The sequence below is a fragment of the Loxodonta africana genome, chromosome 2, assembly GCF_030014295.1.
Source record: "Loxodonta africana isolate mLoxAfr1 chromosome 2, mLoxAfr1.hap2, whole genome shotgun sequence".
In the NCBI taxonomy this organism is placed as follows: domain Eukaryota; kingdom Metazoa; phylum Chordata; class Mammalia; order Proboscidea; family Elephantidae; genus Loxodonta; species Loxodonta africana.
In genome coordinates, this window is record NC_087343.1 from 81,427,047 (window position 1) to 81,563,928 (window position 136,882).

General features: G+C 40.2%; 2 protein-coding genes and 1 non-coding gene across 4 annotated transcripts; 1 reads left to right on the forward strand and 2 right to left on the reverse strand.

The window, feature by feature from the left end:
* The first annotated feature begins 46,714 nt into the window (after nucleotides 1-46,714).
* Nucleotides 46,715-92,401, forward strand: AGGF1 (angiogenic factor with G-patch and FHA domains 1). 2 transcript variants are annotated; one of them, XM_064273387.1, is made up of 15 exons: nucleotides 46,715-47,297; nucleotides 50,178-50,280; nucleotides 51,448-51,650; nucleotides 53,053-53,217; nucleotides 64,063-64,248; nucleotides 71,279-71,606; nucleotides 72,736-72,847; nucleotides 75,528-75,579; nucleotides 79,712-79,765; nucleotides 82,244-82,345; nucleotides 83,160-83,325; nucleotides 85,053-85,135; nucleotides 86,632-86,759; nucleotides 88,398-88,497; nucleotides 90,260-92,401. In XM_064273387.1, the coding sequence occupies exons 1-15, from the start codon at nucleotides 47,082-47,084 to the stop codon at nucleotides 90,458-90,460; spliced, it is 2,199 nt and encodes a 732-aa protein (XP_064129457.1). In that variant the 5' UTR covers nucleotides 46,715-47,081; the 3' UTR covers nucleotides 90,461-92,401. The 2 variants fall into 2 exon arrangements, with proteins under 2 accessions (XP_064129457.1, XP_064129461.1); XM_064273391.1 differs by lacking the exon at nucleotides 79,712-79,765.
* Nucleotides 92,402-98,270: 5,869 nt separating this feature from the next.
* On the reverse strand, nucleotides 98,271-120,159 carry ZBED3 (zinc finger BED-type containing 3). Its single transcript, XM_010588228.3, has 3 exons — nucleotides 120,088-120,159; nucleotides 107,481-107,615; nucleotides 98,271-106,501 (listed from the first exon to the last, which is right to left on the reverse strand). Exon 3 carries the CDS (start codon nucleotides 106,485-106,487, stop codon nucleotides 105,807-105,809), a length of 681 nt encoding a protein of 226 aa, XP_010586530.2. The 5' UTR covers nucleotides 106,488-106,501; nucleotides 107,481-107,615; nucleotides 120,088-120,159; the 3' UTR covers nucleotides 98,271-105,806.
* Nucleotides 113,745-113,881, reverse strand: LOC111750027 (small nucleolar RNA SNORA47). Its single transcript, XR_002785174.1, has one exon. It is a non-coding gene; the product is annotated as a small nucleolar RNA SNORA47 (small nucleolar RNA).
* Nucleotides 120,160-136,882: the final 16,723 nt, after the last annotated feature.

Here is a 136,882-nt window from a genome sequence, read left to right on the forward strand (position 1 = left end):
AGGCAGATCCTGATTCAGTAGGTCTGGAGATTTTGCATTTCTAACAAGCTCTAAGGGGATGCTGAAGCTCTGGTCCATGATTCACAAGGATATACAGACCTGTACAGAGAAAGGAGAGTCCCTGGGTAGTGTAAATGGTTAACGCCCTCAGCTGTTAATTGAACAGTCGAAAGTTCGAGTCCACCCATGGGCTCCTCAGAAGAAAGACCTGGTGATCTCCTTCGGAATAATCAGCCACTGAAAACCCCACGGAACACAGGTCTACTCTGACACACACATGAGGTCTCCGTGAGCTGGGACTAAGTCAAGGGCAGCTGACAACATGCAGGAAGGAGACTGCTTTTCTGTGTAGCCAGCTGCTGGCTGGTTTGTTTGTTTTGCTTTTCCTAAGACCTTGAAGGCTTGCACTGAATAATAAAATCTACCTCACTTACTTTCCACCTTGTCACTCGTGTTTGGAGCAACACAGCAGAAGGAGCAAGCTGCGACTCGTGAACAGAACACGCATTAATAAAAGAAAGCTCCTCAGGGAGAGCCTGAGCCCAGCCTGTTGCCATGACGCCGGGTTAAAGACGTGGCGCTGCAAGAGTTATTCTCCTGACAGTAGTTATCAAGTGACACCATCTTAATTACACACTGAAAAGACTGCCCCGTTTCCAGCAAACGATTATTTTCTGATCAATACCCCTGTCTTGTTAAATGCGATTTCTGGCCATTTATAACCAAACATCTGACGTACTTCTCCTCGGAAGGAGAATCACCTTCTCAGCTATCTCTACTCATCAGCAGCCCAACCCACACCTCACACAAAAGCTTCTACGTTTAGCTGTTCTGAATGGTTTGAAACTTCTCGTCATTTGTTATGCTTCAGTTACTTTTACTAAAGGTAGACAAATAAGAAAGGCACACAATCTCCCTTCCAGCAACTGGTGTTATGCTTGTGGCTATGGTCTTAACTTTGGAGAAGGGAAGAGGGCTGCCCTTGTTTAGGCATCTCCTTGACCTCTGCTTCCTGCCACCCTCCCCGCCCCCTTCACTTTGAGTTGTGGCCTGGAGGACTCATGGTCTGCTGTCCCATTTGACAAGATATAGGTTGGGAGGGCAGTGCAGCTCTCATTTCATTCAAGGTCCTTTCTTTCACTTCCATCCATAGCACCACTATGTTGTTTTTGTTGGGTACCATGGAGTTGATTCCAACTCAACTCCACGTGACAGAATAGAACTGTCCCATAGGGTTTTCTAGGCTGTAATCTTTACAGGAGCAAATCGCCAAATCTTTCTCCCACAGAGCCCCTGGGTGGGTTCGAACTGCCAAACTTTCAGTTAGTATTGAAGCGCTTAATTGTTGTGCTACTAGGGCTCCTTAGCACCATGGTACCAGGTTGAAAATTTTATTGATGAAGAAGGGAAATTAAAGGGAATCAAAAGATATGTCTTTCTCCCTAGTTTGTCTTAGTCTGGAAACTCTGCTGAAACTGGTTCATCGTGAGTGATCCTGCTGGTATTTGAAATACTGGTGGCATAGCTTCCAACATCACAACAACATGAAATCCACCATAGGATAACAAACTGACAAGAGGTAGGAAGGCCTGGTGATCTACTTCTAAAAATTTGCCAATGAAAACCCAGTGGATCACAATAGAATATTGTTGGATATAGTGCTGGAAGATGAGCCTCCTAGATGGAAGGCAACCATGGACTCAAGCATGCCAGTGATCATGAGATTGGCAACGGACTGGGCAGCATTTCATTCTGTTGTATGTGGGCTCACCAAGAAGCAGAGCTGACTCCATGACAACTGACAACAACAAAACGTATGCATGGAAGAATTTAGAACTGTGTGAAAAATAAGACTTCTCCCAGTCTAAAGAAAAAATATCTAAGAATTAAGCCTTTGACAGGACCACACCAGTTCCTACCCTTGTTCAAAGCTCAAGTCAAAGTTTCTATGGGAGGATGTTCTTTAAATTGGTACAGTTCAAATTTCCATTCACCTCTTGGGAAATCCAACACTTACGAGCCTAGGTGGCACAAATGGTTTGCTGCTAACTTAAAAGTTGGTAGTTTAAACCCACCCAGCTGCCCTGTGAAAGAAAGTCCTGGTGAACTACTTCCATAAAGGTTACAGTCAAGAAAGCCCTATAGAGAAGTTCTACTCTGTAACATATGGAGTTGCCATGAGTTGGAATCAGCTAGAAGACCATGTGTTTACTCAACATGTTGGTGGCTTAAAACAACAACCATCATTTCATCAACTGTCATGGTTACTGTGGGTTGAGTATTTGGAAGTACTCATTGGGTGGTTCTGGCTTGGGGTTTCACATGAGCTTGCAATTAAGTGGTGGCTGGAGCTGGTAAGTCTCTTGAAGGCTTTTAAACTTCTGCTAACAGTTTCCTCAAGGCCCTTCCAGTTCTGCCCACCATCTACTCCCAAAACCAATACCCTTTGCTTTAGGTTTTTGTCATGGCAGCACCCTGCTTCCAGGCACCAAGTCGTCTTCTGATTATCTATTGCTGGTTAATAAATCACCTAAAGGCAACAATCATTTTATTATCTTTTACAGTTTCTGTGGATGAGGGATTTGAGAAGGACTCAACCAGTAGATCTGGCCCAGGGTCTCTCATGCAGTTGTTGTTAAATAGTGGCTGGAGCTGGAACAGCAGAGGATGGAGCAGCTAGAAGCTGTCCCCAAATCTCTCTCCATGTGGTCTCTCTGCATGGGCTAGTTTGGGCTTCCTCACAGCATGGTGGCCCCAGGGCAGTCAGACTGTTTACATGGTGGCTGAAGGCTTTAACAGTGTGGGAGACCTGGATTTGATACCTGGCCAATGTACCTCAGGCACCACCACCACTCATCTGTCAGTGGAGGCTTGCATGTTTCTGTGATGCTAAGCAGGCTCTGAGGGAGCTTCCAGACAAAGACAGACTAGGAAGAAAGGCCTGGTGATGTACTTCAAAAATCAGCAAATGAAAACCCTACAGATCACAATCATCCTATCTCGTTGTGCATGGGGCCGCCATGAGTCAGGAGGCACTCCGGGCAGCTAACAACAGTATTCCAGTGAACAAGGCAGCACCTGTAATGACTTAGCCTATTCTTGTTCTAAGAATGTACTGTCTTCTCTTTCATCTCTAAGTGTATTGATACTTTTTTTTCTTTTTAGTTTCCACCTCCTTAAATAGTTTCTGTTTTCTCCAATCTTTTTGTTTGCTCTCTATCTTTCATGGTAGAGGCTTTCATGAAGATGGCTTTTAGGGTGAGGCAACAAAAACATGGAATAGTAACTCTGTGTGTATAGAGAAGGGGTTATTGAGTTAGGACTTTAGTATAGGGTAATCTGGCTGCATTGTTCTGTTGAGGAACTCAGAATGTCCATATCCTTAAGACCTTTGGATTAGGCTGGTTAGATTTTTATGTTCTTCTACCTGGAGAACGTAAGCCTGGCTGCTGACGCTCTCTAAACTGAGTAGGGGGAGAGGCGCTGGGAGTTCCAACATGTAGTACGTAAGATTTCATTTAATCTCCTCATTTCAGTTGAGGATTCCCATCCTTGGAAGAGGTACAGCCAGAATGCTTCTTGGAAGCGAGGATGGCAAGACTTAGTCTCGCCTACTTTGGACATGATATCAGGAGGGACCAGTCCCGTGAGAAGGACATCATACTTGGTAAAGTAGAGGGTCTGTGAAAAAGAGGAAGACCTTCAACAAGACGGATTGACACAGTGACTGCAGCAATGGGCTCAAGCATAATGATTGTGAGGGTGGCGCAGGACCGGTTTCTGTTGTACGTAGGGTCACTATGAGTCAGAATGGACTTGATGACACCTAAGAACAACAACTGTGTCCTCAATTCAATGAATTTCTCTTAAAAATAAATCTCCAGTCTTCTGTTGGGGCAAGGAAGGAGGATTTTGCCTGATGGAGTTGGAGAGGGTGGTTTGAGGTGTCCGAGGGCTTTTTTTTTTTTTTAATGACAGCTTTATTGAGCTGTAACTCACATACCATACAATTCACCCATTTAAAGTGTGCAATTTACTAGCTCTCAGTATATTCACAGAGTTGTGCAACCATCACCAATTAATTTTAGAATATTTTTGTCACCTCAAAAATAAGCCCTGTCCCCTTTAGCTGTCACTCTCCCTACCTCTTTATCCCTCCCCACCCACTCATCCCCAACCCTAAGCATTCACTAATCTACTTTCTGTCTCTATCGATGTGTCTGCTATGAACATTTCAAATAAATGGAATCCTATGTTACATAGTCTTTTGTGACTGGCTTCTTTCACTCAGCATAATGCTTTGAAGGTTCTTCCATGTTGCAGCAGGTATCAGTACTTCATTCTTCCTTATAGCCAAATAATATATGGATATATTCCAAGGGCCTTTTAAACAACTTTTTAATCAGTCCTTCTGCTTTCTGTCCTACCTTCAACACCACTTCCAAAGGGCACCTGGTACTTCCAACTCTTGAACCTTTTGTAGATTTTGAATATAAAACAGATGGCTTATTTATATTCCTTGCTATGGCCTAGGATTCCATTTTCATGGGTCTGCTTGAGTGCAGTTACCATTTATACTATTTTCTAGCTGCCAAACTTATATTGCTATCATCTCTTCCCCTATTCACTTAATCTTTGTGGGCTTACGGCTTAAAAAAAAAAAAAAATCCATCCAGAGTTACTTATAGGGGTTTCAGAAAAAAGTAGTTGTCTTAGTCATCTAGTGCTCCTGTAATAGAATACCACAAGTGGATGGTCTTAACAAAGAGAAATTTATTTTCTCACAGTGTAGTAGGCTAGAAGTCCAAATTTAGGGCATCAGCTCCAAGGAAAACTCCTCTGCTGGCTCTGGAGGAAGGTCCTCCTCCTCAATTTTCTCCTGGAATGGGAGTTTCTCAGGCTCAGGGACCCTGGGTCCAAAGGATGCTCTCTGCTCCTGATGCTTCTTTCTTTCTTTCTTTTTTTAAATAATTTTTATTGTGCTTTAAGTGAAAGTTTACAAATCAAGTCAGTCTCTCACACAAAAACCCAGATACACCTTGCTACACACTCCCAATTACTCTCCCCCTAATGAGACAGCCCGCTCTCTCCCTCCACTCTCTCTTTTCGTGTCCATTTCACCAGCTTCTAACCCCCTCTACCCTCTCATCTACCCTCCAGGCAGGAGATGCCAACATAGTCTCAAGTGTCCACCTGATCCAAGAAGCTCACTTCTCCCCAGCCTCCCTCTCCAACCCATTGTCCAGTCCAATCCCTGTCTGAAGAGTTGGCTTTGGGAATAGTTCCTGTCCTGGGCCAAAAGAAGGTCTGGGGGCCGTGACCACTGGGGTCCTTCTAGTCTCAGTCAGACCATTAAGTCTGGTCTTTTTATGAGAATTTGGGGTCTGCAGCCCACTGCTCTCCTGCTCCCTCAGGGGTTCTCTGTTGTGTTCCCTGTCAGGGCAGTCATCGGTTATAGCCGGGCACCATCTAGTCTTCTGGTGTCAGGATGATGTAGTTTCTGGTTCATGTGGCCCTTTCTGTCTCTTGGGCTTGTAATTACCTTGTGTCCTTGGTGTTCTTCACTCTCCTTTGACCCAGGTGGGTTGAGACCAATTGATGCATCTTAGATGGCTGCTTGCCAGCGGTTAAGACCCCAGACACCACTCTTCAAAGTGGGATGCAGAATGTTTTCTTAACAGATTTTATTATGCCAATTGACTTAGATGTCCCCTGAAACCATGGTCCCCAAACCCCTGCCCCTGCTACACTGGCCTTAGAAACATTCAGTTTATTCAGGAAACTTCTTTGCTTTTGGTCTAGTCCAGTTGTGCTGACCTCCCCTGTATTGTGTGCTGTCTTTCCCTTCACCTAAAGTAGTTCTTATCTACTATCTAATCAGTGTATACCCCTCTCCCACCCCCCTCCCTCCCCCCCTCATAACCGCAAAGGAATGTTTTCTTCTCAGTTTAAACTATTTCTCAAGTTCTTATAATAGTGGTCTTATACAATATTTGTCATTTTGCAACTGACTGATTTCACTCAGCTTAATGGCTTCCCGTTTCCTCTGTGTTATGAAATGTTTCACAGATTCATCACTGCTCTTTATCGATGCGTAGTATTCCATTCTGTGATTATACCATAATTTATTTATCCATTCATTTGTCGATGGGCATCTTGGTTGCGTCCTTCTTTTTGCTATTGTAAACAATGCTGCAATAAGCATGGGTGTGCATATATCTGTTCGTGTAAAGGCTCTTATTTCTCTAGGATATATTCCAAGGAGTGGGGTTGCTGGATCATATGGTAGTTCTATTTCTAGCTTTTTAAGGAAGCACCAAATCAATTTCCAAAGTGGTTGTCCCATTGGACATTCCCACCAGCAGTGTATAAGTGTTCCAATTCCTCCACAGCCTCTCCAACATTTACTATTTTGTGTTTTGGGGATTAATGCCAGCCTTGTTGGAGTGAGATGAAATCTCATCGTAGTTTTGATCTGCATTTCTCTAATGGCTGATGATCGTGGACATTTGCTCATGTATCTGTCAGCTACCTGAATGTCTTCTTCAGTGAAGTGTTTATTCATATCTTTTGCCCATTTTTTAATGGGGTTATTTGTCTTTTTGTAGTTGAGTTTTTGCGGTATCATGTAGATTTTAAAGATCAGGAGCTGATTGGAAATGTCATAGCTAAAAACTTTTTCCCAGTCTGTAGGTAGTCTTTGTGCTCTTTTGGTGAAGTCCTTGGATGAGCATAGGTGTTCGATTTTTAGGAACTCCCAGTTTCCCAGTTTTTCTTCTGCATTCTTAATGTTTTGTATTCTGTTTATGCCATGTATTAGGGCTCCTAACATTGTCCCTATTTTTTCTTACATGATCTTTATCGTTTTTGATTTTATGTTTAGGTCTTTGATCCATTTTGAGCTCTTTTTTGTGCATGGAGAGAGGTATGGGTCTTGTTTCATTTTTTTGCAGATGGATCTCCAGTTATGCCAGCACCATTTGTTAAAATGACTGTCTTTTCCCCCATTTAACTGTTTTGCGGCCTTTGTCAAATATCAACTGCTTGTATGTGGACTGATTTATGTCTGGATTCTCAATTCTGTTCCATTGGTCCATGTATCTGTTGTTGTACCAGTACCAGGCTGTTTTGACTACTGTGGCAGTATAATAGGTTCTAAAATCAGGTGGAGTTAGGCCTCCCACTTTGTTCTTTTTCAGTAATGCCTTATTTATCTGGGGCCTCTTTCCCTTCCATATGAAGTTGGTGATTTGTTTCTCCATCTCATTAAAGAATGTCGTTGGGATTTGGATCAGAATTGCATTAAATGTATAGATCGCTTTTGGTAGAGTAGACATTTTTATAAGGTTAAGTCTTCCTATCCATGAGCAAGGTATGTTTTTCCACTTAGGTAAGTCTCTTTTGGTTTCTTGCAGAAGTGTACTGTAGTTTTCTTTGTATAAGTCTTTTACATCTCTGGTAAAATTTTTTCCTAAGTATTTTATCTTCTTGGGGGCTAACATAAATGGCATTGATTTGGTGATTTCCTCTTTGATGTTCTTTTCTTGGTGTAGTCAAACCCAACTGATTTTTGTACGTTTATCTCTTCTCCTGATACTCTGCTGAACTCTTCTATTAGTTTCAATAGTTTTCTGGTGGATTGTTTAGGGTTTTCTGTGTATCTGATCATGTCATCTGCAAATAGAGATACTTTTACTTTTCCCTTGCCAATCTGGATGCCCTTTATTTCTTTATCTAGCCTAATTGCTCTGGCTAGGACCTCCAACACAATGTTGAATAAGAGTGGTGATAAAGGGCATCCTTGTCTGGCTTCCGGTCTCAATGGGAATGCTTTCAGGCTCTCTCCATTTAGGATGATGTTGGCTCTTGGCTTTGTATAAATGCCCTTTACTATGTTGAGGAATTTTCCTTCTATTCCTATTTTGCTGGGAGTTTTTATCATGAATGGGTGTTGAACTTTGTCAAATGCCTTTTCGGTATCAGTTGATAAGATCATGTGGTTCTTGTCTTTTGTTTTATTTATATGATGGATTACATTAATTGTTTTTCTAATGTTGAACCATCTCTGCATACCTGGTATGAATCCCATTTGGTCATGGTGAATTTTTTTTTTTTTTTTTGATATGTTGTTGAATTCTATTGGCTAGAATTTTGTTGAGGATTTTTGCATCTAAGTTCATGAGGGATATAGGTCTCTAATTTTCTTTTTTGTGGTGTCTTTACCTGGTTTTGGTATCAGGGATATGCTGGCTTCATAGAATGAGTTTGGGAGTATTTCGTCCTTTCCTGTGCTCTGAAATACCTTTAGTAGTAATGGTGTTAACTCTTCTCTGAAAGTTTGGTAGAACTCTGCAGTGAGGCCGTCCGGGCCAGGGTTTTTTTGTGTGGGAGTTTTTAAATTTCCTTTTCAATTCTTTCTTTTGTTATCAGTTTTTTTTAATCATCCTACTTGTTGGGTTTTTTTTTAACCTCTGTTTGTGTTAGCTTAGATAGGCAGCGTGTTTCTAGAAATTCATCCATTTCTTCTAGGTTTTCAAATTTGTTAGAGTACAATTTTTCATAGTAATCTGGTATGATTCTTTTAATTTCAGTTGGGTCTGTTGTGATATTGCCCATCTCATTTATTAATTGGGTTATTTGCTTCCTCTCCTGTTTTTCTTTTTTCAGTTTTGCTAATGGTCTATCAATTTTGTTAATTTTTTCAAAGAACCAGCTTTTGGTCTTGTTAACTCTTTCAATTGTTTTTCTGTTCTGCATTTTATTTAATTCTGCTCTAATTTTTATTATCTGCTTTTTCTGGTGCCTATGGGTTTCTTTTGTTGCTCTCTTTCTATTTGTTCAAGTTGTAGGGATAATTCTTTGATTTTGCCCTTTCTTCTTTTTGGATGTGTGCATTTATTGATATAAATTGACCTCTGAGCACCACTTTTGCTGTGTTCCAAAGGTTCTGATAGGAAGTGTTTTCATTCTCATTGGATTCTCTGAATTTCTTTATTCCATCCTTAATGTCTTCTATAATCCAGTCTTTTTTGAGCAGTTCAGTTTCCAAGTGTTTGATTTCTTTTCCCTGCTTTTCCAGTTATTGGTTTCCACTTTTATGGTCTTATGGTAAGAGAAGATGCTTTGTAATATTTCAGTGTTTTGGATTCTGCTAAGGCTTACTTTATGACCTAATATGTGGTCTATTCCAGAGAATGTTCCATGTGCACTAGAAAAGAAAGTATACTTGGTTGCTGTTGGGTGGAGTGTTCTGTGTATATCTATGAGGTCAGTTTGGTTAATTGTGGCATTTAGATCTCCTGTTTCTTTACTGAGGTTCTTTCTAGATGTTCTGTCTTTTACCGAAGTGGTATGTTAAAGTCTCCTACTATTATTGTGGAGCTGTCTATCTCACTTTTCAATGCTGATAGAGTTTGTTTTATGTATCTTACAGCCCTGTCATTGGGTGCATAAATATTTAATATGGTGTATTGTCTTCTTTGTGTATTGTCCCTTTAATCATTATGTAGTGTCCTTCCTTATCCTTTCTGACGGATTTAACTTTAAAGTCTATTTTGTCAGAAATTAATATTGCCACTCCTGCTCTTTTTTGATTGTTGTTTGCTTGATATATTTTTTTACATCCTTTGAGTTCTAGTTTGTTTGTGTCTCTGAGTCTAAGGTGTATCTCTTGTAGGCAGCATATAGACGGATCTTGTTTTTTAATCCATTCTGCCACTCTCTGTCTCTTTATTGGTTCATTTAGTCCACTTACATTCAGGGTAACTGCGGATAGGTATGAATTTAGTGCTATCACTTTGATGTCTTTTTTTGTGTGTGGTTGACAGTTTCTTTTTCCCTCTTGATTTTATGTGCTGAGTAGATTATCTTTATATATTGTCCTTTCCTCATATTTGTAGTTGTTGATTTTGTTTCTGCTGAGTCTCTATTTTTTTCCTTGTATTTTATTTTGATGAATAGGATAGTTTGTCTCCTTTGTGGTTATCTTATTATTTACCCCTATTTTTCTAAATTTAAACCTAACTTTTATTTCTTCATATCACAGTATCTACCTCTCCATATGGAAGGTGTATGATTACGTTTCTTAGTCCCTCTTTATTATTTTAATGTTGTCTTCTTTCATATAATAATATACTCGTTTCACTTGTTTTTTCGGGTCTTTGTTGTAAAGAGGGCTCACTAGAAGCGTCTGTCTATTCTGCCATCTTGGCTCCGCCTCTCGTGCTTCTTTCTTGGTGGCATGAAGTCACCCCCTCTCTGCTCACTTCCCTTCCCTTTTATCTCTTAATAGAGATAAAAGGTGGTTCAGGGAAACTCCGTTTACGTTGGATCTGAAACATGACATTAGTAAGGGTATTACAATCTCACCCTAATTCTCTGTAACAAAATTACAGTCACAAAACAGAAGGCAACCAGACAATACTGGGAATCATGGCCTAATCAAGTTGACACACATTTTGGGGGGACACAATTCAATCCATGACAGTAGTTTAATCCCCCAACTTTAATTATAAATCCCAGGCAACCTTAATGATAATTTTTGGATAAGTTCTTAGTTATGGAATTGCTAATAAACAGATGTACTTTTAAAGGTGTTTCATTCATCCACTGAATAAAACTCCATAAGGGTAAAAAACCCCAGTGCTGAACTATATTAACTTTGCTCTTCATATCTAATTATGATGACTGTCACCTAGGAGGTCTTTTATTTGATTTTTTTTTAAACTGTATTGTATATTTTATAGTTGCTAAAATATACAATTCATACTTCGTAAATTCCACGTTCCAATTATTAGTGAATGTTTCCAGCTGTTTCTTCTCATTTTGAGTCGTGCCACATCAGTAAATGAAGGTCCCGGAGGCTTTACTCCATCCGCATCAGTAAGGTTGATTCTACTTTGAGGAGGCAGCTCTTCCCCAGTCATCTTTTAAGTGCCTTCCAACCTGGAGGACTCATCTTCCAGCACTATATCGGACAGTGTTCTGCTGCTATTCATAAGGTTTTCACTAGCTAATGCTTTTCAGAAGTAGACTGCCTGGTCCTTCTTCCTAGTCTGTCTTAGTCTGGAAGCTCAGCTGAAACCTGTCCACCATGGGTGACCCTGCTGGTATCTGAATATCAGTGGCATTGCTTCCAGCATCACAGCAACATGCAAGCCCCCACAGTATGACAAACTGACAGGCACATGGGGTTCTTGCTGATGAAGATCAAAGACCACAGCCTTCAGTATGGATTACACCTCAACATAAAGAAAACAAAAACCCTCACAACTGGACCAATAAGCAACATCATGATAAACAAAGAAATGATTGAAGTTGTCAAGGGTTTCATTTTACTTGGATCCACAATCAACACCCATGGAAGCAGCAGTCAAGAGGTCAAAAGACGTGTTGCATGGGGCAATTCTGCTGCAAAGGATCTCTTCAAAGTGTTGAAAAGCAAGGATGTCACCTTGAAGACTAAGGTGCGCCTGACCCAAGCCATAGTATTTTCAATCATGTCATATGCGCAAGAAAGTTGGAAAATGAATAAGGAAGACAGAAAGATTGGCACCTTTGAATAGTGGTATTGGCAAAGAATATTGAATAAGCCATGGACTGCCAAAAGAAGGAACAAATCTGTCTTGGAAGAGGTACAACCAGAACGCTCCATAGAAGCAAGGATGGCGAGACAGCATCTTACATACTTTTGACAGTCCCTGGAGAAGGACATCATTCTTGGTAGAGAAGAGGGTTATCGAAAAAGAGGAAGACCCTCAATGAGATGGATTGACACAGTGGCTGCAACAATGGGCTCAAGCATAACAACAATTCTGAGCATGGCGCAGGACTGGGCAGTGTTTCGTTCTGTTGGGCATGGGGTCACTATAAGTCAGAACCAACTGGACAGCTCCTAACAGCAGCAACAACAAAGTATACAAAAAGTATAAAGAAAAACGCAATGAAGATCCACATACCAATCACCCAACCTAAGAAATAAAGCATTACTAATACAGTTTTTTTTTTTTAATACAGTTGGAGTTCTCTCTGGATAGGAATTAATATTTATCGAGTACAAGAATAAATGAATGTCTTCTAAAAAGTCGGGGTCAATTTACATGCCCATCAGCACAATGGGAAGCCTATTTCTCCTCAAATTGGCCAACACTAGATTTTGTCTTTTGAAAATGTTGTCAACTTAATAGGCAAAAAGAGATGCCTCATTTTAAACAGTTCAGCACTGGACTGCTAGCCAAAATCTTGGCAGTGTGAATCCACCCAGAGGTGCCTTGGAAGTCAGGCCTACAGATCTGCTTCTGACAGTTTACGGCTTTGAACACCCTTAAGGAACAGTTCTACTCTGAACAGCTGGGGTTGCCCTGAGTCAGAATCGACTTGTTGGCAAGTAACGACAACAGCACAAAATTATTAATGAAGTTAAACCTTTAAAAGCGGCTTATTGGTCATTTGGATTTCTCCTTTTTGAGTTGCCTGTTTATTTCTTTTGTCCATTTTTGGATTGCAGCATTTGTCTTTTTCTTAAAGGTTTTTAAGAACAATTCATACGTTAATGATGATAGCAAGCGAAAGCGGCTCAGCCACTTTATCAAGCAAGACCTGCTGCTCCTGTCCGTAATCAAGATCTTGAGCACTGCCTGTAACTCAGCTTCTGCCTTAAATTAGCCAAAATCAGTTTACTGGTCTCAAAAGTGTCCTAAAATACCCTAAGCCTCATTAAGACCTAATTGAATATTAAAAACCTCTGCCCAGGGCAGGACTTACCCTCCATTTTCTGTACATACTAAGGGGGAAAAACGCAATTTGTCTTATTGCAGCTGTCCACCGTGATAACCTATGTAGTCCACAATGTTTGTATGTACTTCTTTATGAAGGAAGGTATAAAAGGTTCTGCCTCCGTTTGTTCAGGGAGCTTGATTCGAGGTATATATCTCTTTCCTCCTTGTCTGCACGCTTGCAATAGACACTCTTCCTCTTTATTGATGAGAAGCCACACTGGGCAGGACCTCTTCAAGTAACAATGACATTAAATGTTCTGCCATATATGTTACAGATATTATTCCCTTGTATAGTTGTCATATTATCCAAACTAAAAATTAGAATAAATGCTATGTAAAAGGGTATTTTCCATTTATAAATGAATATATATGAAAAGATTTACAAACATTTATAAAAAAAAAAACAAAAAACAAATTATGATTAGTATCTAACAAATTGTCTTGAAAGAAAATAACAAAAATTCTTGAAATAAGAACTCTTCCAGTTGTGCCATCAGGGCTGCCACCTATAGGGTATTGGTTCTCAATCCTGGCTGCACATCAGTTGCATGAACTTTCAGAAAGTATCCATGCCTGGAGCCCACCCCCCAAAGATTGGTCTAGGGATTCTAATGTACAACCAGGGTTGAAAACCCCTGCTGTATTTAATCAGTCCTGTTGATCAAAATGTGCTTACTACAGGAGAAGATCCCCTCCTGGAAAACTTGGGACAGAGTATTGCAGGTGGGTTTTGCCTTTCCCAGGCTCCTCTGCTCATATTTATTATGAGCCAGGCTTCACGTTGAGAGGTCACAAAAAGTCCATTTGCTCATAAGCCTCTCCTCTTCCACTTCTACCTGCCTGCAATTCCCAACATCATTATCAACCCTTAAAGGCCCTTTTCTTAAGAAGTCAGGTATTTTCATTTAGCTAAGGCATCATGAGAAGGCCTGGTGGCACAACAGTTAAGTGCTGGGCTGCAAATCAAAAGGCTGGAAGTTCAAATTCACCCAGTGGCTCCATGAGAGAAATGCCTGGCAAACAATAACACACCGGCTTCTTGGTTCAATCAAGTATACCAAATAGACAGCACCTGCCCAAAAGCAAAGACAAGAAGACAGGAAGGGACAGGAAAACTGGATGAATGGACACAAGGAACAGGAGGTGTAAAGAGAAAGGAGGAGAGTGCTGACACATTGCGAGGATTGCAACCAGTGTCACAAAACAATGTGTGTATGAATTTTTGAATGAGAACCTAATTTGGGTGTAAACTTTCACCTAAAGCACAGTAAAATTAAAAAAAAAAAAAAGAAATTGAACGACTTATTGCATTGGACAAAACCACTGGAAAAGGCCTCTTTAAACTGTTAAAAAGCAAAGATGTTACTTTGAGGACTAAGGTGTGCCTGACCCAAACCATGGTATTTTTAACTGTCTCATATGCACGTGAAAGCTGGACAATGAGTAAGGAAGGCTGAAGAAGAACTGAAGCCTTTGAATTACGGTGTTGTCGAAGAATATTGAATATACCACGGACTGCCAAGGAACAAATAAACCTGTCTTGGAAGAAGTACAGCCAGAATGCTCCTCAGAAGCAAGGATAGTGAGACTTTGTCTCATGTACTTTGGACATGTTATTATCAGAAGGGACCAGTCCCTGGAAAAGGACATCATACTTGGTAAAGTAGAGGAAAAAAAAAAAAAGTAGAGAGTCAGAGAAAAAGAGGAAGACCTTCAATGAGATGGATTGACACAGCGGCTGCAACAAGGAGTTCAAACATAGCAACAATTGTAAGGATGGTACAGAACTGGGCAGTGTTTCATTCGGTTGTACATAGGGTTGCTATGAGTCGGGGTGACTTGACAGTACCTAACAACAACAACATTTCATTTTATCTCTTCAGTGTGTGGACTAAACTCCGCGAACTAGATAAACATGGGTATCTTCACTTAATATGTGGGGAAATGTGGGATTGAAAAATTTGTGGAAGGATATAGTGAGTTAATGCCAAGCTAGAATTTGCACTCAAGACTCCTGAGTTTCTAGACTGCTGACTAAACACCACTGAAAGTTCATATATAGAACTCAGCATTTTATAATGTTAATGATGTTTAGAAAATTGCAGGAAGTACATAAAAAAATGATGACAATAGTTAATAAAACTTTTCATTTAAAGGTACTTTCCCTAGTTTTATATATGGCTACTTTTGGTTTTGAGTAACTAATTCATGCATTCAATAAAATTCCCCAATGAATATTGACTGTATAGACCTGTAAAGATTTCTTAAAATAAAATTTAAAATGAACTCTTACTGGGTGTTCATTAGAGATCTAACATGAAATTTTTCTTCCTTTTACAGCTCTACATCCTTGTGAGCTGGGAAAAAGAACACATTCCATCTTACGGAGCTGTCACTTTATGTTTTTGCATCAGAAAATAACCTTCTTTTCTCTCTGATGACACCCAGAATAATCTCTGATCATGTAATTTATTTCTCCGTTCACAGTGGATATTTGTAGCGAAGTGAACCTCAGAGATGAATGTTTAGGATAATCTTATGACATTAGAAGCAAAGTAGATAAGACGTATTTGGAAGGAACTCATGACAATGTGATAATCTTTTATAAATGATTCCTTCCTCATTAGAGGCTTTCAGCTGTCTTGTTTAATAAACCTTATTACTTAAACCAAAGAGTGAGAACTGTTTCTTAGTTGCCTTCATGTCCCTCAGAGCTTTGTATGTGACATTGCCTTACACTTGATATGAGTTCACCAAATATTCGTTGAATAGAATTAATCGTATTGTGAGATCTCATGTTTACATTCTCTAGATGAAGATGCCCCCCCCTCAAAAAACTAAAGTAATAATACTAGACACCAAACTGAATCCAAGAGCCCTAGTGGTGCAGTGGTTAAGAGCTTGGCTGCTAACCAAAGGGTCAGCACTTTAAACCCCCAGTCACTCTGGGGGAGAAAGGTGTGGTTGTCTGCCTCCGTAAAGACTTACAGCCTTGGAAACCCTATGGGGCAGTTCCACCCTGTCCTATCAGAATCGACTCGACGGCAGTGGGTTCAACTGAATCCAGATTTTAAAATTATCCTAAAATAGATTCAAATAGAGTGTTACCAAAATCTAAATTCAACTTCTCCAAAGTCTGCCGTTAGGGGGAACACTATACATGGCGTTCCAGTACTGTTTTCTTCCTGGAGCCTTCTCCAGCTCTCTGCTCTTGGTCAAAGTGAAAAACAAACGTCAGAGGTGCCGAATTTGGACATGGTGAATTGGACATGCACTGCAGATCTGGATATGTTTTTTTTTTCTAGAAATGAGTGACAAATGTGAGCCAAATGTTACGTGAAGAGACCCAGAGAGGGAGAAAACGATGGCTTCCAAGCATTGAGAACTTGCTAGGTAGCAGGCACTTCCATATATTGAGACCATGTCAGATATCAGATGTTGTACTGAATTCTTTATAAAAAACAAGCCCCATGATTGCTGTGTCTCATTTACAGATAAGGAAAATGAGACATAAAACTACTGGGTGAGTCTCCCAATGTCACACAACTAGTGAGTGGCAGGGCTGGGATTTGAACCCAGACTATCTTGTTCCAAAGTCATTACTCTCTATGCTATGTGGCCTTTCAAAGTGATTGGCAAACTTTCTTTTTCTGCATCTGTTCTTTTTCTTCTCCATCTTTTCCCACCCCCACATAGAACTAACTTGTCCTGCATTCCATTCCCAGCCCACCCTAAAATGAACATGGGAAGCAAAGAGGTTAAGGGGTTCCAGCACCAATCAAACCCATGCCATGCAGTTAATTAGGACACGCAGCAACCCTATAAGGTAGAGTAGAACTGCCTCACAGGGTTTCCAAGGCTGTAAATCTTTATGGACGCACATGCCGTATCTTTCTCCCTCGGAGCAGCTGGTGGGTTCGAGCCTCTGATCTTTTGGTTAACAGTTGAGTGCTTAACCACTGCACCATCAGGGCTCCTTTTTCAGTACCAACAGCTTTCCCAAATAACACACTTGGTTTAGCTGGGCCTCTGGAAAGCCAAAGGAGCTATGCTAATACCACATGATATTAGCAGACCATGATGTTTCTGAACAAGTGGGATGCCCTCTGGGTGCCCAAGCAGATAGTTCCCCCCTCGAGATCTCAGGGTCCTTTCTGTATAACAGAGGTGTTGGACTAGGTGATGGATAAGCTTCCTTCCCTGCCTACCTCTGCTTATCACTGTTTCCCAGGGTGGTGAGTGGGCACCTGACCCCCAGGGCTGCATAATTTTTATCTGTAATTGTGGGCAGTTCTTAAAGCAAGAGTGAAGGAGAAAAATGCCAGTAAAGCAAAACATTTATGCAGTGACAAAGTAAGATATAATTGATGAAAAATAATGCAAAGAAATTTCATGAAACCCAAACATATGGGTGAATGATGCAGGCTTTTGTTGGTCCTAAGGAGCCCTGGTGGCACAGTGAAAAGGTTGGCAGTTCAAACCCACCAATCACTCGGAGGGAGAAAGATGTGGCAGTCTGCTTCCATAAGGATTACAGCCTTGGAAACCCCCTGGGGGAGTTCTACTCTGTCCCATAGGGTCGCTATGAGACAAATTCTACACAACAGCAATGGGGAATGGCTAGTGGTTGTATCTTTTCGCGTGTTTGTTGCTGCTTGAATGTTCCCTTTGGTCAAGTGTCTGTTCATGTCCTTTCCCATTTTTTAGTTGGATTTTGTCTTTTTTGTTGTTGAGTTGTTTTCTACATATTTTAGAGATTAGACCCTTAACAGGTATGTCATTCCCAAAGATTTTTTCCCATTCCGTAGGTTGTCTTTTTACTCACTCATTTTTGCTTTCTCTCCTTCCCAACCAGCACCTAGCAGAAGGACGGGAGCTTACTGAGTTACACGGCCACTTTCTCACTGACTACCTAAAAGTATTTCTCTCCCTGCCCAACTAGAGCTGTTTGTTCGACACTTGGGGCACTGTAGAGGAAAATGTTCAGGTAACATCCAACCATTCTTACTTTCAAAAACAGTTTTAGGGAGTGGGGGTGTGTGACTTTTTTTGTTTTTGTTTTTAAATAACATTTTACTCACTGGAATAGCAGTTGTATTTGGGTAGAGGAACATGGTAGTGATGTTTTCCCTGCACATCTAAATTCTCTTTAATAAATACATAACCTTTCCAAAGACAAAATTATTTTGCTACTTCTTTAAAAAATTCATATATGTGGTAAAACTCAACAGGTACTGAAAAGCATAGGATGGAAAATTAAACAACACACTTCTCATCCTATTGACAGTTTCTGGGGTATCTTTTCAGAATATATATCTTTTCAGAAGAGCATCTTTCCAGTTTCTTGGGTATCTATACAGGATATATATGAATAGCAGCAAAGCCCATACATCCACAGCTTGGATTAAACTGTAATGCTGGTCCATACTTTAAAGGAGCCCTGGCGGCACAGTGGTTAAAGTGGTGGACTGCTAACGGAAAGGTTGGTGGTTTGAAACCATCAGCGGCTCCGCAGGAGAAAGATGTGGCAGTTTGCTTCCGTAGAGATTTACTTTAAAGAGATGGTTTGCTCAATGATCAAGAAGATGGATTTTGGAGGAATACTGCAGTTTTGCCACTTCCTTGCAGTGTATCCTTAAGAAAGGATGTCGAAATAGTCTGAATCCTGAATTGATAGGCCAATTTGACAGGACTCTTTGGCCCCAATAAGAGCTCTCAATGAACAGGGCTGTGTAGGCCCTGAGGCAGATCCCTATATTTAATGGGGCCACACAGATGTGCTCAGAACCACATGCCCCAGCTGAGGAAGACCTCTCTATAAGGCAATTGTAAGTGAACAGTTAGGGCACCTCATTTTCCAAAGCTGTTAACCACTTCTTTGGCATCTCTTTTTCATTGGAAACATTTTCCAAAGAAGCTTATATAATAGTATCCTAGCTTCCTAAAAAAAAAAAACCTTTTTGTGTTTTTTAGTTTCCTGGAAAATGAAACTTTTTTTCCCTCACTTTCATAGAAACACAAACTTCCTCAAATGACTTTTTTAAAAGTTCATTTTTAGAATTTTCAGTGGCTTACATAAAAAGTATCATTTTAATTTCATTATTTTCAGTTGTATACATCCCATGCATAAAATTAGCTTATATACTATAGCATGTTATTCATCTCATAATGGGCTAGTATATATTTTTTAAAGTGATTTTTAAAAAATCTTTGCAAAATTTTTCACTGCAAGATTCTTTTAAGTAATGGCTTTTCTACTAAAATGTGAGTTTGCACAAGTAGATACATGAGACTAAATGAGTAGCTCCCATCCAGAGGCAAGATGAGAAGGCAAAAAGAGACAGGAGCTGGTTGAGTGGACACGGGAAATATAGGATGGAAAGGAGGAGTGTGCTGTCACATTATAGGGAGAGCAACTGGGATCACATAACAATGTGTGTAGAAACGTTTGTATGGGAAACTGACTTGAACTGGAAACTTTCACTTAAAGCAGAATTTAAAAAAAAAAAAGAGGCAAACAAAAAAAAAAGTGTGAGTTTGCAGATCATTGGCTACTTGACAAAGGAAGAGAGAAAGAAATATAAAATCCATCCCTTTTCTTCATTCCTTGTAAGTCAATCAATTTCCAAGTCTCTTAAATCTTCTTTCCAAAATTTTCTGTAATTATTGCCTTTCTATTCCCATCACCACAGCTTTAATCTATGTTCTTGTGCCCTCACTTGGGATCATAGAAATAGCCTGCTAATTGCTCTCCCTGGAGGCTTTGCTCCTCTGCTTCAATCCATCCCATATATCAATTTCATAAAGATGATCTTAAAGCACTAATATCCCTTTGTTGTTCACACTCAAAGTCTCCTCAGTGTGTAGGGGATTTAATTTCACGACAGCCTTCAAAGCTGTTTATCATCTTCCTTCCTTTACTTTTGTATTAGTTAGGGTTTACCAGAGAAACAGAAACTCCGTCAGAATAGCTAAATTTCAGTCTTGAGGCAGAAGCCTTCTCTCTCAGAAAACCTCAGTTTTTGTTCTTATGATCTTCAACTGATTGGATCAGGACCACCCACATTGTGGAAGATAATCTGCTTTACTTAAGGTCAACTGATGTAAATGTTAATCACATGTAAATACCTTCATAGCAACATCTAGGCACGTGTTTGACCAAACAACTGGGCACCATCGCCCAGCCAAGTTGACACATAAAATTTACCATTGCACTTAAACTCTACTCCCAGCTCTCTCCAAGGTATCATTTGTAAAAATACTTTGCGAATGAAGGGTGGTAGGCAGAATAAGGGCCCCCACCCCCCCCCCCCAAAAAATCCACATCCTTATCTCCAGAACCGACGAATATGTTGCTTACATGGCAAAAGGGACTTTGCAGATGTAATTAAGGTTAAGGTGCATGAGATGAATAGAGTGTCCTGGATTATCCATGTGGACCCAATGTTAATCACATGAATTCTTAAAAACAGAGAAACTTTCCAGCTGTAGGTGGAGAGGTGGGGGATATAGCCATGGAAGAATGGTCAGCTTTGAAGGTGGAGGAACGTGAATGGCCTCTACAAGCTGGAAAAGGGAGAGAAATGGATTTACGCTAGAGTCTCCAGAAGGGAACAGAGCTCTGTTGACACCTTGATTTTAGTCCACTGAGACCTGTGTGGGGCTTCTAACCTATAGAACTGTAACATTATAAATTTGTGTTGTTTTAAGCTACTCAGTTTGTGGTGATTTGTTACAGCAGCAGTAGAAAACTAATACATGGTATGAATCACTAGATCTATATAAAATCTTTCTGTTTGTCGACAAACCTCTACAACTCTAAATAAGCCAGGTCAATCATGACAAATAGCTCTCAGGCTAACTCCCTGCCCAAAATGCCCTTCTTATTCACTTTCATTTATTTAAATAGTCTCTGTGATCCACGTCCAGCTGGGGATCTATTTCTTTCAGATGATTCCAATCTAATTTCTCTTAACCTATTATCTACACATAATCATTACTCCCTTACCTTTAAATCAATTGTTTAAAGTCCGTGTGTCTTGTTTCCATAATTGGATTTTAGGCTCTTAGAGAACAGGGATCGTATTTTACAACCTTTGTATACTTAGTAACCAGAAAACTGCATGCACATGTGTGATCCACTCTTAATACATAGTTTACTAAGCTAAAAAAAAACTTAATTAAAAATTTAAAAAACCAAATTATTGCCAATTGAAAAATAATCATTTGACTCATTGATGAAATTACAATGCAATTCAGTGAGAAAACAATCCAATTATCAAATAGCTTTCCCCAAGAAAACACCCACTGGACAAAGAAAGGCATATCCATGCGTAATTTTAGTGGCAAATTAAGCAGCAATATAAACGGATGAGCTACCTCCAATTGCAAAAAAGTTGTTCTTAACTACAAATGAATAGCAATATAGCACCTTCTTACCAGCTAGGGAAGAGATCAGCCTGCTTGCTAAGCGGAATGGACAGGTTTATTGTTAGTGAATGAAAAGTACTTGGCGCTGTCGGATAAACCTTAAAATGTGCTGCACACACAATGCGTAGCTGCTCCTTTGTTCATGCCTTCATTAAATTTAATTCCATTCCTTGAAACAGGAAAAGTCAGCCTTTAATAAATTGCTGCAGCTGACATCCTATCCACTATTACGCATATCAGAAAATTACCCCAGTCCTGATGTTTTGGCACAAAATATGTGTATATATATTTACCATGGAAAAAATGATAAAGAGACTTCTTGATCATGCTTAATGGAGCCAGTGGCCAGAAAGAAAATTTCCATCAACCCCAAAACTGATGGTCAGACTTTATCACCACTAAATTATTCTTCCATACAACTTTATGGCACGTCTCCTGTCAATCTCCTAGCATAGTATCAGTGGTGGAACACAGTAGTCTAGGTATTTCTCATAGTCTCTACTGCTTACCATTCTCTGGGTGTATTGGTTCAAGCGATGTGAAATGTAGTTCAGTCATTCAACGACAATAAAAACAAAAAAACCACTGCCATTGAGTCAGTTCCCACTCATAGTGACCCTATAGGACAGAGTAGAACTGTCTCCACAGGGTTTCCAAGAATGGCTGGTAGATTCGACCTGCCGACCTTTTGGTTAGCAATCATAGCTCTTAACCATTGCACCACCAGGGCTCCTCAAAGACAACATGTTCATATATTTCCCGATAATCAGATAATACTAGACATCAGCAAGTGCTCTTGCTTATTTTCATAAACTTATGCCTCATGTTCAAAAGCCTGAGCATGAAGTTGGTAGTTGACTTAAGTAAAACTTAAAGTAGACTTAGCTCTGCCACCAGAGCTACTCAGCTTTGTTTGCAACCTCCCTCGAATTGTCTCCTAACAGATGAATGGGTTACTTTCTCATTCTGGTCCCCTGCTTTGTTATTGTCAGTGACTTGCCTGTTGTCACTGACTCCACTGTCTTCCCACAGTGCCTTGTTTGTTCTTTTCCCATGTCTTTCATTGTGCCATGGGTTAATTTTGGTTGTTTGTATGTGTGCCTCCTCTACTACTAAGATCATGCTTCTTCATGGCAGAGAATTTAAATCTTTCTCAGGATATAGCAAAGGTCTGCGCATAAAGCAGATAGACAATGAACATTTGCTGAGTATTTATTGAGTGAATAATAGTGGCACAGTAGTTCAAACCCACCAGCTGCTCTGCAGGAGAGAGATACAGAAGTCTGCTTATATAATGATTACAGCCTAGGAAACCCTATGGGGTGCTTTGCTCTGTCCTAAAAGGTCACTGAGTCAGAATCGACTTGACACTAATGAGTTTACAGATATTACCAGGTATAGGGTTTTTTTTCCTATTTTATTTTTTAACGTTTTATTACAGAAGTAACACAAGCTAATCTAGAAAGCCAGAAACTATATACAAGTAAAAATAAAGAGAAAAATGACCCATCATCTTTCAACCACATATAACACATACATATATTTTGGTGTTTATCTATCCAGGCTATTTTCTATGCATATGTAAATATAGATAGAAATGAGATCATACTACATATAATGTTTTATAATCTGATTTTTTTAATTAAAAATATGCAAAAAATACATTAAAATAAGCAATTTAAGTGCAATTAAACATAATTAGCATATCCATATATCACCATTTTGACCGTTGCAGAGCATTTCCTTGCATGAGTGCACCATAATTGGACCAAACCCTTATAGTTCTACATTTACATTACTTCTGAAGTTTTTTCTTCATGAAGCCAACTAAAAACTTGTCTCTTAGCCTCCACCATCTTGTAAGCTTGAGAAATAGTCCCACTCATCAAAGGGACCCACACTCTCCTATGTGCTTACAGCAACCCCTAACTCCATCATGAACTGGAAGAGTTACCCAATAGCTGGTAGCATAAGATCCTTAGAATTTATGGTCTATGAAAATTTCTTGGCACCTTCAAATACCAGGCCCACTGTAAAAAAAATACCCATGAAATGGAAATCAGTCACAAATGCGTAAGAAAAAAATGAAGATAAACTGGTTACATGGCAGTATATTAGAATACTGAAAAATCTTAATGGTTTCACACTAGGTTTTCTTTCCTTTTCTATTTTCTCTTTGAAAATGATGATCAGTTTATCCATGTTTCATTTTACATAGGTAAACTAAAAGCCCATTCTAAAAGCTATATTTTTAGTCACTAGATGATGAAATCACTCTTCTTGGTTTTCCTCACTGAAAATCGGTGGGCGGGCTGTTATGGGTTGAATTGGTCCCCCAAAAATGTGTGTCATCTTGGTGAGGCCACGATTCCCAGTATTGTGTAGTTGCCCACCATTTTGTGATCCGATGTAATTACCCTATGTGTTTTAAATCCTAACCTCTATGACGTTAATGAGACGGATTAGAGGCAGGTATGTTAATGAGATAGGACACAATCTACAGGATTATGTTGTTTCTTGAGTCAATCTCTTTTGAGATATAAAAGAGAGAATCAAGCAGAGAGGGACCTCATTAACACTAAGCAAGAAGAGCCAGGGGCAGAATGAGTCCTTTGGACCCGGGATTCCTGTGCTGAGGAGCTCCTAGACCAGGGGACGATTGAAAACAAGGACCTTTCCCCAGAGCCAACAGAAAGAGAAAATCTTTCCCTGGAGCTGGGCTGAACTTGGACTTCTAGCCCCTTAGACTGTGAGAGAATAAATTTCTGTTTGTTAAAGCCATCCACTTGAGGTACTTCTGTTATAGCAGCACTAGATAACTAAGACACAGGCCGAGGGGTTGTTCCTTGGCATAACTGGGGAAAATTATCATCAACAAACCCTTACCAACACTAAGCTTGAGGCCTGGGTCACCACCTCCTCTCTGTACAGAAAAACCTGCCTTGTAAAGATAGTTTCTAACAAGGAAAGAATATAGCCACCATGTTCCCAGAAGGACGCACCTGGGTCTCTTCTTGTCTGCTTGAATCCAGTCAGAGCACAGCCCCATTTCACACTAAAACAAGGTCTACCCCAGGCATCCTGGGTTATTTTAGCCAATTATACCCAATTATCAAGAGTCTGATAAGACCATGTCACACTAAACCAAATAAAAGAAGTAGCCAAGGGTAAAAGTAATTGAGAACATTTGGGAAATGACTCGAAGCAGTTAATAAAACTGTAGAGATCATTGACTCATACTTTATGAATTAAATTCTATAGGCACATAATATATTAAAGAAAAAGTGCTGGGTCTCTGATTACCATGTGTTTCTGACATATATAGACCTTGAGATCAGATGTGAGTACTCAATCGATCCAGTGCTATACACTGCCACTGTAATTAAGACTAAATGAAGTGAAAATGTTTCTAATAAGTGTTTCATGTAAAATGCTATGATTCATCTACCTACAATGGTATTCTGGAAATATGTTCCCAATTTCTGTCATTAGAGAGGACTGAATTGTACAAAATAAGTGCTTGGTCTGTTATTTATGACTCAGGTCTAAGATTTTTCTTGGTAATGAATTAAACCTTCATATAACTATTAATCTGATATCTGGTGTTTTACAGTGGTAAAAAAGAAAGTGTTGACATTTTACAATTTGATGTTGAAACAAGCCTACAAAATGGAATGTCACCATTTTACTGTTTATACAGACCCATCACAACTTCTATCCTCACTTTTAAGTGTGCTGCATTGTACTTTCAGGCACTGTATTCTAACTGAATTTGGTTACATATTTTCCAGACCACATTGGAACCTAGAAACATTCTACAAGTAGCAGCAACCACCATTTTATCTGAAGAGTACCTGAGTTGAAGGGAGGCTGACAGTGCGTTGGCTTTGGTTTGGAATGACTACTCTGTCACTTACTCCCTAAATGAAATTAGGCAGGTTACTTTACCTCTTTAAATCCTCAGTTTTCTCATGCATAAAATGGAAATAAAAATCCTACCATCCTCGTAAGGTTTTCCTTTTAACTTTTTATTTTGAAATAACTGTAGATTCACAAGAAGTTGCAAAAATAGTACATCAAGGTTGCATGTATTCATCACCCAACTTCCCCCAGCGGTGACAGATGTTATCAAAACCAGGAAATTCATAAAATACAATTAACTAGACTACATTTCTCACTCACATCTTACCAGTTGTTGTAGGTGTTCATTTTGGTTTTGGTTTTTGTCGATGTTATGGGTAGATTTGCATTCCCAAAGAAGATGTGTTCAAGCCCTAACCCTTGGTACCTGTGAATGTGGCCTGATTTGGAAATAGTGTCTTTGCAGATGTAATTAACATGAGGCTATACTGGAGTAGGGTCAGCTCTAATCCAGTATGACTGGTGCCCTTATAAAAAGAAGAAAAGAGTCACAGATGCAGAGGGAAGACAACCATGTGAAGGTGGAGGCAAAAACTGGAGTTTCGCTGCCACAAGCCAAGAAACAGGGTGTTCAGAAGCAAGGAAGCATCCTTCCCTAGAGACTTCAGAGGGAGCATGGCCTTGCCAACACCTTTTAGCCTTCAGAACTGTGAGAGAATACATTTCTCTTGTCCTAAGCCACTTCTTTTGTGGTGTTTATTACAGCAACCTTTTGATACTGATACAATAGAGCTTTATGTAATTCTCTGGCATTTTTTCTTTATTATCATAAAATACACATATAGAATTTATCATTAGTGACAGTTGGTACATTCATGGTGCTATGCAAACATCACCACTATCTAGCTCAAGAAAATTTTTACCCAAAAGGAATCCCTATGTCCACCAAGCATTTACCTCTCATTCCCTCCTTCCTTCTGTCCCTGGAAATAACTAAGCTATTTTGTGTCTCTATGGATTTGCCAACTCTGGATATTTCATGTAAAGGGAGTCATGTAATATGTGACCTTTTGTGTCTGGTATCTTACATTTAGCATAATGTTTTCAAGGTTCATCCATGTTGTAGAATGTATCAGTACTTCGTTCTTTTTTATGGCTGAACAATATTCTGCTGTATGGATGTACCACATTTTATTTACCCATTCATGAATTCACGGACATTTGGGAGTTATTTCTACTTTTTGGCTATTGTGAACAGTGTTACTATGAATATTTGTGTACAAGCTTTTGTTCGAACATCCATTTTCAATTCTTTTGGATATATACCTATGAGTGGAAACGCTGGGTCATATGGTAATTCTGAATTCCATATTTGATTCAAAGAATTGATGCCTTTGAATTATGGTGTTGATGGAGAATATTGAATATACCATGGGCTGCCAGAAGGACCAACAAGTCTGTCTTAGAAGAAGGACAGCCAGAATTCTCCTTGGAAGCAAGGATGGCGAGACTTCATCTCACATACTTTGGACGTGTTATCAGAAGGGACCAGTCCCTGGAGAAGGACATTATGCTTGGTAAGGTAGAGGGTCAACAAAAAAGAAGAAGACCCTCAACGAGATGGACTGACACAGTGGCTGCAACAATGGGCTCAAACATAGCAATGACTATGAGGATGGCGCGGTATTTTGTTCTGTGGTACATAGGGTCACTATGAGTTGGAGTGGACTCTACATGTTTAGAAACAACAACATAGCTCATATAGAAACCAAAACTCAAACCAAACCCATTGCCATCAAGTGGATTCCGACTCACAGCGACCCTGTTGGACAGAGTAGAACTGCCCCATAGGATTTCCGAGGAGTGGCTGGTGGATTAGAACTGCCGACCTTTTGGTTAGCAGCCAAGCTCTTAACCACTATTCCGCCAGTGTTCCTCATATAGGAAAGACAGGATCAATATGCCAGTTGCTCAAAACAAGTTGGTTCATTAGTGTCATGTACTGTGACTGATTAGTGCTTTTTTGATGTGTATTGTTTTTTTGACTGTGATTGACTGCTATAGCTGATATTATACACTTTTGCAAGTAAGTACAAGTTAATTAAGATGAAGTCAAACACAGTTTTTCTTTACACATTTCCATAAGCATTTATTCCTAAATTATCCAATATTCACATTCACATCAGTCATTGTTGAAAATGGCACCTACGAAGTTAATGACACAGAAAGATCTTAAGTAAACATGTGCTTATTTGAGTATGGAACACAAGAAAATGTCAAGATACTCAGCATGTCTTTTTTTTTTTTTTTTAATAAAGGTCTATAGAAGTCTCTGGATTATTACATAATTATATTTTAATCTTCCAGCTATTATATCATCTTGGTAAGAACTGCTAAAGAGCCAAGGCTTAACCTGTTTCTTAAAAGTCAGAGTATAAGCCCAGCCTACATACACTCAGTTCTTCAAGCTCCCAACAAAATCAAGACCATAACACAAGTGATACACATTCTTCATAACTGTATAAAGATTAACTGAAATGAGACTTGATCTGTTAAAGAGAAGTATTCAGCTGAATGTTCTTACAGGTTTATACAAATAAAATCGCTAATAATTTCATATTGAATTTTATATGTAATAATCTTATATGTAATGCGAAACTACAGCAAACAGTTGTATTCCTGCTGAGTTTCTGTGGCTGTCCATTTGCTGGGCAGAAGACCAAAGACGTGGCTAGTTTCTGAAGGCAGGTTCTGATTTAAATTAAGGTGTTGATGTCATATAAACATTGGAACCCCAGGCACAGTCTATTCCAGACAGCACCAATGTACCCTCCCAGAATTAAGAAAATCTTGTCAGGGTCTTTTTCCTTGATCACTGGGGGATCAAATTAAAGACATGCCGATTTCTCCCAGTATTTCTATCCCATTCCTTAGATGAACAACAAACAGAGGAAATCACATTCTTAAATGCAGTAAAATTGGCACATGGAAAAACTTCACCAAAGAGTTATACAGGTAGTTCCCAACTTACGACGTATTTGAGTGACCATGAACCACACATACGACTATCTTTTTTTTTAAACATCTTTTCGTTAATAATATGTACTACATACAATGTTGCAGTGCATAATTTCCTGATGTTGTCATTCTCAGATGTTTGCTCTCAGATTTCACTTTTATGATTTACTGTTCAAAACACTGCTGTATAGCAGGCTTTGGCCTAATCTACAATAAAGTGGGTGTAGGTGTCAGGAGTCATAAGGGGTAGACAGTTGGGCAATGTTCAACTGTAATGACGTGTGACAGTTGAGCTGTAAACATACCTAACAGCCCTTACCACTCGGACTTCATTGTTATGACACTGATGCTGACTTCATTGTAGACCAGGCCTACAGTGTGAGTTTATTCAGCATTTCATGCCATAAGTAGCATCATGGTTAATTTGAAATGAGGTACAGGCAGTCCCTGGGTTGCAAACGAAATCTGTTCCCAAGTCTGTCTTTAAGTGGAATTTGTAGGTAAGTCAGAACACGTACATGCAGCTTTTATTTAGTGTCGGTTAGTCAAGTGTTCATCTTAGTATATAGTGTACATTCTACTTTTCTATGTACATAAAACACTAAAGAAACACTTGCAAACCACACAATGTTTTCATAAGCGTCACAAAGTAGTGCATACGTTTGTTATTATGAACCATTGTACTTAACTCAAATTTCCAATATAATAGGCTTTATGGCAGTTCATTCTTAAGTATGAGTTGTTTGTAAGTCAGATGTTCATAACCCAGGGACTGCCTGTATTCAACTTACGTCAGGACCGACTTTCGATAGAGTTGTTGGGAACGGAACCCTGTCATAAGCCGGGGACTTTCTGTAATAATATAACCACAATTATTCCATTATACCCCAGGAATTATTCCATCCAGTCATTCCAGAAGGGCATCATGCTTGGTAAAAGGTCAGAGAAAAAGAAGAAGACACTCAACGAGATGGATTGACACAGTGGCTCCAACAATGGGCTCAGACACAACAATGATTGTAAGGATGGTGCAGGCCCAGGCAGGGTTTCATTTTGTTGTACATAGGGTCGTTATGAGTCTGAACCAACTCAACGGGACCTAATGACAACAATAACAACAACAATCACTCCATTTTTGCAGTAAAGTTAGCTTAAATGTGTATTCTTAAAATTAGTTCCGTGTTAATATCCTCCCACAGTGCCCGATCTGGGGCCACACTCTTGAGATGGCTGACCTTGCTCCCAGAGCACCCTGTCCTTTCCCGGTAGCTGCACTTATCACAGTACAGGCATACCTCGGGGATATTTTGGATTTGGTTGCAGACCACCGTGATAAAGCAAACATCACGGTAAAATGAGTCACATGAATTTTTTGGTTTCCCAGTGCATATGAAGGTTATGTTTACTCTGTACTGCAGTCTATTAAGTGTGTGATAGCATTATGGCCAAAAAAAAAAAAAAAAAAGTACATACCTTAATTAAAAAATACTTCATTGCTAAAAAATGGTAACCCTTATCTGAGCCTTCAGCAAGTTGTGATCTTTTTGCTGGTGGAGGGTTTTGCCTCAATAGTTGGCAACTGCTCACTGATGGGGGTGGTGGTTGCTGAAGGTTGGGGTGGCTATGGCAATATCTTAAAATAAGACAACAAGGAAGTTTGCTGCATCAATTGACTTTTCCTTTCACGAAAGATTTCTCGGTAGGATACAATGCTGTCTGATAGCATTTTACCCACAGTAGAACTTCTTTCAAAATTGGAAGCAACCATCTCAAACCCTGTCACTGCTTTATCTACTAAGTTCATGTAATATTCTAAATCCTTTATTGTCATTTTGACAATGTTCACAGCATCTTCAGTAGGAGTAAATTCCATCTCAAGAAACCACTTCCTTTGCTCATCCATAAGAAGCAACTCCTCATCTGTTAAATTTTTATCATTGCAGTAATTCAGCCATCTTCAGGCTCCACTTCTAGTTCGCTTGCCATTTCTACCACATATGCAGTTACTTCCTCCACGGAAGTCTTGGACTCTCAAAGGCATTCATGGGGGTTGAAGTCAACTTCTCCCAAACTCCTGTTATTGTTGATATTTTCACCTCCCCTGATGCTATGAGTTGGAATTGACTTGATGGCACTGGGTTTGCTTATTTTTTGGCTGATGAATCATGAATGTTCTTAACGGCGTCTGGAATGGTGAATCCTTCCCAGAAGGTTTTCAGTTTACTTTGCCAGATCCATCAGAAAAATCACTCTCCACGGTAGCTACAGCCTTATGAAATACATTTCTTAAATAATAAGACTTGAAAGTCAAAATTACTCCTTGATTCATGGGCTGCAGAATGCATGTTGTGCTAGCGGACATGAAAGCAACATTAATCTCCTTGTACATTGCCATCAGGGCTCTTGGGTGACCAGGTGCATTGTCAGTGAGCAGTAACATTTTGAAAGAAATCTTTTTTTCTGAGTAGTAGGACTCAATAGTGGGCTTAAAATATTCCTGTTGTAAACAGATGTGCTGTCATCCAGGCTTTGTTGTTCCATTTATACAGTGTAGGCAGAGTAGATTTAGCATAATTCTTAAGGGTCCTAGGATTTTTGGAATGGTAAATGAGCATTGGCTCCAGCTTAAAGTTGTCAGCTGCATTAGCCCCTAACAAGAGAGTCAGCCTGTCCTTTGAAGCTTTGAAGCCAGGCATTGACTTTTCCTCTCTAGCTATGAAAGTCCTGGATGGCATCTTCTTCCAGTACAGGGCTGTTTCATCTTCTCTGGAAATCTGTTGTTTAGTGGAGTCGCCTTCGTCAGTTATCTCAGAGATCTTCTGGAGAACCTGCTGCAGCTTCTACATCAGCATTTGCTCCTTCACCTTGCACTTCTTTGTTGTGAAGACGGCTTCTTTCCTTAAACTACATGAACCAACCTCTGGTAGCTTCAAACTTTTCTTCTGCAGGTGCCTGACTCTCTCAGCCTTCGTAGAATTGAAGAGAGTTAGGGCCTTGCTCTGGACTAGGTTTTGGTTTAAGGGAATGTTGTCGCTGGTTTGATCCTCTATCCAGATGACTAAAACTTCCTCCATATCAGTAATAAGGCTGTTTTGCTTTCTTATCATTCATGTGTTCACTGGAGTAGCACTTTTAATTTCCCTCAAAGAACTTTTCCTTTCCATTCACAATTTGGCTACCTGGTACAAGAGGGCTTAGCGTTCAGCCTATCTCAGCTTTTGAAATGCCTTCCTCACTAAGCTTAATCATCTCTAGCTTTTGATTTAAAGTGAGAGACATGCGACTCTTTCTTTCACTTGAACACTTAGAGGCCATTGTAGGGTTATTAGTTGGCCTAATTCCTATATTGTCATACTGTCCCGTCTCGGGGAATAGGGAGGGTGGAGGAGACAGAGGAGAGGGGAGAACAGCCCACCGGTGAAGCAGTTAGAACAAACACAGCAGTCATAGATTAAGTTCACCATCTTATATGGGCGTGATTCGTGGTACCCCCCAAAAATTACAATAGTAACGTTGAGGACGACTGATCGCAGATCACCGATACAGATATAATAATGAAAAAGTTTGAAATATTGTGAGAATTACCAAAATAGGACACCGAGACACAAAGTGAGCACATGCTGTTGGAAAAATGGTGCCAATAGACTAGCTCAACTCAGGGTTGCCACAAACCTTCAATCTGTAAAAAAACAAAGTACTGGCGAAGTGCGATAAGCAAAGCGCAGTTAAACGAGGTATGCCTGTGTATCTGAATCACCTCTTTGCATGTTCAAGCCTCAGCTCCTAATTCTTTTATCACTCGAAGACATCAGGCATAGGAGCTGGGTAGTCTCAACCTATAGACACGATTTTGGGTCCTTAGAAACACAGAACAGTAAGTTTTTGAACTCACGCCTGGAATCCTTTGACCATATCAGTGCTTTATTGCCATCTGCTGGTCACAAGGTGTTATTTCTTTGTTAACATTTGATATCAGTAAAACAGATTGAGAGAAGATAAATCCTTCCCCAGTGCCAAAAGGAATATTAAAATATTAAATTCATAGACAGAATATTATATATCCTTTTAGAAAACTTCCAAATATGTACATATCATAAAAAAAACACGCACAAATGAATACTGTTCTAAATCTGTTACGGCATAAAAGGCAGATATTTATAGCTTACATTTCTACAGGTTTTTTAAAAAATAATTTACACAGAGCTTTCACACTTGATCATTCTGTTACTTGAGATTATTAATGGAATGATTTTTATAGCAATCCCATGAGGAGACAGGGAATCATCAATAAATCTTTAAGTTTCTTCACAGGTCTCTGGTCCTGCTAATCTTTCTAACCTTTCTAGAATGATTCCGTGTATGCTTTTTTTCATTAGCAAGTCCATTTGTGCAGTTAAAATATGATTCGGTTCACAAAAGCGATGTACACATTTTATGAAAACTTTTACTGTGTAAGTAGGCAAAACATTGATGGGATTGTGTCCAGTCCCTTCTTTAGAATAAGACGATATTCATGGCATTCTAATTTTTCCTTTGGATAATTTCAGTTTTCTTTATTATATTCTTAAATACCTTTTGACTATCGAAGGAGACTTTTCAATAGCTCTTGCTCTACATTGGTGAGAAAAAGGCAGAAAGGGAAGGAAATGGCTCGTCCAGCCTCAAGATGGACTTATTCAGCAATCTCTGCTCCAGGAATAGGTGTGAGAAGCTTCTTCACACCACTCTGCTGGAATTCCAGTCCTGAACTCTGTCAGCCCTCTCCCCCTCCTTGGGTTCACGGGTATCTTGCAGGTATTTCGTGTATCGGGCAGGGGTGTTGGGGAGAGGAGGTTGGTTGCGAGTCCTCCTGGACAATCAGGTGACAAAGATGCTGAAGGAATGAAGTCCTCATGGATCCCAAGGGAGGACAGTTATCCGAGTCTTCTGGTGCAGGGTGTGAAGAAGTTCCTTTGAATGAAAGCTGGGCAGCCTGCGGGCTCCCAAGCCCTGCATCAACACCCCTCATGGTGGTCCTCTATCAGATGGACCCATTCAGCTCTTCCATGGCCAATGGGCTCTCTTCGTTCTTGAGAAACTTCTCCTGACTCTCATCACAGTCCCAAACCCCTGCCTCCCTCTTTTCTCCATGCTTTTATTCCCTTTTGATCTTAGGAAAAATGCTTCCTTCCTTTAGCCCCTAGCATTCTCTAAAGACACAACTTTCTCTTCAACAAACCCTGGTCTTTGTTCCTTCACGATGGTGCAGTAGACTCAGAGCCCATCCCTGTCCCTCATGGCGACAGAGAGGAATTGATCTTCAGAAATTCCCAAGAATCTAGAGGGAAAAATTGTATCCTGTCTTTTTACTGGAGCAAAGAAAAAGAAGAAAAGCAAAACATATGGATTTCTATATTAAAATGGTCTGAACATTGATATCTTTCCACATCACCTTGTGTGGACTTATCTGCTCCACGTAGGTTTCTCGAGCATGGAAAAATGGTAGAAAATGTTCTGAACATGTTTCAGGACCCTAATAAGTAAAAAGTATTTATTCTGTCCCAGTTGCCTGTTTTAATTCTCTTAAAGAGAACTTATGTTGGTTTTTTTGTACCTCTAGTTAGTGGAACAAAATAACTTGTTGCAAGAGTCCCCTTACTTTGTTTTACCGTTTTAGCATTTGCTGTCTTTAAACATAATTTCTATTACATTTTACATTTACATAGACTTACGGTCCTATGGCATAAGTTACATTTAATGGATGATATGCTGGTTGGTTTTATGTCTCTAATACTGGTAATCTTGTTTTGTAATTATAATTTATTCATGATTACTTGGTTAATGTCTGTCTCCCTCAACAGACGGTATGTTGTACATGATGAGGAAATGAATTTCTTTTTACCCCCAGAGCCTAGTATCACACCTGGATGGCACATAGTTGGTATTCAATAAATATTTGTTGAATAAATAAAGTTATCCTATTTTGCCTTTATAACTAAGACAGGGAGCAAAGACCCCGAGATCAGAGGGCGCCTGTTTGAGAAATAGCGAAGAGACTGGTGTGGTTAGAGGAGAAGCAAGTAAAAGAGAAATACACTATACTATCAGGGAGGAAATAGGAGGTTGAGTAGGGAGCCTAGAGACTTAGTAAGACAGAGAACAGAGGGACCCCCAAATCTGCAAACAAAGTAACAAGAAATGGGCCAGGGGGGAGAAACAAAGCCATTCCCCAGAACGATGGGGCAGGATATCTAAAAATAGCCCACAAACTTCTTTAAAGTTGCCTTTCAGAAGCAGCTGGAGAAAACCAGGCCCAGGGACATGCGTAGAACGTCCACCTGTGACCACTGTGTGACCTTCCACCAGGGGCAGTTAGGGGCTACAACCTCAGCCAGGGAATCGAACCCAGGGAGCGAGAGACTGTGCAGGTGTGACACCCCGTAATAAGTCCTGCTGCAAATCCCAGAGGCCTCCAGGACAAGAGCCGTCTTGGAAAGCTGCTGTGCAGGCACCTTAGTTAACATATCCCCGCCTGTGTCTATGAATAAACATGAATCTTTTCCTGCCCAAGAGTTTTTAAAAACTCAGGCCTGTCTGTGAGACAGGAGTATGCGTTGCTCTAGGCCCTCCTCGTCTCTGCTTGCAAGCCTCTTCAATAAAGCTTTGCTCATGTGGAAAACTACATGCCTTACCTGCTCATCCTTGACCAGTGAGAGCAAGAACCGCATTCCGGTAACATGCATTTCTTCAGGTGTTTGGATAGCGTTTTGGAAATAAAGAAGCTAAGCAACCTGAACAAGAGCATTGGCAGAACCACATTTAAAACACAGGTCACCTGTGCCCCAGCTCTCTGGTTCTTGCTCAGATGACTTGAGGCTTCATCCACATGACAGTCTCATCATTTGGTTGTGGCCACTGGGTGCAGCTGAGTTGAGAAGGATTATGAAATCAAGCGTGGACTCAGTGGGAAAGAAGTGTCAAGTGAGGGGTGTCTGCACCCTTGCTGTGTATGTTTGGATCCTGCCTCATACTGTGAGGCAATAGGACCAAGGAATAATCACAAAACTCCCATGTTTTACACAATTTTTTCATCTCATAAACTCTGTGAGTTCCACAGTCCTTGGTGGGGGATGGTCTGTCTCTAGACCTCCCATTCTGGCTGCCTAAGTAAAGGCCTTGGGCCCAGAGCCTTCTCTGATAAGGAGGCTGAGAATTGTGTTGCCTTCTCTCTCCCAGTATCTTCTCCTTATCACCAAAGCCTTTGCCCCGTTCTGGGCACACAGTAACTTTCTCTGTCTCTTGCATATGTATGAGCCCCATGTGGCACCTGGCCAACCCCACTCCTGTATCTGTTCCCGACGGGGAGAGAATGAATCTCTCGTACTGTGGCACAAGCGGGAGGGAGAATGTGCCAAATTCTAAGAGCTGACCTTGAGGAGTGGTCTGAAGGGGAAACAGGCTTTTCATGAGCACCTTCATGTGGTCTTCTAGTTCACTACAGTTTGGTAAACCATCCTCATGTTAGTCCCTGGTATGTAGCCACTATTGTCCACTATCCCTGTAAAACCTTGGTCCTCATACTGCGAGGTACAGAGACCTGCTCTGATCCTGCTGCTGCCTGGGACATGGCCTGGTCTGTAAGTCTCCCTGATAAAAATACCTTCACCACCACAATGGAGTTGCCTACCTCTTTCTTTGGTCTCTTGGCACCATCCATTTCTGGAGGCAAATTTCAAGTTACTGGTCCATGCCTAGACAGTCCTACACCATCCAGCCATCTATTTATAAAGAACTCTGGTCCTTGAGGCCACTGTTTTGTTTTACAGTTCAATTCAGCAAGCATATATTGAACATTTATGTGGGAATGTGCTGGTATAAAAATGGCGTGGGGGTGACACCTGACCTCCTGTAAATTCACAAGGGGGAAGGAGAATCAAGACCAACAGCCCAAGGCTGATTTATAGGAGGTAGTTTTTTTTTTTTTTTCAGAGGTCAGACATGCTTCCTCTTTCTGCCATCTTTACCAATTCTGACATCAACCGTCCCTCCCACAACATTCTCTACTTCTCTGCTGGGTTCAATAATTCATTGCAATGTCCTCACAGATAATACTTACGATTATTGCATTTATTAGAGAAGTAAACCAGTTACAATTCAGGTTCAGGAATGCTTAGGATACAGTTTGTTGATCAGGAAAGTCGTGCCTGCAGGCATGCCTCTCTCTGGCCCCTCGGCCTCTGCCCTACTTGGCCAAGTGTTAAAAAGCTCTTTTAGCTCTGCTGATAAGTAAGTGCCCAGAGGCACCTCACTCCACCAGTAAGCCTTGACCTGAAGGTGCTCAGCTTTAACTCTGTGGGTTGGCAAAATTAGCTCTACCAAGTGCCCAAAGGCACCCTACTCTGCCACCAAGCCTCCTGCCCGAAGGCACTCAGCTTTCTCGCTGGGAAGCTCACCATACGGTCTCCTACCAGTCTCTCCTGGCGCTGTTTCTCTGCTGTCTTCAGTGTTGCAGCTCCCTCTCTCTCAGTCTCCTGGTTCCAGGAGCTTCTCAGCGCAAGTATTCTGGGTCCAAAAGACATGTTCCGCTCTTGGCTCTTCTTCCTTGGTGGTGGTACGATCGTGTTTCTGCTCTGGAATTGGCTCTCTTTTAAGGCTAGCGGGACAGCAAAACTGACCAATTCCCTCGGTGGGCCACAATTACCTTATAATTCTCAGTCCTACCCAATCACATGGGTGGGAATTATAAGACCATGGTGAGAAAGACCACACAAAAGTGATCCATGACACCACAGCTGGTGATGCTCAGGGCACATGTATTCTATTTAATACTCGTTTTAAAAAGCAGTTATCTGCAAATCTGACTAATCGCAGTTGGCAAATGAACCCATGTAGCATGTACCTACAGATGTGTACACACACACACACACAAAAACAATCAGCCTCCTCTTTCCACCATGTTTACAATTTCTCCTGCACACCACTTCTTGATTAATGTCTACCAAAGGAGAATGAGAAAAGCCAGAAATTTAATAATATAGCAGAAACATTTTATGTCATAGTTACTGAAAAATGTTCATGACATTTCTTTGCCAAATTCCTAGAAAGCTTTAAAATATTGTTAGAGACTTATCAGTTTAGCAATACATGACTTCTCAGAAAAAATGTTGGAGGATATAAGATGTTAATCTCTGAGCTAACTGAAATGTTTCTTAACTGGAATTTTCCCTAGGCCATTCATATAGAGGAAGAACAAAATCTGGGGGAGAAAAACCCTGTATATTTTCAAATCTTCCAGTGCTAGTTGAAATAGCATCAGGAAGGTAGAGGCTCTTTAATGAAGTGTCATTTGATCAGCAATCATTCTATGAGTCGAAACTCTCATAAAAACCAAATGTGCTCAGAGATAAATGTAGTAAATGTACTCATTCAAAAGCTAGATTATTAAAAATTACTAAAACAGCTAACAAAGTAAACAAAGTACATAATATTAACTATGTCATTTATGTCTTACATTAGGCCGAATGAAACAGAAACCCAACCACGGTGACTTAATCAAAAGGGGTTTATTTTTCTCATGTAAGAGGAAGTCCGGGGACAGGTGGCTCACAGTGTCGACATCCTAGGCTCCTTCTGCCCTTCTGCTTTGCTTTGCTTTGCTTTCCACTGGGTGTGATATTCATGTTCGTGTTTGCCTCGGAGTCGCATCGCAGGTACTCCACCTTCAGCTTTATATCCATTTACCAAGTGGAGAATAAGAAGAAAGAGAAGGGAAAGGGCACAAGGCAAAAGGCTGACTCTGTCCCTGTCTACCAGGAAAACAACGGTGCTCCCTGAAGCCCCAACTCTAGGCTTCTGCTTAAACCACACTGAGCATTGTGGGTTATGTGGTCACCACAGCTGCAAGGGAGGGTGAGAAATACAGACTTTTAGTTAGGTATATTGCTATCCTGAACAAAATTTGGGTTCTTTTATAAGGAAGAAAGAAGAATGGTTATTAGGTTGGCAAGTAGCAGTGCTGGCACGTGCATTTTTTTGAAAATGAATCCAGGAAATGGAACTTTGGCGGCAATGAGAAAATGAATGAATTTAATATTTTCAATAGATTTTTAAAAAAATATTTACAAGCTCAGGACACAGATATTACCTATGCTCCCACTCGTGGGCAATTAGACATAGGTCAGCATGGACTTCAGTGATTTTTAAAGAACTAGGCGGGCATCTTCCTACCTACGCTGCTGTCGGCTGCTGTGGAGTTGCCTCTGACTCCTGGTGACCTCAGGCACAATGGAACAGAAATGCTTCCTGGTTGTATGCCATCCCTGTGATCGGTTAGGACTGGACAATGTTCCCTTGCAATCCATAGGGTGTTTACTGGCTGGTCTTTGGAAGCAGATTACCAGGTCTTTCTTCCTAGTCTATCTGAGCCTGGAAGCGCCACTGAAAGCTGTTCAGCATCATGGCAGCACTTGAGCCTTCTCAGACAGATGAGTGGTAGCTACACGTGAGATACGTTGGCCAGGACCTGAAAAGTACCACCAAACAATGAAGACTCTTGAAAGAATTTAACAGCGATGCATGATTGCTAATTTTGTATTTAATATCTAATTTCTGACCCAAATGGTCCACTTGCATTCAAATAATCACAGTTCAAGGGCAAATAACTTAAAAAAAAAAAAAAACTATTAAAGGATAACCCATTTCATACTATCTAGGAATTTTTCTCACCTCCTTTATTCACTCCTCCCCTATTCACTCACACATTTTCTTGTATTTTACAAAAGAATTGATCCACGATGGATTAGAACAGTTTTTAAAAAAACAGGTCCTACACCACAGAGAGTTTGAGAGATTACTGATCTAGTCTACATCATTGATTTTATATCTCGAAGACCTAGAATTGGTCCAGTGGAGATAGAATCTCTTCAGGGAGTCAGCGTTCTCATTGTGAGGTGTCCATGTGTGTAAAGGGGAGAGAGAGGCGTGGGAAGACTTGTTGTTATGTGCCGTCTGGTGGATGTCAACTGGTAGCACCCCTGTATGACAGACTAGAATTGCCTGATAGGGTTTCCTAGGCTGCAATCTTTGTAGGAGCAGATCTCCAGGTCTTCGCCTCACCCCCTGAGAGTTGCTGGTGGGTTCTAACCACCTACCTCTCAGTTAGCAGCCCAGCACTTATCCTTCCCAGGGCTGCTTGGGCAGACTTAAAAAAAACTTTTGCCTTCAAGGTGATTCCAACTCATAGTGACCCTGTTGGGAAGACTTACAAGATAGTAATTTTTTACTCATTATGCAATCATAAAATTGTATGGAAGGTAGAACACACATTTCAGTTGGGGGTGAAGAAGAGGAGCCAGCATATCTGCCTTTACCATAACCCCAGTGTTTTGGTGTTACATCCGCCCACTCTTTCCTTGGGCCTCCAGAGGAGGGAATAAGTTATGGTCAATTGACCAAAAATAATATGGAGCAATAAATCAGAACTATTGACATGCTATGGCTCCCCAGGTGTTCTTGTGTGGCATCAAACATCAGGGTCAGATATGGAGAGTTGTCCCTTCACAGGATCTAACATAAATTATGACAAGTGAATGTTCATTAAATATAGAATTTATGACACTCTAAAATAAATTGATATAAATCAGGTTTTATTTAACTGACAATATTCTTCTGTTGTGGAATATAGTAATACTTCAGGTTCTTGGGCTCCCTCCTGCTGAAACTCATAGTCTCTGGGAATGGCTCTAACAAACATTATTTATTATTTCTCACAAACTGGGTGGTCAGCTGGAGTTTGCTTATCTCAATTGGGATTGCTAATATGTGTGAGGATTGCTTGAGGCCTCTCTCTAGGCTGGGCTTGTCTGTAGCACTTTAGCTCCTAGGACAGATCTGTTCCATTCATCCTTCTTCCTGAGACCAGCAGATATGCCCAGCCATGTCCTTCTCATGGAATGGCAGCGATACAAGACATCTAGAAGAAAGATTAAGGCCACTTGAATCCTGGCACATCACCTCATTTTATTGGCCAGACAAGTCACATGGCCAAATCCAGATTCAAAGGTGATGAGGAGACCCCAAATCTTTAGTGAGGGGAAACACAAGTCACATAGCAAACAGTGTGACTGTCAGATAGGATAAATAATTGAGGACATTAACGTGATTTCCAAGGTGTCTACTAAAATTGTTGTTGTTAGCATTCTGGTTGTACTTCTTTCAAGGCAAATTTGTTCCTTCTTCTGGCAGTCCTCAGTACATTCAATGATCTACACCAACACCACAGTTCAAAGGCATCAATTCTTCTTTGGTCTTCCTTATTCATCATACAGCTTTCACATGCATAAGAGGTGATTGAAAACACCCTGGCTTGGGTCAGGCACGTCTTAGTCTTCAAGGTGACATCTTTGCTTTTTAACATTTTAAAGAGGTCTTTTGCAGCAGATTTGCCCAAGGCAATGTGTCTTTTGATTTCTTAACTGCTGCTTCCATGGATGGTGGTTGTGGATCCAAGTAAGATCAAATCCTTCACAATTTCAACCTTTTCTCCATTTATCATGATGTTACTTATTGGTCTAGTTGTGAGGATTTTTGTTTTCTTTATGTTGAGGCATAATCCGTACTGAAGACTGTAGTCTTTGATCTTCATCAACAAGTGCTTCTAGTCCTCTTCACTTTCAGCAAGCAAATTTGTGTCATCTGCATATCGCAGGTTGAGTCTTCCTCCAATCCTGATGCCCCGTTCTTATTCTTAAAGTCCAGATTCTGGGATTATTTGCTCGGCATATACATTGAATAAGTATGGCGAAAGAATACAATCCTGATGCACACGTTTTTTGATTTTAAACCATGCAGCATCCATTTGTTCTGTTCAAAAGACTACCTCTTGGTCTATGTACAGGTTCCATATGAGCACAATTAAGTGTTCCGGAATTCCCATTCTTCGCAATGTTGTCCATAATTTGTTATGATCCACACAGTTGAATGCCTTTGCATAGTCAATAAAACACAAGAAAACATCTTTCTGGTATTCTCCATGTCTTAGACTGGGCTCTCTAGAGAAGCAAAATCAGTAAAGCATGTATAGAGAGAGATTTATATCAAGGAAATGGCTCATGCGACTGTAGAGGCTGGAGCTTCCCAAGTCTGTGTGTAAGGATAGAGGCCTCTCCTGATTCACGTAGCCGCAGGGGCTGGCGAACCCAAGATTGGCAGGTCAGACAGCAGGGCTCTTGCTCACAGGCTGCGAAGATCAGCAAATCCCAAGATCGGCAGGCAAGACGGCAGGTAAACTGCTAACTCAAGTCCCAAGTTGAACAGAAGCCAGCTGCAGGATCCGGAGTGAGGAAAAGCCCCCGAGACTTGCCAGAAAGTCCATGCAGGGCACAACACCAACGAAACTCCCTTTCAACTAATTGGCTGTTCTCAGCAGATCCCATCATGGTGATGATCACATTATATCAAATCTCATCATGGAAGTGATCACATCATCATATGACTGCCAAACTACATCATAACTGCCAAACCACTGAGAATCATGGCCCAGCCAAGCTGACACATATCCTTAATGATCACACTCTGCTTTCAGCCAAGATTCACCTCACATCAGCAATGATACCCCTTGTTCTATGTCTTTTTCATTATAATATTTGACTTTTTTTTCTCAGGCTGCCCTTTGAAATTTTCTGGTCAGCTCTTTTACTTCATTATTTCTACAATTCACTTTGGCTACTTTACTTTCAAGAGCAAGTTTCAGAGTCTTTTCTGACATCCCTTTTCTTTCTTTCCTGTCTTTTTAAGGACTTTTGCTTCCTTCATGTATGATGTCCTTGATGTCTTCCCGCAACTCATCTCATCTTCAAAATTGCAAATGTTTTACCAATAAGTCCAGAATCATTGATATTTCTTCCTTTCCAGGTCCAGTCAGCATAATGTGATCAATGTAATGGACCAATGTCACATCTTGTGGAAGGGAAAGATGATCAAGTTTCCTATGGACTAAATTATGACACAGAGCTAGAGAGGTGATATAGCTCTGAGGTAGGACACGGAAGGTGTAATTTTGGTCTTGCCAGCTGAAGCCAAACTGCTTCCGGTGGTCCTTTGAAACAGGTATAGAGAAAAAGGCATTAGCCAGATCAACAGCCACATACCAGGCACCAGGAGATGTGTTAATTTGCTCAAGCAATGAAAACACATCTGGAACAGCAGCTTCAGTTGGAGTCACCACTTGGTTAAGTTTTTGATAATCCACTGTTATTCTCCAAGATCCCCCTGTTTTTTGCAGAGGCCGTATAGGCAAGTTGAATGGGGATGTGGTGGGAATCAACACCCCTGCATCCTTCAAGTCCTTGATGGTGACAGTAATCTCTGCAATCCCTCCAGAAATGCAGTATTGCTTTTGGTTTACTATTTTCCTAGGTAGTGGAGGTTCTAATGGCTTCCACTTGGCTTTTCCTATCATAATAGCTCTTACTCCACTTGTCAGGGATCCAGTGTGGGAATTCTGCCAGTTGCTGAGTATATCTGTTCCAATTATGCATTCTGGCACTGGGGAATCACTACAGTATGGGTTTGGGTACCCACTGGACCTATTGTGAGATGGACAAGAACTAAGACTTCATTAATAACCTGACTTCCATATGCCCCCACTCTGGTGGGCCACAGCGATGTTTTGGGTCTCCAGGAATTACTGTCAGTTCAGACAATAATCCCTGAAAAGTCTGATTATTTCCTTTTCTTCAGTGAACAGTCACTTTCATAAAATGCCACAGATCCCTTTGGGAAAGGCTGGGAGAAAAGACTAACAATATAAGTGTTTGGCTGTGTAGTGAGGTCCTTGCTCAACAGGGCCCAGCCTCCCCTTCATTCATGGGGTTGTGGATCTTTAAACTCGCTCAAGTCTGGGAATTGATCAAGGGGCTGTAACTTTCTATTCTGGTGATACAAGTTAGACCGCTATTCACCTGACCAAGAAATTCTTCTGCTTGTACAGATCAAGTAAATATTTAGTAGATTTCCGATCTATTTCACTTCTAGGGATACCATGAATAAGTAGCCAACACCATAAGTCTATTGAAGTCAGACTATTCTGATTACTGCTTTGACTCCGCGGCCCATTACAGTAAACACACACACACACCTTGTCTTTGTCAATTAAGTGCCGCTACTTGGCCCATAGCACTACTGGGTCAGCTCAGTCCCATTTAAGTTAGGTGTCTTAATTCAGATAGGGCAGTTCCCACTGTCAAATTTGACTTACATAAAATAGCAATCACAGCAGTCTTCAAGGATGCTCAGGCTGTCTTCACAAATTTGTTCCTCACCATTGTGGTAAAAGGTATGTCCTCTGGGCACTCTGTGGGTGGGTCTATAGGTCTAACCTGATTAATCCACTCTAACATGCCAATTTCCCTAAGCCTTTGGATACCTTCTTCTACAAAACTAAGTCAGGTCTGGTACTTAAACTTGATTTAGTGTAGTCCACTGTGTAATCCATGCTTCAGCATCCCAATCAAATCAACTATTAGATCCTTTCTTAACCTCTTGAGCTGAAACACTGAATGAAGAATCTGTGCCTAATATCCATTCCCACACATATTCATCAGGTTTATGTTTATACATGTTAAAAATGTCAAGCAGTTGTTTGGGAGTGCAGCATACCCCACTTCTGGTACCAAATGTCTTAAGCTGGGTTCTCTAGAGAAGCAAAACCAGTAATGTGTATAAATATATATAAAGAGAGGAGCTGTAGAGGTCAGACTGTCCCAAGTTCATGGGTCAGACTGTAGGCTTCTCCTGATTCACATAGGTGCAGGAGCTGGGGAACCAAAGATTGGTAAGCCAGACAGCAGAGCTCTGGCTCACATGTGAGAATACTAATGGATCCCAAGATCTGGAGGCAAGCTGGAGGGAAGCTGCTAGCTTAAGTTCCAAGAACCTGATGTCAGACAAAAATGATCCAGCTGCAGGATCCAGGGTGAAAAAAAAGCTCTTGTCATCTTGTGCCATGGTTAGGCTTGGAGACTGAAGACTGTGCTCTGAGAAAGAGCATCATGAGACGAGGAGATGGCTCCCCGAACAGCTGGTGGTGTCCCTATACCAGCCCTGGATTGTCCATCTTTAGGCTTCTTTAATGTGATAAGATAAAACCTTCATTTGTCTAATAATCCAGTGTAAACCAGTCTCTGTTACTAGCACCATAATGCAATTTCTAACTGATATGCAGAGTCCCTGTATGGGGCAAGTGGTTAACATGTTCGACTTCTAACTGAAAGGTTGGAGGTTTAACTCCCCTCGGAGGTGCCTTGGAAGAAAGACTTGACAATCTACTTCCGAAAAATCAGCCCTTGAAAACCCTGTGGAACACAGTTCTACTCTAACACACATGGGGTCTCCATGAGCTGGAGTCAGCTCGATGGCAAATGGTTTTTTGTTTGTTGTTTCATACACAAAGCTTTCTCAAAAAAAGTGTCACTCTTTTCTTCCAGACTAATGGTCAGAGGTAAGGTACGGACTGGTAGCATGACAGAGTCAGAGAACATAAAATACTGATGAAATAATTGGGAGTCATACTTTAAGGCTTGAATGGATTACTTTGAGGATATAAAAGAAACATTGCTTCGAATAGCAGCTAATAAGCTTGCTTATTTATTCTCTACTACGGGACAGTGGTAGAATTCTCACCTCCTATGTGGGAGACGTGGGTTTATTTGGGTCAATGTACCTCAGGCACAACCACCACCCATCTGTCAGTGGAGGCTTGTGTGTTGCTGAACAGGTTTCAGGGGAGCTTCCAGACTAAGGCAGACTAGGAAGAAAGGCCTGAAAAGCACCAATTTACTTCTAAAAACCACCAACGATCCCTATGGATCAGACAATCCGCAACCAATCATGGGGATGGTGCAGGACTACGCAGTATTTCATGTCCATGTGCCAATTCGATGGCTACTAAGGATAACAACATTCATTATCTAATTAATGATTAAAACCTGAAATCCTGCCTTAGAGGTACCTTGCAGGTGGTGTTTATGGAATTTCTTCTACATAGCCACTGCATGGAAGAGGATATACTGTGTCTTCTCACTAAATTTCCTTTGAGGGCTAGAGGAGTATTGTCTGCTTGACCACAGGGTAGAATCCTTATATTTTCAGAAGAAGCTTTGTAGAAGGGACCTAGAGGGCAGATCTACGCTCACTGCCTGCCACGATCTGTGATCTGGTGGGCCATACACAGAGCAAAACAGAAAAACAGTGGCCACTGAACAAGGACACTAAACAGGATTCTTATGTTAAGCTGTGTTCAAAAAATATTTCTGGACACCTGCTCTGTAACAGGCTCTGTGCTGGGCCCTGGGCAAGGAGGATGGGCAAGACATTGTCTCAGGCCCAACATTCAGAACTCATGATCTAATTCTAACTGATGTTGACAAATGAAAAACCCCTAATCAGTTTAAAGGCTGGTGGACCAATGCCAGCCTCTACGTGGGCAAAAAAGTAAATGTATCCACCCAGGGCATTTTTTTTCCTGCCTTCACAGAATCTTCCTCCTTATTTTCCTACCAGGAATGTTCCTTCCTGCAAGTCAGACTTAGTGAATTTGCCTTCTTTTCCCTGAGGTGAAACTTATAAAATCAGTAGGAGAATGACTAAGTAAACTAGGCATCAGAACAATACACCTAGTCTGGTTTATAATTGTCTTAGAGTAAAAATATCACCAAGTTTAATAAAGCAAAAAGAAAGTTTTATTTGGCATGTATTCAAAAAGGCAAAAGTGGGAAGCAGACAAGCATGCTGCCAGAGCCATGTCTGCCTAAGTCCAAAGAAATATTACAGAATAGGCAAGAATGGGAAAATAGACAAGCATGCAGCCACAGCCATGTCTGCCCGAGTACAAGGAAATATTACAGAACAGACAAAAGTGGGAAAACGGACAAGCATGCTGCCACAGCCAAGTCTGCCAAGGAACGTGATGGAATCATTAGTATACTAATGGGCATATACTTTGAAAGGTTCACCTTTTCAGATTGGCTAGAAACTGTGATCCTACATTCTGAATTGTCTTTCTTAACAATCGTTGGTACAGGTTTCAGTAACCACAGTCAGGAGGGCTTTCATTGGTGCAACAAATTTTCTATTCACTAAATGCTAATAGGTAAGAGTGAAAAGTCTTTTGTGTTCTCTTTGAATGATTTATGGGAAAGGTTCCCTAAAAGACACTTTCTTTCCTAAAAGATGTTTTTCCAAGATTATCCTATTGTCTTTATACCTTAAGGCCCACTTGATGTGTCCTTGTGAGTCCACCTTCAGCTAGCTCAAAAACGGGGAATAATAATTCCAATATTATTTCCTAAAACCTAATTCTCTATAATCCTTGGCTAAACAGTTCTTCAAGACTCAGTGTTCTCACATGTAAAATGATGAGCTACACTCAGTGCAGAAAGCTTTCTGAGAGAGAGGCAAGCTCAATAGCATGAGCCTAGAAGCTTGGCCTCCTCCACGACTCCAGGACATCAAGAGCCAGTTCAAGGCACACCAGTTTTCCACGCCCTCGCCACGCCCCCCACCTCCACCCCGCCCCAGACGGCGGGAAATGCGCATGTGCACTATCAGACCCTGCCCGCTTTCCGTCGCTTCCTTTTCTGTTTCGGCCCCACCCATCATTTCCGGTTCAGCACAGGAATAGCCGGAGCAGTTCTGGGCTCTGCTTTCCTGATCCGCCCAATACTCCAACGCTCTTCCCGCTTTCTAGGTCGTTGGGGAAAGTAGGTGCGAAGAAAGTTTTCCGGTTTCAGGGTCGCGCGAATCGCAGCTTAGCCTGCTTCGCCTTGCTCGTTGCCCGCAGCCACTCTCGGCTACAGGCAACGAGCTTTCTGTCGTCATGGCCAGAGGCCGCCGCGGCCAGGCGCGTGTGAGTCCGCCTTTCGCTGCCCGAGCGTTCCCGTGGCCTCTGGGACCGCCGGTGCCCGCCTTGGCCTGAGCGTAGCCCCTTCCGAGTACGGGGGCCCCCTCGCGCTGGGCCACATGGCCTCCGAGGTGCCGTCCCAGCCGCCGTCGCCTTCGTCGTCGCCGCCCACCTCTCCCGAGCCCGAACTGGCCCAGCTGAGGCGGAAGGTGGAGAAGTTAGAACGCGAGCTGCGGAGCTGCAGGCGGCAGGTGCAAGAGATCGAGAGGCTGCTGCATCACACAGAGCGGCTGTACCAGAGCGCCGAGAGCAACAACCAGGAGCTCCGCACTCAGGTGCGCGGTCTGCCTCGAGCCCTGCGACGCATCCAGCCCGAGGCGAGGCCCTGGAAGCCTCAGACTAGCCTCCGGCTCCTGGCATGATTAAACCAAAAAAACCCAAACCGGTTGCCGTCGAATCCATTCCGATTTGTAGCGACCCTATAGGACAGAGGGGAACTGTCCTCTAGGGTTTCCAGGGAGCGGCTGGTGGATTCGAACTGCCGACCTTTGGTTAGCTAACGTTGGTTACAGAACCGCTTTATAAAGTACCTGAAATATTAAATATTTTTTTAACAGATGAGATAATGCCAGGTATTTTTGGAGCAAACGTAAGAATTCAGGTTACTTGATTTGTAAGTATTTGAGCAGCAGTTATGACTAGCGTTAAGTTGAACTTAAATATTTTAATGAATGGTATGCATTCTCAACTGTAACGTCCCATTGGCAATAGGTCCATTTGTGACATTTTATTCTGATCATTTTCGAGTTTGTTAAAGCGCTGGATATAAACTCAGAAGATGTCTGAATGATACTAAATCTCACTTTCCTATAAAATGGGGAAAATAGTACCACACAGTTGTGAAGGTTGAATTAAGTGAAACGGTTCCACAAACTCTTGAAAGCTATACAAGTGTAAAGTAGTTATTCTGGGCACTTATTATGTTGAGATTTCTAGTGGAAGTAGGGAAGACATAACTGCCTTTGTTAAAGTTATTGAGCACGTTATTTAGTTTTCAGAATATACGGTAAGGGCAAATATTTCAAATGTCATTTGTTTTTTTCCCCCCTCCCGGCTTGATGGGCATTTGCACTCTCTGGACATGTATGTTCAAGCTAGTTCCACATAAATATTAATTTCAGTTGAACTGTTGCCTGGTCCTTCTTAATTTTTGGTACATTTCCTAAAATCACATAAGTAGGCAAAACACTATAACTTTATCCAACTTTGTTATTATTTATTTCCAAAGGAGCTATGAAAATAAACTGTTTAGTTGTCCTAAGTTAATGTATCCATTGTATACAGTCATAGACATTGTAACATATAAACAGCTTTTATTTGTTTACTAACAACTAGCTCTTGAATAAAAGGAGCCCTGGTGACACAGTGGGTAAAGCGCTCAGCTGCAGCAGGTTCTCCGAGGAAGACATGGCAGTCTGCTGCCGTTAAGATTACAGCCTTGGAAGCCCTACGAGGCAGTTCTACTCTGTCCTGTAGGGTCGCTGTGAGTTGGAATCCACTCTACTGCAATGGGTTTTTCATTTTAGCTCTTGTACAAGAGCTACGAAGGACTGTGGTAGTAAAAGACAAATATAGTGAAAGTAATCATTTTTTTTTTTTAATCATGGAAGGAGGGTTGCAAAATACGACAAACTTGAAAAAAACCCTTTTATATTTCTAAATATTAAAAATACTGCTTAAAAAAAATGTTGCTCTTGTTGATGCTGACTTATAGCGACCCTATAGAGATTCTGAAAAAAACATTTTTGCTAATCTTTGAAGACCCAGCATTTTGGCTGTTGGTATTAATTAGATAGCGATCTAACATGAAAAACTGAAACGCATAGGCAGTCTTGACTTTACTGTTCTCCTAGTCAGTCTTTTCTGGTGGCGGGTGGGTGGAGTTTTGTTGTTAGCTGTAACCCAAATTCCTGAGTTGTGTTTATCTGGAGCAGTAAAAAGTTGGCTTGAGAACTGAGAATGAACTAGTAGAAAAACAGTATGTACAAGGTTCGGAGTAGAAACCTTGTGCAAATTACTTTGTCTCTTCAAGATTTTTTTTTTTTTTTTTTTACCTTTGTTTGCTGTCGAATCTACTGTGACTCATAACGACCCTATGAGTTTTCATCTGTAGAATGGGAATTAAGACAACCTGAGAGTGAGTGCCTCATATTTGGTGCCCTAGGTACCTTGCTTGCCTCAGCCTAATCCCAACCCAGGTAGATGCAGTGGATCTGGTAACTCATAAAATGCCTAGATAATCTGTCTAATCACCTTTGTTCGTTTAACCTTTACTCATCATTAAAGAAATAGTTGGCAGTTTGATTTTTGGTTAGTTTTATGTTTGTAGTAGACATTGTCTCACATTGAGGCACTGTGAGACTGAAGTGTACTTACTGACTGAGGCAGCTCCACACTGTTACTCTGGCCTATGTAGCATCCTTTCAAAGGCATTCAATACATGAGGCACGTGGAGAACAGATCTCACTTGGAAGCAGTTGCCTCGTTCCCTTCTGCTCCAGTTATTTAGTCACAAGACTCTGCTTTAAAGAAAAATGTGCATTGAAGTATTTAAATGGCATTAATATATTTAAGTGAATAGTTAATTCAAGGTGGGCACCGACTGATATTAGAAAATTTAATTCAGTATAAATGGAAATTTATGTATTTTTTGTAGTTCTTTAGGGAGAATTACTGACCTTTTAAAATATTAGTAGTCATATTATTTTTGCTACAAATAAAGGTTCCCGTTTCCAAAGTCTTACTATCTTGGTGTTTTGGTAGTGGGTATTTAGAGGTTTGGAGCCCTGGCGGCTTAGAGCTATGGCTGCTAACAAGAAGGTCAGCAGTTCAAATTCACCACCCCCTCCTTGGAAACCCTATGGGGCAGTTCTTTTCTGTTCTGTATGGTCACTGTGAGTCAGAATTGACTCAATAACAACAGGTTTGCTTTTTGGTTTTATTTAGAGGTTTAATAAGAAAAGTTTAAAAATACCTGCCTCTGTGAAAAATGTGAAAGATGATAGCATTTTTATTTTCGTGAAAAGGAAACTTGCTGCTCTTGGTAGTTCTCTAAAGGTTTTACCAAGAAAAGTTATTACTTATTGTAGCTTCAGGAGAATGGTGTATATTATTAGATTGATATATGATTTGTTTTTCCTAACACCTTATTTCAGGTGGAAGAGCTCAGTAAGATACTCCATTGTGAGAGAAATGAAGATAATAAAAAGTCTGATGTAGAAGTACAAACAGAGAACCACACTCCTTGGTCAATTTCAGGTATTCAACTTACAGTGAAGATATTCTAATATTATTAAACTCCAATCATGCTAATGTAGAGTTTTCTTTAAATTTAAAATAAAGATATAGATAAATATGACTACTATTATAATGGTGACTTCTCTCCATCTGATTTGGCATTTTCAGATAATCTGCCCTTTTGGTGGAAAAACTAGGAAATAATTGTCATTCCTGTAAATACGTAATGTTGCTCATGTGCTTTCAGGGACACATTCCGAATAATTTTTGCCTTGCAATGATGGGTGTGCCTGAGCCATTTGCTCTCATATCTGGCCCTCCTTGTGACCAGGGGCACGTTTTCTTGTTGCTATATCCCAGTTTTCATTGTGTTTAGTGCCAATGTGTTAGGCCTTTGGGGGAAAGGTGAACGCATCACTTAGGCCTCATCATTGGCATTATGTTGAGGCAAAATAACTTACTGAGTTAAATGAATATGGATCATAAGAGGTGATCTTTTCGTAGTAAGCTTTTTCTTGCTTCATTCAGGACACAGCAATAGTACTAGTATTAGATATTTCTACAATATTTATTATATTTTTTTAAAAATCAGCACGATGAGAAATCAGACAAATCAACCACTGATATTTATTTCATCGTTAGTTGATAAGATAAGCAGCAATATTAAGAGATGTGATTAGAAGATGTTAAGCGGTACTAAGTTTTTTTTTTGACAGAACATAACCTGTCTACCTATTTCCTTTTTCACTCTTGCTATAAAAAACCCAAATTTGTCTGCCCCCTTTTTTTTCTTTACCTTGACACCTGGGATCGTGAAGGTGATGTTAGAATCAAAGGATATGTATTTCTGTGGCTTTTTCTGCACCAGCAGTTTTAATCTTTTAAAATGCGTACAGTTGTGTAAATCATGATTTATTTGCAACGTGTGGCGTTTTGTGTTCAGTCTGGTGTTTCGGAATTAAGTCTTTTTTGTATATACTGTCCTAATATGATATCCTGGTGGCGTAGTGGTTAAATGCTATGGCTGCTAACCAAAGGGTCGGCAGTTCGAATCCGCCAGGCGCTCCTTGGAAACTCGGGGGGCAGTTCTACTCTGTCCTGTAGGGTCGCTATGAGTCAGAATCGACTCGACGGCACTGGGTTTGGTTTTTGTTTGATATGATATCATTCAATTTGTTATCGCTACAGATTACTATTATCAGACATACTATAAGGATGCTAGTCTTCCAGATAAAGCACCTGAACTCTCAGCTCAACAAAGTCAGGATACTGACGCGTCTGCTTTTAACTCTGAAGACCAGTCACAAATAGAAAATGATGTTTACACTGGCACTGGCGTAACAGAAGATGTTAAATATAGACAAGAAGACCTGTTTCCCTCCAATTCGCAGGTAACAAAATGTTAAATGTGTAACAATTGATTTCTAAGAACTTGTCTTTTCTTATTTTTATTATGTAGAAAAACAGAGTTTGGTTCATCGCAGCATAAAGGGTTTTAAATGTTCTTTTGTATACTTATGCAAAGAATATTACAGTTTTTGAGAAACAAAAATTGGAACTTATTCATATGTATAATTGTTTTCCTTCTCTGTTCTGTTTAAAAAGATACATGGCTGTGCATAAACTAAAACAAAGGAAATGTGTTATGTATGTTAGACATTTTGACTTTAACCAAGGAACTTCGGGCAACTGTCCAAAGACAATATTCTTACCTAAAAGTAATATACAAGAAAATAGACAAATACATTTTTTGTTGATAATATCAGTGTCCAGTGTCCACTAATTGTTTTTACTTCAGAATCTATTTTATGAATTGTTGATGTAATAGGTAAACCCATTGCCACTGAGTCAGTTCCGATTCATAGCGACCCTATAGGACAGTGGAACTGCCCGATAGGGTTCCTAGGGAGCAGCTGGTAGATTTGAACCACTGACCCCTTGGTCAGCAGCCAATCTCTTAACCACTCACTGCGCCATTGTGGTAGCTTTACATTAAAAAGAAACTTTTGTTGTAGAAAAATTTGAGCATATACAAAAGCAGACAAAATAAATAGTATAACGAACCCAAATGTACCCCTCACTTGTCAACTCATGGCTAGTTTTGTTTAATTGATACCTCTACCCATCTTACTCATTCCTATATTATTTTTAAACAAATACTAGGTATCATGTGAGCTCTAAAGGTTTTATCATGTTTATAAAAAATACAAGGACTTTTTTCTTAAACAGTACCATTTCACACCTAAAATTTTCTTTTTTTTAACAATTCCTTTATATCACATATCTTGTCACTGTTCAGACTTCTCTGAATGTTTTATAATTTTGTTACTTCAGTTTGTTTGAATCAAGATCACAGTAAAGTCCATATACTAGAGAGGTCAGTGTATGCTAGGGCTCACTTAATCTTTAGCTTTCCCCTGCTTCTCTTTTTTAATGTATTTACTTTTTCCTTTGAACATTTAATTATTGAAGAGTCTAGATCATTTGTCTTAGAGGATTTTTCAGGGTCTTTATTTTGTGAATTGTTTCTCTATGATATACATTTACGTTTGAATAATTTCATTGCTGAATTTTAATACCTTTAAAATTGGGTTAAAGTTGAATTATTAACTTCCACTAGTGAATTTTTTTAAAAGGATCAAATTGTAACTGATAGCCACAGTTTTCCATTGTAGACACTGAAATCTTATTTAAACATAGGTTTTAAGCCTATGTATTGTTTTGAACTCTACTACCTTTTAAGCTGATGTACAGAAGCTTTTGTGTCATCTCTCGTAACTATATCTTCCCCAGGAGTCAGCACCTGTATTAACGACAGAAGATACATCTTTAGAGGGTTCCTCATTAGCTGAAAGTTTGAGAGCAGCAGCAGAAGCTGCTGTATCACAGACTGGATTTACTTATGATGAAAATACTGGGTTATATTTTGACCACAGCACTGGCTTCTACTATGATTCTGTAAGTATCTTAGACTTTTTAATACTTTGTGGTTATATAGCTGGCTGCTTGAGACCAAATATAAAGTCTAAGTAGAGTAAGAAAAGCAAGAAACTGTATTTAAAAACTGAGGAATGAACAATGATGAATCCGTGAAACATCTCACATGGATAAGTCTGGAAGGCATTATGCTGAGTGAAATTAGTCGTAAAAGGACAAACATTGTATGAGACCACCGTTATAAGAACTCAAGGAAAGGTTTAAACACCAGAAAACATTCTTTGACGGTTACAAGGGTGGGGAGGGAGAGAGAGGGAAATTCACTAACTAGATAGTAGACAAGAATTATCTTAGGTGAAGGGAAGGACGATACACTATACAGGGGAAGTCAGCACAACTGGACTAAACCAAAAGCTAAGAAGTTTCTGGAACACAACCAAACACTTCAAAGGACAGAGTAGCAGGGGCAGGAGCCTGGGGATCATGGTTTTGGGGGACATCTGGGTCAGTTGGCATGACAAAGTTTATTAAGAAAATGTTCTGCATCTCACTTTGGTGAGTGGTGTCTGGGGTCTTAAAAGCTTGCGAGATGCGTCAATTGGTCCCAGTGCACCTGGAGCAAAGGAGAATGAAGAACAAGCCCAAGAGACAAAAGAGCCGCGTAAGCTAGAGACTCCATCAGCCTGAGGCCAGAGGAACTAGATGGTGCCCAGCTACCACCAGTGACCACCCTGACAAGGAACACAACAGAGTCCCTTACGGAGCAGGAGAAAAGTAGGGTGCAGAACTCAAATTCTAGTAAAAAGCCCAGACTTAATGGTCTGACTGAGACTAGAGGGACCCTGAAGACATGGCCCCCGGACTCTCTTTTAACTGAGGACTAAAGCCATTCCCAAAGCCAACTCTTCAGACGAAGGTTAGACTGGTCTATAAAACATAAAATAATACAAATTAAGAGTGTGCTTCTCAGTTCAGGTAGATACATGAGACTACGTGGGCAGCTCCTGTCCGGAAGCAGGATGAGAAGGCAGAAAGGGATAGGAGGTGGTTGAATGTACGTGGGAAGGCTGGTGTGGAAAAGGGGAGTGGCTGTCACATTATAGGAATTGCAGCTAGGGTCGCATAACAATATGTGTATAAATTTTTGCACGAGAAATTAACTTGAGCTGTAAACTTTCACCTAAAGCACACACACACACAAAAAAAAAAAAAAAACAGAAAAGAGTTATAAAATAGCTTTTAATGCTATACTTTTAAGTTTTTAATTAAATTAGGTGTTAATTGTGATTTTTAAAGTTTATTATTTTAGAGTGGTCTAATAACTTTTCAGAGCTCTGGTGGCTGCAGTGGTCCATCACTTGGCTGCTTACTGAAGGGTTGGCAGTTCGAACCCAACAGCCACTCCACGGGAGAAAGATGTGTCAGTCTGCTTTTGAAAACATACCCTTTGTGTGGCTGTCTAGGAGATCCTCTGGGGCAATTCTCTGTCCTATAGGGTCTCTATGAGTCAGAATCAAATTTACAGCAATGGGTTTTCTGGTTTGGAATTACTTTTCATATACAAAGTAATGGTAAAATGTTAGCACTTTTATCAGTAAGGGCATATATCTAACTTCATTCTTGTAAAAATAGTGAAAGATTTAAAAACCTAAACTGAAATTTTTTATAGACTTTGTAGGAAGTGAGATTTTTAATTGTAGGCTTGGTAGAGATTTTTAAAAATTTATTTAAAAAATTGTCTTATGAATGCATTTGATGCCACAGAGGGAGTCTTTTTCTTGAATTCTCAGTACCATGTTTATTATTAGTCAGTGTTTTATATTCTGTGGCTTTAAGCATTTCTTTTTTTAATCAGCCTTTTAGCAGTGAGAACTAGTGGTTTAGTATAGATTTAGAAATGTAATTGACCTCTGACTGGGACAGATTCAGAAAATAAAGTTCTTGGTTTATAATACAGTATTATGACTGTTAAAGTATAACATTTATTTGGGTTTCATTGAAGATTTGATGATGATGATGGAACTCACATACACACATACCTCAGCCTAAAGAGTATAGGAAGGTAATCTGGCCCTCGGGAGAATTACAGCACATAGTGATCAGAAGTGGAGTAGATATTCACTATTCCAGCTACTGGAAATATTGCTGATTAATCTAGAGGACATAATGATTATACTAAGTATTTTAGTTAAGATGTGGAATTTCTTTAGCTTGTTGGTCTTCAGTTGGTAGTCTGATGGTTATGTGTCAACTTGATTAGGCTATGATTCTCAGTGGTTTGGCAGATACTGTGTAATCATCCTCAATTTTGTAACCTGATATGATCAGCCAGTCAGTTGAAAGGGGAGTTTCCTTGGGGGTATGGCCTGCATCCAGTACATGCGGATGTTTGGCAGAGCTTGCCCTCTCTTGGTCCTGCGTCCAACTTGCCATCCTCTGACCTCCGGTTCTTGGGACGTGAGCCTGCCATCTGACCTGCAGATTTTGGGATTCACCAGCTCCCACAGGCCCATGAGCCAGCAGTGTGCCGTCTGACCTGCTGATTTTGGGTTCGTCAGCCCTTGGCAACCACGTGAGTCAGGAGAAACCTCCACCCTGATATCTGCCCCCACAGATTTGGGACTTGCCAGCCACCACAACTGAGCAAGCCATTTCCTTGAAATAAATTTCTCTCGGGATATATATTTACATATATACACTTCATCAGTTTTGCTACTCTAGAGAACCCAGTGAAAGACAGTTGGTACTGAGGGTGGTTCTAGAGGAACAAAACTATAAGGATGAGTTTTCCAAATTGGTTCTCAAGTCTGGCTAATCTGAAAGGCAGTGATGACTCTATCTCCAGTAGTAAAGAGGGCACTGCTGATCCATGGCGTGAGGTGGCAATAGAAATATACAAATTATCACCAGTGGATCAGGTATTTGTGAGAGACAAGGCTCCGAGCAATTGCATATTTGATATTTTTTGTACAATTTTGTCAGAATGAGAAGCATAAGGAAGCTCACTGGTTAGTCCTGCTTTCGCTAGACAAAGTGGTGAAAGAAGGGAATGAGCTCAAAGCTTCAGAATCACAGCTTAAGCACTACATACAAGACCTGAAAGTTGCCACTTGTGCCGTCAGCTATAGCCTTATTTCTTGTAGTAACAGACGATATTCCTGAAAACTCAAACCAGAGCCTTAATTGTAGGAGTGGCTGAATTACAACGCCAGTTAAATTCCTAACCTCGAATGGCTTCTGAAGTTAAAGTGAGACTATTGATTGAGAGGAAACCCTGGTGGTGTAGTGGTTAAGTGCTACGGCTACTAACCAAAGGGTCGGCAGTTCCAGTCCACCAGGCGCTCCTTGGAAACTCTCTGGGGCAGTTCTGCTCTGTCCTATAGGGTGGCTATGAGTCGGAATCGATTTGACGGCACTGGGTTTGGTTTTTTTGGTTTGGTATTGATTGAGAAGGAATGGGATCCTGAAACTTGGGATGGGGGCAGGTGGGCAGATAATCAGGAAGATGAGGACATCGAGCTCCTAAATTCCATTGAATCGCTATTGCCAAGAACCAGCCCTGTTACTCCTATCTGAAGAGAGTACTCCATCTTCGTTTGCTAACCCACCCTTCCCAGTAAAGTATATCCCAGTAAAAATATCCCTTTCACCCTCTTCTGATGAGCTTAATCCTGCTGTGCGTGAAGAGTTTTTGTCTGAGATATCGCTTGAGGCAGATGCCTTGCAAGATATTGCTAAATGTCCTCAGGATCCATCCCCACCACCCGTTTTTACTTCTAGACCTATAACTAGACTTAAGTCCCAGCGAGCCCCAAGAGGTGAAGTATAAAGTATGCTCCAGGACGAGGTACACTTCACTCCCAAACAACTGCTTGATTTTTCTAATACATGCAAACAGAAGCCTGGGAAATACGTGTGGGAATGGTATTAAGGGTGTGGGATAATGATGCAAGGAATATAAAGTTGAATCACTTTGAATTTTTTGATACAGGCCCAGTAAGTACAGATTCTTCTTGCAGTGTTTCAGCTTGAGATGTTGAAAAGGACTTAATAGTTTATTTGGTTGGATTGCTGAAGCGTGAATTAAGCAGTGGCCTACATTAAATCAAGTTGAAATGCCAGACCTGCCTTGGTATACTGTACAAGAAGTTATCCAAAGTCTTAGGGAAATTGGCATTTTAGAGTGGATTTATCAGGTTAGACGCACAGACCCACCCATGGACACATCTTTTACCACAATGGTGAGGAACAAATTTGTGAAGAGAGCCTTAGCATCCTTGAAGACTGCTGTGATGGCTATTTTATGTGTCAGGTTTGACAGTGGGAACTTTTCCTAACTGAATTAAGACACCTAACTACAATGGGGCCAGTTGGACCCCACGGTGTTAGGGGACAAGTGGCAGCACTTAATCAACAAAGACAACATGGATGTGGTTGTTGTAATGGACAGCAGAGTCAAAGCAGTAATCGGAATAGTCTTGACTTATATGGACTGGTGACATTGGCTACTTAGTCATGGTGTCCCTAGGAGTGAAATAGAGAGGGAATCTACTAAATATTTACTTGATTTGTATGAGCAAAAGAATTCTAGGTCAAGTGAACAGTAGTTTAAATTGAGTTGTGCCTCAATCAGTTCCCAGACTTGAATGAGTTTACAGATCCACAATCCCTTGAATGAAGAGGAGGCTGGGCCCCCTTGAGGAAGGACCCCCACTGTGCTGCCAAAATTTTATACTGTTAATTTTTTCTCCCAGCCTTCCCCAAAGGGATCTATAGCCTTTTAGAAGAGTGACTGTTCATTGGGGAAAAGGAAATAATCAAACTTTTCAGGGATTACTGGACACTGGCTGTGAACTGACACCAATTCCAGGAGACCCAAAGTGTCACTGTGGCCCACCAGTCAAAGTAGGGTTGTATGGAAGTCAGGTTCTTAATGGAGTCTTAGCTTAGGTCCATCTCACAGTGGGTCCTTGAACCATCCTGTAGTGATTTCCCCAGTTCTGGAATGCATAATTGGAATAGACATACCAACTGGCAGAATCCTCACGTTGGATCCTTGACATGTGAAGTAAAGGTTATTATCGTAGGAAAAGCCAAGTGGAAGCCATTAGAACTGTCCCTACCTAGGAAAATAGTAAACCAAAAGCAATACTGCATTCCTGGAGGGATTGCGAAGATGATTGCTACCATCAAGGACTTGAAGGATGCAGGGGTGGTGATTTCTACCACATCCCCATTAAGCTCACCTATTTGGTCCATATAAAAAAACAGATGGGTCTTGGAGAATGACAACAGATTATTATAAAATTGAACAGGTGGTGACTCCAACTGCAGCTGCTGTTCCAGATGTGGTTTCATTGCTTGAGCAAATTAACACATCTCCTGGTACCTGGTATGCAGCTATTGAGCTGGCCAGTGGCTTTTTCTCAATTCTGGTTTTGAAGGAACACTAGAAGCAGTTTGTCTTCAGCTGGCAAGGCCAGCAATACACCGTCCTGTTCTGCCTCAGACATAGAACAACTCTCCAGCCCATAATTTAGTCTGTGGGGACTTTGATCACCTTTCCTTCCACTAGACATCACACTGGCCCATTGCATTGATGACATTATGTTGATTAAACCTATTAAGGAATCAGTATCAATGACTCCAGACCTATTGGTAGGACATTTGCATGCTAGATGGAAAATTAATGACTTGTTGGTAAGACATTTGCATGTTAGATGGATGGGAAATTAATCAGACAAAATTTCAGGTGCCTTCCACCTCAGTAAAATTTCTAGGGGTCCAGTGGTGGAGGGCATGTTGAGACAGTCCTTCTAAAGTGAGGAATAAGTTGTTACATCTGACCCCTTCTACAATTAAAAAGGTGGCACAATGCCTGGTGGGTCTCTTTGGATTTTGGAAGCAACATATCCCTCATTTGGTGTGCTACTCTGGCATATTTATCAAGAAAATGGAAAAGCTGCTAGTTTTGAGTGGGGCCCAGAACAAGAGAAGGTTCTGCAACAGATTCAGGCTGCTGTGCAAACTGCTCTCTACTTGGGCCATATGATCCGGCTGATCCAGTTGTGTGTGAACTGTGAATGGCAGGTAGAGATGCTGTTCGGAGTCTTTGGCAGGCCCCAGTTGGTGAATCACAGCACAGACCCTTAGGATTTTGGAGCAGAGCCCTGCCGTCTGCAGATAATTACTACTCTCCTTTTGAGAAACAGCTTTTGGCTTGTTACTGGGCCTTAGTAGAGACTGAACACTTAACCAGAGGCCACCAAGCCATTATGCGGCCTGAGTTGCCCATCATGAACTGGGTGTTGTCTGACCGACAGTGATAAAGTCAGACATGCAAAACAGTATTCCATTATTAAATGGAATTGATATATATGAGATTAGGCTCAAGCAGGACCTGAAGGCACGAATAAGTTAAATGAGGAAGTGGCCCAAATACCCATGGTCCCCATTCCTGTTACATTACTTTCCTTTACCTAGACTGCACCGATGGCCTCATGGGGAGTTCTTTATGATCAGTTGACTGAGAAAGAGAAAACTCAGTGCCTGGTTTACAGATGGTTCTGCTCAATCCGCAGGCACCACTGGGAAGTGGACAGTGGCAGCACTGCAGCCCCTTTCTGGGACCTCCCTGAAGGACAGTTGTGAAGGGGAATCCTCCTAATGGGCAGAACTTAAAGGAGTGTTCAATTTGCTTGGAGTGAGATGTGGCCATATGTGAGATTGTATACTGATTAATAGGCTGTGGCCAGTGTTTTAGCTTGATGGTCAGGGTCTTGGAGGGAACATGATTGGAAAATTGGTGACAAGAAGGTATGGGGAGGAGGTATAATGGATAGACTTCTGAATAGGTCTAAGAAGTGAAGGTGTCTATGTTGCATGTGAATGCTTGTCAAACCGTGACCTCGGCATAGGAGGGTTTTAACTATCAAGTGGATAGGATGATGTGCTCTGTGGACACCAGTCAGGCCCTTTCCCTAGCAACTCCTGTTTATTGCCCAGTGGGCTCAGGGACAAAGTGGCCATTGTGGCAGTGATGGAGGTTATTCATGGGTTCAGTAATATGGACTTCCAGTCACCAAGGCTGACTTGGCTACAGCCACTGCTCAGTGCCCAGTATACAAACAGTAGAGATCAACGCTGTGTCTCCGATATGGCACCATTCCTAGGAACAGTCAGCCAGCAACCTGGTAACTGGTTGCTTGCATTGGACCACTTCCATTATGTAAAGAGGCAGCCTTTTGTTCTTACTGAATAGACACGTACCCTGGATATGGATTTGCCTTCCCTGCACACCCTGCTTCTGCCAAAACTACCATTCCTGTCAGGTATCTTAACAGAATGCCTTATCCACTGTGATGGTATCCCACATATTATCACTTTGGATCAAGGGATTCACTTACAGCAAATCAAGTGTGGCCGTGGGCTCATGCTCATGGAATTCAGTGGTCTTAGCATGTTCCCCATCATCCTGAAGCAGCTGGCTGGATAGAATGATGGAATGGCCTTCTGTAGACACCATTACAGGGCCAGCTAGGTGGCAGTACCTTGCAAGAACGGGGCAGTGTTCTTCAGGAGGCTGTATATGCTCTAAACCAGCATTCAGTGTATGTTGCTGTTTTCTCCTATAGCCAGGATTCATGGGTCCAGGAATCAAGGGGTGAAAATGGGAGTAGCACCACTTACCATTACCCACTTGCAAAATTTTTGCTTCCTGTTCTGTGACCGTGTCTAGAGGTCTTAGTTCCAAAGGGAGGGATGCTCCCACCAGGAGACACAACTGTGATTTCATTGAACTGGAAGTTAAGAATGCCACCGGGCCACTTTGGGCATCTCATGCCTGTGGATCAGTAGGCAAAGAAGGGAGTTTACCGTATTGAGTGGTGTGATTGATCCTAATTACCTGATTACCAAGGGGAAACTGGATCAAATTGATCCTGATTACCAAGGGGAAATCGGATTTATATTACATGGAGGTAAGAAGAATGTGTCTGGAATACAGGAGGTCCCTTAAAATGTCTCAGTGTTGCTGTGTTCTGTGATGAAAGTCAGTGGAAAAGTGCAGCAACCCAATTCCAGCACGACTCTCATGCACAGCTTCTGCGTTTGTTTGTTGTCCATGCCCTCCTCCTGTGAGACACCATTACAGACGCTGCCATGCCCGTCCTCTTCCACATATTGCTGTAAAATTTAGCATGGCATGTTTACGAAAATACCTCATGAGTGAGGGCGTGGCCACAAATGCAGAAGACATGCATTATTTTCATAAAACACTGTACTAATGGCCAGACCCTTCAGGAATGAAGGTTTGGGTCATACCACCAGGCAGGGAACCACGACTAGCTGAGGTGCTTGCTGAGGCCAAAGGGAATATGGAATGGGTAGTGAAAGAAGGTAGTTCTAAATACCAGTTATGACCACGTGACCAGTTGCTGAATGAGGACTGTAGTTGTTTTTAGTATTTTTTCCTTGTTCTTTTGTTGTGTGTGTGTGTGTGTGCTTGCACGCATGAGTGTATATGTATGTAAACATATATAGAAGTATCTTTGTTGTCTTCCTTCAAGTAGTTCATTGCTTATTGTATGAAGTAGTTCATTGCTTATTGTAAATATAAGATGTAAACAGGACTAGTGCATTTTCAGCTGTACACGTTAGTTGTATCACTTTAGGTACAAGTATGACTTTATAATTTTCTTTAGAGGTTATATGTGGTTTAAGGAGACGTATACAGCTGCCAAGTTGACACGGGGTGGACTGTGATAGTTAAGATTATATGTCAACTTGACTAGGCCATGATTATCAGTGGTTTGGCAGATATTATGTAATCATTCTCCATTTTGTGATTTGATATGCACAGCCAGTCGCATGAAAGAGGAGTTTCCTTGGGAGTATGGCCTGCATCCAGTATGTTTGGATGTTCTGGCAAAGCTCACCCTCTCTCGATCTTGGATCTGTTTCACCATCGTCTGACCTCTGGTTCCTGGGACGTGAGCCCATCTGACCTGCAAATTTTGGGATTTACCAGTTCCTGCAGCCCCATGAGCCTGCAACCTACTGTGTGACCTACCGATTTTGGCTTCATTAGCCCCTGCAACCATTTGAGTCAGGAGGGACCTATAGCCTGAGGCCTGACCCACAAATTTGGGACTTGGCTAGCCTCCACAACTATGCAAGCCATTTCCTTGAAGTAAATCTCTCTCTTTTTCTGTTGTGTGTACACACGCACACACACATCACTGGTTTTGTTCTTCTAGAGAACCCAGCCTCGTAGACAGACTTTGTAAATCCTTTTCAAAGAGAGAGTTTTTCCTTTGTAGGAGTATGCTAATTTAGAATGTTAATTAATACTCAGAAAAATAATGTTTAAACTCTTATCACCAAGGTGAGTAGCTATTTGTTGGTTTCTAGCAAAATATAGAATTTTAAAGTACATGGCATTAGTCTCTGTCATTCTTCTACCTTGCTTTCTGTATCTTTTCTCCTGACCTGTAAATTGTTAGTACTTTCTGAAGGTTATATTCTTAGTGAATTAGGGATTTCATTTTTTTGCCATTTTTTATTGGGCTAATTTTCATTAAATAAAAATTCATAATTGTGAAAACGTCTATGTCCTGACAGACTTAACACATTAAAAAGGATTGAGTTATAAAAGTTTCATTATTACTAGAAATAAAGGTGAGAGCTTCCATTCGGTTTCTTAGTTAAGGAAAAGCTAATGAGAATTTTAAATATTTTTGCCGGAGATCTACAAAATGCGTGCTTTAAAGGTAATAAACTACAGTAGTATTAACAGATAAATAAGTTATTGTTTTTCAGGGAGCTGTAGTTGCTCAGTATCAGTAGATTATAAGATGTTTCCAGGTCTGGCCTGCATGGATTTATGATTTAAATAAAATACAGGGTGTTCAACTAAATCTTGGTTATGGGGTACTGGCCATTGTCTAATAAATGCAAGTGATTACATAATTTTACCTTTGTAGTTTTTAGTTTGTAATTTGCCAAAATTCATATTTGCATGGCTGCTTTAGTCATAAGTCTTATTTAGTTATTTTACTATAGAATTGGTGAAGACAACTGTTTATTGATTTCTTTATATAGAATGCTATATTATGATATTTATGAGTTTAGTTTTATTTTCAAATTTTTCTTTAGTGACTTAGTAATGAACATGAAGGCAAATTCTTGTTTTATGACATTGAGAAGGTGGGTTTGAGGTTTATACTACCAAACCATTATTCTGTAATCATTAAAGATAATGAATCTAGGATTGCTTTTATATGGCCAACTTTTTTTGAGGCATGCCTTAGGTTTCCTACCTTCAAAAAGGTTTCCAGTTACCCATTTCTGTTAGTTATTAAGTTGAACAATATGAAATTGCTGTTCTATAAGGAAGAAATGTTCAAACACTGGCATTTTCATATGAGTCGATTTAATACTTATTCATTTTTCACACTAAGAAAATTAGAGCAGATTGTTGTTATTGTTGTTAGGAGCCATCGAGTCAGTTTGGACTCATAGTGATAGTGACCCTGTGTACAACAGAACGAAACTCTGCCCAGTCCTGCGCCATCTTCACAGTTGTTGTATTTGAGCCCATTGTTGAAGCCTCTGTGTCAGCCCATCTTGTTCAGGGTCTTTCTCTTTTTCACTGACCCTCTGCTTAACCAAGTATATTACGGAAAATTCCAAGCATTTTTCATTCTATTATTTTCAATTCATTATGTACAGAAAATACGGTAGTTCCTGAAAGAAATAGAAACATTTTCTGCATTTGAATGTATTTGGCATTTCTGTTAAGTTTTTTTCTATTAATTTTGTTTCGTTTTACATAAATAGAACTTACTGTTCTCTTGATTTTGAAAGGAAAATCAACTATATTATGATCCCTCCACTGGAATTTATTACTACTGTGATGTAGAAAGTGGTCGATATCAATTTCATTCTCGAGTAGATTTGCAAACTTATCAGACTTGTAGCATAAAACAAAGTAAAGATAAAAAACTGAAGAAGAAAAGAAAGGATCCAGATTCTGCAACAAGTGAAGAAAAGGTAATGTCTTCATAATTTCTTTTTCAGGTACATAATTGTGATAGCATGATAAGCCAAAAGTTTTGATGAAACAAAATCATTTGGTAAATCTGTATTTCAGACATGTCCATTAAGATAACAATGTATTATCTATTAATCAAAGAGACTGCAGATGGGACAAACATGAACTTTTTCACAAATTATCACTCCCTAGAACTAGAAGGCATTTCTTAAAATTTGAAAGAGGTAGTTCTAGGGCAGATAAAATACTATTGTATAATTTGGAAGAAAAACATTAAGACCCTTGATTGGTAAGTTGAAATCAGTGCACAAGTCACAATAAAAGAAAAGCAATTTGTAAGTAGACTTAGAGAAAGGTTCAACTTTCTTAGTCATGATGAGCCTTTTCTTAATTATTCAAAACCTCTTGCTGTCGGGTCGACTCCAACTTGTGGCAATCGCATGTGTGTCAGAGCAAAACTGTGCCCCACAGGGTTTTCAATGGCTGATTTGTAGGAAGAGATCCCCAGGTCTTTCCTCCGAGGCCCTGCCGGATAGACTCACACTTCTAGCCTTTGAATTAGCAGCCGACCAAGTTAACCGTTTGCACCACCCAGGTACTCCCCTTACCTAATAGCAAACTTTAAAAAAATAAAAAAACATTGCTGGCAAGTAAGAGTGAGATACATATTGGTAGAGTCATTTTGGAAAACAGATTAGCTGTATGTATCAATAACCATAAAAAGTGTTCATATTTTTCAATTAGAAAATCTTGTTTCTAGCAATTTAATTTTTTAAAAAAACAAAAAAAGGTACCTTTGCATAGTGATATAGCAGTATTGATGAGAACAGAAAAAAATTAAGAATTTAAATTGCTAGCAAGATATTGGTTAAGATAGTTGTTGTTAGGTGCCGTGGAGTTGGTTCTGACTCAGAACGACCCTGTGTACAACAGAGCGAAACACTGCCCAGTCCTGTGCCATCTTCACAGTCATTGTTACGCTTGAGCCCATTGTTGTAGCCACTGTGTCAGTCTTCCTTTTCTGTGACCTATTTTACCCAGCATGATGTCCTTCTGCAGGGACTGGTGCCTCCTGATAACGTATCCAAAGCGTGTGAGACAAAGTCTCACCATCCCTGCTTCTAATGAGCATTCTGACTGTACTTCTTTCAGACAGATTTGCTTGCTGTTTTGGCAGTTCATGGTATGTTCAGTAGTCTTCACCAATACCATAATTCAAAGGCATCAGTTCTTCTTCAGTCTTCCTTATTGTCCAGCTTTTACATGCATGTGGGGTGATTGCAAACACTATGGCTTGCTCATGAGGCCTGTGCAGGCATTGGAACAGAACAAGGGGATACTGCATGGATTAGCCAGGAAAAGTGCATCAGGAATGTATTAAATCTGTATGTTGAGGAAGTGATCTGAGAAGCTGGACTATGTGAAAAACGTAGCATCAGAATTGGAGTAAGACTCATTAAACAGCCTGGGACATGCACATGACACAATCTTGCTTGCTGAAAGTGAAGAGGGCTTGAAGCACTTAGTGATGAAGATCAAAGACCACAGCCTTCAATTTGGATTATGCCTCAATATGAGATAAAAATCCTCACAACTAGACCAGTAAGCAACATAGTGATAGACATGAGAAAATATTGAAGTTGTAAAGGATTTTGTCTTGACTGAAAGTAGCAGTCAAGAAATTAAATGATATGTTGCATTGGGCAAATCTGGTTGCAAAAGACCTCTTTAAAATGTTAAAAAGCAAAAATGTCACTTTAAGGACATTGCGAGGATGGCAGTGGATCTGGTAGCACCTCGTTCTGTTACACACAGGGTCGCTGTGAGTCAGAACTGATTTGACAACAGCTAACAACAACAACATAATTAAAAAAAGGATTGTGGAGGCTTTAAAAATGATAGTTGTAAAGACAGGAAAAATTTTTTAAATACGATGTCAGCTTAAAGTAGTAAAGTATAAAAAAAAAAGTGCTCTATTTCAGCTCCCTAAGCAAGTAAGTACGGTGGTATATAGGCAACTTTGATCCTTTACTCTTGAATTTTTATCTCATTTTATTCCTCTTTTTTATCAAAGAAAAATTATTTAAAATGTATAGTTCCGAAGTTTCCATCTGGAATTAGTATTTTCCTGAATTTTTTTCCCGTTCTTTATTTGTTTTTTTGTTTGTCTTATTTTCCCTGACAGTATTTATATAGAATAGTGTGGCTAAAATATTAAAAGTGATTTTTCTGTTTGCTTTCAAGACCTCTGTTTTAATGACTCAAACTTATTACTAGTGGTTGAAGTATTTGCTTGAAAGGATAGGTTGTGTAAGCACTTCTCCCTAGCAATGAGAAAAGACCCTATGGGGTCCTCAAATGACCTTCCCTGAGAAATTAGAGAATGAAAGTTGAAACTGTCGAATTATGTTGACAGTTTTGCTCCACTTAACTAGATCCCATAGCTGCTCATCTTTGCGTTCTTTCCCTGAAAATGTGTGAGTCCTGGTATAGGAACTCAAGAAAAATCCTGTTGGAATTTTGAGAATTCCCTGATGACCCTCAAAGGTAGCTGTGAAGAATGAGAGACCATCTGGGGCTGCCTGATTTTTTTTTATTATGTACTCTTGAGCCTCACTTTTTGGAGGAGAGGAGGTAGAGTGAAAAGATTTGAGTGAATACCTTGATATATACAGGTATGTCTCAGTGTCCACATGTAAGCCCCTTTTCTTATCTCTTTTAATGAATACTTAACACTCTAAATTGGCAAAGAATTTTTAAAAAATAGCTCTGAAAATTTCACCCATTTATCTCCCTACATACGTTGTTGTTAGGTGTGTTCCTATTGATCCCATGAAACACTGCCCAATCCTATGCCGTCCTCACAGTCGTTGCTGTGCTTAAGCCCATTGTTGCAGCCACTGTGTCAGTCCATCTCGTTGAGGAGCTTCCTCTTTTTCGCTGACCCTCTGCTTTACCAAGTATGATGCGCTTCTCCAGGGTCTGATCCCTCCTGATAACATGTCCAAAGTAGGTGAGATGAAGTTTTGGCATCCTTGCTTGTTGTCCTATAAGCAGTAATAATAATTCAGAAGATTGGAAACTGCTTTTTATTTTCAGCATATATAGATAGGGAACGTTTTTGCAGTTATTCACTGTGATCTGTAAAGCTCTTAGAGTTTATCAGCTCCTTGCCCTTGTTCTTGTCCTTGGTGTGTTTGTAGTGCTGAAAGCGTATATAGTTTATCACATCATGACTGTTTAGCCAGTCTCCAAACTGAATTTATGCTGCTATTAAAAGTATGTGTTTAAGATGCTCTTATATTTTATAAAATAAGAGAACGTATAAATTGACTTCATCATGTTGCTCTAAGGTATAAAGAAAATTCAGAGTCTGTTACAAACCAATGGAAAAAGGGAAACAATTCTTTGCTTGTTCAAAGTTTAAAATAATAACTTTGTTTATTTGGCATAGGGCATGCCAAATACACATGTATAATAAATTAAGAATAAAAGGCTTATTCCAGGTAAGTTGGAATTTTGGAATAGACATAACTGGTTGATCTGTACTTGAAACTGTTGTGTATTATCAAGCCAACTCTACTAAATTTTAGCAAAACTGCAATTCTACTTTGGGTACATTTGGCTCTTTAAATTCAGTTTGTAAGTAAAGCCAATTCTGTACTTTATGTGCATTGACTTGATAATCGGCTAAAAGTACAAAAAGAAAATTTAGGTGGCATAGTGGTTAAGTGTTACGGCTGCTAACCAAAAGGTCAGCAGTTGAATCCACCAGGTGCTCCTTGGAGACTCTATGGGGCAGTTCTACTCTGTCCTCTGGGGTCGCTGTGAGTTGGAATCGACTCAACGGCAGTGGGTTTTTTTTTCCTGATAATATTCTCTACCTGTATACTGTCCAGTAAGGTAGCCACTCCACGTGGCTAGTGAGCATTTAAAACGTGGCTAGTCCAAATTGAGATGTGTTAGGTATAAAACACACACTGGATTTCAAAGACCTAGTACAAAAAAAATGGAAGAACTCTGGGCTTGAAGTCAAGAGACTCAAGTTTCAATTGTAATTCTGCCACTAACTAGTTGTGTTACTTTGGTAATTTAGTTTACCTCCCTCTTTCTCAATTTTCTGATTGTAGAATGAGCTATTTGGGCTAGTTTGAGAATCTTTGGACTTTTAATGAAATGGCCACCCACTCCTTTTCAGGTGAACTCTTACTGGAACCCCAGCACTTAAAGCAATTAGAGGTACTTCTCTGGTTGTATTGCAGTGGTGTTAGGTGGAAAATGCTGCTGCCCTTCCCACTGAGAATACCTAAGGCACCTCCTCATAACCATAGGGCATTAAGGAACACAGGTCAGGCTGCATAATCACTAAGGGCTCTTGCTGTAAAATTCAGAGACTAGCAGTTTGCCTCCTTCTATTTGAAAGCAACAAGACTGAGCTTGTCCGAGTTTCATGGGAGTGGATTTAGATGAAACATCCAAGCTATCGTTTTTATTTCTTTTCTCTTGTGATAAACAGTTCATCATCATTGGCCTTTTTATTCAGTGCTCAATGTGTGGTCTGCAGATTGCACTAGTCTTTGAACCCTGTCTGACCAGATAAGGAGTTTGCACCAGAAAATAAATCTACTATGCCATTAAGTGTGGTGCCTAGTTCAGCTGAATTGCTTGTTTTTGTTCTTTTTTTTTTTTTTTTTGGATTCAAGATTTTCTTTTAACAGAAAAAAATGTCTTGATTTGCCTTCTAATGCAAGCCCCTTAACTTTTCTGTGGACAAGAAACAGTTCCAGAAGGAGACCTCGTGGTGCAGTGGTTAAAGTGCTTGCTTGCAAACTAAAAGGCTAGCAGTTTCAACTCACCAGCTGCTGCACAGGAGAAAGATGTGGCAGTCTGCTTCCTTAAAGATTACAGCCTTGTCCCTACGGGACAGTTCTACCCTGTCCTATAGGGTCGCAAGAGTCAGAATCGACTTAACAATGGGTAACAGTTCCAGAACCAGCACTTTAAGTATCTGTGGTTTATTTTATAGTTGGGGAATTTGTACACTGTCCAGTGTTGTGTAAAACTTTTTTTTTTTTAAGAATATTGTTTATTTAGGCATTGTGTGTAGTTTTACAGTCTAGAAAGAAAAAACCTTGTTTGTTTTCTTATCAAGAAAAAGATACTCCTTGAAAATACAGATTGAGATTACATCAACATCACTGATCTATCCATGTGTTGTGGCTGAAGAAGCGTAATTGTTTCTAGCTTTAATATTTTAGAAATTAACTTTTGTTACCATCATCGTTGTAGGTTTCAAAGGCTATCTAGTCTGTGAAAGTGAATTAGAAAAAATCTTGTACTTGACCTTTGAAAGAAATTTGCAACTGTGATAGGAAATTTAAGGGTGGAGGAAAAGTTCCTGGCACAAAACTAATTATTTAAATCACTACCATATTCTATAGACTTTATCTTGATCCAGTCACAGAACTTATTCTACTTTTTTGTTTGATTTCATCCTCTTATAAACCAAAGATAATGATTGTTTCCCCCTCCTCAGAGTGTGGTGTGATTAATGAGTCCATAAAGCCTGCTGAGCTTCATGAAACTAAAGAAAGTTACTGCATAAGAAAAGATGATTTTTCCACCCTTTGATGGATCTAGAGTTTCAGAAAACTAAAATGTCACAACGTATAAGTATCTTGATGTAACAGGTGTGGTAGCTGTATACATTTAAATCAAACATTGTTTTCTCACTTTGCTTTTGAACAAAAATCCCTGTTTTAAGATTTTGTGTATGTTTTAAAATGAGGACATTAAGAGCAAAAGTAAATTCTACAGAGTATAGCAAAAGCAAAGACATACTAATATTAATTGGATTCGATCAAATTAATGCTGCAGGACCAGGCAGTGTTCCGTTCTGTCGCGCATAGGGTCGCTATGAGTCGGAACCGACTCGACAGCACCTAACAACAACATCAGACATAAGCTGTATTTTATCTTAGTACTTATCTTCTAAAAGATGTTTTTCCAGGCTTTATGAGTGTTCAAATAATTGCTCACTTTATTAGGGTATGTTGACTCATTCCTTTAGGGTGCCATTAGGTAAATTACCATTTCACTGTGGAGTCACTGAGTGGTATAGACGATTAATGTGCTCAACTGCTAAACCAAAAGGTTGGAAGTTTGAGTCCACCCAGAAGCACCTTGGAAGAAAGGCCTAGTGGTTTACTTCTGAAAAATCAGCCATTGAAAACACTTGGAGCACAGTTCTACTCTGATATACATGGGGTCACCATGAGTTGGAATTGGCTTGGTGGCAAGCGGTACTGGTTTATTTCACAATTTAAGAGTACCTTAAAATAAATATTAACATACCTTCAAAAAACGTTATTTTTAGAAAACCATACAGTGGTTTAGCAGCTTAACACCACAATTATTAAGTAATTGGCTTGATTTGTGGGTTAGGAATTCTGGCGGTTCTCACTTGGGAGGCATGTTATGTGGTTGCAGTCAGGTATCAGTTGGGGCTGCTGTCATCTGAAGGCACAGCTACACTAGATGTCCAAGATGGTTCCCTCAAGTGGCTGACAGCTGACGTTGGCTATTGCTGGGAGCCCAGTTGAACTGTAAGTCCGTAGGCACACATATGGCCTCTTGAGCATGGCAGTTGCAGGGTAGCCAGACTTTTTACCTGGTGCTTGGCTCCCTCCAGAGTAAGCATCCCAAAGGAACCAGGCAGAAGCAGCATGGCCTTTCCTGACTTAGCCCAGGACATTTTGCGCATCATTTCTGTTCTAAATGAGTCACTAAGGTTGGCTGGCCCAGGCTTAAGGAGAAGGAGAATGACATAGACCCCATCTTTCCATGAAAGGAGTGTAAAAGAATTTGTGAGAATGTTTTAAAACCACTGCACACATTATTTTTCATCATTTGTTGTTCTGTTTCCTAAACCGTTTTCACTAATTATAACATTTAGGGTTAAATATTATAAGATAATGATGTTTAAAATTATTCTCTCCTGTTCCTACCTACCCATGCACCGCTTTCTAGGATTTGAATTTAGAAGATCAAAAAGTATTCACTGTTGAACAAATAAGCTGCAATGAGGGAGAAGATTTTGCAAATGTGAAAAAGAAGGCCAAAAGAGACACTCATTACAAAAATAGTTCCCCCAAATTCACTGTTCCAGTTAGTGGGAACACTGTAGAATCTCCTTCTAATGAAAACACCTATAATTTGACTTCATCTAAAGATGAGAAAATCCTAGAGACTGATAGTGAGCCAGAAGAAGGTGAAATTACAGACTCTCAGACCGAGGACAGTTATGATGAAGATGCCAGTGAAGACAGTGTAACTGCAGAGGACACTGAGGATGAAGGTGAGTAAACAACCACGTGTACCTTTACATAAACAGCCCAGTCTGGTAATTTTAAAAGAGCAAAGCAGTTAAAAAATGTTAGTGACTCACATAGCGTATCCACAAAAAAGTAACTTCAGTTACAACAGTTTTAAACTGATTATTTCAGTGACATTATTGAAAATTATGTGGGCTATCTCTCGGTTATTTTTAGAAAGTAAGACGTGAACAAATGACTAATACTTGGACCTACAGAAAGATTTGTTGTGTTGAATGGCCTGATCAGTGGAACACAAAATCAGGCTACCTATGCTCGAATCCTAAAGTGTATATGTTTTAGTGGATCAGATATTTATACTCCACTTTTGTAATTGGGGAAAGGAGGTTATGCCAGAAAGCCAAACCTGTTTTCATTGGGTTGATTCCTACTCATAGCGACCCTATAGGACAGAGTAGAACTGCCCCGTAGGGTTTCTAAGGCTGCCGTCTCCACTGAAGCAGACTGCCACATCTTTCTCCCGTGGAGTGGCCAGTGCGTTTGAACTGCTGACCTTTTGGTCAGCAGCCAGGTGCTTGACCACTGTACCACCAGAGCTCCGTGAGAGGAGGTTAGTTGTCTTTAAAAAGTGAAGTTCATGAACTCAGCTACATAGGTATTATAGTAAATATAATATTTTTTCCTTGAAGATATAAAGACAAAATTTTTAAAAAACAAGTTTTCGTATTACACTATATAAGCTCCTTAATGAAATTTTCTTTTCACTTTTTATAAAGAATAGACTCAAGTTTTCTAACTCAAAATAATATGAAAGTACTTGTTTGGGATATTACCAAATTCTAAGATCTTAAAAAATAGAGAGGTATTTATTATATAACTGTGGTAGATGCTGAATATGCTGATGAATACCCTGAGATTGATCACTTAAACTGCTGTGATGTTAAGCCTTACTCATTGTGTATAACAGCAGAATTTAAGAAGTTCATTTTAGTCAGAATTAAGGTTTTTTATAAATACATCGCCCCCCCCCCCTTTATTAGGGATGTCTCCTAGTTATCCCTAAACATTAAAAAAATTTTTTTTCATAGCATTTGATTTATTTTTTTAAACATAGCATTTTTACTAATGTTTCCCCACTTCTTTCTTCGGCAGATGAAGAGAAAATTTGGCCCCCCTGTATCAGAGTAATTGTTATTAGATCACCAGTGCTGCAGATAGGATCACTTTTTATCATTACTGCTGTAAACCCTGCTACAATTGGAAGGTAAAAAAATATTATCGTTCTTTAAAAAGATTGTATTGAGCATCTTTTATTTGTTGAGCATTATTCCATGTGCTAGGGATGCAAAGAGGACTAAGGCAAGATCTCTGCCCACAGAAAGCACAGTGTAAAAGGGGAAAAATGTGAAGTAATTACTGTGTGAAAGCACTGTAATAGAAGCACACGTAGAGCACTCACGGGCTCACGTGTGGAGCATCATCTCCTGGGCTGGTTGTTGGGAACAGAGCTAACCAGGAAGTCTGAGAGATGATGATGTAGCAGCATCTTGATGGGTGACTTGTCACTTTCTAGGCAGAAGGAGCACATGTAAAGGTACAGTGACACAAAGCTATGCACGTATAGGGAACTGGGAATAGTCTGATGTAACTGGAATCTAGGGCATGTGTCAAATAATACATGAAGATGAAGCTGGAAAGGTGGGTTGGGTATAGGCTGTTAAGGGTCTCCCGTGCTGTCTGAAGAATATGGATTTTATCCTTTAGATAGTATAGTACCATTAAAGGGTGTATTAAAACTGAAGAATGATAACCTAGTAGTTACTTTAGAAAACTCTCTGGCCTCAGTTTGAAGGGTGGGTTCTTTCTGTATCTTTACCTCTGTGAAGGAGACTACAAAATTTTACCTTAGTTTCAACCTCTCTGCTGAATTTCAGTGTAAGTTCTAATAATCATTTGCATTATGTCTATAGTCAGTATTCTGCACTGGAGGCTGCTGTTACCTTTTTTTATTAGAATTGGCATTCAAGGTGACATATATTTACCATCTCCTGTCAATCATCTTTGACTTCTTTCATTACCCACTACAGCTGATTACAAGACTGTTGATTCTGCTACTAAAATCTCTCTCTCATCTTACTCCACGTTCTGTCCCTGTTGCCATCATCCTAGTTCAGCCCCTCTTCAGCCCTTTGAATGGACTCTTGTAGTAACTTCTTAACTGGCCTGTCTTCATTGCCCTTTGATTTGTTCATCTCACTTAGTGCTGCCAGATCCTCTTGCCCTTAGCCTGTGTCTTCTATTCAAAATTACTCAGTGATTTTCCATGGCCCAATGTGCAATTTCTAACTTGTTTTACCCTGCATTCAAGGCTCTCCAAACTCTGGTTTCAACATACCTTTCTAGACTTTATCTACATCAGGGATGTGCAAAGTCTCTATTAAAGGGCGATGTAGACAATATGTAACGAGTAGGCATACTCATGTTCCAACAAAGCCTTATTTATAAAAACAGGGCATAGTTTGACAGACAGGCGCTAGCTTGTCAGCCCCTGAATTACATGAAACTCAGACTCCAGACCCATGATACTACTTACCGTTCCCTCATCAGATCCCCTACCTTACCGCCTTTCTACCTGCTGTTCTTAGCATTTCTCCTGCGCAGAATCTCTCTCCTCAGAGCTTTCTTGCTCTGTCTTGTCCTGTTCATCTTTGTTCTCATCCTTGGAGGCCCAGCTCTAGTGCCACCTTTTTTTGTGACATTTCAGACTCTGAGTCAGAAAGCAAATCTCATTTTTTTCATCTGTTACATGGAGGTAGTAATATGTACTTCATATTGATGGTTTGAAACAAACTAAGGAGCCTAATAAAGTGCTTTGTTGAGCGTTAGGCACGGATTTGTTTATTCTCTTTTTCATATATTTTTCTTCCTTTATTTCCTCTGAATTCTTCAAACACTGGCCCTGTACAGTTCATAAGTGGCATAGTGTATTAACTTGGTATTTGTGTATTTGCCTTGTCCTGCCACTGAATTAATTGTAAGTTTCTTAAGCACTTACCATGAAATGTGCATATTTGTTGAATTGACAGAAAATGACAATGACATCCCTGTTCTCCCTCACCCACTCAAAAAATACTGTTAACATCTACCTTTTGTCACTTGCTTTTGGAAGTCAGTCAAGTGTACATTTGTCCCCAAATGGAAACCCGCCTCTGTAAAGAGACAAAACCTTGGTGATACCTTCCAAAGAGATTTTGTTGTTTTCTTACCTTTCATTCTGTCTTTTTGATACTCAGATTACTAACCTAAGCTTCTTTTCCTCTTCCTTCTTTGTAACTTATAACTAGCTTGATAGGAAGGTAGGCTTTAATCATGAATAGGATAATTCCTTTCTTCTCCATGGGAAAGATAAATCTAACAGTTGCTGTCAAGTCGATTCCAACTCATAGCGACCCTATAGCACAGAGTAGAACTGCCCCGTAGGGTTTCCAAGCAACAGGTGGTAGATTTGAACTGCTGACCTTTTGATTAGCAGCCGTAACTCAACCCCTACACCACCAGGGCTCCAGATAAATCTAACCTATCCTTAATTCAGATTCTATACAATGTCCTAATTTTAAATTCTTAGAGAATAGCATGCTTCTTTTACATGCAGTAATAGAAATAGGAATATATTCAGCAGATCTGGAAAAATGATTAAAGTTGGTATAAAGGGCATTTTATGTCCATTGTTTGGTGATGAGCTTGAGATAGATGGAACACCCTTTCAGACACGAAAGTGAAAGTAGAATTAAGGAAACTAGATAATGTATAACCAGGAGTCTCACCACAGTAAAGAAGCTTGCATTTTAACATCTGTTTTTTTAAATTCTTTCCATATCATTCTTTAAATGCTCCATTCATATATGCTCCAAAAATTATTAAAGACACTTTTCTTAACTCTGCAGAGAAAAAGATATGGCACATACTCTTCGAATCCCTGAAGTTGGTGTCAGTAAGGTAAGGTCTTTGATTTTTTCACATGGACCCCAGACTCAATTTTTAAAATCATCTTTACAGCAGAAAGCTTAGAGTTTTTTCCAGCTCATTTAATAGGATTGTTACCATTTAATGTAGTAATGGTAATGAAACCAGTGTAAATTTATTCCAGTGCCTGAGAAAATAAAAATTTTAAATTATGTTCATTTTTTAACAGTCTGCAGCAGAAGTAGAAAATGTGGATTAGTTTATGTAAGTATCAGAGTAGTGACCATTTAACAAATATTTATTAAGTGAAATAAATACGCTAGGTATTACAACATTTCAAAAATGAATCAGACCTGGATTCAGGCTATCAATTGGCTAACTTAGTAGATGGTTACTTTGAGCACAGAGTATGTTATAATCCAATAATAGTCTATCCTCCATTACCCGTGGCTCTTGTCTGTGGCTTTTCTTAGTTGAGCTTTATTGGTTTCAGGAAAAGAACAGTTTTCAAAAGAATAAGAACAGAGTTGCAACTTAAAATTAGAAGAAAAAGGTTTAGCTGCTGAGGCTCTTTATACATATTTCTTTTTTCTATACTAATACATATGCTGTGCAGGGCTTTGAACTGGTTTGTCTGGATTGAACCCCTGCAGAGAATTTGCATTTCTAACAGATTCCCAGGCCATGTTAATGCTGCAGCTAAGGGGCCAATTCTAAGAACCACTAGTAAAACAGTGGTTTTAAAATTTATTATACATAAGAATCACTTGGGGATCTTGGTAAAAAGTAAATTCTGATTCAGTATATGTGGGGTGGAAATGGCAAATTCTCAGCAGGGATTCAAACCTGAAAGAACCGGTTCAAAGGCCGAATTCTTTGGTTTTCTCCCTCCCTTCATATGGTTTTCTCATTCCTTTTTTTTCTTTTGTCTTTTCATCACCCCCATTTAATGTAGTATAATATGAACCTGAAGTATGTCTTACATGATTTTTGTCTTTTGGGGATCAAATTTGTTTCCCATTATTATTTTGAAAGTTTGGTTACTTTCACTTTTATTTTTTCCCACTCATTCAAAGTGGGGGGGGGAATCCTTACAATCTTAACTTTAAACAAATTACAAAAGAGGAAACTAAAATGGTGAATAATATGGGAAAAGATTGTTGGTCTCCGTAGTAATCAGGGAAATGCACGTTAAAATTACAATGATGAAATTTCATTTCATGTCAGTTAGACTGGTAAAAATTAAAAATCTGACAATGACAGGTATTGGTTAAGGATACAGAGAGTAACAAGAATTCTGATTGACTGCTGGTGGGAATGTAAATTGGGAATTGAGAATGTACACCTGCTTTGGAAAGTTGAAGTGGCTTTATCTAGTAAAGTTTGATTTGCATATACTGTGACTTACTGTTTTCATTACTAAGTATATACTCCAAAGACACACGTTGTACACAGGGAGATGGCATGTACAAGAATAGTCATAGGAACATTTTTTGAATTATTAAAATAAGAAAACCTTGGAAAAAGTTTAAACGTTGTCATCAGAAGAACGGTGGTCGTGGTGTCGGGTGCCGTTGAGTCGGTTCCAACTCAAGAACCTGAGTACAACAAAAACACTGCCCGGTCCTACACCATCCTCACAGTCCTTGTTGTGTTTGAGCCCACCCTTGAAGCCACTGTGTCAATATAGCATTGAGGGATTTCCTTTTTTTCAATGTCCCTCTACTTTACCAAGCATGATGTCCTTCTTCAGAGACTGCTGCTTCCTGGTAACATGTCCAAGGTACGTGAGATGAAGTCACACCATCCTCACTTCTAAGCATTTTGGCTATAAATCTTTCAAGACAGATTTGTTTGTTCTTCTGGCAGTCCATGGTATATTCAGTATTCTTTGCCAACACTATCATTCAAAGGCATCAATTCTGTCTTCCTTATTCAGTGTAAAAAAAAAAAAAATTTTTTTTTTTATATTCAGTGTCCAGCTTTCACATGTATATGAGGCAATTGAAAATACTATGGCTTGGGTCAGGCATGTATTAGTCCTCAGGGAACATCTTTGCTTTTTACCACTCTAAAGAGGTCTTGTGCAACAGATAGCCCAGTATAATACCTCTTTGGATTTTTCTTTTTTTTTCATTTGATTTCTTGACTGCTGCTTCCGTGGGTGTTGATTGTGGATCCAAGCAAAATGAAATCCTTGACAACTTCAGTCTTTTCTTTGTTAATCATGATGTTGCTTATTGGTCCAGTTGTAAGGATTTTGGTGTTTTAGTTTTTATGTTGAGGTATAATCCATACTAAAGGCTGTAATCTTTGATCTTCATCAGCAAGTGCTTCAAGTCCTCTTCACTTTCACCAAGCAAGGTTGTGTCATCGGCGTACCACAGGCTGTTAATGAGTTATCCTCCAGTCCCGATGCTGTGTTCTTCGTATAGTCCGTCTTCTCGGATTATCTGCTCAGCATACAGATTGAATAGGTGTGGTGAAAGGATACAAACCTTGAAGTACTCCTTTCTTGACTTAGAACTATGCAGTATCTGTTCGAACAGCTTGATTCATGGACAGGTTCCTCGTGAGCGCAATTAAGTGTCTGGGAATTCCCATTCTTTATAGCGTTTCCCATAATATTATGATCCACACAGCTGAATGCTTTTGTATAGTCAATAAAACACAGATAAACATCTTCTTGGTCTTCTCTACTTTCAGCCAGGATTAGTCAGACATCAGCAGTGATATCCTTGGTTCCATGTCCTCTTCTGAATCTGGCTTGAATTTCTGGCAGTTCCTTGTCAATGTACTGCTGCAGCTGCTTTCAAATGATCTTCAGCAAAATTTTGTGTGTGATGTTAATGATATTGTTTGATAATTTCCACATTTGGTTGTATCACCTCTCTTTGGAATAGGCACAAATACAGATCTCTTCCAGTCAGTTGGCCAGGTAGCTGTCTTCCAACTTTCTTGGCAAAGGCGAGTGAGCAATTACAGTGTTGCATCCGTTTGTTGAAACATCTCAGTTGGTATTCAGTCAACTCTTGAAGCCTTATTCTTCACCAATGCCTTCAGTGCAGCTTGGACTCCTTCCTTTATATCATTGGTTCTTGATCATATGCTACCTCCTGATATGGTTCAACATCGACCAGTTCTTTTTGGTGGAGTGACTCTGAATTCCTTTGGTCTGCTTTTGATGCTTCCTGCATTGTTCAGTAATTTGTGCATAGAATCCTCCAGTATTGCAACTCAAGGCTTGAATTTTTTCTTCAGTTCTTTCAGCTTGAGAAATGTTGAGCATGTTCTTCCCTTTTGGTTTTCTAACTCTAGGTCTTGGCCCATTTCATTATAATTCTTTACTTTGTCTTTTCAAGCTGCCTTTTGAAATTATCTTTGAAATTTTCACCTCTTTTATTTCATCATTTCTTCCATTCGCTTTAACTAATTACTTTCAGGAGCAATTTTCAGAGTCTCTCCTGACATCCATTTTGGTCTTTTCTTTCTTTCCTGTCTTTTTAATGACCTCTTGCTTTCTTCACGTATGATGTCTTTGACATCATTCCACAACTCCTCTGGTCTTCAATTGTTAGCGTTCAGTGCATCAAATCCATTCTTGAGATGATCTCTAAATTCAGGTGGGATATACTCAAGGTCATACTTTGGCTCTCATGGACTTGTTCTAATTTTCTTCAGCTTCAGTTTGAACTTGGATGTAAGCAGCTGATGGTTTGTTCTGCAGTCGACCCCTGACCTTGTTCTGACCGATAATATTGAGATTCTCCATTGTCGTCCACAGATGTAGTCAGTTTGATTCTTGTGTATTCCATCTGGTGATTTCCACATGTATAACCAAAACCAAACCCATTGCCATAGAGTCGATTCTGACCCATAGCGACCCTGAAGGGTAGAGTAAAATTGCCCCATAGAGTTTCCAAGGAGCGCCTGGTAGATTCGAACTGCTTACCTTTGGTTAACAGCCGAGCTCTTAACCACTAAGCCACCAGGGTTTCCAGATGTATAGTCGTGGTTTATGTTGTTGAAAAAAAGTATTTGCAATAAAGAAGTTGTTGGTCTTGGCAACTATCATGTGATCTCCGACATCATTTCTAGCACCAAGGCTGTATTTTCTAACTACTGATTCTCTCTTTTGTTTCCACCCGTTGCATTTCAATTTCAGACTGCAGAAGTTGGGAAAAATCTTCAGTTTCTTCATCTTTGGTGTCAGTGGTTGGTGTGTAAATTTTAATAATAGTCATATTAACTGATCTTTGTATGCATATGGATATTATTGTATCACCATCAGCGTTGTACTTCAGGATAGATCTTGAAATGTTTGTTTTTTTGACAATGAATGCAACACCATTCCACTTCAAGTTATTCGCGGCATAGTAGACCATAGGATTATATGATTCAGAATGGCCAACACCAGTCCATTTCAGGTCTTCAGTGCCTAGGTTATCGATGTTTGTGCGTTCCGTGTCATTTTTGATAGCTTCCAATTTTCTTAGATTCACACTTCTTACAGTCCACATTCTGATTATTAATGGATATTTGTAGCTGTTTCTTCTCATTTTGAGTCGTGCCACATCAGCACATGAAGGTTCTGAAAACTTGATTCCATCCACGTCATTAAGATCAACTCTACTTTGAGGAGACAGCTCTTCCCTAGTCATCTTTTGAGTGCCTTCAAACCTGAGGGGCTCAACTCCAGCACTGTTATCAGACAATGTTCTGCTACTGTTCGTAAAGTTTTCAGTGGCCGGTTTTTTTAGAAGTAGATTGCCAGGCCATTCTTCTTAGTCTATCTTAGTCTGGAAGCTCTGCTGAAACCTGTCTTCCACCCTGGTTGGCCCTGCAGTTATTTGAAATATTTGTAGCATAGCTTCAAGCATCACAGTAACACACAAGCCACCATAGTATGGCAAACTGACAGACTAGTCAGTTTAGTTCAGAAAAGTAGATTCAGTTAAAATGAATAGATGGTGATATATACAAACTATAACTGTGCACAATAACTGGATGAACCTCACATAATGTAAAGCTAAAGAAAAGAAAACGAATATGTATACAATAGTATACTTTTGTCCAAACTCATCCAACTGTACGTTTAAGATTTATGACTTTCACTGTAACTTAGATCTCAGTCAAAAATTCATATAGCATGATGCCAGTTTACATTGTATGTAAAACCACATGTACAGTTGCCATTTATGTTGTTGAAAAAGTTTGCAATGAGTAAGTCGTTGGTCTTGTAAAAGTATGAAGACATACATTGTGATTAAATAGATACCAAATGCAGCAAACTGATTGACCTCTGAAGAGAAAGGGAGGGGCATGGATCAGCAAGAGGTACAAGTTAGTGGAAATAATCTTTCTTTTAAATATCTGAGACAAATGTAACAAAATTAGTTAACGCTGGCTCATGGGTTCATAAGGGTTCAGTGTATTATATTTTTTTGTGTGTTTGAAACATTTTATAAGTTTGTGTTTGTTAAAATTTTTATAACTGCTTTATTGAGATAGGATTCACATACTTACACGATTTACTCCTTTAAAATGTCCGATTCAAAGGTGTTTAGTATTTTCACAGAATTGTGCAACCATCACCCCAGTCAAATTAGAACGTTTTGATCACCCCAAAAAGAAACCCTTTATCCATTAGCAGTCATTTGTTTCTTCCCAGCCCCTACAGGCCTAGGCAACCACCAGTCTACTTTTTTCCTCTATGGATTTGCCTATTCTGGACATTTCTTAGAAATGGAATCTGTTACTATGTATGGTTATGTAGGAAGCCTTCGTAACCGGCTTCTTAACATGTTTTTAAGATTGATCCATGTCATAGCATGTAGCAGCACTTCATTCATTTTATTGCCAGATAATGTTCCATTATATGGATATGCCACATTTTGTTAATCTATTCATCAATTGGCAGACGTTTGTATTCTGTCCACTTTTTGGCTATTATGCATAATCCTGCTTTTATACAAGTTTTTATGTGGACATATGCCTTTATTTCTCTTGAGTATATACCTAAGAGTAGAATTGCTGTGGTAACTTTATGGTTTTCCTAGTTTCCAAAGTGGCTGTACCATTTACATTCCCACCAGCAGTGTATCGTTTATAAAATTTTAAATATTTCTGTGGCTCTTTATTCAATTAAATAGATATGTATTAGAGTACACACCCCGGTATGTGAAGTACTGTGTGATAAGTTTGTGCAGCATTCACATATGAAATGACATCTTGTCATGTGTTATAATAATACAAACAAAATGTGTAACACAAGGGAAGGAGTAAGGGGCCCCGACTACGGAAGATCTGGAAGAACTTCTTTGAGAAGTTGGCCTTGAATGTTTCAAGTCACCTTTTGTGTTAAGAAGAATTTTTAATGATATGGGAAAATATATTAGGTGAAAAAAAACTTGAAATTATACCTACAGTATAATCACAGCTATGTTAAAGAAGTAGACGTAGGACAAATACTAAATTGTTCATGGTGGTTACAGGTGGAATTAGAGGTGACTTTTTCTTTTGTGTTCTGTAGCCTGCATATTTCTACCAGCAGCATATACATTTTTGTATTCAGGGCAAAATGTATTAAAAGTAATAAAAGTTAAATTATCAGAGATTAAAGCCCACAGTATATTATAGAGAAAGTGGACACAGTTAAAGTATAGTACTTTTTAATTATTTGATTCTTTTTTCTAAGTTTCACGCAGAAATTCATTTTGACCATGAGTTACAAAGTTATGTCCTCGTGGATCAAGGAAGTCAGAATGGCACAATTGTTAATGGAAAACAGATTCTTCAGGTGAATGTATATATATTAATTAGTTATCTGTACATTTTTAAAAACTGAATTGAAATGTTTTATTTTTTTGAAGCCTGTATGTATTATAGATATCATTTAGTTGATAGCCTAGATGGGTTACTTGAAAGGGAAGTCCCAGAAAGGGAGACTTTGCAGTTGAGTTTTGACTTCTAATTATAGATCTGTGTCTTATTTTTAGATATCAGTGCATTTTAGAGGTATTTAGAGTTAATGTTCTTGCAGAAGCTATAGGGCCCGCCTTTTTAAAATTGTTTTAATGGGAACTTCTTGAAGGCATTGCTGTTTCTCTAGTTAATTCTTATATTACTAGCATGTAGCAAAGTGCTTGGCACAGAAGAAAATATATGGAAGGGAGGCTTTATTCTTATTAGAGTCAACAATGAAACAACACTGAATTATCAAGAGAAAAGAAGAGGAAAAGGGTGATAAGATGCACTTATTAGCCGCTTCTTTTAACATTTCATCTTTTTAAGTATGATCATTATTTGTGTTGGTAATAGATTATTTGAAGTCTTGGGTTGGGTATTTCTGGTAACATTGGGCCTGGAGATAGGGAAATGGGTAGATTTGATAAAATAAAAATGATAAGATGCTTAGTTTAGCTGTGTTCTTTTTTAATAATAAAACATTTTTTATGGGTCATCTGTGAAATTGTGGAAGTGTATGCATATGTGTGCAGTGTGGGTCTATCACTGAAAACCATTTCAAATATATTTTTTATTTTATAACCAGACATGACTTACAGTAGACATAAAATAACTATATAACTATCTTGTAATTTTCTTCCCTCTAGCCTAAAACTAAATGTGACCCATATGTGCTTGAGCATGGAGATGAAGTGAAAATTGGAGAGACTGTATTGTCCTTTCACATTCACCCTGGAAGCGATACCTGTGATGGCTGTGAACCAGGGCAGGTTAGAGCTCACCTTCGCCTTGATAAGAAAGATGAATCTTTTGGTATGTACAACATTGTTATATGTGGATATAATACCTTTTTTCTTTAATTCACCCAAGTATTATAAAACATTATCAGTCAGCCACTGGCTTCATATCTAATCAGAGTAATACCATACACCTGCTTCTAACTTATTGCATGGTTAGGTTCCAAAGACCAGGTCATTATGTGAAAACGGAGGATGACCACATCAGATCACAAAAAGGGGGGTGACTACATCATTACATAACTGCCAAATTACATCATTATATAGCTGCCAAATTATATCATTACATAACTGCCAAACAACTTAGAATCATGGCCCAGCCAAGTTGATGCATAACCTTAACCATCACAGCCAGCATTACTCTTACCTCACACCTCAGCATTCGTTACTGCTAGACATATGTCATTAATGTGCAAATATTGTCATAGCAGATTTTTTACTGTTGTTGTAATGTGAAATGTCAGATGACAAAATAATAAGTGAGGAATAGGTATATAGAAATATATTTATACAAAGCTGTCAGCCTATATCTTATTGATATGATACTCTATTGAGATACATTTATATTTCAGTAAATATTATCAAATGAGACTAATTAACAACATGTATTTTGAATTTGAGACCTAAGCTAGTAGAATGTGATTGTACAGTGAAACTTGTGAGAGCTGGAACTCGACTGGACTGACTTGCTTTTCCGGATCTTACAAGTTTTCTGCCTTTTGACAGTGTGCAGTCTTAACGATTTCTCTATCATTTTTAGTGGGAAAGTATTTGAGTCTTCCTTCTCTGACAGGTTTTCACCTCACGCAGGCTTTCGCAGGTTTTACTGTAGTTAATTTTTCTGTATATTAGCTATGTGATATTAGTGCATTAGGTTATGTTCTGAGAGGAAAGATGCTCATTAGCTCTGTTTTTGCTAACCAGTTCAGTAGCTTTTGAAGCAACACTGCAGTGGTCGTAAATGTCCTTCAAAAGAGTAATTGTGACATAATTATAATCAAGATTGGTTTCCTTTTAATAGGAAAAAATTATCCACAGTTAAACTGTATAATGTTAATATTGGAAATAATAGACCAAGGGATTAAGCGTTATGGTTGGTGTGTTTGCTGTCCTATTTATAGCTCATGTTGGTACGTTGTCTGTATATGCATTATTTTCTATAAAAAGTAATATTGTAGTATGCTGCTTTCAATCCACCCATCTAAGGCTCCTAAAATTTAAATAGATATTTTGAACTAGTAAGAGGTAGTGTTTTTTTCCCACAATTTCCCCCCAGATAACAAGTATATGCATTGTTATATTTAGTTTTCTAATATTGGATTATGAAAGTGGGTATGGCATATTACAGTAACATGAATCTTGTATTCTATGGTTTTTTTTCTTTTTCTTTCACATATTTTTTCTTGGAAAATTCACTTAATATTCTGCCTTTGGGATTCTGTTATAGTAACAGTACTGAAAAATTGAGATGTTTGGTCTTCATCTTAGTATCCGTACTGTAACTTTCCTATAATCCATTAGATTGTGGATCTGGCTTACTTTACAAGTAGATTTAGTGACCAAAAATGCTGAAAGGATGTCATCACAACACAAAATCCTTTTATATTATTATGTGATTTTTTGGTAATCTGTCGATGGGGTACTGTTATTTTTTCATTAAATAACATTAGTATATTAATTTTATGCAAAACCTGTCAGATGAGTGTGTATGTGTTTTAAACTGAAGTCACTTTTTTCTTTTAGCTGGTCCAGCACTAAGTAAAGAGGAAAAAGAGTTGGAAAGAAGAAAAGAATTAAAGAAAATACGAGTAAAATATGGTTTACAGGTAAGGATGTTAAATATTGTTTCATGTGTTAAACTGTACATCTGATTTTGAATAAAAATGCCTTCAGACAGAAGTTACTATTTAGCCCTGGGAGTAAGTAGAGTAGGTAATTAATATTTCCAGTTTACATTTGAGAAACTAAAGCTCACTACTACATGACAAAACTAAATATAGAATCTAGGTCTTAAGTGTATTTCTCCAGTGCCTTTTCCACTTCATGAAGATGAAGGAAAAGAAGATGCTGCTAAATGGCATTTTTCTGCAAAGTAGTACTTTTCATTGTTAGTATTATAATAAGAGAAAACATAATAGGAAAAGTGTCAGAATGGGCCAGTTTGGGAGGAAAATACAAGATATGTAAGGAGATGATAAAATGTTTTCTCAAAAATTTTAACGAAATTTTTAGATAACTTTCAGGGGGGAAAAGCCATCAGGGTTCTATATTTTTCTTCCTTGTAAAAGTGTTAAGTAAAAACTGATGTTGTACTTCCCTCGAATTGCTCTACCAGTTGTTGGCATCTCTGGATGAATATTGTACATACTTTTTACATAAAGATCAAGTAATAGCAAAGGGGAAGGAAAGCCTTGCCTGAAGCCCCCGGCTGAATTGACTCCTTTTTTGCGCCAAGAAGCCCTGGTGGCACAAAGGTTAAAAACACTTGGCTGCTAACCAAAAGGTCAGCAGTTCAAACCCACTAGCCACTCTGGGGAAAAAGATGTGGCAGTCTGCACCTGTGAAGATTTATAGCCTTGGAACTGTATGGGGCAGTTCTACTCTGTTTTATAGGGTCATTATGAGTCAAAATCGACTCTTAAGGCAGTGGGATTAGTTTGGTTGGTTTCATTTGTGCTACAGCCACACCTTGGGTATATCTTTATTGTTGACTTAGGCATACTGTATCATGTCAAAGATCGTGCGTGTCTTCCCTCCTGGATGATAAATTTCTTTGCATTCCAACACCTGGCATGAAGTTTAACACACTCTTAGTAAATATTTGTTAAGTGTCTATATAAACGGAGCTGTATTGCAGCAGAGAAGTTATTATCACTGCCAGGATTTTTTTTTTTTTGCCTTGTTCGTTAAAGACTTTCTATATTTTTCCAGTATAAAACTACTTTAGGTTCTTTGGGACTTCTAGTTTCTTTAGAGAAAAAGTGAAATAGATTTTTTTTCAACCCCAGGACTTCTACGTATTTCTTCGAGTACCCATAGTTTATATGAGAAAATGAGTACACAGCATTAAGTCAAAATATACTAAATTTCACAATATTTTCTTCTTACAATTAAATGTATGTTGTGATACAACTTGAAATATTAAAATTTTAAAACGTAGAAAAAAATAACATTTAATAACATAAGTATTCTGTGTTACGGCTTGTTTAATTGTTTGTAGAAGCCACATTGAACCATATTTGTTAATGATGCCAGATGTACAGAAGTTACATTTTTATTCATCAGCTTTCTTTTCCTTGATGAATATTCTGTGTTTATAAAGAATACAGACTATGAAGATGAAAAGGCACTGAAGAATCCAAAATATAAAGATAGAGCTGGAAAACGTAGAGAACAGATTGGAAGTGAAGGACCTTTCCAAAGAGACGATGCCCCTGCATCTGTTCATTCGTAAGTATGAAATTACAATGGCTTGAAACATTGTGTGTTCCACTGTGTAAACACATTCATAAAGTAATCTCTGATTTACAAGACTGTATATTCTGATATGTAGCCTTTAAATGAATGGTTGAGAGCATGGAAACACTAAGTTTATTTACACCTCCCTCTAATATTTTTTTTTCTAATACTAGAATTCTGCTATTTCCTAGAAAATTGGTGAGCATATATGTGTGTGCACTTAACTTAAACACACATATACATATACCTAACATTCTGATCACTCAGCGGACTGAGCGTACATTTATATACCAAATTGTCTAGAAAGCTAAGATAGTAAGCAATTGGTATGCTTTTATAATACTCAAATACTTTTGGTGACCCTAAATACTGTTTTTCTCATTTATCTTTTTTTGATTTAGTTCTTTTCTCTGGATAAAATAGTTAAAGTGATAATGTGATCTTGAGGCCTATACAGTGACCATATTTTTGCATTTAATCATACATTGGCTAATTTTTTTTTCTTTTTCAGAATGTTAATTCTGGATTTCTTTAAAATTTAAATCTGTCATACAGAACAGATAACTAATTACAAAATTTTGATTATCATATGTCACTTATTTTTAAGGTATACTACTACTTTTAAACATTTTAACGTCCATGAAATTGAAGGAGTATTATAAATGTAGCAGTTTTTTCTTAGTGGTACATAATATAGTGGTGTATCTTACAATTGATGGAGTCAGATTTGATGAAATATAAGTTAGCTACACTAAGCAACATGACTTCTTCTTTACTATTTTTTAAAATTTTTGTTGGAGAATATGAAGATTGCTTATGAGTTAAATTAGAAGACAAAAAATGAAAGACATTGGCCTGACATTATTTGGTTTATTGTTATTAAAGAGCTAATTTAACAAATTTTGTAGAACTGGAAAGACAGTGATAAGATGTAAAATTAAAATACCCTTAAATTAGAAGAGCTTGAACACATAGGACAAAGAGTTTTTATTTTAACTTTTTTATTATGTTTGACTGGTGACACAAACAGTAAAGTGTGGTTGACTGCTAACTGAAAGTTTGGCGGTTCAGACCCACCCAGTGTTCCTAGGAGAAAGACACGGCCAGTTGCTTCCATAAAATTATCAGTACCCCAGAAGCTTACTCTCCTTGTGCCCCCTTCTTGTCACTAACTGTCCCTCTCTCCTCTTCAAAGGTAACCACTACTCAGACTTCAATAGCAATAAATTAATTTCACTTATTTCTACATTTTAAATAAATGGAATATTTCAGTATTCATTTTGTATCTATATTCTTTTGGTCACCATTTCGTTAGGTATATTATCATTGCTATATAATGTTCTGTTGAATGAATACATCACAATTTATGTATCCATTTTATCATTGATGGACATGTGGATTGTTGCCAGTTTGTGGCTGTTGTTGTTACTGCTGCAAGAACATTCTTATATGTATCTTTTGATGCACATGTGCATGCTTTTCTGTTAGGTATATATTTAGGAGTGGAATAACATTTATGTATCTTCAACTTTATTAGGTAATGCCTAACAGTTAGATTTATTAATGTATTATAAATGTCATCTAAATGGTCTTTTAAAATAAATCAGCTGTCTTAATTTTTTCTTAAAGTGAAATTACTGATAGCAACAAAGGTCGGAAGATGTTGGAGAAGATGGGTTGGAAAAAAGGAGAGGGCCTAGGGAAGGATGGTGGAGGAATGAAAACTCCGGTAAGACTTCCATTTTTTTGTTTGTTTTATTTTTATTCACTTAGAGTAGACATTTACTGTCTTAGGTGCTAGGAATGTAGGAGCAAGCAAAAAGAAACATGATTACTACCTTCATGAAATTTACAATTACCAAATATATCTTTTTGTCTTTTGTTTTTAAGAAGTCTTTTTTTTTAAGCTTTTTTCTACATTGAGGCTAGGATAAAACCAGTTGCCGTCAAGTTGATTCCAACTCATAGCAACCCTGTATGACGGTAGAACTGCCCCACAGGGTTTCCAAGGAGCAGCTGGTGGATTCATACGGCCTACCTTTGGTTAGCAGCCTGAGATCTTAACCACTGCGCCACCAAGGCTCTGAAGCTAGGATAATAGATAATAAGGGCTTTTTTCTGAGCCAAAATTTCATCTATGTCTTAGTTGTTTTTAATGACTTCCTTACTGTGCCTGATACTAAACATTGCAAGAACAGTCACAGTGTTAATTTACAAATAGGCAGATTCTGTATTAACTGGAGAATCGGTTAGGTTCAAGAGTCAGAACATATAAAAAGCAATATAGAGACTGATGTCTGGAAAACAATGTTGTAGCTGCTATAGAGTAGGCCGCAGACTCATGGTGACTCCATGCACAGAGGCACAAAATGCTTCCCAGTCCAGCACCATTCCCATAATGGGTTAGAGTTTTGGCCATTGTGATCCATAGGGTTTTCCTTGGTAGGTTTTTGGAAGTAGATCACCAGGCCTTTTTTTCTAGCCATGTTAGTCTGGAAGTTCTGTTGAGACCTGTTCAGCATCACAGAAACCTGTAAGCCTCCACTGACAGGTGGTGGCTGTGCCTGAGGTGCACTGGCTGGCAGTTGAACCTGGTTCTTCCACATGAAAGGCAAGAATTCTACCATTGAACCACCACTGCCCTGGAAAACAATACAGTGGTTTAATTTCATGGTACCATAATTCATAGTAGGTCCAAATTTTCTTCCATAAAAACCTTTAAAAGTAGTATGACTTAAAAACCTCTCTTCATAATTACTTCCTTCTTAAAGAAATAATGGATGAATTGGTGTTGGTAAAATGTCAATTTTCTCATTTTCATTGAGATACAATGGAAGAATATGAGCTTTATAGTCAGATCTAGGTTAGAATATATACTTTATCACTTAATCTCAGTGTGACTTTGGGCAGTTTCAAACTTCGGTTTTCTTATGCAAAATGGGGATAATAAGAACTACTTTTTCAGGGATGACATGATTATGAAGCCCCTAGCATGGTGCCTAACATGCATGAGGCACTCAACAAGTGGTAACTTTCAATGTTCCAAAATAATGAGAAGTCATCCTCTTGATTATGAAAACAAACAATCATGTTCTCTTTATGATTCTTAATGTTTAACCTACCTGTTCACTTACTTAAGTGAGGATAGGACAGTAGGTTTAAGTATTTCCATTGCCTTTACTTCTGATTAGAGTGTGGTGATACGTTCTGTAGTACTTCAGTGAAATTTGGTGATTGCTATTTAAGGAGCCCTGTTTTTTGTAGAGTCAGCTGTACTTATTGACAGGCAGGATAATGTAGAAAAATGAGTTTAAACAACATGTACGATGCACCCTCCTGTATGTATTTGATGCATTTGACAGGTTTAGAGTTTTTTTTTTTTCCTTCATCAATCTCTAATAAATCAAAGAATTATCATTAAAAGTAGAATGCAGTAGATGTAAGTGTGTTTAGACTCTAAAATACATTTTCTGCTCAACTTTTGGTAACAGATTCAGCTTCAGCTTCGGCGGACACATGCAGGCTTGGGGACAGGGAAAGCATCCTCAGTTGAAGATGTTCACCTTCTCCAAAACAAGAGCAAAAAGAACTGGGACAAAGCACGAGAGAGGTTTGCTGAAAACTTCCCAGAAACTAAGCCTCAAAAAGATGCTTCAGGATCCATGCCTTGGGTAAAAGGGAGTACAGAGTGAAGCTCAATCAGAGAACAAAATTCAGGCATTTAAAAAGAGTTTGGAAACTCTTTATTGCAGAACTTTCCCCTACAAAAGCATCAGTGGCACCAGGGAACTATGTCATAATTTACTCCCTCAGGACTCAAAAGTGTGTAATAAAGTATGGTTTAGTTATGTTGGTAAACTTTGCAGCTTTTAAAAACCATTTTTTAAACAAATAAATAGTGACTGAATCAAGTTATGCTATAGTGGACTAAAGTTCACAGGGCGCAGATGAGCTTATCAAACTGTGTTATCTAGTCATTTACATTCCCCATATAAGCAAATACCATAAAAGCAGGATCTATATAACCACTGATGACCTGAATGTACATTTGTCTTTGTACATTTGTCCTATGTCCATATATTCATTATTCTAAGATGCACAGCAAAAGAAACATGAGAAGTTTATAAAAAAGTTTTAACCATGTGCATCCTTGTTTATTCCTTTAGAAACTAGATAAAAACATTGAGAAAATATGGGTAGTGGTACACAGACTTCATTATCCTTGAAATATAGCCTAAGTAATACCATTGAAGACTTAATGAACAGGTGACATGTTGTAGGAAATTAGCTTTTTATTGTTTTCTTCTGTGAAGAATCGATTAACTTGTACTATATATCAAGCATTTACTTTTGGTGTGTTTCGTAGCTAATGAGAACTTTAGAGATGAAAAACTGAATAGTACAGTATTAAAATACTCAGTGTGCTGGCATTCGTAGTTTTGATAAATCCCATTGCTGGCAATGGAGTTGTACCAGAGAAATCTGATTGCTAGTGCAAACGGATTAGCCAACCAGGGCCTCAAACTCAAGATATTTATTGCAGATATACTCAAACGCAATAAAAACAGTATTATAACATCAAAAAGAGTGATTCATTGAAGCAAGGATTTAAATACATTGGTCTGTTTTGAACTTATAACCAGCCAGAATTTCCCTCTTTAAATTGGCAGAAGGATAACCTCAGATACTGGAGAACTGCAGTGCAGCCTTCTGGGTACAGGTGTCACTGCTCTGCCAGTTATCACTATTCTCTTTGCTTCTGCTCAGCCTTCTCTCAGCTTTTTGCTGGTAACTAACGCTGGAACTGTCCCTTTTCTGAGAGTGAACAGAAGTTATAGCTCCCCCATCTATTATAAAGAAATAGCTACAAAATTTAAAAATAAGAAATGGAAAATCCTGGTGAAAAAAATTGTACAGTAGGGTAGATAATTCAGAAAGAAAGGTACTACCTTTTGGGATTTCCAGCTAAAGTTTAGAGTCCTTAGGAATAAAGAGTGAGGAAAAGGAAAAGGTCTTTTTCTGTATTCTTCCTGGATACCTACATATCTGAACACACACACTCACTCACTCAGGACTGGAGACAACAAAAATGTCCTACATTGTTTTCTCTAAAATAGAAAAAAGTTATTGCATTGTCACTAGTCTGAATGTGATTCTGGTCTGGTGCTGGTCCCTTATATAGCTAATAATGTATTTAAAAAAAAAAACAAAAACCAGTTGCTGTTGAGTCAACTCCAAGTCACGGTGACCGCATATGTGTCAGAGTAGAGCTCTGCTCTATAGGGTTTTCCATGGTTGATTTTTTTTAGAAGTAGATTGCCAGGCCTTTCTTTTGAGGTACCTCCAGGTAGACTTGACCTTCCAACCTTTAGATCAGTGGCCGAGGGTGTTAATCATTTGTACCACCTGGGAACTCCCATGATAATCTAACCCTAAAAAAAACTAAACCCATTGCCATTGAGTCAATTCCGACTCATAGTGACCCTACAGGACAGAGTAGAACTGCCCCATAGGGTTTCCGGGGAGTGGCTGGTGGATTCAAACTGCCAACCTTTTGGTTAGCAGCAGAGTTCTTAACTACTGCACCACCAGGGCTCCCCCAAAATAATAATATATAACCCCCAAAATAGATTTTGCGTCTGGTGGAGCTCACTCATTGGGTTGGCATACAACTGTCTCTAATATTTACCATTTTTATTATTGCTGTTGTTAGGTACCCTCCAGCCCATTTTGACTCATAGCTACCCCATGTGACAGAATAGAACTGCCCCATCAGGGTTTCTTTTTCATAGGGTTTTCTAGGCTGTAATCTTTACGGGAGTAGATCGCCAGGTCTTCCATGGAGCCCCAGTGGCTCTGAACCCCACCAACCTTTTTGTCAGCAGCCAAAAGCTTAACCATTATATCACCAGGGAGATTGGGGAAAGCTTTTTTTCATTGTTTTCTTAAGAAAAGGGAAACTGGGAATGGTGATAAAAATTGAAATATATGTGGTATTTGCATTACTAAATCCTTTGCAGATCTGATGTCTCAGGGCTACTCTATATAGTGTATAAAAAGAAAAGCAGTGAATAATTTGTTTACATCTGTAAAATAGGAATAATATCTCATATATCTGTCTCAAATAGCAAATGAGAAAATGTATATAGAAACACAGTGTAAACTGTAAAAGCAATACAAATGTGAGCTGCTTCTAATTGTTGAGAAGCATAGATTTGAATTATGTACAATTTGGATTATGCATAAAATTGTTCTGTGTCTTATTTTCAATGATAGTTTATTCACACAGTTATAAATTTACTAATTTAATGGCTTTTGAATATTTGATTTAAGTGACACAAGAAGTTGCTGAATTTTGAGAAATCTAACACATTTTTGCCAGAATATTGAGAAGTTGACAAAATTGAGAACAGAAGGAACCATTAACATTACAGTAAAATAACAAATTGTTTTCTTACTACTAAATAGCTGGAGGAAACACTTATCTTCAAAAAGAAGAGAACTTAGTCTTTTTTTTTCCTGAGCTGTTTTGAAACAGTTTTTACTTTATCCTAGCTGTAAACTTAAGAAAAGTAATGGCTCACTCAAAAAACCTTCCAACTTTTCATGTAAAAGATTGTTTCTTAATTTGGCATATCCTCAAAGAATAAGCAAAACAAGATAAAAATCTGAGAAGAAAGCAAGAGGTGTCAGAGACCGTGTACAAAGATCACCATATCAGCTTGCAGAACAGAGGAATGTTCTTGGCAGGGAGCAAGAAGGTATTTCTGGACCCAACACCTAAAGGTGTTCTCAGGAACAGTTGAAAGTATTTTTCCCAACATCTTATTCTAAGTGTGCTGCTTCTTTTTGTAAGGTACCACTTATATCTCTGATCTGAATCTTTGATCTAAATCATTGCATTTTACTTTTTCAGAATTTAATGTGGAAATATATTTGGATTGTTTAAAATGAGTCTGTCAGTGTGTATCAGGACCCAGACTTTTCCTTCTGCCTTTCTGCTTTATTATTCTAAGTGTTGGCATATGGCCTTGTAGTTGGAAAATGATTTCTGTGACTTCATTCATGTCCAAATTAGGAAGAAAGGAGAAAGAGAGCAACAAAAACAGTGTTCTCTCCTATCAAGAAAGCAAAAACTTACTCAGAAGCTCTCACAGCAGACTTTTCCTCAGAGCCAAAACTGGATAATGGGCTATACTCATAGCTGCAAGGGAAGCTGAAAAAGTAGACGATAGGATGGTCACAGTTGGCCTAAGCCAATCATGAACCATGACGTGGGGCTGGAACAAAATCAGGGTTCAGTGAGCAAGGCAAAAGGGATATTGAATGGGCAGGTTAACTACCAGATAACCTAACTATCCATCACTGGGGGCTGGGGTTTGATTAAATTGTGATGCATCCCCTACCGTGTAAGGCTGTATAGCCATTAAAATGAATAAGGTAGAACTAACTGTATCCTGATAAGAATAGTCTCACGCACTGGAGGAGGAGGAGAAATAAACCTTCAAAGATGTCAACCTATTCTCAAGATTTCCCAGCCTCTACTCTGCCTCTTTTCAATCAGCCACAGTTATCTTGCTATAAAGCAATCTAATGAGGGCATTTCCTTGCGTAAAATCCTTCAGTGGATCCCTTATTGTCTCAGAGGTAAAATCCAAATTTCTGAGCATGACACACAAGAATGACTGTATGTAAGTGGTTCTCCTCCTCCTCCTCCTCCTGTTCTAACTGTAGTACACAACCCATTAGTGGGTTATAATAGCAGTTTAGTGAACTGGAGTCACTTATTTAGAAAGCAAAATAGAATGCATTATATGAACTATTGGTTAAGTATTGGGATATAAAACCTATGTTATATATGCATATGTATATGCTTGTGTGTCAAAGTGATATAAAGTGTGTTTCTTACTGTGGATTTTGGTCAAAAGAGTTTGAAAGCCATTGCTTTAGATCCTCTGTGTAGCCTCAGTTCCTTCTCTTTTCTTCAATCACATAAAACTCCATACACATCAAGCTACTTGCAGATCCCTAAACCCATCTTGCTCTTTCACTTTCATGCCCATAGGTGTATAAGCCAGGCACAGTGCTAGATACTAGGGATACAGTAGTGAGCAAAACAAGACAAGGTCCCTGCCAACATAGACTTAAGAACCTGGAGAGACCGACAAAATTATACTAATCACACTAATTAATGTATAATTGTGAACTGATACAAGTAGTCAAAATGAAAGAAATACAGATTTTCAAGAACATATATCAAAGGCAGTCAGTCTAGTGTAGGGGAACAAAGTAGGCATCCCCAAAGAAAACCCCCGTAACAGATCTAAAGGATGTGTCATAACTAACTAGGCAAAGGAGTGGAGGAGTGGAGCAAAAGCATTGTAGACGTAACAGTATGTAAGAGTGGGGGAGTAGGGTGTGGGATTCAAAGGTAGCATCGGATCTGTGAAGGCAGGGACTTTGTATGTCTCGTTCACTGCTATCTCTAGAGGTACTTAGCACAGGGTTGGAGGTTTGGGAGATTCTCAAGCATTTGTTGTTGGAATGAATGAAACAAATGTTTGTGGTATCTTAGGTACTTTGCTAAGACACTTAACGTACTGACAGTATATTATGACTAAAAAAACTGAGGCTCAGGTTTTTATTTTGCTCAAGGTCAGAAAGCCTGTGTGATAGATGTGTCAAAGCTAGGGTTTAAATCTTGATTCTTTTCATCCCAAAAGGATGGTTAAGAGCACAGGCTGAAGAGTCTGACCCACCTGGGTTCACATACCTTCTGAGCTGAGTGTGTTTAAATCCTTCTGTACCTCAGTGTCTTCGTAGAGCCATTGGGAAGATTAAATAAGATATAAGGCCTGAGTGGCACTTAGCACAGTGTCTGGCACATAATAAGCCCTCAAATCTTAGCAATTATTAGTATGGTTATTACACTGAACTACAACTACCAAAGGTGTGGTTGTAGGAGTAGAATCCTGGAGTGGATGTGGTGATTACCGAAGTGAAGTAGGGGAAGGAATGAGGCCAGAAACTGGATGGGTCATCTGCAGAACAAAGGTGGTGATAGGAGGTAGGTATGGACAAGAAGAATGAATTGGGAGCTGGCTTTCTTAATGAATATTAGAGAATTAGCAGGTGATTGGTAGATGGTTGCTAGTAAGAAAGGGTAGAACATATCATAGCTGACCTTCATCATCCTCAAAGGAGGGGTGGATTTTGCATGACTTTGGAAATGGTACCATCTGGAAATGAGAGATCTACTAGGCCAATCCTGGCTTTCAATACCTCATTGAGGTAGGGGAGCTACACAGAGAACTCCCAAGAAAAACTAGATTTTGCATGGTTTTATATAAAGACTCTTTTGATGGCATACATTAATTCAGCAAATAGCCACGAAGCACTTGACACAGGCCAGACAGTGTTCTAGGCACTAGAACCAGAAAACCAAACTCAATCCCAACTAGCAGCACCCCTGTAGACAGAGTAGAACTGCCCTCGTAAGGTTTCCAAAGCCATAAACCTTTACAGAAGTAGACTGCCACATCTTTCTTCCACAGAGCAGCTGGTTGGTTTGAACTGGCCTTTTGGTTAGCAGATGAGTGCTTAACCACTGCGCCACCAGGGCTCCTTCTAGGCACTAGGAATATTAAAAAAAAAAAAGCCAAACCCATTGCTGTCAAGTTGATCCTGACTCATGGCAACCCCATGTGTTACAGATTGCCAGGCCTTTCTTCTGTGGTACCACTGGGTGGGTTTGAACCACCAACCTTTAGGTTAATACTCAAGGGCAAACCGTTTGCACCACCAGGAACCTGCTAGGAATATAAAAACCAAAACCAAACCCACTGCCCTCAAGTCTATTCCGACTCATAGCGACCCTATAGGATGGAGTAGAACTGCCCCATAGGGTTTCCAAGGAGTGCCTGGGGGATCCGAACTGCTGACCTTTTGGTTAGCAGCCATAGCTTTTAACAACTGTGCCACCAGGGTTTCCACTAGGGATATAAAAAAAATATAGTAGTGAACAAAAATAGATAAGCTTCCCTGCCTACATTTAGTTTTAGAAACACTTGAGGAATATAAAGGCCAAGTAGTGGTCCAGTGTTTAAAGCTCTCTACTACTAACCAAAAGGTCAGCGGTTCAAAACCACAGCGGCTCTGCAGGAGAAAGATGTAGCAATCGGCTTCTGTAAATACTTAGAGCCTTGGAAACCCTATGAAGTCACTATGAGTCGGAATCGACTCGACAGCAGTAGATTTGGTTTGGGTTTAGTCATATGAAGGCCTTGAAGATTCCCAAAAAGAATATTAGTCCCAAACTAGTCCAATATTCTTTCCAAAGTTTCTTCAAAAGCCAAAATTCCTCAGGTGGAGTTGAGGGTGAGGGGGTGGTGGCAATTTTTGTTTTCGTAAAATGTCTTCAGATCTGGGTCTGATAGACCAGTCCTTTCTAGGGGAATCTTACAGACATCTGCCTTCAAACTTATTTGTAGTCATGTTCTTGACCATCTTGGATATACAACAGTAAAACCTTGGTGCTGCAGCCCCTCGGATTTACATACGTCCCTCTCATTACCTGAGACTAACAGTGACTGCCTGCTCATACATTCTGGTTTTGCAGTTCTAAATCTGAGCAATGTATTATTGAAGTAAGAAAAGAATGCAGCATGAATCAGGTCAAACAGGAAATTGGAGTTGATGAAGAACATGAAAATCCTAAGTTCCTGGAGGGTAAGGAGCAGACACGGGGGAAAGTTAACGTGCGTGGAGGCAAACAATGTCTTCTGCCTACTAAGAATGACTTCTCTGAAATTCTTCTAGCAAAAAGCTAGCCACCTTCATGTATGTTAAAGTGCCCTGGTATTTCATTGCCCAGAAAACAGGGACAGTTTGGGAGAAGTTGGTGGGGTATTATGAAATATATTAAACAGACAGTGTTATTTAGCTTCCAATTACTAGTAGACTTCAGAGAGCAGGAAGGTTGCCAGCTCATTCATCTGATCATCACTCACCTTGACCAGAGGCCCAGGAGAGTATATACTGAAATAATAAAGTTTTCATTAGCATTTAAATGTTTTTCCTTAAAGCCTCATTTTAATATTATGAAATCAGATCTCAGAGAATATCATAATTAAGATTTTCATAAAAAGAAACACTTAATACTGTTTAAATATGTAACGACTCCCAGTGCTGCCTGAGTTCATTCACATCATAAACCCACTAAAATGGGTTTTAATTGCTAACTTGACCATGCTGCTTTTACTTAACCTTAACGTATAACACTATCATGACCAGTTTATGAGCCACAGAAAAATAATTATCACGGCTTTATTATAACCTCAACTTATTAACCAGAAATGTTAACCTGGTTAATCATCTACCATATTCACCAGGAAGGGGCTCTGAATAATTGGTAGTTCTTTTCAAAAATCATATTTATCCTGGAAAGATGAATATTTGCCCCAGCTTAAGGACATTTTAAAGAACATGCCAGAGGCCCCGAGGCAACTCTGAAAGGAGTTCCAGAAATGTTTGAAGCATGGAAGCCTTTCTGGAATAACTAGTCTTCCAAGGTGACTAACCTTGAAGGGAAAAGTACTCCCTGATGGATACATTCTGATATATTTGCTCGTAAGATTTGTCAGAATACTTTATAGTCACAAGTCATACTGAATTTTGACTAAAACAGCTCATTTGGCAAATTTGCTCATTTGGCAAATTAGGTATGAAATTCATGTTTCATTAAAAAAAATACTTTTATTGTGAACAATAATCATTTGGCAAACCTTCGTGGCTTGTTTGCAGCAGCTCTCAGGAATCCTCCCAAGGAACCTGCTCTCTCAGGTCCTTGGGGCTGCTTCTGAGCTCCCACTCAAACCAAACCTCTCTCTTTAGCCTCCAAGGATGACAACTTAGGTGCTTAAAGGACCCTAGCCATTTCAAGTTTGGTTGTTTTTGCCCTTTTTTCCCCACACTCCCTCCTCCCTGCCAAATTTCAACCTAAAGAAGCGAACAATCCCATTACGTGACGGCAGGAGCAAAGCAGTTAAATTCCAAGGCATAGTCTGTATCCCAATTCCAGCCATCCACCTTGCCACTGTGGCCATTGCTATCAAGGCAACACCAGGGTGGTTCTATCAGAAAGCCCAGTCACATAACTAAGGGAAGCCCTGCTGACGTAAGCTAGGCTCGTCATCCGTGTCACCAGTTGGCACTGACAACCCGCTGTGAGCAAACTGTGCCACAGCCAGAGTAGCCAGATTCAGACCCCTGAATGGACCTCTACACTGCTGAATCCCACTGCTTAGTTGACTTCAGATTCCAGCCTAGCGGACTGGTCCCGGTAGACCTTGTGCTTTGCCAGGTGTACAAGCAGAAGTCCACAAGGCCAAAGAGCCAGAATATCTGTGAGAAAGGCTGGAGTCAGGTGACCTGCCATAGTCATCTCCTGACTGACCTTGGATGAGTCACTCTCTGGTTTCCAGTTTCCCCATCTGTGAAATGATGGCGTAGAACCGGACAAGGGCTACACTACTTTCTAGGCTTTTCTGGAAGTGGGGATTATATTTGTCCTTGTGTTGGATTAAGAAAGCTGAATGCCAATGCTGAAGATTTCCCACTTGCAAAATGTAACCGACTTTATTTTTTTATACAAGTAATTTGTGCTTGGCATAAAGAATTATAATAATGTAAAAGTGCATAAAACAGAAAGTAAAATCTCTTCCCTTAACCCCCATGATCAGCACTCAGTTTACACTCAGGATGACTGTTCTCCCCCACCGTCCATAGGATACTCCTGTCCCATCAGCCATCTTCCCTGGGGGAGTGACTGAGACGCTGAAAATAAATCCGTGCTTTAATGTTTCTAACAACAATTGGTGAAACAGAAAAAGAACATTTGCAGGTTTTTTTCCTCCAGAAATCCAAATTTAGATCTTATATACCAATATATAAACCCACATGGAAAAGCTAAATTTTAATACATAGAAAAAAACCTTATACTATGTTTACAATAATGTAAAAATTGTATCATGATAAACAGAGAAAAGATTTGAAGTTGTCAAAGATTTCATTTTACTTGGCTCCACAATCAACACCCATGGAAGCAGCAGTCAAGAAATCAGACGACGCATTGCACTGGGCAAATCTGCTGCAAAAGGTCTCTTTAAAGTGTTACAAAGCAAAGATGTCACCTTGAAGACTAAAGTGCGCCTGACCCAAGCCATGGTATTTTCAGCCGCCTCATACGCATGGGAAAGGTAGACGATGAATAAGGAAAACCGAAGAAGAATTGATGCCTTTGAATTGTGGTGTTGGTGAAGAATAACTGAATATACCACAGGCTGCCAAAAGAATGAACGAATTTGTCTTGGAAGAAGTATAACAAGAAATGTTCCTTAGAAGCAAGGATAGTGAGACTTTGTCTCACATACTTTGGACACGTTGTCAGGAGGGACCAGTCCCTGGAGAAGGACATCATGCTTGGTATAGTAGAGGGTAAGTGAAAAAGAGGAGGACCCTCAAGGAGATGGATTGACACAGTAATTGCAATAATGGGCTCAAGCATAACAACGATTGTGAGGACGGCACAGGACCAGGTATTGTTTCGTTCTGTTGTACGTAGGTTTGCTATGAGTCGGAACCAACTTGATGGCACCTAACGACAATAAAAATTTCAAAAGACTAAAGAAGAACATTAATTAAAATGTTAACACAGAGGAGACAGGACTTTGGGATTTTATTCCCCTCTCCTGTTTTTTCTAGACTGGGGCAATACATTTGGGTTACTTGTAAAATTAAAAAAAAATAATAATAACGTTCTTGATAATGACATGCTCAAGAAGTTGGTTGGATTCAAGTTGGAACTGACATTTGTTAAATCTTTATTGATGAAACAGCTTTAAAAATGTTTTAAGCTATTTTTTTCTGTTAAATGAAGAATTATATTAATAATTATAGAAAAACTAGCTTGCAAAAAATCTTAATGAGTCATTTCAAGGGCTCAGATATTGAGCATCTATTATATGCAAAGCACTGTGGGAGACAGAAGGATGAGTAAGTTCCCATTCTACTCCAGGGTGCACAGGGTCTCATGAGGTGAGACAAGAACCCAAACAGCCGCTGTAAGCTTATTTTAAGGATCATGAGATACCAAGTGTTATTAGAGTTCACAGAAGTAAGAAATTACCTCTGCATGAGGAGGAATCAAAGAGCTTTATGCAGCAGTCAAATTTGGGCTTGGTCTTAAAAAATGGGTAGGTTTTTTTTTTTTTGTGTGTAATTTTTATTGTGCTTTAAGTGAAAGTTTACAAATCAAGTCAGCCTCTCACATAAAAACCCATATACACCTTGCTACACACTCCCAATTACTCTCCCCCTAATGAGACAGCCCACTCTCTCCCTCCACTCTCTCTTTTCCTGTCCATTTTGCCAGCTTCTAACCCCCTCCACCCTCTCATCTCCCCTCCAGGCAGGAGATGCCAACATACTCTCAAGTGTCCACCTGATCCAAGAAGCTCACTCCTTACCAGCATCCCTCTCCAGCCCATTGCCCAGTCCAATCCATGTTTGAAGAGTTGGCTTCGGGAATGGTTCCTGTCCTGGGCCAACAGAAGGTCTGGGGGTCATGACCACTGGGGTCCTTCTAGTCTCAGTCAGACCATTAAGTCTGGTTCTTACGAGAATTTGGGGTCTGCATCCCACTTCTCTCCTGCTCCCTCAGGGGTTCTCTGTTGTGTTCAAAAAATGGGTAGGATTTTTGCTACTCTGAGCTTGAGGGTGCCTTTCTAAGTGGAGGGAAGATGAAGAGAGGCACAAAGGTGCCAAGACAAGAGCATGTCAGGAAGAACCAGGAGTCCAATTTGGCTGGCACACAGAGCCTGTATGGCACCAGGGTGATGGTGGTGGAGAACCCTTGAATGTCAGGCTGCAAAGCCAAAGCTTGGGTGATCTTGAAGGGCTTTTGAGCAGGTAATTGATAAAATCAGTGTTGGCTTAGGACACGTCCTTTGGCTAAGTGATAAGGAAAGACAAGAATGGGGAGATCAGACCCAGATGAATGATAAAAGGGGCCTGAGCTTGACAGGTGGCATCAGAAGGAAGACAGATACAGTGTTTTGTAGAAATAGATTCAGAAGAACAGGGGCTTCAGATTCAGTCAAACTGGGATTCAAAAACCCCACTCTTAGCAGTCATGTGGCTGTGGAGATGTTACTCAACTCCCCAGAGCTTGTCTCTTCATCTACAAAATGGGCATAATAGCACCTATGTGATTGGGTGGCTTCGTGGCATGTAATTATTCTTGTAAAGCATTTAGTACAGCACCGGGCACATGGTGCTCAGTAAATGTTCATGTCACCAATGGTACTAACTGGAATTGGAGTTAGGAGGAAGCACGTGTCAGCTGTGGTGACTGAGTTAACAAGGGAAGCAGAGATCTCAGGAGGCTGTAGCTCGGAGTGTGGCAACTGGAGGTAGACTGGATTTGGATCCTGGCCCTACTTACCATCTGTGATCTTGTACAAGCTACTTACCCTTTTCTATCTCAGTTTTCTTAGCTGTAAAGTGGGCATGGTATTAATACCTCCCCATGGAGCTGCTGTGAGAACAAAGTGAGATAATATGTCTGTATGTAGCAGGTGCCTAGTACATTTTGTGCCAGTAAGTATTAGTTATCGGGCTAGGGGGGCTGGGGCACTGAACAGATTTGGCCCTTCCATTTGTCATGGCACATGTGCAGATAGAGGTGGAGACATGCAGCAGGGGACTGGCATGCAGGATGTGACCTGCGAGAACACTCAAGGCTGGTGATATTTAGGAGTCACTGGCAGACTAGACGAGCCAAGAGTGTAGAAAGTGGCCTGAGGAAACAACCAGACAAATCCAGGATATAGAACATTCTGTATGACAGCTGCTCATGGCTCTTTAAAAAATGTCATGGGGATAAAAAAAAAATAGTGGGGTGTTCTAGACTGTTGTTAGGTGCCACTGAGTCAGTTTCAACTCCCTGGGGACCCTATGTATGGCAGAACAAAACACTGTCCGGTCCTGCACCATCCTCACCATCTGCTATGTTTGAGCCCAATATGCTAGAGTAAAAGAGGCTAAAAAGTTATAACCAGAAGTAATGTATGAACCTTGCTTGGACTTTGTTTAAAAATAAAAAAGACATTCTTGGGACAACTGGGGAATTTTGACTTCTGTATCAAAGACTCTATGTTACAGACTATTAGGGAATTATTTATATATTTTTTTAGGTATGAAAATTATACCGTGATTTTGTAGAATATTAGAGGGTCATGTGTTATGAAAAAAATAGATGCACATATGGGGTGGAAGGAAGAAAAAGTAAATATGGCAAAATGTTAACAGTTGGTCAATTTAGGTGAAGGGTATATGTGGGTATTCATTGTACTAGCCTTTCACCTTTTTCTGGATGTTTGAAATTTTTCAATATAGAAAAAATTGGAAAAAAGAGGCCTGAGGAGAAATTGGGAACCAGCCTACATCAGGAAAAGAAAATTTCTGGATCAAAACCAAGTTCCACCAACCAAGGGAGGAAATTTCAAGAAGGGAGAAATTAACAAAAGGTGGAAGCAACCTAAATGCCCATCAACAGATGAATGGATAAACAAAATGTGGTACCCACATACAATGCAATACTACTTAGCTAGTAGGAGAACTGAAGTCTTGATACATGCTACAGTATGAATGAAGCATAAAGACATTATGGTGAGCAAAGTAAACCAATCACAAAAGGACAAATATTGATTGTATGACCTCACTTAGGCAAATATATAGAGACCAAAGAGATCAGTGGTTACCAGGGGCAGCGGGGAGGGGGAAAAGGGGGCTAACAGTGGTAGAAAAATCACACTAAGGGTAGGGTTGCACAGCCAATTATTGTAATTGCTGTCAGGAAGTCATACACCTGTAAAAAGTTCAGCTGGCAAAAGTTGTGTTAGATATATTTACAACAATGACAAAAAAAAGAAAAGAGTAGCTGCTGAGGCTGCTTATGTACAACCAAATAATTCATGGGATTTGGTTCCTTGGTTTGGAGGTATAGATCATGGTTTCATGAGATACCCCAGTTAACTGGCCTAATAATGTGTTTAGTGCTTCTGTTCTATCTCCTAGTTCGTTGTATAGTGCCTGGGGTCTTAAAAGCTTGGAAGTGGCCATACAAGGTCTCTATTCACTTGGAGCAATAGTGGAAGAAAGAGAGTCAGGAACAGGAGGAGGATATGGAATGTGTGGCTAGTGGCCTCCATGAACAGCTGCCGCCTTTGCCATGAGACCAGAAGAACTGGATGTTGCCCAACTGCCATTACTGAAATTCTGATCCAAGATTCCATAGATGAATCCTGAACAAAAGGGGAAAAACAGAGGACAGAATTTCAAATTCTCATGGAATCCAGAATTTCTGGAGCCATGGAGGCTGGATGAACCCCTGAAACTACTACCCTGAGATAATATTTAAACGTTAAGCCAAAAATATCTCCCAGAGTCTTCTTAAAAGCAAACAATAGTTTAGCTTAACTAATAAAAAATGTCTGCCTTGGGCATTATGTCCTTTTAAGATCTATATGGAATCAAACTGACAACAGCAACTTGAAAGATTAGATAAGAACCTTAGGGGGCAGTGAGTTTATATTAATGAGGGAGGAACAACTCAGAAAAGGACGGTGAGAATGGTCGCACAACTCAAAGGATGTAATCAATGCCACTAAATGGTACATGTAGAAACTGCTGAATTGGTGTATCTTTTGTTTTCAACAAAAACAAAATAAATAGGGGAAAAAAACACTGAGCAATCAAAAAGATTAAGCAAAATGAAGCCTAAAAATAAATCATATTTGGTGACTGGGAGATTGTGGTGGTTTCTTAAGAATCCAGTATAGGGTGATAACCTGACTGCAGAGTGAGGGAGTAAGTAAAATGGGAAGTGTGGGCAGTAAAGACCACTTGACCTTATAGGTGATGTTCAGCTGAAGTATCCAGGCTTCAAGAGTCGTCGTTTCAGAGCAAGGAAGACTGAGTATTGCTAAGAAAAAAATTTCTGGGCAAAGTGAGGGAATGAGAGGAAAGGAGAAATATCTAATGGAGCAAAGGCCCAGTAAAGGTAGAAGAGGAATGGGATGAAAACATGAGAGGAAAAGGTGGACTTGGATAGGAGGATTGCTTTCTCCTTTGCCCCAAAAGTGAGGGCTGTAAAGACACATGGGGAAGGAACCGATCTTCCTAGCAACACAGGCATGAGGTCGTATCTTCAGGACGTGTTAAGAAGTGGGGAAATGTACAATAGCTGTCATAGGGTCTAAAACAGGAAACAAGATGGCCAGGTGACACTGGCCTGCTATTTGCTGGGGGGATTCTTCAAAAGAGTCTGCACTGGGAGAGTGAGGAAAAATGAGATTAGAAATAAAGGGTAAAGAACAGTCATGGAAACTAATGGTCTCTTTTTCCAGGCTTGGTGATGCGCAAAAATTATGCACTAGGAAATGAGTAGAGCTTCCTCTCCCCCCACCCCCCCTTAAGGTTCCAGGTCCAAGTTTTGTCCTCATTGCTAAGCACCCTCCACCCTGGGCTGACCTGGCTGGTGTATAGTAGGCACACGGTGTGTAACAGTCTTTGGTGCATAAAGACGCTTCTGCCCTTCAAAAGTCACCAAGTGCAAGGCCCTAAATTATCCAGATTCTTCGGGACTACAGGAGCTCTCATTCCCAAAGGCAGTCAGAGGATGGGTCTCCCTTGCGAGCCACTCCACCCTCTACAAGTACACCTACTAAATGGCAACACCAAAGGAGGCTGCTGGAGGTTAAGCGCGCAGGCACCCACAGGTGACTAGAGAGAGGAAGAGAGTTTTCCTTCTGCTCTGGCTTCCCAAGGGCATCACACCGAGACGGCCCCACATTTGGAGATTCTGATTCAGGAGAAGTGCAGCGGAGCCTCAAGTTCTGCTCCTGGGTGATGCCGGAGACGCAGGTAAGGACCATCCTTGGAACAGCGCTGGCACGGAGTGCTGGTTGTGACCTACCTCTACAGGAGAACCTTGGTTATGATGTAGTCGTCCTTCTCCCCGTCCAGTTCCTCTTTGAGTGGAGGCTGCAGCGGAGCTGGGGCCAGGCCCAAAGCGCATTCCCGGCGACTCACTTCCCGCAGCCGCGCCTGCAGCGCCTCCCGCTCGGCCTGCAGCTCCCGCCGCGCCTGGGCCACCGCGCGCTCCTCCTCCTGCAGCGCCCTCCGCCGCCGCTCCAGGGCTCGCTCGCCCTGCTCCACGGCCGCCTCGCGCCGCTCCAGCTCCCGCTCCCGCCGGCTGGCGCGGAAGGCCAGCGTGCCCATCTGCTCCAACAGACGCGCCCAGTCGCCCTCGGCGGCCGCGGCGGGGGCGGCGGGCGGCTGCGGGCAGGGGGGTACGGCGGGCGGCTCGCGGCGGGTGCCGCTCTTCTCCAGCTCCCGCCGGTGGGCGCTCTTCAGGTGCTTCCACAGCGCCGGGGTCCCCGCGTGGAAGCCGGGGCTGCACCTCACCTGTTCTCCGCAGAGCCGGCAGGTGGCCCAGTGGCCCGACGCGTGCCCAGGGCGCGCGGGGGCCAGATGAAAGTACCCCCATGCCTCGGAGTACGGCGCCCCCAGGCGGCCGGGAGGCGCCAGGCCCTGTGCTGCAGCACCGTCCGGCCCGCAGGTCTCTTCCATGCTGACCACCAGCTCCTCACTCCTCATTCTTTCTGCGGCGTCTTCATCCGGAGGGAGAAAAAAAAAACTATTATATGTATATACGCATATGTGTGTACACACACACTCACACACACCGAGAGAGAAAGAGAGAGAGAGTAAAACCCTGGAAAGCCAGAACCTGTGTAAGGTGGAAACCCATCAGAGAAGGAAAACTCAAATACTTGCCACGAAAATGAGCGATACAAAAGTGCTAAGACTGCCCTGTCAAAGGCAGAAAACTTGCAAAACCCGGAAAAATAAGGCGGTCCCATGGAGTCCTAGTTCTCACAGAGTTCACTGTATCTGTGTAACTTTTTGACTGTAGTTAGCCTATGAAGAAACCATGCCCGCCTTTGATTACAGACACAAATCCTGTGGTTAGCTTGGGTAGAGGCCTGAGTTGCTTTCTCCTTAATATTCACTATTATTGTTGATTTCTGAGAAAAAAAATTTTTCATGTCTAGCCTAAATAAGGTCTTCAGCTAACAAGTACTTACACTAAAAATGGAAAGCTAAGCTCCTTGAATAGAAATAACCAGCTAAGTAAGCACTTACTTCAATAAGTGCTACAGATACATACGTAGTGCTTTTCCCTGGCCTCCTTCACTCGTTTTAAAGTCTATCGGGGCTAGGAGTTGGAATCCACTCCACAGCAACAGGTTTGGTTTGGGGTTTTTTTGGTATTGTCTTTTCTTCACAGAGAGTAAGGTTCCCTTTTGTATTCTTCTTTGGGAATTTCAAAGCAAACTTTGGAAATGATTAGGAAATAAAGTTTTGAGGGTGAAAAATTGTTTCTTTAAGTTTAGGGGGTGAAGGATCTATGGTGAACAGCCTTTTAAAAACAATGACTACTTTTTTCAAGATGAAAATATCTTTGGTTTTGATGATTATAAAGCAATGAGCCTATGAGAAAATCAGCAGTACTAACAGCCATTCAGATGCCAAAAGTATGCAGACTTTGGAAACAGCAACATACAAAGCAGCTTTCTCAACTTTTACCTTTAAATTAAATGGTGGGCCACATCCCGAGGGCCTTGGGGTCCGTGTCATTGCCTCCCAGCTTGCAACCAACCGTATTCCCAGGATAGAAACACTGCAGTATGACCTCTGAGCTCTGAAGAACCATCAGCAGTGCTAGGAGCAAATTCACAGGACAGACATTGATACAACTCCTTCCGTTAAACAACCTTAAAGAGAAATACCAGAAATACTGACTACCGCCATGTCCTCCTGATCTGCATTTTTTCCGAGCCTTTCATAGGCTCCCAAGCCATAAAATAAATAAAATTAGTTTTTGGTTTTTTTTAATTGCTCATCCCAACTAAATGGTCCCCTCTATATATTTGCAAAGAAGTCCTGGTGGTTCAGTGGTTAAGGTGCTCAACTGGAAACCGAAAGGTCGGTGGTTCGAAAACCACCAGCCGCTCATCAGGAGAAAGAAGTGGCAGTCTGCTTTCATAGCGATTTACAGCCTTGGAAACTCTACGGGGGTCACTTTGAGAATCGACTAGGCAGCAGTAGGTACATATTTGCAAAGGTGCCCTGGTGGCACAAACGTTAAGTGCTCAGGTGCTAATCAAAAGGTTGGCAGTTCAAACCAACCAGCAGCTCCGTGGGAGAAAAGACCTGGCAATTTGCTCCCATAAACACTGCAGCCTAGGAAACCCTGTAGAGCAGTCCCACCTGTCATATAGGGTTGCTGTGAGTTGGAATCAACTCTATGGCACATAACAACAACAACATATATCTGCAAGATTCAAAGCTTGGTCATACTTTTAAAGAAGGAAGAAAATTAAAGAAAAGCAATAGCTTCTTGCATCGTCCAACAAAATGTCCATCCATGTAAAGGGATCCAAATGCAATGCAATGACCCTCCTTCCTGCCTTTCCTATCAGGAAAACCTTTCTCCACAGCAATAACCTATTAAGGAAGTGGGGGTAGAAAAAGATGAAGTTTATTGTTGAGGAAATAAGTTCACAAAGCATCAAAGGTGTGATTCTAGACAAATTTACTTTGAAACTTTAAAAATAAGAAGAGAACACACGACAGACCCCTGGGGTTCTGCTGAGAACTTATCTTGAGGGGCAAATCAAGTTCAAGTTTGGAGAGCGATGCACAGTGAGATAGCCAATATCCACTCATACCGTCAGGCTTTGAACCAGGAGTAGCAGAAATGAGAGTTCCAGAATCTCTCTTGTTAAATGTACCTGAAATGACTGAAAACAAAGATGAGAACTGGGAAAATAGTTTGCTGTAATAATAGTCGCATTTAGTATAAGCTTTTAATTTGACTGCTAATAGTCTTATTACAGGTGCACTACAATTTTCTAAGCCTAATTATTCTCTTTTCCTACCAAGCAAGTCCATTCAGGATCAGGTATGACATGTAATACATCTCTCACATTTAGAATTAAAAAAAAAAAAAAGATAATGAATCTATCAGAATATCAAAAGAGACAAGTTCCAGGTCTCGTCTAACAAAAGAAATGGCTATTTATATATCAGCTAATATTACAGGCATTATTTTGAATATGGTTATTCATGATGACCAATTAGTACAAAGGAGCTTTAGAAATTAAAAGCTACATTGCTCCAAGATATTTATAAAATCACTAAAGTCCCAAAAGTGAAAGGTAGAAGAGGTTACAGACTACTTTCAAGGATAATTTGTTTTTTTAATGGTTAATAAATACAAAACTCAAGGTCATACTTTGGTTCCCATGGACTTGTTTTCATTTTCTTCAGCTTCACCTTGAACTTGTATATGAGCAACTGATGGTCTGTTCCACAGTCAGCCCCTGGCCTTGTCTGGCTGATGATATTGAGCTGCTCCATTGTCTGTTTTCACAGATGCAGTTGATTTGATTCCTATGTATTCCATCTGGAGAGGTCCACGTGTATAACAGCTGTTTATGTTGTTGAAAAAAGGTATTTGCAGTGAAGAAATTGTTGGTCTTGTAAAATTCTATCATGTGATCTCCAGCATCATTTCTATCATCAAGTCCGTATTTTCCAACTATAGATTGTTCTTTGTTTCCAACTTTCTCATTCTGTTGTTGTTAGGTGCCCTCAAGTCAGTTCCGACTCATAGTGACCCTACAGGACAGAGTAGAACTGCCCCACAGTGTTTCCAAGGAGCGGCTGGTGGATTTAAACTGCTGACCTTTTGGTTAGCAGCCAAGTTCTTAATCACCTGGGCTCCCATTCAATTACAATTATTAATGCATCTTGATTGGATGTTTGATCAACTTCAGACTGCAGACAGTGGTGAAAATCTTCAATTTCCTCGTCTTTGGCCTTAGTGGTTGGTGTGTAAATTTGAATAATATTCAAATTACAAGTCTTCCTTGTAGGCATATGGATATTATCCTATCACTGGCAGCATTGTACTTCAGGATAGATCTTGAAATGTTCTTTTTAACAATGAATGTGACGCCATTCCCCTTAAATGTGTCATTCCTGGCATAGTAGACCATATGACTGTCTGATTGAAAATGGCCAATACCAGTCCATTTCAGCTCAGTAATGCCTGGGATATTAATCTTTATGTGATCTATTTCATTTTTGACGACTTCCAATTCTCCTAGATTCATAGTTCATACATTCCATGTGCCCGTGATTAATGGATGTTTGCAGCTATTTCTTCCCATTTGAGTTGTGTCACCTCAGCAAAAGAAGGTCCAGAAAGCTTTACTCCATCCACATCATTAAGGGTGACTCTACTTTGAGGAGGCAGCTCTTCCCCAGTCATATTTTGAGTGCCTTCTATCTGAGGGCTCATCTTCCGGCACTATATGTTCTGATGCTATTCATAAGGTTTTCACTGGCCAATTGTTTTCAGAATTAGAACACCAAGTTTTTCTTCCTAGTCTGTCTTAGTCTGGAAGCTCCACTGAAACCTGTCTACCATGGGTAACCCTGCTGGTATTTGAAATGCTGGTGGCATAGCTTCCGGTATCACAGTAACACAAAAATTGCCACAGTACAACAATCTGACAGACCTTGAGTATATCCTAGATGAATGTAGAGACCATCTCGAGAATAGATTTGAGCATGGAACACTAATGACCAAAGACCAGACAAGTTGTGAAATGACATCAAGGACATCACACATGAAGAAAGCAAGAAGTCATTAAAAAGACAGGAAAGAAAGAAAAGACCAAAATGGATGTCAGAAGAGACTCTGAAGCTTGCTCTTGAACATTGAGTTGCTAAAGCGAACGGAAGAAATGATTAAGTAAAAGATCTGAACAGAGTATTTCAAAGGGCAGCTCAAAAAGAGTATTATAACGGAATATGCAAAGACCTGGAGTTCAGTATGGCTTACGCTTCAACATAAAGAAAATAAATCCTCACAATTGGACCAATAAGGGATATTATGATAATCACAGAAAAGACTGACGTTGTCAAGGATTTTATTTTACTTGGATCCACACTCAATGCCCGTGGAAGCAGCAGTCAAGAAATCAAATGATGTATTGCACTGGGCAAATCTGCTGCAAAAGATCTCTTTAAAGTGTTGAAAAGCAAGGATGTCTCTTTGAGGACTAAGGTGCATCTGACCCAAACCACGATATTTTCTATTGCCTCATATGCATGTGAAAGCTGCACAATGAATAAGGAAAGACTGAAGAAGAATTGGCACCTTTGAAGAATATTGAATATACCATGAACTTCCTGAAAAGCTAACAAATCTGTCTTGGAAGAAGTACAGTGAGAATGCTCCCTAGAAGCAAGGATGGTGAGACCTTGTCTCAGATACTCTGGACATGTTATCAGGAGGGATCAGTCCCTGGAGAAGGACATCATGCTTGGTAAAGGGGAGAGTCAGCAAAAAAGAGGAAGACCCTCAACAAGATAGACTGACACAGTGGCTGCAACAATGGGCTCAAGCATAGCAGGGTGTGAGCATGGCACAGGACCGGGCAGGGTTTCATTCTGTTGTACACAGGGTTGCTATGAATCAGAACTGGCTCGACGGCACCTAACAAGGGCAACAAATATAGAACAAGATTTTGGCCTGAGAAATATTTTCATTATCTAGCTTTACCTAAAACTTCTTCTACATAACTTTATTATTACCATTATTACTACTGGACATACACATAAGTGGGGAGAATAGCATAATGAATCCCTACAAATTATTTTATAAATTAAAAGAGATTTAAAGTTTTCCTACAATATCAAGCTATTGCTCTGCATTCTGATACGCCTTCTTGAGTTAGGGGTTAAAATTTGCATTTAACCTGCAGATTCTCTTACCTATGCCAAAGTCTGAGAGTAATTAATCACTATTAATCAGTGTCTTAGTCATCTAGTGCTGCCATAACAGAAAAACCACAAGTGGATGGCTTTAACAAAGAGAAGTTTATTCTCTCACAGTCTAGTAGGTTACAAGTCCAAATTCAGGGCATCAGCTCCAGGGGAAGGCTTTCTCTCTGTGTCAGCTCTGGAGGAAAGTCCTTGTCCTCGATCCTCCCCTTGTCAAGGAGCTTCTCAGGCACAGGGGCCCCGTGTCCAAAGGACATGCTCTGTTCCTGGTGCTGCTTTGTTGGTGGTATGAGGTCCCCAACTCTCTGCTAGCTTCCCTTTCCTTTTATCTCTTGAGACAGAAAAGGTGGTATAGGCCACACCCTATGGAAACTCCCTTCACATTGGATCAGGGAGATGACCTGAGTAAGGGTGGTGTTACAAACCCACCCTAATCCTCTTAACATAAAATTACAATCACAAAATGGAGGACAACCACACAATACTGGGAATCATGGCCTAACCAAGCTGACACATATTTCTTGGGGGACACAATTCAATCCATGACAATGGGCCCCTAACAGTGCCAGAGGTGACCAACTACTGTCAGGCTTTACCTCCCTGCAAGATGTCACTGGATTTTTTTTTTAAAATCTGGGTATACCCAGGGGAGTGTCACCCACCTGAATGCCATCAGTGATAAGAGATAAGGTAGAAATGAGGGTGAGAAGCACTGATTTTGATGTCTTAATCCTTGAGACTTACACCATCTATTAGTTTGTCATACTATGGTGGCTTTGTTACCAATCGCCAATCTGACACAAAGGGTCCTTGTCTTTTCCTGAGTAAGAATACATGTGAAAGACGAACTTTATCTTTAGCAAGCTTTATTTTGCTTGAGTCAAGCAAAAGGAGTCAGTGGGGGACTAAGCCTCTCCAAAAGACTGACTCAGAAAGGGAAGCAAGGCTAGGGCTTATATGGGTTTGGAGGAGACAACAGAGTAATGAATATTTAGTGGGCTTCTTTCAAGGGGTGGGTACTTCTCAGAAACGTGGTGCATGCTAATTAGGTTGCGCTTGCATCTGCAATCCAAGATGGAACCCACTGATATTCAAGTTGGAGTCCTCTCTGCAGCCCTTGGCATCACTTACTATGGGATATAGCGCAAGCGCACTGATCTCTGACACTACGTCACCATCTTCGGAGGGCTAAGGAAGGTTAAACAGTGGTCACGCTTTGTTCTTCTGCACATGTGGGAGCCTGTAAAAGGGGAAGGGACTAGAAAAACACTAAGAAGGAGATAGTAATTCACAGGTTTTTTTTAACCTTATCTCATGTTGACAGGGTGTGGTTCCTGTTTACCCAACTTCTAGATGGCAATCTTTAAGCAGCTCTTTTGTTCCACCAGCACAGTTAACCCTATCTGTCTCAGCTTGTGTGTTGCTGTGATGCTGGAAGCCAACCCACTGGTATTTCAAATACCAGCAGGGTCACCCATGGTGGACAGGTTTCAGCCATGGTCTTTTCGATTGCCTCATATGCATGCAAAAGTTGGACAATGAAAGAGGAAGGTGGAAGGAGAATCGACACATTTGAATTGCAGCACTGGTGAAGAATAGTGAATATACCAGGGACTGCCAGAAGAAGGAACAAATCGGATTTGGAGGAAGTATAGCCAGAATGCTCCTTAGAAACAAGGATAATGAAACTCTGTCTTGCTTACTCTGGACACGTACATCATCAGGAGGGTCCAATTGCTGGAGAAGGACATCACAGTTGGCAAAGGAGACAGTCCGCGAAAATGAGGGAAACCTTCCATGAGATGGATTGACACTGTGGCTGCAACAACAGGCTCAAACATATGAGCGATGGTGACGGTGTGTAGGACAGGGCAATGTATCTTTCTGTCATATATAAGGTTGCAATGAGTTGGAGCCAACTCGATAGCAACTAACAACAACGATCCTTGAAACTTAGTGGAAATTCTCATCTGAGCCACGGAGAAGCAGCCACAAATGTTGGCCAGCACAGCGCTGCCCCTCTGAGGGCGCAGAGGGACATCCTCTGCCCTGGCAGCTCTATGCTCTGGGAGGTCTTAACCAGTGGATGGCAGCATGGTACAGAACTGCCTCACCTTCTCAGTCCTCCACACACACAGTGCATCGGGCTCAACACAATCTTCTGTGATTCTGGGAAGACTCAATATCTAAAGAGTGGCCAGCAGTCTTGGCCACAGGTCACACCAGTCTGCCTAGCTGTGCTGAGCTCATTTAACCTTCCCTACAGAACAGAGGACTGGGAGAGAAGCCTTCGATTCAACCACCTTGACATGGAAGAGAAGCCTCTTTAGAATCCTTAGCCACGACTGTAATACACAAAGAGCTCTTACAAACTGACAAGAAAAAAAAAAAAAAATAGGAAAACAGGCAAGAAATATGAGTATACAAACGAGGTAAGAGCAAAGCCAAATGGCCAGGAAACATATGAAAAGCTGTAGAGCATAGCTTATATTCAGGGGAATGCTGTCAAAGTAACGATAAGGTATCACTTTACATCCATCGCACTAACAAAAATGAAGAGCTCTAGTAGCCAATGCTTGAGGGGATGCAGAGAAAAGAGTACACACATGCATTACTAGTGAAGATGTGAAGGGTTTCAGCCTTTTAGGAAAGCAACCTAGCAATTTCTATTCATTAAAAACACATATAATCAGAGATTCCACGCCTGGGAATCTATTCTATAGCACTGAAAATACCGATATGTGAGGTCATATGTATTAGGATGTTTATTTGAGCATTATCTAAAAACTGGAAATAAGGGGATGCCTCTCAGGAGAATAGCTGAATAAATTATGTACATCCACACTAGGGAATATTATGCAGCCATTAAAAAGGATGGATTGGAGCTCTGCCAGAAGATCTAGAGGAATTTCCAGAGGAACTGTAGAGGAAGAAAAGATGTGGAGAAGTGTGTATAATATGATCTCATTAGCATTAATCGATATACAGATCTGTATAGAAGCTCTAGCTATCTACCTGTGTATAAAGAAAAATAAGGAAGGAGACACAGTGGGTTGAAGGAGGTCATAGATGATGTGAAAAGAGGGAGAAGAGAAAGAAGAGAAAAAAAGAAAAAAGGTTGCTCAGCAAGTCTGCATGTGATCATGTGTATGCATTTAAGTAGAGTATGTATACCTCAGGGTCTATATATAAATAAAAAATAATTAAAAAAAAAAATCCTTGGATCCTCAGGATGTGAGCTTAGGCAGAGCTAGGCCAGCCTTAACTATGGAGGCTGGGGAGGGTGGAGGGGACAGTCCTGTGGAGAAGGCCATTACTGGGCCACTAGGAGATCTGCATTCATAGTACGCTGCCATGGGCCTTTAGGGAAACCAGTGGGTGGGGTTGTTCACTGTCAGGTGGTTCACCATGCCCTAGCCAAGCAGAAGGCGTTTCTGTATCCACAGGAGGTGGAGGGCATGATGGGAGAGGAATGCATCTCATTTATCTGCCTGCAGAGGGCAGGCATTCAGGGGATGCTGCATTAAATGAGCCTGACTCTACCTTTCTTATACCCAGCTCACCCAAGTCTCAATCTCCCCATCTGTAAAGGGAAATTATTATTTTCCTTAAGCAGGTGGCTGAAATCAGAAAATGCAAATGATCTCACCGTTGGACTCTCCAGTGCTATATAAATTCAAAGCACGAACAAAGAAGAAGCTACTGGTATTTATTGCTCAAACAGGCCGAGATTAAGATTTTAGTGGCTAAAAGGCAGTGCTATTTTTCTCCTTGACATTCTATTATTCAATACCACAGGTAATCTAAGTTGGAAGAATCCCCTTGGGGATTTTTGAATGCAAAAAAGCAAACAATTACAGGTCCACCTCTTCCTTCCCAAATTTATTTTCACTTCCTAAATTGACCCTGATGCAAAATGGATTGCTCATCATTCAGGTAAAAGAGGATGATGGGGAGGTCTAGTTAGCTGGGACCCTGTGACATGCATTTTTCTCTTAGCAAATGCACAATGAAAACACATCCATCAACTGCCTGGTTGGCAGAAGAAAATGAAAAATTAGAGCTCCCTTAATTTCGTGTTAAACATTTTTTTAAAGCACCAGAAAGGTGCCAATAAACACGATACATTGGCTTACATCCATTTACTTCATCCACTCTTGCGTTCACATGCCCCTTGTGCACCTGCACGGGGTCAGGCGTGTGCTTGCTTCTGAGGCTTCAAAGAGGAACACCACACAGTCCCTGCCCTCAGGAAGCTCAAAGCCTGCCAGCTCTGGTGGGGAAAAAGATGCTTCCAAGAATAATTCTGATTTTAAAGAATCAAAACAAAACCAGTTGCTGTGAGATGACCATGAGTCAATTCCAACTCATGGTGACCCCACGTGTGTCAGAGCAGAACTGTGCTCCACAGGGTTTTCAATGGCTGATTTTTTGGAAGCAGATTGCCAGGCCTTTCTTCTGAGGCACTTCTAGGTAGATTCGAACCTAGCAGCCGAGCACTTAACCATTTGCGCCACTCACCACGGTAACTGTCAGATCAGTGTTCATGCTTTCGAGTGAATTCCACTACAGGTATCTACACTGCGGAAGTTTTCAGCAAAGGCAAAGCTCTTTGACACGGAGGCCTCAGGGGCCCTCATGCAAACGTTCATGCCGTTCATGTCCCTGGGACACTCCTTCGGCAGCCCTTTCCTGCCCTGCTCTGCAGAGTATAACGTTCATCGTGTTGTCCATCACAACACATTACCGCTAGTGCCTCAGCCAAATAAATCAGGTTCCAATCATTCAGTTGTATAACTTGGCTTCCGAGTCATATTTTACAGTAAAATTTCTCGAAGCTAAATGAAAGGACTGCTATCATGAAATTCCTTTAATGGTAGACAATTTTCAGTCAAATTTCAGAGGGGAAAAAACAAATGTAGCAGTTAAATATTTCATGGGCGGGGAGGGGCACTATTGTTGGTGCTGTGCCTCTGAACACTCCTAAGGCTCAGTTTTATCCCAGTATCCATTATCTGGAAGGAGCCCTGCTAGTGCAGGGGTTAAAGCGCTTGGTTGCTAACCAAGAGGTTGGCAGTTCAAACCCACCAGCCGCTCCACGGCAGAAAGATGTGGCAGTCTGCTTCTGTAAAGATTCACAGCCTTAGCAACCCTATGGGGTTGCTACGAGTCAGACTCGACTCCACGGCAGTAGGTTTGGTTTTTGGGTTTATCCATTATCTGGAAGGAGTAATAAGCAGTCTAATCCTATGGAAGATAATAATAAATTCACATTAATTACCTCTGTATTTGAGTCCCTACCTGAAGAAGTTCTGTCCTTCTAATAACCTATCAGAATAAACCCAGATTCCTCAATGTGATCTCCTTGAACACCAATACAGAGAATAAAGAAGAGATCAAAACCTGACTGAATAATTTGTGTGAATATGTGCATACACACCAGGAAGGGCTGTAACAGTGAGATTCCCCCATAAACAACCTACAAAAGTTAATTTTATTATTTTATACTTATGCTTATACACATTAAAAGTAACCCTGGTGGTGCAATAGTTAAGCACTCAGCTTCTAACTGAAAGGTTGGTGGTTTGAACCTACCTAGCAGCTGCATGGGAGAAAGACCTGGCAATTTGATCCGGTAAAAATTATACTCTAGGAAACCCTATGGGGGAGTTCTACTCCGTCACATAGGGATGCTGAGTTAGAATCAACACCAGGGCATGTAACAACCACTTACACATGAAAAACAACAGGCGGGGCTAAAGACCAAAGAACCGGGTCATGGTCTCAAAAGGAAAAAATAAATGAATTACAGTTTTATTTATCCTCCCATATCACTTTATTTGGAATAGCTCAGCAGAGTTTTATGAATTGGTTGAGCCTGGATCTTAGGTGAGAAATTCACACAGCCTCATGTGGAAACAGTAAAAACATTTTCATTTATATCAACCCTAGTGACTTTACTTAAAGCAGAATATATTAATTAAAACAAATAATTAGCTTTGACAACTGAAGTATCAAGGAAACCACAATTCATTCATTTATTATTGGCCTATCTCTGTTGAAATATTAGTTTTCTGCCATGTAGTAGAGGAGCCCTGGTGGCCCAGTGGTTAATGTACTTGGCTGCTAACCAAAAATAACACACCGGCTTTCCACAGGAGAAAGATGTGGCAGTCTGCATTCATAAAGATCTACGGCCTTAACCAGAGACTACACCGACCTGAGACCAGAAGAACTAGATGGTGCCCTGCTACAGCCGACGACGGCCCTGACAGGGAACACAACACAGAACCCCTGAGGGAGCAGGAGAACAGTGGGATGCAGACCCCAAATTTTTGTAAAAAGACCAGACTTAATTGTCTGACCGAGACTAGAAGGACCCCAGTGGTCATGGTCTCCAGACCTTCCGTTACCCCAAGACAGGAACTATTCCCAAAGCCAACTCTTCAGTCAGGGATTGGACTGGACAACAGGATAGAAAATGATACTGGTGAAGAATGAGCTTCTTGGATCAAGTAGACACATGAGACTATGTTGGTATCTTCTATCTGGAGGGGAGATGAGAGGGCAGAGGGGGTCAGAAGGTGGTGGAATGGACATGAAAATAGACAGTGGAGGGAAGGAGTGTGCTAGCTCATTAGGGGGAGAGCAATTAGGAGTATATAGCAAGGTGTATATAAATTTTTGTATGAGAGACTGACCTGATTTGTAAACTTTCATTTAAAGCACAATAAAGATAAAAAAAATCTACAGCCTTGGAAACCATATGGGGAAGTTCTACTCTGTCCTATAGGGTTGCTATGAATCAGAATCGAATCCATGGCAATAGGTTTGGTTTGGTTTTGGCTATACAGTAATCTACTGATAAGCAGATCCAGATAATTAGACAAATTACTAGTCTAGAATTACCACTGAAGGTGGAGATGAAGTTAAAGGCAAAATGCTTCCAAACTGGCAAATGTGGATACCTGGGCACATCCTCAGGTTACAGGTGCCCAACACTCTCAGGGAATAAAGGGTTAAGTGTGAACATTTTTAGAAAAAAGTTACATGTGGACTATAAGAAATTTACTGGACCCACAGCCAAATTACCTGGTGGGTCCGACGTGTTCCATAAATATCATAAGCCAAACTCTTAGATACTTCTGTCATTAGCTAAAAGGCTGAGATGCACTTTTCTCTAGTAATGCATTTTTGAGTGAAAATGGTAAAGCACTATGCCATGAAGTGGACCTCTGTTTCAGGCCCACGTTACTTTATTTAACACATTGGTTCCTGAAAAGAGGGTGGTGATCTATTTTACCTTGTAAAAATACATAATCTAATATGAATTAGAGGGATTTAAAGCTACCCTACTTGGAAACCCCTTGTAACTCAAAGATAGTTTTTTAATTGAAAATTATCTAGTTTGGCTCTTGCCCTTGGTATACATTGTTTTAATAATTTTTTTATACTTTTTATTGTCAGTTGCCTCAAGCTATTTTTGACTACAGAAGATGTACAAATAATACATTATTAAAAAGTGTACAAAATAATTACCATAATTTCGTCCATTTATTAAACTATTTCTACAACGGTTTCTCTTAAACACCGTGTCTTTGTAGTCTTTGCTAATCAGAAGTTCAAATTGTGGCAGGTACTTATTTTTTTCTTTCAAGGAGGGAAAAATAACTGCTTGATAAGCTTGGGGCATTCGGTTAGTGTAAACTACAGCAAACGGCTCCTGTATGCTCCGAAAGGATCGGAAAATTCTTTTGTTTGAGCACCGTAGGGGCGGGGAGGGGCTCCGGTTTGAGCATCTGTCTGGCATTTGGTTCCTCCCCGCCCCCCAAGGTGGGAAAGAAACATTAAGAAAGTTCCGATGAAAGAAAGAGCCCACGACGAAGGACCCAACCACTTGTATTGTTAAAAGTCAGATTGCAATAAGGCAACTTAAATAAAGAGGGAGCAGGAAGGCGGCGATGATTTTCTAGATTCCCGAATAACTTTTTTGAGGGGCCACTTTAGGGGAGGGACAAAAACGAGGTGCCGACAGAAGTCAAACAGGGCCTTTACGCAGCAACCCGGGTCTAAATGCATCTTTTGCAACAGCGATAACTGACAATGGCCAAAGCAAGTCCCGCACCCGGCGCAAAGGGAGGCTGTAACAACACCGGGCTGCGGGGCTGCGGCTCGCTGACTTCACTGCGGTCCCGACCCTGACCCAGTCCCAGGAGTCCCGGGCGGGATCTCCGGAACCAGCCCCGGGCTCACTTCGTCGCATCCCACGGCCTCCGCGCGCCAGCCTCGCGCCCCGGCCCGCCGCGCGTCCGCCATTCCCGCGGCCCACACTCACCCCATCAGCCCGCAGGGCGGCGGGCGCCGGACGCTGGCTGGCAGTCTGCGAGCGCAGATCCCCCTCCAGGATCCCCGCAGACATTTTGTCCTGCACGGACACCTCCGTGCTTCCCCCTTAAAGACACAGCGCTCAATTTGCGAGGATGGGGGCGGAAAGCGGAGCGGTGACATGTGACCAGTACGTTAAAAAGGCGGGGGGGACACTCCTAAACCATCCAGGTTCAAGGGGGCACGACTGGGTTTGCCAGAGTCTAAAAGTGATGCAGTAGTTTAGTGAGTTAGAAAATAATGCAGTTTATCTTTTACATCTTTTACATTAACCTTCCAAGACCTGGATTCCCCAGCCTGAAGTCTCTGAGTGCAGTTGGCAGCCTTTCAGGTTCAAGGTGTGTGATGTCACAAATTGTTAGAAAAAAATACTCCCGAAATCAAGGTTTGGACAGATAAAAGTAGCTCCCATTGGTGTTCACCCAAATTTAATAACACAAGCATGGTGTATCAGTCAGCTTTTGCTAGATGATGCTGAGGTAACAAATACCCCCTATAACTCAGTTATTTACAACAAAGGTTCATTTCTCAAGCAAATTACTTGTCAGCTGCTGGCAGCTTTGGCTCTGCTCCATCAGTTTTCTTTAATCTATTTGGGACATGCTCACTGGTATGCTGGTAAACTGGGGGAACAGAAAGGGAAAGGCCTGGTGTGTAGTGTTGGCTGATTTCCACCAAGGGCGTTTTATCCTACAAACGGCTCAACAAGTGGCTTGCTGATTGCTGGAAATTTAGCCATCAGCTCTTTACACCACTGGCACAGGCCGCTCTTAAAACTTCGGCTCTGAGTTGGCACACCTCAGTTGTATTCACATTGCTTTGGCCAAAGCAAATCATATGCCCAAGCCTGTAGTCAATGGGACCAGAAAGTATACTCCTCCCTCAAGAAGCTTTGCAAGTCGCATAACAGGCAGAGAAATATAATCCTCTTAAAAGGAGCACAAGGAATAATTAGTTACAATAATGCAATCCATGCTACGTGCTTTAGTTCAAGTAATTTTTTAACCTCATTGTTTTCTATAAATTAGAGTTTCAAAATCCATTTAATAGAATTTCTCCTTACTGTCCCAAGAGTGGTTTAAGAAGGAAAAGATTGGGTGTTGTAAAAAGGATAATTTTGCAATGTGAAGGTTAATTTTTAGGTTACTACTTTTCTTCTCTCCCAAAATGGCACTTATAGCTGTGGACATCTAATTAAATAACTAAAATCAACTCTAATTCATGTTTTAATTGTAAATAAAAATGTAAAGTTTATCTTAACTGGCACCACTTTTAACAGTGGCTTTATTTATTTATTTGGCACAAACCCTGGTGGCATAGTCATTAAGTGCTATAGCTGCTAAACAAAGGATCGGCAGTTCAAATCTGCCAGATGCTCCTTGGAAACTCTATGGGGCAGTTCTATCCTGTCCTGTAAGGTAGCTATGAGTCAGAATGGACTTGATGTCAATGGGTTTGGTTTGGTGTTTGGTTTTATTACTTTGAGTGCCTTAAAAATATATTTGTTTTTAACCAACCAACTCATTCCCACGGAGTTGATTCCGACTCATAGCGACTCTATAGGCTAGAGTAGAACTGTTCCCTAGGGCTTCCAAGGAGCCACTGGTAGATTTGAACTCCTGACCTTTTGGTTAGCAGCCAAATACTTAACCACTGCATCACCAGGGCCCCCATGTAATGAGGTACATGATATTTTACTGGTTTGTGTAACTGTGTTTAGTAAGTGCTGGTTATGGGCACAACACTATTATAAGCCCTAGTAGGAGTCTAGAGACTCAAGAGACCATTTCTGCCCTCAAGAAGATTACACCCAGTTAAGGCAGTGAGAGGAGCCCTGGTCTTTCAATGGTTAAGCACTTAGCTGCTAACCAAAGGTCGGTGTTTCGAACCCACCAGCTGCTCCTTGGCGGAAAAACTGGCGATCTGTTCCAGTAAAGATTACGCACTAGGAAACATTCCAGGGCAGTTCTACTGTGTCATATAGGGTCACTATGACTCAGGATCAACTAGACAGCATACAACAAGACAGTGCGACAAGTGCAACTCGGGAAGAAAGTGAAAAATGACATAAAAGGAAACATTTGAGTGCCACGCTGAATTGAAAGCATCTTCTTGAACGTGGAAGCATTTAACTGAGACCAGAAGGGTGGGATTGAGCTCCTTGGCATCATTGTCTTAGCGAGACGTGTTGGATTTATCTTTAAAGTCCATAGAAAAGGGGCCCTTTTTTTTTTCTGTTTGTTTCAGTGCAGGGACTTTCTTATAACCAGAAACCTCTTTCTTATAGTTGTAAATTTTGAATCAAATTATAAAATATGTCTCAAATATCCAATAACCCTTTTTATTTCCCCACACTCTTGTGCCTATAAAAACCTCAAATGTTCAAGTTTCAGCACAAGAAATATTCTTCAGTTCTTGATGTCTTGGTAGTGGCAGTTCTCCTAGCTTTCAGCATGCATTTAACAATAAATAAATAACACTTTGATGTTCATAAGAGGACCACATTCCTATCCTCTGTTCTGGAAGTTGGCAAAGAGTGAGGATCTGCATTTCGTTGGCAATGTAAAATATTTGCTTTCCAAATTCTCACTCCATCACTCATCTGTCAATTTGTCGTACTGTGGTGGCTTGCATGTTGCTGCGATGTTGGAAGCTATGCCACCAGTATCTCAAATACCAGCAGGGTCATCCAGGGTGGACAGGTTTCGGTGGAGCTTCCAGACTAAGATAAACTAGGAAGAAGCACCTGGTGGTCTACTTCTGAAAAAACTGGCCAGTGAAAACCCTATGAATAGCAGCAGAACATTGTCTGATATTGTGCTGGAAGATGAGCCCCTCAGGTTGGAAGGCACTCAAAATATGACCATGCATTTGCATTGGGCAAATCTGCCACAAAACACCTCTTTAAAGTGTTAAAAATCAAAGATGACACTTTGAGAACCAAGGTCCACCTGGCCCAAGCCATTGTATTTTCTATGCCTGAGAAAGCTGGACAATGAATAAAGAAGACCAAAGAAGAATTGATGCCTTTGAATTATGGTGTTGACAAAGAACATTGACTATACCATGGACTGGCAGAAGAACAAACAAATCTGTCTTGGAAGAAGTACAGCCAGAATGTTCCTTAGACGTGAGGATGGCGAGACATCATTTCACGTACTTTGGACGTGTCGTCAGGAGGGACCAGTGTCTGGAGAAAGACATCGTGCTTGGTAAAGTGGAGGGTCAGGAAAAAAGAAGGAGACCCTCAAGGAGATGGATTGACACAGTGGCTGCAACAATGGGCTCAAACATAGCAACAATTGTGAGGATGGTGCAGGACCAGGCAGTGTTTTGTTCTGTTGTTCATAGTGTCGCTATGGGTCAGAACCGACTCGACAGCACCTAACAACAACAGATTCTCACTAAAGATCACAGCCTTGAATTCTGTCTAATCCATATCAAAATTTGGAGTGAGAAAAATATTTATGGGGATTACGTCAAAAACTTAGAGCTGTACTTGGGCCATACTGTTTTGGTGCCTCCTAGATATGCTTTTCCTGAAATGTCCTTGGAGTCATGTGTTTCAGAGTAGAACTTCACTCCACAGGGCTTTTAACAGCTGTGACCATTTGGAAATTGATCAACAGGGCTTTCTTCCAAGGCACCTTTCATTATCAGGTCTAATGTCAGGATGTTATCCACCCTATCGCATGGTGTTTTCTCTGTAGGACCCAGAGGACACCATTCTCTAAGATCCCGGTGTCATGCAAAGCTCTGCATCCTTTGAACAAGTGGGACCTTTTAATCCTGTAGACACTATGGATCATGTAACAGGCTGCTTCCTTGCTTTAGCTGCTGAAAGGCTGAGTAAAATGTGGGATACCTACCAGTTCCATACCGTCAACTTTTCTGTGTGCTAGTCTTACACTTCTTTCGTTTAAAAAAATAATAATATATATATTAATTTTGTTGTTGTTGAGAACATACACAACAAAACATACATCAATTCAACAGTTTCTGCATGTACAATTCAGTGACATTAATTATATTCTTCATGTAGTGCAACCATTCTCACCCTCCTTTTCTGAGTTGTTCCTCCCTCGTTAACAAAAGCTCACTGCCCTCTAAGGTTCCTATCTAATCTTTCTAGTTGCTGTGGTCAATTTGATCACATATAGATAGTCCATAAAACAGCATAATGCTCAAGGCAGGCATTTTTTGTTAGTTAAGCTAAACTAGTGTTTGGTTTTAAGAAGGCTTCAGGGGATATTTTTGGTTTAAGGTTTAAAGATTATTTCAGGGTAGTAGTTTCAGTGGTTCATCTAACCTCCATGGCTCCAGAAATTCTGGATTCCATGAGAATTTGAAATACTGTTCTGCATTTTCCCCCTTTTGATCAGGATTCTTCTGTAGAATCTTTAATCAAAATGTTCAGTAGTGGTAGCTGGGCACCATCCAGTTCTTCTGGTCTTATGACAAAAGAGGCAATTGTTCATGGAGGCAATTAACCATGCATTCCATATCCTCCTCCTATTCCTTACTTTCCTTCTCCTCTGATGCTCCAGAGGAATAGAGACCAATCATTGTGCCTTGGATGTCTGCTTGCAAGCTTGTAAGACGCCAGGCACTACGCAACGAACAAGAAGGTAGAACAGAAGCACTAAATGCATTATTAGCCTAATTAACTGGAATGTCCCATGAAACCATGACCTTATACCTCCAAACCAAGGAACCAAACCCCACGAGGTGTTTGGTTATACTTAAGCAGCCTCAGCTACTTTTTTTTCGGTCATTACTGTAAATGTATCTATCACACAACTTTTGCCAATTTGACTTTTTACAAGTGTACAACTTATTGAGAGCAATTACATTAATTGGCTGTGCAACCCTATGCTTCATCAATGCGATTTTTCCATCACCATTAACCCCCCTCTTCCCCTCCCTTCTGCCCTTGGTAACCACTGATAAACTAGGGTCTCTATACATTTACCTTTTTTTGTTTATTTATTTATATATATATATATAATCATACAATCTTTCCTCATCTTTCATTTTTCTTTTGTTATAATTCCCTAGATCATCTAGTCTTTCCTTCTTGATTATATGCATTTTTGGCATGGTCTGAAGGAGAGATAACAGAAAGGAAGGGAAGGAGGTAGGGAAGGAGAGAGAAAGAGGGAGGGAAGAAGAAAAGTTGGCCAAAGAAAATAGGCATTAATTGCTACAACATGGAACTTGGGGAACAAAGTAGTAGGAATGGGGAGTGGGGCAGGGAAGACTGGCTGGAAAATGTTTTCGCTGTATGGGTTCTATCAGAGCCTTAGAATTATTCTTTTTTGAGGGGAGAGGGGCAGGTGTTAGCAGCGTCCAACAGGTCAATCAGCCTAGAGAAACATTGGAAGGTAGTTCGAAGGACTGGGGATTAAGAGAGGAGAAGCATAGTCCAGCTATACCAACATTACCAACATTAATAGACACAGAGTAGATCCAAATTTTGTGGTACTTGAAAGCTTATACAGTTTTGAGGATCCATGTATTCTAGCTATTGGGAGCACAGGTCCATAAATCAGTGATTTAAGGCACACAATTTATGCTGGAGGACCTTACCCTATCTCTGAAGGATATCATTCCCAAAATGGCACTGTAGCTGAAGCTTGATCTATCAGGTTTCCTACATCTGGATATATATTTTTTATAGGACCAGCTAGAGCTTCTGCGTAAACCAACATTCTGCTGGCTACCTGTTTCTCATCTTAATCCATCACAGAAGAGAGTTTTAATGCTAACGTCATAGCACGCCAAGGGTTCTCATCAATCCATTTACTACTAGAAATGGGATTTTTGTTACTGTTTGACAGATGAATGATCCACTTCTAGAATTCTGTTCGGAGGTTTGGAGGCTCTACTTTCTTGGGCTACTTACTAACTTTCTTAGCTTGGGTTCCCCTGAAAGCAGAGACCAAGATGAAGACTTAGATGTAAGTAGTTTGAGAGGAGGAGACCTGATGGTGCAGTGGTTAAATGCTCAGTTGCTAACTGAAAGGCTGGTGGTTCAAATCCACCAGTAGCTCCTCAGGAGAAAGATGTGGCAGCCTGCTTCCATAAACTCTTGGAAACTGTATGGGGAAGTTGGACTCTGTCCTACAGGACAGCGTCAGAATCAGCTCGACAGCAACTGGTTAACAGGTAGTTTGAGAGGAGATCCCAGGAAGCAGGACTGAGTGAGCAGGAAATGTAGTGAAAGAAATGCACGTCAACATAAAGATAATATAGTTATCTATAATGTACCCCCATTGTGTCTTTTGAAGACTGTCTTTATTTTATATTTGTAGTTATATTTGCAACAACACATATGCTGACGTAGTGAACGGTTCAGTGCTCACCCTCAGGCTTTTTCAGCCCCAACTTCATTTTTTAGCTTTGCCATCTTCTGTAATTTAATGTTGAAGAAACATTGATATAGACTTTTTGTTTGTTTGGTTGGTTGGTTGATTGGCTTTTGTTTTGGAGAGTTATGAGAGCTTTTAACCTTGTCTTTGAAACTTGGAAACTTCACTGTAATTATATCCCCTTTTACTTCAAAAGTAGTGAGCTAAGCTTAGAATTTATCCTGGAGGTAGTTTTAAGTAAGGTAAATGGTGAGGTTTATATTTTAGGTATACCTCTTTGGTGAATGGGGGATGTATTTGAAGTAAAGAGATAGAGATGAGTAGACCAGTTCCTTCTGTAAAACTTACAGCCTTGGAAACCCTATGAGGTAGTACTACTCTGTCCTATAGGGTCACTATGAGTCAGAGTCAACTCAATGGCAATGGTTTTGATTTTGGTTTTGATCTGGTTAAGGTGCCTCATAAAGGCCCATGGTACATTTTCTAGCTGCCTTACTTAGCTCCACATTTGCAATTTCTGTTAACATACATACAGCCGAATGAACAGTCAGAATCAAAGCTATCTGCTGCGGGATGCACTGAGGAATGCTTATGTCTATAAGTAGGGACCAGACGTGGGAGGCCACACAACGCAGAGAGCCTTGTCAGGGTGCTGCTCTGCTGGCCCACTTGCTCAGAAAGTTGGTGGGGTTTCCATACTGCTTGTTTAAAGGACTAGTATGACTTGATACAGTGGACATCTAGGGTCTTATCTCACCCCGCCCTGGGGAACTGATCGCCCCAGCTATAGTCAGGGCTGATGTGAACTGATGCTGGTGGTCAAGCCTCCCACACACTTCAGAAGTTCTTACAAACTCCTTTTGCAGAAGAAAAAAGACAAACTTGTACAAATGAGCTGGCTTACCTATTCTGTGAGATAATTATAAGGAACAACAAAAACCCTTTGATTTTGTGTCTATTTGAAATAGGAGAAAAGAAAAGCATTACATGTGTCGTTTAGGGAGCCAGGCATAAGTCCAGCTCACAGGTCTAGGGTTTATCACCCTGTCCTCAGAGAAATTGGTATCGGAATCCTGATTACAGTTGACTTTAGCTGGATCTACTTGGGGTGATCCAGCCTACCAGGATTTATGAATGACTTAGTTAATCCAGTCTCTGGTCAGCCCAACCTCCTACCCATTCTTCAAGTCATCCTCTTATGAGGACTTTTTAAGCTGCACCAGAATCTCTCCTTCCCCTAAATTTTTCCTACCCTTCAATTTATCATCATGCACTTAGCACAATATTTCTTAGATGCTAGCCTTGTCTTCATAGCTCACCTACAGTGATCTCAGTGGCAGGAATCAGATCTCATATTTCACATATTTGTTCAATAAAGTCTAGCACCAAGCCAAAAAGAAACCTGTTGCCGTCGAGTTGATTCCAGCCCATAGCAACCCTATGGGACAGAGTAGAGCTGCCCCATAGGGTTTCAAAGGAGCTGCTGATGAATTCAAACTGCTGACCTTTTGGTTAGCAGCTATAGCTCTTAACCACTACACCTCCAGGGCTCCAGTACTGGGCAAATAGTAGGTCTCAATAAACACTTGCAGTAAATTCAATAGTAAAAGCATATACTATAGATAGCTGAAGCTCTTTGCTGACTCTACCCCCACACTCCACTTGGTTCCCATGTGCTGAATCAACATCTGTGTACATGAATTTCCAGTTTGATGGACCTGCTTGGCAGGCTCCAGATATTGGGCTCAGCTTTCCACTCACCAAACAAAAATGAGGAAATTTGCATCAGGTTTTTAGTTTTGTTTTGTTTTTATAGTTTAGCCTACATGAGAATGGTTAGGAAACAGGCCAGATCTGGAACAACATTAGAGTTTCCTTCGGAATACTAGAAAAAGACTTAGTGATGGTGTGATTGTGGAGAAGTAACTAACATCTCAGAGCAGCCTCAAATTTTGTTCAGTGTTGGTTTTCATCTGTAAAATGGGGATAATAATAGTACCTACCACCATCAGGCTGTTGTGAAGGTTAAATGAGACAAATTACATAAAATACCTAGCAGAATACCCAAGACAGAGCAGGAGCTGGACAGCATGGTTAACTGTTTATAAATGGCAGTTGTAAATTCTTTGATTTGGTGACTTCAATTTGGGCTTGAACCAAAGTAGACCACAAGTGACATGTGATCTCACATATAAACAAACCCCTGTAATGCACCAGGGTGGTGGCCAGAGGACTGACCAGACCCAGAGGCTCAAAAGCTTCAGGGCTGTTTCTCTCAAAACAGCTTTCTACCCTCAGCTAGAAACACAGCTGCCAGCAATTCCTGGGCTACATGTCCCCAGTTGTGCTCTCTTTCTTCAGTTCAAATTAAACAAATCTTGGGAAAGGACTCGAAGAGACCCAGTCTGGGTCACTGTCTCATCTATGTGATCAGGCTTGAACCATGTGGTCAGTCTGGGGACAGCAGTTTTCCAAGTGAAGAGGGCTGCTGCCTCCTGAAAAAGGAAGGAGTATTGGGCAAAGGAAAAAGAGGTGCCCACTCCTCCTCCCCCACTGAACTGTGTACTCTAGGCCCCACCCTCAAGGATTGCTATGGATTGAATTGTGTACCAAAAATATGTATTGTAATCCCTAACCTCTAAGCCTGTGGTTACCATTCTATTTGGGAATGGGTTATGTTTATTATGTTAATGAGGCAGGATTAGTGTAGGGTATGTCTTGAGCCAATTTCTTTTGAGATGTAAAAGAGACTAAACAAGCAAGGGAAAGAAGCAGAGATGGGGAAGATAGATGCCAAGACACACGGAGATCTCCAAAGAAACAAAAATCAGAAGCTGGAAAGAAAAGAAGAGAAAGCATTCCCCTAGAGCCAGCACTCTGAATTTGGACTTCTAGCCTCCTAAATTGTGAAAAGATAAATTTTTATTTGTTAAAGCCACCTATTTATGGTATTTTTATTATAGCAAACTAAAAAACTAAGACAGAATTTGGTACTGGAAGAGTAGGGAGCTGCTTTAGCAGATACCTAAAATGTCAAAGTGATTTTGGAATTGGGTAATAGGTAGAGGCTGTAAGAGTTTTAATGTGTCTAACAGTAAAAGGAAGGAGCCCTGGTGGTGCAATGGTTAAGCGCTCAGTTACTAAGTGAAAGGTCAGTCACGCTGCGGGAGAAAGATGTGGCAGTCTGCTTCCGTAAAGATTACAGTCTTGGAAACCCTATGGGGCAGTTCTGCTCTGTTCTTTAGGGTCACTATGAGTCTGAATTGATTTGACTGCAGTGGGTTTGGTTTGGTTTAATAGTAAAAGTCTACATTGCCTTGAAGAGATTGTTGGTAGAATTATGGACATCAATGGCAATGCTGGTGAGGGCTCAGAAGGAAATGAGGAGAGCTATAGAGAAAGTCTCTATCGTCTTACAGAATACATACGATGCCAGCAACAGAATGTTGCTAGAAATGTGGACGTTAAATGTGCTTCTCATGAGACTTTAAAAGAAAATGATGAATATGTAATTGGACAGTGGAAGAAGGGCAATCCTTTTTATGCAGTGACAAAGAACTTGTCTGAATTATGTTCAAATGTTTGGTGGAAGGTAGAGCTTGTAAGTAATGAACTTGGATATCTGGCTGATGATGAAATTTCTAAGCAAGATCTTAAAGGAGCTGCATGATTTCTCTTTGCCTCTTACAGTAAAATGAGAGAGGAAAGAAATGGACTTAAAAATGAACTGTGCAAAATGAAAACAGAGCTTAAAGATTTGGAAAATTCTGTTGTACAAACTGAGGACATGTGTCCTAGAATGTTCACTGTCTTAGTTATCTAGTGCTGCTATGACAGAAATACCATAAGTGAATGGTTTTAACAAGGAGAAATTTATTCTCTCACAGTCAAGTAGGCTAGAAGCCCAAATTCAGCACATCAGTTCCAGGGAAGGCTTTCTCTTTCTGTCAGCTCTGGAGGAAGGTCTTTCTTGTCAATCTTCCCCTGGACTAGGAGCTTCTCTGCACAGGAACCCTGGGTCTAAAAGACACACTTTGCTCCTGGTGCTTCTTTCTTGGTGGTATGAGGTCCCCAACTCTCTGCTTGCTTCCCTTGCCTTTTTATCTCTTGAGAGATAAAAGGTGGTGCAGGCCACATCCCAGGGTAACTCCCTTTAAACTGGCTCAGGGAGGTGATCTGAGTAAGGTGGTGTTACAATCCCACCCTAAGCCTGTTAACGTAAAGTTACAATCAAAATGGAGGACAACCACACAATACTGGGAATCATGGCCTAAACAAGTTGACACATGAATTTTGGGGGGACACAATTCAATCCATGACATTCACCAAGGATGTCAGTACATAATCTTTTGTTAAAGAGATTAAACCTGTGACTTATGGATCTACTCAACTACCACAGCAGAAGATCCATCAGATTAGACTAAAGGGGACAGAGAAAGAATGAAAGGAAAGAATACTATCTGCCTCTTGGAATTCTACAGGCTGGAAACAGGCCAAAGGAGCTACATCTGTTATCCTCCAAGAAAAGGACTGTCTCTGGAGCAGGTCGGAGATCAGCAGAACTGTTGAAAGGAGCATGGAAAGCAGGGCCTTCTTGGTTTCAAAAGGTGGGGCCACAGTCTCCTGAATCTCAAAGGCTGAGGCCACAGCCTCCTAGGTTTCAAAGAGTTGGATTTTCGCCAACTTGGTTCCAGAGTGTAGTGCTGCCATTAAGGTGTGCCAGGAGGATGGGGCAGTCACCCAAAGCTGAGGGGGTGGAGTACTATGCCCAAGAGGCAGAAGAACAGCTCCCACTGGAGCAAAAGGGGTGGGGTTGCCACTAGGAGAATGGGGCCGCCCAAAGCTGAGGGAGCAAAGTTGCCAATTCAATGGACCTGGAAGGCAGAGCTGAAGCCCAGGGCCAAGCGGCCTCCACCCAGAATCCAGTCAGCATGGCCAACACCCAGAGTCTAGAGGCCAGGGCCATTGCCTAGATGGTCTCAGAGAACAGAGAGTTATTTTCAAGCCTTGAGAGCTAATGTAAATTGTTTTGCTGGGTTTTGGACTTGCTTGGTGCCTGTTATCCCTTCTTTGCCTCCAATTTCTCCCATTTGTAATGAAAACGTCTACCTTGTGCATGTTCCACCATTGTACTTTGGACACAGATAACTTGTAATCTATTTTTCACAGGTTCACAGATGAAAAGGAATTTTGCCCCAGGAAGGAATATGCTTAAAGTCTCACGCATATTTGGTTTTGATGATTCAGAAGATGAGAGTTTGGACTTGAAGGTAAGACTTTTGGGATGATATGACGAAGTAAATGTATTTTACATGAGACAAGGATATGGATTTTTTGGGGGGCAAGGGCAATGGGTGGAATGTTATGCATTTAACTATGTACCCAAAAATATGTATTATAATTCCTAATGTCTATGCCTGTGGTTACAATTCTATTTGGGAATGGGTTGTGTTTATTAAGTTAATGAAGCAGGCTTAGTGTAGTATGTCTTGAGTCAATCTCTTGAGACATAAAAGAGACTAAACAAACAAAGGAGAAACGCAGAGATGGGAGAAGACAGATGCCAAGACACATGAAGATCTCCAAGGAACCAGGAATCAGAAGATGGAATGACAAGGAGAGAAAGCATTCCCCTGGAGCCGGCACTCTGAATTCAGACTTCTAGCCTCTTAAACTGTGAAAAAGTAAACTTTTGTTTGTTAAAGCTACCCATTTATGGTATTTCTGGTACAGCAGCACTAGAAAACTAAGAAAACGATCTTGCTGTTTAGTGCTTAATGACCCATGCACCATGATAGCCTGTTTTCAAAGAATGCTTGCCTTATGTCTCTTCTTTTCAAAGGGAGTTGAATACAATGATCATAAGCTTTATCAAGTTGGCATCTAAAATAATTTGATCTTGGTTTAATATGAAGGGAACTTACCAGGTTGTGAAAATGAAAAGTGAAAATGTTTAATGAAAAAGACTGAAAATAAACTCAAGACCACATTAACATTTGATTTGCACTTCCATACAGAAGCTATTTTTACATTCCTATTTTCTGGTATGATATACTGTGGTTATTTTCCCCCATGACTCAATATGATGGGATATTTTTCCCCTTTCTTCAAATAGTCCTCAATTTGAATGTCACACAGAGTCCCCATTTTCCTGGTAAATTACATATTTATAGCACATGGGAGTAGCTGGAATGCTGTGTGTCTCTTAAAAGCACTTCTGTATTTGAATTTTAGGGAAAATGACTTAATAGGACTCTGAACTTTGGGCACTCTTGATGTAGTGGAGTGGAGAGGAGAACAGAACTCTATGTCCCGGGAGCCGAGGTCCTGTATTCTGCACACCATCTTCTGAGCCTGTCCCTAACTGTGTGAGCTTGGGGAAGAGTGAGAGTGAACAAAGAAAGGATGCCCATGCTCATTAGTTCTAGTCAATATTAAACTGGAAGTTTGAACCTTTGCAAAGTCATGAAAAAGATAGAAAAGGCATAGATGTTGGACAGAAAAAAAAAACAAAACAACTTTTTTCCCAGATAACATTATTGTGTTAGTAGAAAATCCTAAAATAGCTACCAAACAAACAAACAAAAAACAGCTACTAAAAGGAATAAGTTGAATTTAGCAAGGTCATAGGATACAAGGTCAAAGGATACAAGGTCAATATATAAAAACTATATTTCTACATAGAAACAAAGAACATTTGGAAAATTAAATAAAAAGTACAACTCCATTTGGGGATGAATTAACAAAATGTGTGCAAGACCTGTATACTGAAAACTATAGGATATTGCTTAAAATTTAAATAAGGCCTAAATAATTGGAGACATATATATCATGTTCCTGGATGTAAAATTTCAGTATTTTACAATTCTTCCCAAACTAGGTCATAGGCTCAACACGATCCTAATAAAAATTCCAGCAGACTTTTTTTTGGCATTTTTTATTATGTTCAAATACAGATTAGAATTTACCATTTTAACCATTTTAATGTGTACAATTCTGTGGCTGGCTTGGACAACAGAGACAGAAACTCGAGTCCCATGGCAGCTCCTTGCCGGCAGAGGCAGGCCCAGTGGCATAGGTCAGAAAAGGTGGTCATGGATCACCTACATCAGGATCACCTGGGGTGCTTCCCAACCTACGGAATCAGAATCTAACGGTGGGGCCCAGGAATTTGCCCATAAACATGTTTGCCAGTTAATCTAATGCATTCTGAAGTTTGAGAAACATTCATACCAATGGATGGCCAAGAGAGTGAGGATTTGAAAATGGTTCAAAGCTGATACAATAATGAATTATTAAAATGTATTTTATTGCCTTTGTGATTTCACAATATCTTTTAATTATTAAATGACCAGTGTTTTGTCTTCTAAACTTGTCATTCTGCATAATCAGGAGATGTCCTTTTAAGTAGTATTAAGTGCTTTATGATAAAATGAAGTGATACAACAACTTGTAAGGTGACATTCATCACATGGAATCCATGGCCTAAATGAAAGGTTAGGGAAGCCGTGGCTGTCTAATGAGAAAGTCAAGTTTAATTAATTGTTCTCTGATGAATAGATCTGCATTGGGGTTTGGCACCTGAAGCTTAATAGCTCATTACAAGGACTGCCAGTGAATTGTGGGTAATCTGCAACCCCAATTTCATGTTGGAGATGTCATAATTGCTGTTTGTCACAGGATGTCAAGGCAAAGGGAATGGATACACACTGCAGCTTTCTATAGACATCCCAAGATGCTGCTCTGAGAATTGGAGAATGGGTCCCAGTTGTTAACCACAGTCTGAGATGGAATTAGTAGTTTCAAAGGACATGCTATGTACCTGGTTACCTTTGAATCGTGGAGCCAGCAGGGACTGCCAGATGGTCTCTAGCTGATCCCTTGCCACCAGGCCATGAGGTATCCAATTATTCCAGATGATACTGTCTTCCTCTGTCCTTCCAAATCCATTTCCCAGTCAGTTAATTCTCTTCAGTTGAATTTAACAAGTTGAAATAAATTGTTGGGAATATATACCAATATTGAAGTAGTACACAGGTAAGGATGACATATTTCCAGGTGCTCTACAACAAAGGAGCCCTTGTGCACAGTGGTTAAGAGCTCAGCTGCTAATCAAAAGACTGGCAGCTTGAATCCACCAGCTGCTCCTTGGGGCAGTTCTATCCTGTCCTATAGGGTTGCTATGAGTTGGAATCGGCTCGAAGGCAATGGGTTTGGTTTTATAAAAAAGACCGTTAACATATTATCTAATTTGGGTGTCACCACAGCCATGTGAGGTAACATTTTTCTGATACCTGTCTTCAGATGAGAAATTATAGAGTTCCAGATTTATTGAGTGATTTGTCCAGGATCATTTAAAGGAGAAAAACTAAAACAAACGAACCCAGTGCCATCGAGTCGATTCTAATGGTCAAAAGCATTTTTAAATTTAACTCTTCTGATGCCAGTGTTCCTGATCTTTTCAGTGCTACAATGAAAGTTAATTTCAGCTAGGAAGACAGTCATCACAAAGAATTCAGGTCTGTGCAGGCTGGGTCCTTGCTTATAAACTATTTCCCTTCTCTCCTTCCGGTCAAATCCTACTCAACCTTCAAGGCTCCGTTCAGACTGTTCATCTCCCATGAAGCTTTCCTGCCCATTCTTGCCTACTGATTACTTCCATTCTTCTTTTTAAATTTTAAATATATATTTTACTTAACCTCCTATATCAGAAATATTATTCCAATTTGTAATCAATGTTAAAAAAAATTGAGATATTTTGCATTCATTTTTCTGTACTAAAAACCCATTAAACCCATTGCCGTTGAATCGATTCCGACTCATATTTTCTGTACTAGGTCTTTGAAATAAGGGAACCCTGGTAGCACAGTGGTTAAAGCCATTCAGCTGCTAACCAAAAGATCAGCACTTTGAACCCAACAGCTGCTCCATGGGAGAAAGATGTGGCGGTCTGCTTCTGTGAAGATTTACAGTTTTGGAAACCCTATGGAGCAGTTCTACTCTATCCTGTAGGGTCCTATGAGTCAGAATTTACTTGATGGCAATAGGTTTTTTGTCATTGTTGTTGTTGTTAAGTCTTTGAAATCCACGGTGTGTATGACACTTGAACCGAAAAAAAAAGTTGCCATCCAGTCGATTCTGACCCGTAGCAACCCTAAAGCACATTTCAATTTGGGCTAGCTGCATTTCAAGTGCTCCAGAGCCACAGATGGCTACTGGCTACTGTATCGGACAACACAGGTCTGGAGTATAACCCCCTTCTACCTCCAGGGTACAAATGCACAAAGTATATTTAAAAAAAAAAAAAAAACCTGTTGCCATCGAGTTGATTCAGACTCATACCGACCCTAAAGGACAGAGTAGAACTGCCCCATAGGGTTTCCAAGGAGCGGCTGGTGGATTCTAACTGCCGACTTTTCAGTTAGCAGCCAAATGCTTAACCACTGCGTCACCGGGGCTCCAAAAGTACATAAAAGTAGATCCAAAATTAAATAATACTCTGTTAAAATGGCAAGTGAAAGATTAAATGTTATAGTGTTTGGACCTTTTTTAATTCTTAAGAAATTATGCTGTTATTTAGGAACGGCTTTGCAAAACTTTCTGACATTGTTTTTACAGATGTCTTGAAGACTGGTTTCTTCTTTCCATTACCTCACCAAAAGTCTTTCTGAGCATCTAACTATTTTGTTCTTTTTCCCCATTTATCAGTTGTTCATTCTGTCTTTAAATAAATACTTATGTGCTGGCAAATATGTGCAAAACATTATGCTGGATGTAATGAGGGATATAAAAGACACCGCATCTCTGCTTTCACAAAGCTTTTGGTGAAAATATGTATTTGTATTTTATTTTACACTTATGATTCTGACTTAATTATTTGTTTACATATCAATCTTTCCCCAATTCTTTAACAGGGAAAGGAATGGACTTTTATCTTCTTTGATCTTCCCAGAGCCTAACAGAATGCCTTAATAAATATTTGTGGAATTCACTGTAATGAATAAGTATGAGTTATTTTGTAGAACAGAAGTCCTTACAAAGTACAGGCAGACCCCGGGTTATGAAGATCTCACTTACATAGAACCGGCAGTCATGAACCAACCCTGGTAAAGCCTATTATTAAAAATTCAAGGTACATAGCAATGGTTTGTAATACAAGTGAGTGCTACATCAAAATATTATTATTACTGTATTATTATGTTAAAGATGTTCTAGTGTATCTGGAAGTGTTTCTTTAACGTTTTTTATGCACAGAAATGTACACTATATAGTAAGACAAACATCTAGCTGATATTAAATATGAACCATACCTAACTGATCCAACTTATGTGTACAAATTCAACTTAAAGACAGACTTAGGAATGGAACTCCTTA

Coding starts and splice junctions, on each gene's coding strand:
- ZBED3 (XM_010588228.3), bottom strand. CDS start 106,487: ATGAGGAGTGAGGAGCTGGTGGTCAGCATGGAAGAGACCTGCGGGCCG.
- AGGF1 (XM_064273387.1), top strand. CDS start 47,082: ATGGCCTCCGAGGTGCCGTCCCAGCCGCCGTCGCCTTCGTCGTCGCCG. Junction 75,580..79,711: donor CTGAAGTTGGTGTCAGTAAG/GTAAGGTCTTTG, acceptor TTTCAATTTCAG/ACTGCAGAAGTTGGGAAAAA. Junction 85,136..86,631: donor GAGTAAAATATGGTTTACAG/GTAAGGATGTTA, acceptor GTGTTTATAAAG/AATACAGACTATGAAGATGA.